Consider the following 144,179-nt stretch of genomic DNA (forward strand, 5'->3'; position numbering starts at 1 on the left):
TACATATATAATGTGCACATATGTTACATACAAATCATGTATTGTAAACCATTCATTTTATTAACGTCTCGTCTCCCCGTCTAGACTGTAAACTCACTGTGGGAGGGGATCATGGCATAGTGTATAGGACACGGGTCTGGCAGTCAGAAGATCACGGGTTCTAATCCCGCCTTCACCACTCGTCTGCTCTGTGACCTTGGCCAAGTCACTTCACTCCTCTGTGTTTCTGTTACCTCATCTGTAAAATGTGGATTGAGACTGTGAGCCCCATGTGGGAAAGGGACTGTGTCCAATCTGATTTGCTTATATCCACCCCAACACTTAGTAAAATACCTGGCACATGATGAGTGCTTAATAAACACCTTTATTATCATTATTCTTACCAATTCTGTTGTATTGTACTCTCCAAGTGCTTAATACAGTGCTCTGCACACAGTGGTGTGTTCAACAAATACCATCGAATGATTCAGCTTGGGTCTTGGGCCTCATTGCCTCTCAAGGACCAGTTAATGTCCTGGAGGGAGCTGGAAGAGTTTGGAGACATTTCTGCCTCTGAAGAATCGCTGCTCTAGATTGCTGGAACTGAAGGCATCATCTCTTTTCTACTTTTAACTGAAATTGCTGGAGTTCAAGGAGGCCAGCTTGGAAGGACTTAAAATGGATATTTGCTCAATGATTTCTTTTCGCTCCTCTGTACCTGGTAAAGAGTGAAAGAAGAGCCATAAATAAGGGACCCATGGAAAGAAATACCTAACAATATATATCAGAGAATCAGCATGGCCTAATGGAAAGAGCACAAGCTTCAGAGTCAGAAGTATTGGGTGCTAATTCTGGTGCCACCACTTTTTTTTTAATGGCATTTGTTAAGCACCGACAATGTATCAGATGCTGTGAAGCACTGGAGCAGGTAAAAATTCATCAGGTTGGAGATGGTTCCTGTCCCACATGGGGCACACAGTCTAAATCAGAGGGAGGGGTATTTAATCCCCATTTTACAAATGAGGAAACTGAGCCACAGAGAAGTTTAGTGACTTTCCAAGGTTGCACAGCAGACAATAGGCGAAGTCTGGATTAGAACTCAAATCCTCTGACTCCCAGACACTGCTCTTTCCACTAGCTCATGCATTTTCCCTTGGGCAAATCACTTAACTTTTCTGTGCCTCAGTTTCCTCACCTATAAAATAGGCATAAAATACCTTCTCTCCTATTTAGACTGTGAGCCCAACCTAATTAACTTTTATCTACTCCTGTGCTTTGAACAGTGCTTGATACATAGTAAGCGCCCAATAAATATGATAAAAAACAAACAAATACAAAAAAGGTTGAATGGAATAATGTGTAAGGGTGGAGGTGGTGGATGGAATATCAGGGCACTACCTTCTCTCAGACTATGGGGTTTGGGCCAGGGGAAGAGGATTGGGTAGAATGGGTGACGAGAAGAGGTACAGTATTCTAGGTCCTCATGGTTAACCCTATCTGTCCCCAGGCAGGAAAATAATCCTGGAGAATCCACCAACGGAGACTAGTTACCAGAAATGGCAGACATAAATTGAGACGGACATGTTTATGCCTGTCCTCTCCACGCAGCCAATTTTGAGGATAATGATCCAGGGAACTCATAACCACCTTTCCTTGAGCCGGAAATCTGGATAAATGTCCTTCTCTTTCCCAAGGAAAAGTCCTCTCCTAAATTAGAACTGGTCTTATACCCCGTGCCCCATCCTGGGGGTCCAGGGAGGCTTTTTCTATATTAGTGAATTTCAGGTGGTAAATTTGATAATCATTCCCAGATTGGAAATGGTCTCGTTTGAATAATTTTGTCAACTGGGTATTTCTCAACTCCAGACCGGTTTCCGAATAAAAATATGAACCGGCAAATCAAATAATTCATTATAAGCTAAATCAGGCTGCAGAAGCGAATGGTGAAAGGGAATTCTCATTTAGAGTCTCCATCCAAACGTATTCTTGACAAATTGCTTGCCGGGGCTTAATTCACTGACAGCAATATATTATTTCATTTTCACATAAAGAGGTGTTGTAAAAATATTGTTGCTATAATTCTAATTGTGTAATAGGACTTGGATTAAATTAGGAATTAATTACACTGTGCTGAACGACCGGAAGAGTACATCTAGGTGACCTCTGGCATTGTGAACTTTTGCTTTCTGTTATGTGGATCTCATATAGCTAAGTTATGAATTTTCTTTTCTTCTGGCTATTGCAGCAGCAAAACTCTAGGCAGCTAAAAACAATCTGGAATGCTGTCTCTAGACTCTCAGCTCTTCTTCTGGACCATAAGCTCCTCCTCTAGGTTGTAAACTCTTTGTGGGCAGGGAACGATTCAACCAACCCGTTGCATTATGCTTTTCTAATCGCTTAGTATAGTGCTTTGGACACTGTAAGCACCTAAAAATACCATTGACTGATGGTGTAAAATGCCTGTTTCGCTTCATTTCAGAGGTGGATACATTTTACTGGAAGGGAACATGATTATATGTTAGTGGTGTATTGCTATTTCTGCTGGTGGAATGGTTTTAAAGGAAAGGCTAATGGAAGAATAGTCTTGAAGGTCCTTCACTTGAGGTGCCTCTGGGATGTTTGGGGTGACTGACCTGATGAGAGCTGAAGAATCCGGGATCAGTGGGATCCAGATCTGCCTCATTCGCAGATGACATCTGTCATCTGATGAGTGGAATGGGTACAATGAGAACCAGTGTGGCATAGTGAAAAGAGCGTGGACCTAGAAATTAGAGGACCTGGGTTCTAATCCCAACCCCACCACCTGCCCTTGGGCAGGTCACTTCTCTGTGCCTCCTTCACTGACCTTATCTGTAAAATTGGGTATAAATGCCTGTCTTCCTTCGCTCTTAGCTTGTGATTCCAATGAGGGACTGGCCCAATCTGCTTACAAGCAGCATGGCTCAGTGGAAAGAGCACGGGCTAGGGAGTCAGAGGTCATGGGTTCGAATCCCAGCTCCGCCGCTTGTCAGCTGTGTGACTTTGGGCAAGTCACAACTTCTCTGTGCCTCAGTTGCCTCATCTGCAAAATGGGGATTAAGACTGTGAGCCCATGTGGGACAACTTGATCACCTTGCATCCCCCAGCACTTAGAACAGTGCTTTGCACGAAGTAAGCACTTAACAAATGCCAACATTATTATTAACTCCAGAGTTTAGCTCATAGTAGGTGCTTCTCCTTTTCCTCTTTTTCGTCCTCCCTCCTCACTGTACTCCTTCCTCCTCCTGCTTATCTTTCTCCCACCTCACTTTCCTCTCTTTTTCAACTTCTCCTCTTCCCCCCGATACCCCGATACCCATCCCAACTTCCATACACACTCAAAATGCAAAGTGACATTTCAGCTTCACTCCATTCTTTCACTTGGAAACCAAGAATGATCCATTTCCACGAGTCTGTTGTGACCGGTTTTCTGGGGGTCTGGTCTCAGCCAAGGAAGGCAGAGACCACGTGGTAAAGGTCTTGCCCCTCCACTTGTCTGTTGTGTGACCTTGGGCAAGTCACTTAACTTCTCTGTGCCTCAGTTACCTCATCTGTTAAATGGGGATCAAGACTGTGAGCAAGATGTGGACTATGTCCAACCTGATTAAGTCACCCCTCCGCCTCTCCCCTCCCCCCACCGACCCCCTCCCCTACTTTCCCATCCTTCCCTGCAGTATCCTCAGAGGAGATCTCCTCCCTCCTCGCAAGTGCCACCCCCTCCATCTGCGCCTCGGACCCCATTCCCTCTCACCTTCTTAAAACCATCGCCCCTGCCCTCCTCCCTTCCTTAACTTCTATTTTTAACCACTCAATCTCCAAGGGCTCCTTCCCCTCTGCCTTCAAACATGCCCACGTCTCCCCCATCCTAAAAAAACCCGCTCTTGACCCCACTTCCCCCTCCAGTTATCGTCCTATCTCCCTACTACCCTTCCTTTCCAAAATCCTAGAACGAATCATCTACAATCGATGCCTAGAATTCCTTAACTCCCATTCTCTCCTAGACCCCCTCCAATCTGGCTTCCGTCCCCTCCACTCTACCGAGACTGCTCTCTCTAAGGTCACCCATGACCTCCTTCTTGCCAAATCCAATGGCTCCTACTCCATTCTGATCCTCCTTGACCTCTCTGCTGCCTTTGACACTGTCGACCATCCCCTCCTCCTCCATCTCACCTTGGCTTCACGGACTCTGTCCTCTCCTGGTTCTCCTCTTACCTCTCTGGCCGATCATTCTCGGTCTCCTACGCTGGAGCCTCCTCCCCCTCCCATCCTTTAACTGTTGGAGTTCCTCAAGGGTCAGTTCTCGGCCCTCTTCTGTTCTCCATTTACACTCACTCCCTCGGTGAACTCATCCGCTCTCACGGCTTTGACTACCATCTCTACGCAGATGACACGCAGATCCTGTCCTCTCCCCCTCTCTTCAGGCTCGCATCTCCTCCTGCCTCCGGGACGTCTCCACCTGGATGTCGGCCCGCCACCTAAAACTCAACATGAGCAAGACTGAGCTCCTCATCTTCCCTCCCAAACCTGGTCCGCTCCCAGACTTCTCTATCACTGTGGATGGCACGACCATCCTTCCCGTCCCGCAGGCCCGCAATCTCAGTGTCATCCTTGACTCGTCCCTCTCGTTCACCCCACACATCCTATCCGTTACCAAGACCTGCTGGTTTCACCTCTACAATATCGTCAAGATCCGCCCTTTCCTCTCCACCCAGACGGCTACCTTACTATTACGGGCTCTCGTTATATCCCGGCTAGACTACTGTGTCAGCCTTCTCTCTGACCTCCCTTCCTCCTCTCTCGCCCCGCTCCGGTCTATTCTTCACTCCGCTGCCCGGCTCATCTTCCTGCAGAAACGATCTGGGCATGTCACTCCCCTTCTTAAACAACTCCAGTGGTTGCCTATCGACCTCCGCTCCAAACAAAAACTCCTCACTCTAGGCTTCAAGGCTCTCCATCACCTTGCCCCTTCCTACCTCTCCTCCCTTCTCTCTTTCTACCGCCCACCCCGCACGCTCCGCTCCTCTGCCGCCCACCTCCTCGCCGTCCCTCGGTCTCGCCTATCCCGCCGTCGGCCCCTGGGTCACATCCTCCCGCGGTCCTGGAACGCCCTCCCTCCTCACCTCCGCCAAACTGATTCTCTTTCCCTCTTCAAAACCTTACTTAAAAATCACCTCCTCCAAGAGGCGTTCCCAGACTGAGCTCCTCTTCCTCTACTCCCTCTGCCATCCCCCCTTTACCTCTCCGCAGCTAAAGCCTCATTTTCCCCTTTTCCCTCCGCTCCTCCACCTCTCCCTTCCCATCCCCACAGCACTGTACTCGTCCGCTCAACTGTATATATTTTCGTTACCCTATTTATTTTGTTAATGAATTGTACATCGCCTTGATTCTATTTAGTTGCCATTGTTTTTACGAGATGTTCTTCCCCTTGACGCTGTTTAGTGCCATTGTTCTTGTCTGTCCGTCTCCCCCGATTAGACTGTAAGCCCGTCAAACGGCAGGGACTGTCTCTATCTGTTGCCGACTTGTTCATCCCAAGCGCTTAGTACAGTGCTCTGCACATAGTAAGCGCTCAATAAATACTATTGAATGATTAGCTTGTAACTACCCCTATGCTTAGCACATAGTAAGGACTTTACAAACTCCATAAAAGAAAAGTGGATAGGAAAAATGGTGGAGGATGCCAAGTGGGGAATATATCTTGCTGTCTGTCTGTCTGCATCTCACACGGCTGGTGTCACTGTCAAAACTATCAATGACTGCTGCAGTTTCTTCATTTCTGGGTGAAATTCCTTCCCTGAGGACATGAATTCCAATCCAGGAGAAATGAAGGAGGGGATGGTTCTGCTTCTTAAAATGTATTTAGTATGCCATGTCAGATTTTCTGGCCTTTATCGTATTTTTTTATTCATAGCCATAAGCGATAAACTTTTATCTCAAAGCAATTCACAAGCATTAACATAGGAATCCTCATTTCCCAACCCACTTTTTTTTAAAAATACTTTAGTGGACTTTGCTGGGGAAGAAGAGCTTCAGCTGTCTTTCACTTCCTCAACTTTCCAGATAATTAGTACCTTTTGTTATTGGCTCCCAGTAACTAGATATTCCCTACTCTCCACAAACCTGCCTCGCCATTTCCGTCAGATGGAGACGGGAAGACAGGAGCACTTCAATTTGTAATAGCCGCTTTGAAACAGAAGGTAAGGATCTTTCCAACACCCATGTCTATTTAAAGATATATGGAAAGTGATACGCTTTAGAAGAAAAGTGTAAACAATAAGCACTCAGCAGGTTGAAAGAGGAGCCGAAGGCATTTCGGCTTGTTAAACTGATGCATTTCACATTAACATCTGTTGGAATTCTTTAGGCTTTTCAGTTATAAATCCTGGAACTGAAATTGCAAAATTCAGCTCGCCTTTTGACAATTGTTCTGAGGCAGGATAATCAAATCCTGAAAGCTCCCCTAGCTAGGCTAGCAGAATTGATGGCCCAGACTACCAGCTCTATATAATCTTCTTTCAACACATAATGGAAACGCGTATAAGCAGGTAACTTACACGAAGAGGATAAACACAGGCACGTGAAGTAACACTGAATATGTATGGAGAAATCTCATAATGGATGACTTGGCTCCTTCTAGGGATACGCACAAGCCCCAGCGATTATCTGGGCCTGAGCAGATTCCCTGGCAGACTTCTGGATCTCTCTTTGACAGGCTGATCGGGTCGGCTCAGGGACACGCTTCTATTCAGACCGAGGCGAGCAGACGCAATGTAGTGAGCAAATGTGGAAAGTTGGATAGTCTGGTGCATCTAGAGCATGATGCTATACTCAGAAAATAGGGATTGAATCCTATTTACACAGTGGAGAAACTGAATCGAAGAAAAGTTCACACGGCAGGCAAGCGGTGGAGTTGCGTTTGGATCACAGGTCCTCTAATTCGCAGGCCTGTGCTCTTCCCAGTCAAGTTGCTCCCCAGGGGATCACCAGGACCTCCACTCAGAGATCTGAGGGGAGCCGTAATGTTCGTTTGGTCATTTGGATTTCTTTTAGGCGTATTGTTGACTCCAATAAATTCGAGTTCTCAGGCAACAGTAACAATAATAATAATCTATTACTTGTGGGCAGAGGTCATGTCTCTCAACTCTGTTGCTTAGTACAGTGTTCTGCACACAGTAAGTGCCCAATAAATAAGATTGCTAAGTGTTAGGATGTATACAATCAGATCAGGCACAGTTTAAGGAGGGTGGAATGAAGGTACTGAATCCCCATTTTACAGGTGAAGAAGATGTGGCCCAGAGAATTTGGCTTATCCAGGTCAAGCAACAGGCAAGGAGGGGATCCAGAGTCACAACCCAGATCTCCTGATACTCAGAACTGGAATTTTTCGACTAGGTCAATCTAATTCTCTAACAGAGAGTCATATTGAAAGATGGCATTAAATCATTTCCAACAACAAAATCACCGTGGCCTAAGAGGATAGAGGATGAGCCTGGGAGGCAGAGGACTTGTGTTCTAATTCTGGCACTTCCGCTTGCCAGCTGTGTTGACCTTGGGTACTCAACTGCTCTGTGCCTCACTTACCTAATCTGCGAAACTGCGATCAAAACTGTGAACCCCATTTGGGACACGTACTGTGTCCGATCCAATTAGCTAGTATCTACCCTAGTGCTTAGTACAGGGTCTGGCACATAGTAAGCCCTTAACAGACACCATAAAGAAATAAGAAACAAAAAAAAAACACCTTTGAGGACCATTGCCCGATATGGAACTCAACTCCTACCTTGCCTCTCTACAATCTCCACAATCCAGCCAGAGAAACAGAGAGCATCCCAAGAAGACGTCAAATACATTTAGTGAAAAATGGCTTCAACATCGGAAAGCTGACCTTGGGAACAGGGAGGCTCAAGAGGCCAAGACCTAATGAAAGCTAAATTGGGTTTGAGGCAGCCACAGTTACAAAATCACTTCCTAGCTAAAGGCCACTTAGTCTCATTCCCCTCTTAAGAGTAATGGATCATAAGGGTGCATAAGGGTAAGTATAATAGTTGTAACATTTGTTAAGTGCTCCCTGGGTGCCAAGCACTGGGCTAAGCCCTGGGGTGAATACAAAACAAACAGATCAGACACACTCTCTGTCCCACTTGGGGCTCACAGTCTAAAGGGGAGGGAGACCAGGCACTGATTCCCCATTTACAGATGAGAAGACTGAGGTGCACAGCCTGTAAGAGGGGGAGATGGGGGTGTAATGAGGAAGGGGAAAATTCCTCTGTGGACCTACCCAGACTCCTCAGTCCACAACGTGGACGTGAGCAGATTTCCTGCAGGGTAAAAAGAGGATTCATTCATTCAATTGTATTTATTGAGTGCTTACTGTGCACAGAGCACTGTACTATCTGGTCCAACCACCTCTCTGTGATGAGTTCTCCCATCCAGCAGCTTTGCAGATGGAATCTGAAGGTGATGCCTCCACTGAACTATTTATCCGGTGTGGAGGGGGGAGGTATTTGTTAAGCACTTAGAATATACTAGGCACTGTTCTAATCACTGGGATAGATACAAGCAGCAAGACGCAGTGGATACACCAAAGGTCTCAGAGTCAGAAGGTAATGGGTTCTAATACCGACTTGTCTGCTGTGTGACCTTGAGCAAATCGCTTCACTTCTCTGGGACTCAGTTACCTCATCTGTAAAATGGGGATCGAGACTGTGAGTCCCACGTGAGCTAGGGACTGTGTCCAACTCAGATTGCTCATATCTACCCCAGAGCTTAGTACAGTTTCTGGCACATAGTAAGTTCTTAACAAATACCATCATCATTATTATTACATAAGGTAATCAGGCTGGACACAGTCCACGTCCAACATGGGGCTCACAGTCAACCCCCGTTTTACAGATGAGGTACCTGGGACACAGAGAAGCGAAGCGACACGCCCTAGGTCACACAGCAGACAAGTGGCGTAGGGGAACTAGAATCCAGGTCCTTCTGACTTCCAGGCCCATGCTCTGTCCATTGGGTAACGTTGCTAGTCTAAAGCAGGTTCGCCTCAGAGAAGACACCTTTTCTGCTTCCTTCTCCTGTCCCAGCAGTCAGCTAGAAAGGAAGAGGCAGGGATAAAAAGGTAACCCAGATTATGAATGACTCATTTTCTCTGAGATCATGAAGGTGGTATTATCAAAACAAACCATTTCAACTTCAAAGCAGATATTCTGTATTTTTTCCCCTAAAATGAACAGACTTCAGTTTGAAATATGTGTGTAGTGTTTGAGGATATAACATTTTTTGATAAGAAACGTGGTGGATTTCTGTACTTGAGAATGTTAGAGGGAGTAGAAAGATTAAGAAAGAAAATGGGCCTGTGGATCTGTGAAACTATGAAATAACCTTTTGAAGGAAACTTCAATTAATCCCTGTAGGAGGTCTGAGGAAAGGTTTGAACAATATATAGAACTCCTTCTTTTGTTTCATTGAAAATGGTTTTAAATGTTCACTATTACTGCAACCCCTTCACTGACTTCTGAACCGATTCCTGTGTGCCAGGCCCTGTAAGATGCTCCGGGATAGATACAAGCTAATCAGGTTGGACCCCCGGCTTTACTCCCCATTCTGCAGATGAGGTAACTGAGGCACAGAGGAGGTAAGTGATTTGCCCAAGGTCTCACAGCAGACAACTGGTGGAGCTGGGGTTAAAACCCAGGTCCTCTGACTCCCAGGCCCCTGCTCTTTCCACTAGACTACCCTGTTTCTCCTACATAATCCACTCTTGATTTCCCAAGGGAATAATGGACAGAGAAGCAGCATGGCCAAGCTAGAGCACAGGCCTCAGAAGGACCTGGGTTCTAGTCCTGGTTCCACCGATTGTCTGCTGGGTGACATCACTTTACTTCTCCGTGCCTCAGTTACCTCATATGTGTAATGGGCATAAAGACTGTAAACCACATGTTGGATATGGACGGTGTTTAGCCTGAATGCCCTGTATCTACCCCAGCAATTAAAACGGTGCCTAGAACGTAATAAGCGCTTAAATAACATTAAAGAAGAGAAAGCAGTGAATCATTCAACTTCTCAGATAGTCCAGACTTCATTAGTTAAGCTCCTCCATAACCTTTTTGACCAAAGTATTTTTTTCTTTGTTTTCTCCTTGAGCTGCCAAAAAGTAACCACATGACTCATTTGAGATTCATTTCCTTCTCTCTCCTGCTGCCCCACTGTTGGAGCTGCAGATGAACAGCAAAACCACCCAAACTAAGGCAGTGGGGAGAAGAACCAGAAGTAGGGAAGGTTCTGAAGAATCCACACCCCTGCCCTCCCCACTCACCCTGGTGAGAAGCAGCACCTGATTAATCGAGAGTTGATTGTAGTTTGAAAGTTTAATTTATATTGAGAACAGGAGTTCAGAGGCCTTGAGGCAGTGATTTGATTTATAACAATCAAAAGATTAAATAAAAGATAAGCATGTGGAAATAGATAAAATCCAGTGTCAAAAGAGGGATCTCCTAGAGGTTGTGTTTGAGACCATTCTCAGCATCTCTGCTGAACTCAACTCTGGGTTTCCTAATTAGCCTAAGAGACCTTATCCAAACCCTCTAGGGATCACACCTGGTGGCTAGAGAGTGGAAGGCAATCTGCTACAAGTCAAGACTCCCCTGTGCTGGGCAGCATAGGCACGGAAGAGAGTCAAGGGTGGAGAAGCAAGTTTACTGCGCGGAAGGAGGCAGTGGTAAACCACTTCTGCATTTTTTTTTTTACCAAAATAACATTACGAATACACCATCAGAACAATTACAGAGGGAGGTGGGGCCTTCTGGGAGAGACGTGTCCATGGTGTCGCTATGGGCCGGGGACGACTCCACAGCCTAAAACGAGACCTCACCCAAGAAAGTCTGATTAAAATAAGCCCTAACTGCATCCTTGATGATACCTGCCTAGATATACCTATGGGAAGCCTTTTGCAATTCCTATTTTATTTTTTTTTTTGAAATAGGGCCTGGCAGGAGGGCAGTGCAGTCATCAGTCTGATTTCACCTACTCTTCAGTAAGGGGTAGCTCTTCTCTCTGATCACAACCAAAAGAAAAAGAATCCCCACTGGTTAGTACAGGCTCTTTTTCTCTCTCCTATTTGAAGGTCTTCGAAGTTGTCACCTTGCTTCTCACCCTAAAGGAAATTTGAAAACTCTGTGTGATGACAGTAGTGATTTCAAATTTCCCAGGGTATATCTGGAGGCCTGAAGAAAGGTTTAAACAGAGTCTCCTCCTTTCTCAGTGGACAATGCACTTTCCTCAGCATGAAGGAAGAGAAGCACTTCCTCCATCAATATTGGATTCAGTACCGTGAGTGTTCATTTGTTTTGCCGAACAGAGCAGAAGACTGCACTAAGGGCTTGGTGAATATTGAAAGGGAGTAGAGGACCAGTCTTTTCTCTCAAGAAGGTCAGTTCTCTGCACCAAGTTGGCAATCAGTAAATACTATAGAAAAATAACCACAAGAGAAGCTAGATGCAAATGAATAGAATGATAAATGGATAAACAGACAAATAGATGTTCCTCAGACTGGATAATGAGATAGCAAGAGAGAAAAGCTGTGTGGCCTACTGGAAAGGACTCAGGTCTGAGAGTCAGAGGACCTGGGTTCTAATCCTGGCTCTGCCACTCGTCTGCTGTAAGAGCATCAGCAAAATTGCTTCACTTCTCTGAGCCTCATTACCTCATCCGTAAAATGGGGATTTAGGTTGTGAGTCCCATGTGGGGCAGGGACTGCACCTGATTATCTTGTCTCTACCCCAGTACTTCATACAGTGCCTGGCACATAGGAAGTGCTGTAAAAATACCATGAAACAAAAAAGACCTCATAAAAATGTTCGCAGAGTTTCACGTTTTCTCTAAAAACGGTTCTAAATGCCGAGTCAAAGAAAAGAAGCTATCATATCTAATGGAACCCAAAAGAATCAGGATAGTTTCACAAGTGCTTACTTTGACATGTTCTCTTTGCAGCTTTGTAAATAATCTTTCTGTGAAGAAATATAAGTTGTCATGAAAATGGGTTGTCACAAAATGGAGCCATTTGGCTCCATAAAATGCTTAAAAGTTCAATGCCAAAGACTTTAATAGATGTGCCATGATTCTCTTCCTAATGAAAATAATCAGCTTCCAACAGTGAGTTCTATGAAGTGTACACTGCATGAATATCATGTATTTTTCCTAGGGCCTGACTTCAGTTGGCTTTGCAAAGTCAAGGAGAATGTTTGCAAGGACAAGGAGGGTGCGAGTCAGGAATGACAACTTCTTAGGAACAAACATGGCACAGGAATCCAAGGGAGCGACTTGAGCAGCAGCCTGGCTTGGTGGAAAGAGCACAGACCTTGGGGTCAGAGCACCTGGGTATAAAACCTTGCTTCACCACGTGCCTGCTTTGTGACCTTGGGTGAGTCACTTAACTTCTCTGTGCTTCACTTGCCTCCTCTGTAAAATGGGGATTCAATGCGTGTTTTCCCATCCCCTTAGACTGTGAGCCCTATGTAGGACAGGACCATTTCTGACCTGATCATTTTGTCTCTACCAAAGTGCTTCATACATAGTTAGCACACAGTAAGCACTTGAATACCATGATGATGATTATTATTAGAGGTCTGGGTTCCTGGGTCTGGGGAGGGAACCTGAAAAATGAGAGACACATATAATAAATGCTTTTTTTTTTTTTGATATCAAATAGAGGGATTTTTGGCGAGATTTGAGCTGAGCCTGATGCATAGAGGGAAGAAGTTCTAAGGTGGGTGAAAGCCAGAACAATAATAATAATAATAATAATAATGTTGGTATTTGTTAAGTGCTTAATATGTGCAGAGCACTGTTCTAAGCACTGGGGAAGATACAGCGTAGTCAGGTTGTCCCACTTGAGGCTCACAGTTAATCCCCATTTTACAGATGAGGTAACTGAAGCACAGAGAAGTGACTTGCCCACAGTCACACAGCTGACAAGTGGCAGAGCCAGAATTTGAACACATGACCTCTGACTCCCAAGCCCCTCTGACTCCCAAGCCCGGGCTTTTTCCACTGAGCCACGCTGCTTCTCTATGACTGAGAATGAGAAGAAGGAGGCAGATAAGATCTGACTAGGAGATTGGCTCGAGAAGAATAAAAAGAAGAGGTTGGGGATTAGTGGATGAGGAGCTCTTTTTGTCCTAGACAGAGGGAGAGTTAAGACATGGTGCCTGATAGCGTCTCATTTGCAAGGAAGAACCCTTAAATCTTTCTCTCCCCCGAGGCCCAATCCCAATCCCTTATCCCCGCCCATGCTCATGCCCTGTAGTCTTAAAGATTTGGGGATTCAAAAATCAGACGCCCACAATGCTGCTGCTGTTTCCCTTCCCTTCTCTCCCCTAACCTCATAACTGGCAATAGGGTGAAGACATGCAAGTCTGGGATGATGGCACTGATGTCTGCTAACGATGTTCTCATTCCAAATCTTCTTTATTTGTGTAAAGTTCACATGGACAAATTAAAGTTCTGTTGCTCAGTAATGAATCCATAAATCCGAAAAGATCCGTGGCTCAGCTATTTTAAGAGGGTGACATATTTGAGCAGGGCCTTTCTGCATTACCCCCGGTAAAGGTCTGTCAGCATTTTCATTACGCCCTCTTATTTTTTAGTGCTTTGTAATTTAGATCATAAAAATTTGCTTTGGGCTGAACCGAGATGAAAATGATTTCAGTTTTAGGAGCGGCTCTTTTTTCTCGAGGAAACGTTAAGGCGACACTGGGAGGTGGTGGGGCTCACAGGATCAACCCCTCAAGTTATTCAGCCCTCTTTTAAATCTAGGGATGTTTCCTACAGTAGCATAGGTACATGGCAGTGGGATCAGTTGGAGATATTCCTACCCTGGGAACGTAGCAGCCGAGGAGCTTCCGAGTCCCGATTCTGTTAACTCCCTAAATTGGAGAGTTAAGACAGATTGCAGATGGGCGATGCCATCTGAAAATGATGGATCGATCGACTAACTCAATCAGACCCTAAACTGATGAACACATATGTTGGGAACGGATACCGATCAATCATTCAGTCAATAGTATCTACTGAGCATCTACTGTGTGCAGAGCTTCTAACTAAGGCCTTGAGAAGCAGCATAGTGTTAAGAGAATCAGGGGACTGGGGTTTTGCCATTTCCCTACAGTGAGGCCTTGGGCAAGTCACTTAATTCCTCCGTGCCTCAGTTTCCTCATTAGTAAAATGACAATTCTGATAGTTGATCTCCCTCTTACTTGGGCTATGAGACCCTTGTGGGAAGGGGACTGATGAACTTCTGTCTACTGCAGCTTGACACATAATAAGCACTTTCCAAGTATCATCATTATTGTTATTTTGTAATTCTAATTGTTATTACTACAAGAGAGTTGGTCAATCATCAGTATTCTCAACCACCCTCATGTGCACGGGAAGGATTTCATGACCAGAGACTTATCGTACAGGGCAGTCATATTACGATAAACTCCTCCACTAGATTCTAAACTCCCTGAGGGTAGGGCTCGTGTTTAACTTAGCTCTAATGAGCTGCATTCTTCTAAATGCTTTGTACAGGGACCAGTAAATTCTCTATAAATATCACCGATGGATTGATTCTTTGAGTCCCTGAGCCAAAACTATCTAACGGCTCAGGCTTACAGTCCCTGAACATTTGTCCACCACTGAACTACTTTCAACTGCCATCCTGTGTGGAAGTACACGCCATCATACAGCCAGTTAAAAAACAAAAAAAAACAAAAGAACGCCCCCTTATCCTTCTCTATGGCAAGTAATTATCAGCAGGCAGTTAGAAGTTCATTTTCAATGTGAGTGATTATAGTCAAGAACTACGCAGTGTGACTCATCAGTAGATAATTAAAACTCCCCCTACACCTAAGTCATGGCATTATAATCTCTACCTATGAAGGAAAGGATTACTGATTTCATACTTTCAGAAGAAACAACCCCAGTTTTCCAACGTAGTCCAAATGAGATAATTGATTGTTTCTTTACATTCAATGGCATCGCTTGAAAGTTTCACTTGTAAAAATCCATTTGCCCATTGCAGAATCAAAGAGCTGCCTGTGATAAAAAAAAAATTGTATGAAATACCATAACTGAAACAAAATATATTCAATGGTATTGTTCATGTTGATCTGCAGATGCCCTTTATATTCAAAGACAACATTAATAGTAGTGAAATTAAGTGTGCCTTTGAGTTCTACACATTGATATATCCATGTCACACAATGCGCATGGAGAGCCTGCCTTTTGTCTCTCTGATGTGTTGGTTGTATGTAGAACAGTTGCTATTTTCCGACTCCTTCTTGTTCTGATTTTCTCAAAGTCTCTGCTCAAAGAAAGCTGCCCCTCTCCTGATGGATCTATACAAGGCTGATCTGTCTGCTACTTTCATTTCCCAAGAGTATACTTTTAAGCTTTCTCTTACAGCCCCTTAATCAATCCATAGCATTGATCGAGCACTTACTCTGTGCAGAACACTGTACTAAGCGCTTAGGGGAATACAGTGGGATTAGTAGACACACCCCCGTCCTCAAGAAGCTTCCCAGTCGTCTTCTGATACACTCAAACCTCTGCTCTTCTCCCTTCATTTCCCTCGACCTGGAATTCCCTCACCTCCCACCTTTTTTACCTTATAATCCTCAACTCGCTCAAATTTTGGATTAACCGGCATCTTCAGCAAGAGGGTTTCCCTTAACAAGCCCCCATCTCTGGTCATGTAACCCAATCAGGACCTTAGTGTACAAGTGTTTATCTGTTCATTTATTAATCATTTAATCACATATTTATTATATTTTATATATGATGTCATATTACAAATCTTATCTTTTATCTTATATCATTTATCTTTCTCTTCCGCCCATTAAACATTCTACAGTTTGGATCCATGAGCATGAGCCTGGAAGTCTGGAAGTCAGGAGATCGTGGGTTCTAAAATCCAATCTGTTACTTTACAATCTACAATCTACAATGAGAAGCAGCGTGGCTTAGTGGAAAGAACCCGGGCTTGGGATCAGAGGTCGTGGGTTCTAATCCCCACCCCGCCACTTGTCCGCTGTGTGACCTTGGGCAAGTCACTGAACTTCTCTGGGCCCCAGTTACCTCATCTGTAAAATGGAGATTAAAAAATGTGAGCTCCACGTGGGACGATCTGATTACCCTGTATCTACCCCAGCACTCAGAACAGTGTTCTGCACATAGTAAGCGCTTAACAAATAGAGTAATTATTACTACAATTTGTAAAAGAAATTACAGGTAAGAAGATGCAACAGAGTTGAATCAAATAATCAATCTATCAGTGGCATTCACTAAGCATCTAATGTGTACAGAACACATATCTAGGATAGTAAAATGCAAAAGAGTAGGTAGGTATGATTTGTTAGCGTCAAGGAGCTTAAACTCTAGTTTCAAGATATGAACTTCTCCCTCCTACTCAGACTGTTTGCCCCCACGTGGGACCTGATTATCTTGCATCTACCCCAGCACTTATTAGAGTGCTTGGCCCACAGTAAGAGCTTAACAAACATCATTTATTACTATCGTTATTATCATCTTTATTATTTTAAGAAGATTTTCCCATCCGCAGTTTCCTCTCTGGACACTCAATAACCATCCCTGTGCTCATGAACAAATCCTGCAGTGTTCACTCTAGATACCTAGCAGCTTTCTGCCTTTCTTGACTAAGATTGAATGGGAGAACAGGATGGCTTGGTTTGCCAGCCCCTTCTCTTCACCCAGACAGAGGCTGGAACAATGACTAATGTACTACGGGGCTCAGAAATAAAATACAACTGCACTCACTCTAATTAATGAAACGATGCCATGCTAGGAGGTCCCGCCGGTGTCTTTGTTTCTTTTAATTCTGCTTTCTTCTACTCACTTCCTAATATGTAAATCCACTAATCCACAGTAAGGTTCCTGGGCATTATTGCATAAGCCAAGTTCTTCATGATTCTGGAGCTGACCTTTCAGACACAGCTTCCTTTGAGTTGAGAATGAGATTTGTGCCTGCAATCGCTTACCAGGCATACAAACAGCGCAAGGAACTGAATTAGTCCCACAAGGAAATAAAGGCGTAATTAGCCATCGGGACATCATTCCGAGGGTATAAATTAGCCACTCCATTGCACCTGTGACTGGTCACCTGCAGGCTCAATTAGACCCATACATAGTTTCCGCTCAGCTGACAGGTTTGTCACCAAAGGCTTGCTGGGAATGACGTGATTTTAAGAAGTTCTGTCCAAGAATGTAGTCTTTAGCTGGACTCCAAACTCTTCCAGTAGACTGCAAGAATCTTGTGGGCAAGGATCCAGTCTTCTACACCTATGGCACACTTAGTTGTGGCTTTTGTTAAGTGCTTGTTAAGTGTAGTATGCTAAACCCTGGGATAAATATACGATAATCAGGTCCCACATGAAGGTATGCAGTCTAAGTAGGAGGGAGAACATTCGGTAGATGACGAAACTGAAGGTTAGAGAAATCAAGTGATCTGCCCAAGGTCACACAGCAGACGAGTGGCAGAGCCAGGATCCGAATCCAAGTCCTCTGACTCCCAGGTCTGTGATCTTTCCAATACGACATGCTCCTGAGACATGTTCTCACCTACCCCTGGCAAGAGTTGGCTTGTTTAACCCATAAGAAATTGGGCCCAAAAAGGAGGTTTCTGCTGAAAGCATCAGTTAAGTCAGTGCAATATTCCGGCACAGGTACGTTCTCTGAGCTTTATAATTGAATAGAGTTTTTTGTTTCCTTTAAGAAAGAAAAATTGTTTTACAAAGCAAATCATGAGATATACTAGAGGATTATGGGAGTCATCTGGCTGTTGGTAAGATGGCAGTTGCTCAAAAACATGGCATCCTAGGCTGCTGATACAAAGTCATTAGGCAACCCAAGCTCATATACGCAGCAGTAACTTTAAAATTCACAAATTGGCCTCTGTTTGACTCTACATTCCTACTGCAAGAAAGAAAAATGGAACAAATCATGCTCATGAATATTTAACTGTTACTGCCCATGACTCTTGGCTTCCTGTGGACGCACTCTTCGATGGAGGATTCTGCTGCCCCATCCCACATTATGCCATCTTATTTTTTAAGTGACAAGATCGGGTCCAAATGGCAGTACTGCAAAATTTCACTGCATTTTAAAAATAATTTCCTATTCTTTTTTTCCTCATGAATTTTAAAATGTAGAGATGGTCCAGGCATGGAGCGTATTTAAGCAAATCCTTTCATTCGACACAACCAAACTGGGCATGTCAAATTGGCTTCAGTCAAAGAGTTATGGGTTCTTTGCATATTTCTAGCTATTCTTTGTGAATATTGCTAGCATATGAAAATCACCAATTGGTATGGAACAGCTGCCTTAGAGGAACTAGCCATCACTATGGAATATGATCAGGGTTTGATCAATTCCTTACGTTATCCATGGATTTCACTCTAGATGAGTCAATATCAGTGGCCACGAAACCACCCTGGACAATAGAAAGCTAGACCTCACTAATTATGGTACTATGTTTCTTTATTTTCCAAGGAAATAATACAACTAGCAACAGGTGGGAAATTTGAAGAAACACCCAGAAACACTCACTCCCAATCTCATGGCAGCGCCATCATTATCTGGTGAGCCAGGAAGTTGAATGTACTCATCAAAATCATATGGACCATGTGGTAATCAACTGCTCCAAAGAATTACCCTGTATGCCACTGGTAATCACTACCCTAGAATGAAGCTGTTGGCTCAATGAGGGTTTTTCAAAAGCATAAATACATAAATAATATGGAATATAGCAGGGCAGTAATGCCCATTTGGTACCAACACTCTCAACACTCTCATATTGAAGGGCTTGATAGAATCCATTGCCACTCTTTATGTAGTTCACTCACGCCACTCCTGGTGAATGAATTCCCCTCTAAGATTGGGACAGCTCCTGGATTTGATGAAGATGCTATAGTTTAGATGCCCAAGGATAAGCAAAATTATGATTTTCTTTATTAGGTTTCAAGCTCATCAAGATCAGGAAGAGACATTACTTTTTATTCTGTACTATCAAGAATCTAGTGTGATGTACTTTCCAAGCACTTAGTACAGTGCTCTGTACCCAGCAAGGTCTCAGTAAATATAAGTGATTGATTCCCACACCGCACCCTGTATCATTTATCTTTCCTGTAGACTGTAAATTCATCGTGGTCAGGGATCGTGGTTATCAATTCTGTTATACTCTCCCAGTGGCCTAGTACAGTGCCATTGATTGATTGATTGATTTCAGGCAGGGGCAGTGGGAAAATAAGATGGTTTTCTTTTTTCTGCGGTGACATCAACCTCGTTTCTAAAGACAGGGATGAGTAGGACATCGCTCTAACAAGTGAGTGAAAGCAGATTTTCTCTTCATCATGCTCCCTCTTGAATTTCATACCATTTCCTTCCTAAATCCCAATTCAGTGAGGCACCTCTGAGCCCAAAGAGTCTCAGCTGCTGTTTTCTGTCCATCTTCCTAAATTTCAGTTTCCAAATCAGAGTGAGTCTTGATCAAAGCAATCACTTCTGGACCTACTTTCCATCCTCTTCATTTTCACATGACCCAGGACCTTTCTGAAGACAAGTGTCAGAGTTCATCATTCTTTCTTTTGTTGCGGTAAATCCTTTTACTGCCGATCGGGCAGATTCAACCTGAGTCCTCTATGACTCTATGAGGCCCCCAGAAACCCCCTTTAAAAAGCCCCGTGGTCCATTTCCAGGCTTTTGCTTTCAGCCACCTGCTATTACTCTAAGTGCCTAAAATGTACCCTCAAGCCTGTTCTTCCAGGCAAGAGCATTGCAGTTTCTTGATTATTTTTTTTTTCTGCTGACAAACTTGAAAATGAAAATGAGCATCTTTGCCAGCTATCGAAGAGCTGAAATCTCCAGTAATGGATGGCGTAAGATTAAGATTGTTGTCTTATTTCAATCTCTCCTCATTGAACCGACGATGACTAAGATGCCAGATGTGTTTTCAGATGGCAGTTTGGACTGAGAGAACTGCTGTGATCTTCCCACGAAGTAATGTCTAATTGAGGCCCAAACTGTCCCTCTGACAATCTGCCTGAGGAGCAGAAAAGAATTCAATATCTTCCCTTGCCTTGCCCTGACTTTTTCAAGCATCATTTTACTCCCTTGGGACACTTTCCTTTCTCTGCTTTCTTTATTTTATTTTTCTTTTCATTTTCTCTTTGGAAGCTTTATGTTCAAACCTGGAATGCAGCAGAATGCCCAAACAGTTACAATTACATTACATTACAATTCACATGGCAAGAGTGACCAAAGAAGCGGCATATCTTGGACTGCGTATTCCTCGGTGAGACTCGGAAAAGGTACTTAGCCCTTAAAATGCTCTATTCTTCCACTGGTTCCATTATCTTGTCTCTATTCCTATGATTAGCACAGTACTTGACAAAAAGTAATACCTCACCAAACGATCATTATTAACAATAATAATAATATTAACTCGCTATTTCACTAATGCCATTTGGCTTGCTTCTAAGTGGCATCTTTCCTGCTCTCTGACGAAGAGCCCTCTGTCAACACAACATTAAGGAAATTTCAGTAATTATTTCAGGGCCACCTATGCTCAGAAGAAAATAAAAGAGAAAGCATCAAAGGGAAACCAGGGGGGATGTGTTCAGTTTGATATGGTGTAGTGGCTAGAGCACGGTCCTGGGAGTCCGAAGGTTCTAATCTCAGCTCCGCCACTTGTCTGCCGTGTGACCTTGGGCAATTCACTTCACTTCTCTGAGCCTCAGTTATCTCATCTGTAAAATGGGAATTGAGACTCTGAACCATATGTGGGACAGGGATTGTGTCCAACCCAATTTGCTCGTACCCATCCCAGCACATAGTACAGTGCCTGGCACATAGTAAGCGTGTACCGAATACCCAAATTACTATGAATTATTAATAATAATAATAATGTTGGTATTTGTTAAGCGCTTACTATGTGCCGAGCATTGTTCTAAGCGCTGGGGTAGACACAGGGGAATCAGGTTGTTCCACGTGGGGCTCACAGTCTTAATCCCCATTTTACAGATGAGGTAACTGAGGCACCGATAAGTTAAGTGACTTTCCCAAAGTCACACAGCTGACAAGTGGCCGAGCCAGAATCCGAACCCATGACCTCTGACTCCAAAGCCCATGCTCTTTCCAGTGAGCCACGCTGCTTCTCTAGAAGCAGCCAAACATGAGTGCAGTAAAAATGTAGATGGATTGATTTTTTTCTTCCAGACTATTTCCTCAACAACCAAGAAAAAGGGGCAACTGCATGGAGTTTTTTTTAAATCCATAGTTCTTGTTCAGATTTCCCTTCCGTTTCTTCAAGAAGCATCAGTACTGAAAATGCTGCTTCTTTGACCATACAGCAGAGGGCAGTCCCCAGCCATCGTCCATTTGGGCCTCGGTCACTGAAGACCAACCCAGTGGGTAGAGACACGGAATTTTGAGTATCTTCCTTCTCTCCCCCTTCTTCTTAATCCTCACCCTCCATTTCTTCCACCACTCTTTAGTTCCTAAAGTCATTTTAAACAACATATCTCTCAGGTTGCTTTCTCCCAGCAGGGAATAACGTTTTGATTTTATTTCCCAGCAAAATGTGCTTGGTTCAAAGGGACCCTTCAGGATAACATTTTTTTTTGTTTTACCCTTCTATCCAAGCAGCTACATCCAGTCCTCTGGAACACAGATACTCTTCCTAGTCTGTTGGAAGGCTGCCAAAGCAAACCAATCAATTGGCAGAAGATCCCTTTTGGGTCTAAGGAGACATTTCTGGGAGCTGTCTCAGTGGTGTCGTCTAATATCATTTACATTCCCCGCTCCAATTTTATTCCACCGTCAAATGTTTCCTCAATGAAGTGTGGAGCTGTAGAAGTCGGGAAAACTGAAAATCCAGAATTGCTTCTTCACCACAGGTTTAATTTCTTCCTTGAAACGGTAAGTAGAAAGGCCAGAAAAGATGAACCGTTCAGAATTAATTTAAATTCTCCTTGCCCAGCTATTCGACATGTTGGAAGGAAAAAGATCACTGAGCTCGATAGGAATCAAGTCAATCTCTCCATTGGTTTGATGTAAATTGAGGAGTTGGGATATTGAAGCACTGTTTTTTTCCTCTCCCTTACATTTTATTTTTCCTTATTCTCATTCCAAATTTAACATGGACTATTCTTTCAGTGGCCTATCACTTAATACACAGCTGCAAGTCACACTTCTCCTTCAACTACAACTGGTGCTCTCTACTCTTGCCTGTTGAACTATTGGTTATTAATTTTTTTAGCCCCTTGGTTTAGGGTTTCTAGCCACTTTCACACTTTTTAGTGTGTCTGTAAGACTGCAAGCTCTAAGTGCCCCAAAGGCCGAGTCACTGTTCTACATACTTCAGCCGCTCCATCAACACTGTCAGTGATGATGAGGGCAACGTTGATGAGTTAAGAGTAGTGTACTGTACTTGCCATTGACCCCATAGCCCACAGATTGACTAATAACAAATCTTCCTCCCACTTTAGTCAACTTTAGGATTCGTTTCCCTTTTTCAGAATGTTGGGACCCTCTTCGGGTTTCAGTTGGTAGTCACTCTCCCTATCCTGGAAGCTAGTCGGGGAGATGGACATTAAAATAAATTACAGGTAGGGGAAGCAGCAGAGTATGAGGAAATGTATATAAAGTTCCGTAGAGGTAGAGGAATTGGTGAATATCCAAGTGCTCAGCAAGTGAAGACTTAAGAGCAGAAGGGAGGAAGAATTGGGTGGGAGGAGTATCTTTCTGTTGTCACCTTTGGGGAGGTGTTACAGGAAGTTTGGGGAATAGAAAGAGGCCCTGTAGTAGACAGAAACATCAGGGAAATAAACCCTTGTTCTTTCCTCCACACAATGAAAAATGTAGTTCCATGTCAGACAGGAACCGGGCCTGATCTGATTGTATTATATCTATCCCAGTGCTTAGCACAGTGCTTGCCCTACAGTGCATAGCAAATACCACTGTTATATATAATAAAAAACATAATAAGTAACAATGATAAGGAACTTCGGGTGACATCAATCTCATTTCAGTGACATCTACTTGGGGGAACAGGACTTCAATATGTCGCATTGCCTTTGAAACCAAGGATGTCTATATTTACCCTTTCAGTTAGCCGCAGATCATATTTAAACCCATGCCGTGTCCTTTTTTATTCAATTTATGGGAGATTTGCTTGTATTTTCCCAGGACCCATGAGCCGGATCAACAGACTCAAACTCATTAAACAGAACCATCCATGGCTTATGAGCTCCACATTTAGGCATCATGGTTTTATAGCGTCAGGGTACACACAGAGATGAGATTTGAGGAGAGCTTCTTGTAATTCCTCAGCCCTTTACGTCTGTAAAAATCAATAAGGCTTTACTTAGACACAGTGCATAATCTCTCCTGTGTTTTTGCCACCAATAAGGAATGACATCACTAGGCTACTTTAGCCATCTTGAAGAAACTAGCCACGAAAGGGAACACCGAGTGGGTTCTGAATTCTGCAGGAACCATATGTTAAAAATTCCTCCTGGTGTGGCATCAGTGGGTCAAGGATATTAGGTACGAGACCCTATTCTTGCCTTCAATTATGATTTTAATTTAATGGGGAATTTTAGAGAGCAAAAAATAAATGAAAGTAAATTTACAATCCAAAGGAAACTCCATTTCAGCTCTAAGAAAGCACACTTCTGAGGATTAAAAACCAAAAATAAAGACTGTATAATACAAAATATATTTGCAGTATGTATTTGTGGTGTGGTGAAACTGTGCACAAAATATATTTACGGTATGTATTTGTGGTGTGGTGAAACTGCTTGAGTGATATACATTGCTATGTTTTCAACCTATATGTTAAATATATCTATGTATATATATTTATAAACTCTGCACATGTATTTGCTCTAAAGATTTACTGCTCTAACTTTGGTATGTTACTATGTTTTATGTAGGTTCTTCCAAAAAAAGCGTGGCAATGAAATCTTTACAGCGCCTTACGGTGTCATGATTTATTTATGTCACTTGTTTTCTTTCCATTTTACTTCTTGAGAGACATTAATCAACATGAAAACTGTGATGTCATTGATATGGGCAGATATTGGTGACACGGAGAAGACAGTTCCTAGTCTTTGTATTCAATCCTTGAAAACTCCAAGGGAAATAAAAGAGTCTTTGAGAGTTAGTATTATTCTTCAGCAAAAATATGATATCAATATAAGGATTTACTCACTCCCTCATGCACTCTCTCACACACACACAGATACACACCTGCATTCTTTCTCAAACATGAATTATGTCTTACTTTTGAGTCTTTGGAAAACTGTTTTCAATGAAGTGGAAAACTGATGATCTGAAACAAGATCTCCAACCTGAAGGTGAAACCTTACATGTATTTAAAATGTGGAAACCTGGGCATCAGTCCGTCTGAGCTAGCCAAAATCTGCATTCTTTGGTTACTCAAATGTTTAATAATAAGCGTTCCCTCTGATCCCAGTGATTTCAGAGATCTGCTTTTCAGAGAGCTCATGGAATCTCTGCCAGTCTTGTGGTACTTGGGATCTCACGTGCCCGTCTGGATTTTGGGAACGTATAGGTCCTGCTTTCTTAGGCAAACGGCTTTAAGAAACTGCTGGTGTTCATCCTGACTGCTGCTCCCAGAGACAGAATTAATTACAACTGGCAGGACACGTTGAGGTAGCTCACTCTGAGGGTAGTGAGATAGCAAGCCTGACAGGGCAACTCTGATTAGATGTGTGTGTGTGGGGAGAAGGGGATGGGGGTAGCAGGGGTGAGTTATGAGAGGCAGCAGAACTTAATAGAAAAAATGCTCCTCTGGAAATCAGGTGACCTGGGTTCTAATCCTGGCTCTGCCACTTGCCTGCTGTGTGATCTAGGGCTTGTGACAACTTCTCCGTGTCTCAGTTTCCTCTTCTGTAAAATGGAGATAAAACACCCATTCCCCTTCCCTCCTCGAACGTGAGCTCTGTGTGGGACAGGGACAGTGTCTGATTGCCTTGTATTTTCCCAGTGCTTGGCACAAAGTAAGCACTTAATGCCATCGTTATCATTATTATAACTCTTCCTCCCACCCACACATAGATCTTCGAGGGTTCATCCACAGGTTCATGCACCATATTCTTACCCCACTTATGGAAAAGAATTATGTTCAGCCCAACTCTGTTCATGGAGTGAGCAGACTCAGAACTGTCTTCGCATGCATGCTCAGGACAGGGACCATGTCCACTTACTCGACTGTTCTTTCCCAAGCACTTAGTATGAATGCTCTGCACGCAGTAAGTGGCCACGAAATGCTACTGATTGATGGATGGTTCTTACGCACATTTACAGGTGAAGTTTATCTTGGGGATCCTTAAAATTGGGATTACCTGGTGGCTGGGCGGAAATGGTTTAAGGGACAAGCTTTACAGTCTTGCTATAATTTGGATAACTTGGATGGCAGGGGAAGAATTGCAATCAATTAATGAATCTATGGCATTTACTGAGCACTCACTGTGTGCAGAGCACTGCACTAAGTGCTTGGAAGAGTGCATCAAGGATCAGACATTAACATCCAAGACTGAGAGCTCTGTGGAGCTCTGTAGGGCTTTTAAGACTCTTTGCTGGTAAAAGCAGAAGTCGCTGCAAGATTTACTGAAGAAAGGAATCCTTATCATTGGCCAAATCCCTAAGACTGGAACTTGGAGACATTGGAAAGCTATCCACTGGCCATTAGTTCCACATTAAATACATTTTCTTATGGCCTACATTTGAAGAAGGGAGCATTTCAGCTTCCAAGAAAACAGAACAAATTTGGCCTATAAGCACCACCATTCTCTGGGCCTTCATATTCCTTCTGAAATCACGTTTCCACAAGGAAGGCTTCCGGGATTAATTTCTCATCACCTCATCTTTTTCTCTCCTTAATAACATTTTAGCATTTCATTGTCGCCTGAGCACTTGGGTTATATCTTGGCCTCTAACCTTGTTTACCCACGATAGCATTTATGTACGTATATCTTCTAACTCTGTTGCTTCCCCTTCTCTGTAATTCATATCTGCATTTGTCTCCCACACCCGCTAGACGGTAAACTCCTCGAGGGCCAGGATTGTGTCTACCAAGTCTATTATACTCTTCCGAGCACACATTATTGTGCTCTGCATATAGTAAGCTTTCAATAAATACTACCGATTGACTGATTCTACCCTCCTTAGCTCCCGTATTTTATTTTGGCCGGTCTGGTTGCAAATATTTTTTTGCTTGTCTCCTCTACTAGGGTGTGAATTTCTTGTGACTAGGGAAGCAAATTACTCATCTGTACTTTCCAAGTGCCTTGTACAGCAAAATTCACCAAATGGATGGTCATTAAATTCTACTAGTACTATTACTATGACCACTACTTCCCTTAGTCTGATTCTCGGGGGGAGGAGGGAAGATTTTCCCATCACTCCCTCAAGTTGGTGCCTGTATCCACAGTAATTTGAGATTTATACTAAGAAAAAGTCCAAATCAACACGGCCGGTTTCACTGGAATTTCTCTTATATGTGAGATCAAGATTTCCCAACACCTCTCAGGGTCGCACCTGGAGAGTCTCCAGTACTCTACCGGTCTCGGCTATGGGAGGGGGAGTCAAGCAGAGGCCTACCCGTTGCATTCCTAGCTTAGGCAGTGGCTAGCGAGTGGAAGGCAAATCTACTACAAGTCAAAACTCACCCATGTTGGGCAGCAGCAGCATGGGAGAGAGTCGAGGGTGGAGACTCAGGCTTATTGTAGTGAAGAAGCCAATGGTAAACCACTTCCGTACTTTTACCAAGAAAACTCTCTGGATACACAACCAGAACAATTGCAGATGGAGAGCGGGGCGTTCTGGGAGAGATGTGTCCACGGTGTCACTGTGAGTCGGAAATGACTCAACCTCATAAGACAAGATTTCCCAATATTTTAGAGTTCAGGAAAGCTCATCTTTCCGGTATTATTTGGGTTTCTTGCATATTAGACGTTCCGGTATATAACCAGCAGGGCATGAAATCCAGGCGTATGAGAGGATATCGAACTTCTATAAACTGGGAAAAATAAAGGTGTGCAGAATACTGTATGCACTTGCCTCGCAAGTCAAGATAAAAATAATTTTGCTCCTTCCAGCTAAATATAGACATTTGATGAGATGGTGGGGTAACTAATGCTGTGTCAAGATCATTTGCATTGAAATAGCACAGAAGATAAATGCTATCCTACTTAACATGTATTAGCCACATCCATTATTCAGTAAATTATTAAATTAATAGACAGGTGATAACAATAAGTTTATGTCCTCATTTAATTAATGAGTAGGAACTCAACTCCTTGTTATCTTTTGCCTATAGATTAAATAATTTGTATTACAGTACGAAATTGATTTCCTTGTACTTCTCCAAGAGATTTAATTCTTTTTCAGTTACCATTCATTATCATTTAGGACTATTTTCTTAGGTAAATTCAGGTACACCACCATGAAACATTTTCGGCTCCCTTACAGAGCTTAGATGTTGGGGGCATTTTATGAATGGAGTCAACTCTTCAAGGGCAAATATGCCATCCTTGGTATGCTCTGCATTATAGATTGTAGGCTTTTTTGTTGTTTTGTTTTTCAAAGATGTTTGTTAAGCACTTAGTATGTGCTAGACACTATTAAACACTGGAGTAGATTCAAGCTGATCAGGTTGGACACAGTTCCTGCCCCACACGGAGTACACAGTCTAAATCCCCATTTTACAGATGAGGTATGAGGCACAGAGAAGTTCAGTGACTTGTCCACGGTCGACACAGCAGACTAGGGCCTGGGAGTCAGAGGACCTGCTTTCTGATCCCGTTACACCACCTTTCTGCTTTGTGACCTTTGGGCAAATCACTGAATTTCACGACTAGGCGACCCTGCTTTTCAACTTCATCGTTGACAGGAAACTTAACTACCCACTCTGTTGTACACTCCCCAAGTGCTTAGAATGGTGCTATTAATAATGTTGGTATTTGTTAAGCGCTTACTATGTGCAGAGCACTGTTCTAAGCACCGGGGTAGTTACAGGGTGATCAGGTTGTCCCACGTGAAGCTCACAGCCTTAACCCCCATTTTACAGATGAGGTAACTGAGGCACAGAGAAGTGACTTGCTCATAGTCACACAGCTGACAAGTGTCAGAGCCGGGATTCGAACCCATGACCTCTGACTCCGAAGCCCGTGCTCTTTCCACTGAGCCACGCTGCTTCTCTATTTACACACTAAGAGCACAATAAATACCATTGATTGATTATAGAGCTCATTAAATAATAATTGTAGTATTTAAGTGCTTACTATGAGGTAAGAACAGGGGAAGAAGTGTCACCGAGTGGACAGAGCACAAGATTCAGAAACGCCCTCCACACTGTAAGCTCGTTGTGGGCAGGGAATGTTTCTGTTTCTTTCATTATACTCTCTGTGTTGAGTATAGTGCTATGCACATAGTAAGCACTCAATAAATATAATTGACTGACTGGGTTCTAATTCCAACTTTGCCACTTCTCTGCCAAGTGATCTTGGGTAAGTCACAACTTCTCTGTGCCTCAGGTACCTTAGCTGTAAAATGGGTATTCAAACTGCGAGCTCTATGTAGGACAGGCACCAACCTGATTATCCTGCATCCACCCCAGTGCTTAGTGCAGTGCGTGGCACATAGTAAGCATTTTTAAATGTTTTTTTTTTTTAAAAAAAGCACTGTGCTAAATGGCAGAGAAGATACAAAACAATCAGGTTAGGCACAGTCCCTTCCCACATCATATCAAGGTAATAAGTAGAAACAGGTCATTTCATTCTTCTGGGGTTTCCTTTGATGATTCAATAGAAACTTTAATGCAGAATAAAATGAATATGCTCCATTCTACCCCAGCACATATTTCCACTAAACATTTTGGATGTACTGCTGTTAGATGATTACAGAAGTTCTTCAGACAACACGTGACGATCTGGAGAGAACACAACGCTATCTGGGACAATACGGTTTGGTGGATCCTAGAGACTGTTGGGACAGTGAATAATGTAATTTCAGTGTGCCACAACGTGGGATTCATCAATAACATAACTTCTGAATTATCAGTGAATGCGGTGTGTTTCTCTTAGTGGCATGCCCTCAATCGCTGGTAAAGTTAAGTAGACTCTGTCAGCTACTGTTTGGCTCTCGTGGATTTCTGCATTATTCAAAATAATATTTATAACAATAATGGTACTGGGTGCTTATTTTGTGCCAAGAATTATACTAAGTGCCAGGGTAGATACACGATAACTAGTTTGAACACAGTTCCCATCCCACCTGAGGTTCACAGGTGAAATAAGAGGGAGAATGGGAACTGAATCCCCTTTTTACAGATCAGGAAATTAAGGCACACAGAAGTTAAGTGACTTGCTTAAGGTCATACAACGGGCAAATGGCGGGGCTGGGATTAGATTCCAGCTCTCTTGATTCCCAAGCGAATGCTCTTTCGACTAGACCACTAGACTGCTTCACTGTAGACTTCAAGGTGAAAAGAACAGTTTCATTTTTATTATTACATTAAAGACACTATTCATTTAGTCAATGTTCTTGTTTTGGTGTTGCTTTCGGTTTCATTTAAAGAAATCAAAGGTGCAAATCATCAACTACTTGATGTAATTCCTCATGAATAATAATAATTTTTCTAATTTGGGGATTCAAGAAATATAAAGCCCTCTGAAGAAAAATTACACCATTTCTCTTTCATTTTTCAGAGAAATTTGTGACAGAAAATTAATTTTTCCCATTCATCTCAAATTACAATACACTTTAGAGAAAGCTCAGATCAACTTCCGAGGACATTCAACTACTTTGCCTCCTGAAAATACACATCAGGAGAATTCCTTAGGAGAAATAGTAGTAAATCTAGCATTTCTTAAGCACTTCCTGTTTGAGAGCACTGTACTAAGCAAAGGCAAGAGGTGGAAAAATATCTAGAACCAAAATCTCCTGACCCTTCGGCGTGTGATCTTTCCATTACAGCACACTGCCTCACCGGTGTTTGAAGATGATGCTCAATACAATCGATGGATCAATCCGTGATATTTATTGAGCACTGATGATGTGTAACTGTTCTAATCCTGGATCCATCACTTGTCTGCTGTGTGACCTTGGGCATGTCACTGCACTTCTTCATGCACTCAGTTACCTCAACTGTAAAATGGGAATTGTGATTGTTAGCCCCATTTGGGACAGGGATTCTGTGCTGCTCAATTTGACGCACAGTAAGTGCTCAACAAATGCCATCATCATTATTACTATTATTATTGCTATTATTACTAAGTGCTTGGGTCACTACAGCGGAATGGGTACACACATTCCCAGCCCATAATGAGATACTCAGGCCTAGACAAGCAGCATGACTTAGAGGAAAGTCCTTCTTACAAGAAAGAGCTGGGTTCTAATTCCGGCTCTGCCTCTTGTGTGTTGTGTGTCCTTGGGCAACTCTAATTTCTCTGTGCCTCAATTACCTCATCTGTAAAGTGGGGATTAAGGCTGTGAGATTCAAGAGGGATACGGACCGTGTTGTCCTGATTAGACTGACTACCCCAGTGCTTAGTACAGTGTCTGGCACACAGCAAATGCTTAACAAAAACCAAAAAAAGAAAGACAAGAGAGCATGAGCCTGGGAGTCAGACGACCTGAGTTCAAATCCTACTCTGATCTTGGGCAAGTCATTTAACATCTCTGTGCTTCAGCTTCTATCTCATTAAAATGAGGAGACTCCTCCCTCTTCAACCTAGAGACATTTAATGTGGAACAGATCATAGGCCGTGCTTGGCCCAAAGAAACTCTCTATTGCCTCCCACCATTGTTATTTCCATTTTGTATTTCTTTGGGTTTCCACCTTCTTACAGGATTTAAAATGGTAAAATAGTGAATACCCAGGGTGCCGAGAATTCTGCTAGTGGCGGATATTGGAATTTCCGTCAAAAATGTCAGTCAATTATAATTTGGTTATTTATTAATAGTAGTCATGGTGGCTATAACAGCAACACTGAGTATCCATGTGAAGTGATGCTCCTGGGAAGGGGAGAATAATGAAATGATAAATTTCCTGCCTAAAAGGAGCTTACATTCCTGCTTTCTACGTGCCAAACACTTTCCTATGCCCTGAGGTAGACATAATATTGTTTTTATCAGGCATTGTCCTTATCCCACATAAAAGCAGCGTCATTTCGTGGAAAGAGCATGGACTTGGAAGTCAGAGGTCCTGGGTTCTAATCCCGGCTCCGCTACTTATCAGCTGTGTGACTTGGGGCAAGTCATTTCACTTCTCTGTGCCTCAGTTACCTCATCTGTGAGCCCCACGTGAGACAAACTGATTACCTTGAACCTACCCCAGCACTTAGAATGGTGTTTGGCACATAGTAAGCGCTTAACAAATACCATCATCATCATCATCATCATCCCACATGGGGATCCCAATCAAAATCCCAGTGATATCTTCAAAATGTCTTCTCCTTTACCTATTAATTCCCGCTGAATCAATGGTTATTATAATCCAATTTTCCCATAACATCAAGTTCTCTATGAATACTATCCATTTGCTACAAAACTCCCTCTGCTCTATCGTGTTTAGCTTCTCTGTTATTTGTAATGGTTCTGACGGTGTGGTGACACCCTTTACAGCTGGAAGGAATAACTGCTTTTACTAGTTGGTAGGTTTTCTATGTCTCATAGCACCTCACATCTGAAGGTAGAAGGGATATTTAAAAGAATATTGAACGCATAATACAACGTGCATGAGAATATGGAGACAGTTATCTGATAATTTGAAGACAGATACTTCAGCCTCAAGAATTACAGCAAATTTTACCAGCAATATCAGAATAATATGCTCAGTTTTGCACTTTTCCAGTGTCAGCCTGGGCTCAACCCCTTTATTCTCTCACTTGAAAAATGGGAAGCATAATTAAGCCTTGCTTAAAAGGATGTTGTAAGGATTCATAATGCTCTACTCAAAAGTACTTGAAACATTTAGAAAGAAGGGCACTCTAAAACAAAGAATTATTTTTGTTCTAATTTCAGCTCTGTATCTGTTTTATCTTGCAGCTCCGATTAAATCAATTTAATCAGGAATACAAACTCTCGAGTAGTTTCTAATGCCACCAAATAGTCTAATGCTTCAGAAAAATAACATCCCCAAGCTAAGTCAATAATTACATGACAACACTGTGTTTTACAATTGAAACAAAGTTCCAAATCACTGAAAAAAAATCAGTCACCAAACCCCCGTTTTTTTATTGTTGACCCATAGTTCCCGATGCATACAGGGAAAATATAACTCCCACAGGCCAAATGCCTTATGTATTAGTACATGTTCAAAATGATCCTTGAAAATCACATTAAGCAGATAAATTGCATAAATACATTTAATTGAATGCACATGCCTCTTTGCAGTGAACTTGGGGAGCATCGAAAAACAAGTGACATGGGAATTTAGGCTTCTCTTGGCTGTAATGATGAATTACAATTTCATTTATAGTATCAGATCATCATCCACATGCAGTCTAAGAAATGTCAAAGGCGAAGAGAGGAAATTGAACTTGGTTATAACTAGTTTGGATCTAAGCAAAAACAAAGACGGGGAATCATAAAATTTACCGTCTTAAATCAAACACAACAGAATTGTGGGTTTATAGAGATTGGTGGAAGCAGGTTAAAAGTGAAGCGGTAATGGTTCGAAAGTAGGTTTTGTGGCTTTACGTGAACTAAAATCTTTATAATTTCAACCAACAGCACATCCACCCACACACACTTAGAAAATATCATTGATGGGTGGTTCAAGTGTTTACTCTGCCCAGAGCACTTTAATGAGCTCTTGGGAGAGTACAGTACAGTAGATACACATGAACCCTGACCACAAGGAGCTAACAGACTAGAGGGGGAGATGGAAATTAAAATAAATTACAGATGGAAATGTATGTAAGTGCTGGGGACTGGGGTGACTAGCAAAGGGCTTAAGGACCTGGGTTCTAATCCCACCTCTATGCTAGTCTGCTGTGTGACCTTGGACAAGTCACTTTACTTCTCTGGGCCTCAGTCGCCTCGCTTGTAAAATGGGAATTAAGGCTGTGCCGTGTCCTATCCAATTTGCTTGCATCCGCCCTAATTCTTAGCACAGTGCCTAAGTGCTTACATTTTTCTGAGCACTTGGGAGAATACGGTAACATTACCAATCAAGGGTATTCATTGAGCACTTGCTGTGTGCAAAAGCTTGGGAGAGTTCAATAATAATAGGGGTGACAGACACTATCACTGCCTTCAGGGAGTTAAAGTGCTTACAATCTAGTCAGGCAGATAGTCAAGAAAATAAACAAGAAACATAACAAGCAACTAAGCCTAAAAGTTAGTCACTTTAGGACATTTCTATGATTTTTGCAATATGAGTGGCATTTAGCAACCCGAAACAGTAATAAATTTAAGGGTGAATGCTAGGAGAGTGAACGTGGCTTTAAAGAGTCTAACTTGTGATGAAAGAATAACTCTGACACTGGGAGGATACAATGGACAGATGTGTGGGCATGATTGTTGTGTTTATGTATGTGTAAAAATAATGCAGCGACAAAGGAAGGTTTTTCAACAATGTGGTATAACCAAGGACAGCTTTTTTGGTTTGCTTTTAATGGTATTTCTTAAGCACACACTATATGCCCGACACTTTTCTCAGTACGGGGGTAGATATGAGCTAATCAGGTTGGCTAATCCCTGTTTCACATAGGGCTCAGAGTCTTAATCCCCATTTTACAGATGCAGTAATAAGGCACAGAGAAGTTATGTGACATAGCCAAGGTTACTCAGCAGACAAATGGCAGAGTAGGATTAGAACCCAGGTCTTCCTGACTCCCAGGGTCATGTTCCATCCACTAGACCATGCTGCTTCTCAGCATGGAAGTTGGAAGGCAGCAGCAACAGACCCCGCCAAATCTGCCATGTGATAGTTTGAATTGGAATGGGTGTTTGTAGCTGAGGCTTTGGAAAGATTGGGACATAAATAAAAATGCTGGGCATTCTAGCTAGCAAATTTTTATAGGGCAGCAATCTTTGACACATGAAGCTTGTGAAAGGATTTCAGAGAGTTTCCCATCATTAGTGAGTCGCCTTCTTCAAGCACAAGAGCAGACATAGGCACACAGATCTATGAGCAACAGTAAATCCTAAAACATTTGTTTAAGTAAATCGAGGAGAAAGAGCCAACTTAACCCCCAAATTGTTGCTATTTCTTTGCTGCCACAAAACCAGATTAAGGAATTAAAAATTTGCCTCTCAAGAGAAGTTCCATTGAATACTGTTGTTCAGAATATTTCATTGGCATAGCATGTGAAAATATTTACAGACTTTATAACTGATTAATGTGGCATTTATCCATTTATACTAGTAAAGTTGATATATTAAAAAGGTAATGTGAAGTTGGGAAAAGGATTGAGAGGAAACAAAGACAAATAGGGAGAATATGAAAGGATGAATAATCCATAATATACATGAAAGGTTGGTTAAGTGGTAATAGAGTGATTTTTGTTGAAGAAAGAGACTTAGCTTATATATCAAGACTGTACAACAGTTGGTAGACATGATCCGTGTCCACAAGGAGCTTACGGTATGCAGATGAAGATCACTTAGTTTCCTACGTTCTAACCCTATCTGTTTTATGCATTTGTTTATGAGGTTTGAGCAGTTTCTAGTATTCTTTTACAGTTCTTACATGATGCCTGTCCCAGTATTTATTAGATCTGTTCTTTTTTTTGGCCTGAACAGCAAGCCCTCCTATAACTGAACACTTAAAACCCTGTCAGAGAGCCCTGAAAATGAGTTTTCTCTGAATGGGCCATTGACATTTCCCTATTTTAACCCTCTCTCCCTCCCTCAGGGGAGTCTCAAGCTCTATATCCGTCAAAGGGACCTGGACGTAAATACAGAGTAGTGTTATCTAGATTCAGATAGTATAAAAATGGAAATTTTCCTAGGTGTCAGAGCATGACCTTTGGAAGAAAACCAATTTTTTGGTCTACTTTCTGCCTCGGGAGGAAAGCAAAATGGTGATTTATGACTGGCAGAGAGGAAAGTAGATGGCCTGTGAGTTGACGTTCACTTGAAAGCAGTGTGGCCTAGTGGAAAGAACAAGGAGCCTGAGAGTCAGAGAATGTGGGTTCTAATCTTGCTCTGCCATTTGCCCACTCTATGACAGTTGGCAACTCACTTGACTAATTTATGCCTCAGTTTCCTCATATGTGAAATGGGGATTAAATTTTACCCCCTCCTAGACTGTGAGCACCGTGTGGGACAGTGTCTGTGTCCAATCTCATTACCCTCTACCTACCCCAGTGCCTAGAACAGTGCTTGACACATAAGGACTGAACAAATATCATTGTTATAACCAAATGGAACCTCAATGAAATTCAAAACCAAGTACTTCCACCTACAATTCTGATTTGAAAGACACTCAGCTCTAAAACGTGAGTTTTCACTGTGCTATTGGTAGACTGTGATAGCAGAACTAGGGACTGTAATCTCATTGTGTCTGTTACATTGTTGTGTTCTACTCTCCTAAGTGCTTAGTTCAGTGCTCAGCTCATAGTAAGTGCTCAATAAATATTATTGATGGAAAGATGAAGCAACTGATTAGCAGATCCAATCCATAACTTTATACTCAGTTGCTCCACATAGTTGTGATTTATTTTGTCTTCCTCACTAGATTCTAAGCTCCTTGAAGTAAGGGATCGTTACTTATCTACTTTATCTGTTGTACAACCTCAAGTGCTAAGTACAGTGTTCTGCACAGAGTAAGTACTCGACAAATATTACCAATTGATCCACGTGTGTAATTGTACCTGGATACCCCAATACACGACATACAAAGAAAGTTTTTGGCTGTACTAATATCTTTATCCCATTCAAGGTGACTCTCTGCCTCTTAGCATCCCAACCTCAAAGCAACTTTATTTTAGGACAGCAACTAGACTGTAAGCTACTAACGGACATGGGACACGTTTACCAACTCCACTATTTTACACTTTTCCAAGAGCCTAGTACAGTGTTCTGCACGAAGTGAAAGCTCAGTAAATATCACTGACTGATAGAGAACCTTTTCCATGTGCTACCCCCAAGAAAGGTCTCTCTGCCTGGCCATTGCCTCATTGTATTGTTTCAGACTCTGCTCTGTTATATCTTTAAATTCTGCCTTCTTAGCTTCTGTTTGCCTCCTTTCAAATGCAGCTACTTAAAACCCCAATTAACAGTTGGTTGAGGAAGCAGAATGATACTAATGGCTAAAACCAATGGCCATGGATTCCATTTCTAACCTCGCTCCCCATTGTTTATTACCACAGAGAACTGAAAATTGGCACCACGTGTCTAGATTGAGCAGTAAAAATAACTTGGAAATGCCAGAGAAGAAATACCAAATTGACCTTGATAGAAATGTTCAACAAAACACAGCCTATAGCTTTGGATTATTTTCATAGAAGAAAAATCAGGATAGAAGCCAAGAAATAGTATTTTCTCTCCCCACTGGTCAGGTTGACTCTGGAACATTTGAAAATGGACATCATTCTTATCATCACCCAAGTGAATTTTTGCCCCTAAGATACTTCAGAGAATATAGCACATTTTGGCTCAACTCACTATTTGGAAACCTTTTTCTGACAAAGGAAATAATGAAATATTTTAAGTTTATTGATGTCCAATAAGGAAAGATCTAAAGTCCAGACAAAATATATCAAACTGCACTGTAAAACTATCCTTACATCTGGGTCTTAACCACAATAATAGTGTTTCTCTAGATATTTTGAAGACATATGATTAGTTCTTGTTAAAACGGTTTTTGATGATTAGACAATACTTAAGCTTCGCTTCAGTCAGCCTTAGTTTACCCCAACCCTCTAGACTTTAAACTTTCTGTGGGCAGGGAATGTGTCTACCAACTCTGTTGCATCATACTCTCCCAAATGCTTAGTACAGGGCTTTGCACACAGTAAGCATCCAGTAAATACCACTGATTGACTGATCTTTGACCATTCCATGATTCTGTCTAATCTGCCGGAAAGAACATCTATAAAACGGGAGCAGTGGGTGTGGGTGGATCCACTCTGCTTAAACATGGAGCTAACTGGTGTTCTGGTCAGACAGTCCATCGATGGCATTTATTGAGCACTTAGTTGGTGCAGAGCACTCAGCTAAGCACTTGGGAGAAACAATACAATGGAGTTGAGATACAAGATCTATTCCCTCAATGAATTTACAATCTAACGGTACTGAGAACTCTGAGGAACAGCCAAGGGTGGAGCATTGGTAGAGTTGACATACTCACCCCTCCAGGGATTTGGGGGTAAAGAGCAGAGGGGAGACGTGTCTGTTACACTGTCATATGTTAGTCTCCCAAACCCACAGTACAATACTCTGCACACAGTGAGTGCTTGGGAAATATGATCTGACTGACTGAGATTCATCATTTCTTCATCTGCAGACAAGTGAGGAGTGATCCTTTCCTTTTACAGAATATTTAGGGAAAAATTTTGGAAGGAGAGTATCTCCTTACCCACGGGAATGAGTAGCGTTAGTATTCTCCCGAAAACAAAGGGAAAATAATTTATAAGCAAAAAATCTGAATCTCAGGCACCCCCTGGATTTTTCTGACTAGAAGCCAGGCTCACTATGGTCTGTGGGTTATAACTTTACCACTCTTGCTTCTACTTGTCACTGATGAGGTCATTCTGTATACATCCTTCCACAGCCCCAAGAAATACTCCAAAACCTGCTCCCTTCCTCTCTCCACCAGAAAGCATCAATATAAAGTGTTGATGCTATAACCCCAAACCCACACAAGGCAGAGGAAATGAAACAGGAAACCAAAAAAAGAACATGTTAATGGAATACACGATGCTTTGGTCATTGAACCTTCTTGGGGAGATGGTTCTCATGCTACTTAAAAGCCTTGCTGCAATAGAATGGGACAATGCCATTGATATAGTCACTTAAATTATTGTGCGAACTTATTCTGTTAGGAAGAAGAAAATTGCCAGCAGGCAGGCCAAGGAAAGATTAGGGTCCAAAGCCGCCTACATTTCAGCCCAGCGCTTGTTTTGAGGACTGTGATACTAATTTCCTCTGTAGAGTGGTCACTTCGCAGATGCTCATGAAATCTGTTTTTTTTCCCCACATGAGTTAAATGCTGATTTGACAAAGTTCCTTTCTTCCCCAAAGACTCAAAACAGACATGATGGCACTAATCCTTGGTATATTTTGGTGATGTGCTGAGGAGGGAGAGTTTACTTTCCCTGCTTCTTAGGTGCCAGTCTTTCCATCCCTGAACTGGGAAGAAATGAGTTCATGTGGACCGAGGACCATGTGGATTCAGCTATTCCACCAACTGAGGCAAAAGACAAGAGCAGCGGAGTGAATTTCATCATCTTGATTGATGGTATTGAGCACTTACTGAGTGCAGAGCCCAGTACTAAGCACTTGGGAGAGTACAGTACAACAGAGTTGATTAATCAATCATGTTTATTGAGCACTTAATATGGGTAGAGCACTGTACTAAGCGCTTAGAAGAGTACATCACAACAATATAATCGACACATTCCCTGCCCACAATGAACGTACAGTCTAGAGGGGCTGGACTTCCCTGCTACAGATTGGGATCAAGGCACAGGAATGGTCCTGACCTGAGCCCTCATTTGTGTCGTACTGTGAGGGATGAGAGGACAGTCTGTTTTTCTGTTTTGGGTCATGGATAAGTAGGAAAGTCAATCAATCAGGGAATACTGGGCTCATTTCTTCCCAGTTCAGGGATGGAAAGACTGGCACCTAAAAAGCAGGGAAAGTAAACTCTTCCTCCTCAGCATATCACCAAAATATCCCAAGGATTAGTGCCATCATGTCTGTTTTGAGTCTTTTGGGAAGAAAGGAGCTTTTTCAAATCAGTGTATTATTATTCTATTAACATCTATTTATTCATCCATGTCCTTCTGTAACATTTATCTCCACCTAGGCACTCAGGGAAAATAGAGGATAAAGATTGGGTAAACAACAATTCAGTGTTAAACCGACTGCTAGGATTACTTCAGACTTCTTTTTAACAACAATTTTGTAAATAAAATTGCCGTAATATGAAATTGAAAATACACTCCTAAGGGGTGTGAACCAACTGCTCATGGGGAAGAACAGCAAATAAGGGATAATTTTTTTTTTTAAATCTGTGCTTCTGGAAGAAAAGCAAGTTATTTCATTTTAGAATTTATATTTAGTCATAGAAGCCAGCCAAATGTATCCACATCTTTTCCTGTGCTGGGATATAATCATCGGAACTCAGCTTTGAATTTTCCCTAGAGTTATCTGAACAGTTCAGCCTGAGCCTGTGGAGGCTGTGTCTATCACAGCGCAGATATAAAACAGCTGTCCAACTCCTGGATCATAGAGTCATTTTTAATGCAATTATGTTGTATACAACTCAGTGTTCCAATCTAATTATACAGGATACGTTGGCCTTGCCAGGGTTTGAGAACAACCTCTCTTCTCAGCACCACAGATGCCTGAGGAATCCCATTTTTTACTTAAATTTTTTTCCTCCTGAAGAAAGATTTCCCCTTAAACTTCAACCTTTGGGAGGGATAGCCACTAGGGGAAAGAATAATAATGATGGCATTTGTTAAACACTTACTATGTGCCAAACACTCTACCAGATGTAAGCGTGGCTTAGTGGATAGAGCAGGGGCCTGGGAGTCAGAAGAACCTGGGTTCTAAACCCGGCATTGCCACGTGTCTTGTGTGATCTTGGGCAAGTCACTTAACTTCTCGGTGCCTCAGTTACCTCATCTGTAAACGGGGATAAGGATGTGAGCCCCATTTGGGATGAGCACTGTATCCAACCTGATTAACTTGTATCTACCCCAGTACTTAGAAACAGAACATAATAAGCATATAAGAAGTACCATAATTATTAGTTTAGACACATTGTCCCACATGGGGCTCACTTCACTCATCTCTCGTTTTACAGATGAGTGAAACTAAGCCACAAAATTAACAGGTTTGCCCAAGGTCACAGAGCTGGTAAGCAGCAGAGCCGAAATTAGAAACCAACTTCCTTGACCACCAAGCTGGTGTCCTAGCCCCACACTTTCTCTGTCAGTCCTCTCCCTCCCCAGTCTCTTCCCTAGGGGATTTCAGTTCTCTAAAGCAGGAACCTAATTCTTAGAAATTCTGTGAGCGTCACTGAAGTTACCAAGGTGAGATTTTGGTTTGGGAGCAAGACTCAGGAGAAAGTGTGGTCTCAGAGCGCTTTTTAGAAGGAACCTGTAACTAGATTGGCCAGTTGAACAGACCAAAAAGAACACAATCTATTGGTTGTCACGTAAAGTGAGATTCAAACTTTCCTTTGAAATGGAGTAGATTTGATCGATAAGTGCAAACTGCACCCCGCTGGTATCTAACCTATGACAAAAGGAGGTTTTTGGAACAGCAGCCTCCTGTTTTATTGACTTCCTCAATGCAACATTGGCTTCCCACTCTTCCTTCTGATAGTCCATCTGTTCCTCACTCTACTGGAGATTCTTTCAGACTTGTCTCCAGTACACATACTTTTCATATTTTCCCTACCTTCTTCTTCTTCACCATCTCATCCACCATAGGGTATAGGGGGTATTTGAACAGTCATTGGAAAAAAAACACACCCAGAAAAAGCAGCTTGTCAAAAACTTAGTCAACATATTTACATCAATCCAGGGACATTTTAATTTCTCTCTTTTTGTTTAATGTAATCATTTAGAGTTTCCTATTCATTTCAGGGTTAAGGGTAAATCTCATTTTCTTTATGGCACTTTTTGTACATGCTTTCTTCCTTCATGTTGCACAGCTCCAACAAAATAATGACAATGTGTAATATGCTCCAAAGATTTGAAATATCCTCAAGAGGAAGAATATATCAATTGGCACTGCAGTCCTCCATTAGAATACATCCTCTAAATAATTTTAAGCATAGTTTTGGGCACGGCTGCTCTTTCTTCAAAACCTCCAAGGAAGGGAGGAGGGAACTGGAGACATTTGTCAGATCTTTAAAGTTGGAGTCACAACAGAGACTGCAGAAGCCTTCTAAGAACCTGGAATCTCACCAAGACCCTGCAGAAAAGAACTCCAAAAAAGCCAGACTCAAAAGGAGGGAGGATTGGAGGTAAAAGGCGTTGCCTGCTCTGAGTATCTGAATCAGCCAGCAGAACTCTGCTACTACTGCATATCTTGATCCTACAGCTGGGAAGCCACGTTTTCAAGAGTTAAAATGTTAATCAGATCACCAGCAGCCAGCTAGGCACTGGTGGGGTGGGCTGGGTTCCAGGGGAGAGGAGGGAAGCCAAGGTGGAAATTTTAAGCAACCTCTTGCCTGACCCCTGTTGAGATTAACCTCTAACCCCTTTCTGACCTGACCCACAGAGGTGGAAGAGTAGCTTTCCGGGTGCTCCATTTTTCTGGCCCAGAGTCTCGCCAGTCTTTCTGTGGGAGAAGATGATGCCGACATGCCTCTCCACTTCTTCAAAACCTTACTGAAGGCATATATCCTCCAAGAAGCCTTCCCTAAACCTTTCTTTCCTCTTCTCCCACTCCCTTCAGCAGTACTTTGACTTGGTCCCTTTATTCATCCACCTTCCCAGCCCCACAGGACTTATGTACACATCTGTAATTTATTTATATTATTGGCCATATCCCCCTCTAGTCTAAGCTCACTGTGGGCAGAGAATGTGTCAGTTTATTGTTGTATTGTACTCTTCCAAGCCCTTACAGTGGTCTGCACACAGTAAGTGCTCTATAAATACAACTGACTTGAGACTAAATGCCTGGCACAATGCCACCTTCCCCTTCTGCTGCAGCTAAATAATCAAGTGCAGTTCAAGTGCTTAGTACAGTGCTTTACACACAATAAACACTCAAATACGACTGAACGAATTAAGCGAAAGAGCCCAGGCCTGGGAGTCAGTGGACCTGAATTCTAATCCTAGCTCTGACTCATACCTACTGTATGAGTTTGGGCACGTCACTGAACTTCTGTCTCAGTTTCCTCAACAGTAAAGTGAGGATTAAAATACCTGTTCTCCCTACCCCGTAGACTGATGGAACCATGTGGGACCAGGAATATGTCTGATCAGATTGACTGTATATAGATACAGAGTCAGACTCTTCTCCAGTGCACATACTTTTCAAATTTCTCCTTCCTCTTTCTTCATCATAGCCTCATCCACCTGAGAATAGTTGGAGTATTTGAACTCCTAGCACTTGGAACATAGTAAAGTACTTATAAAGAAGCAGCGTGGCTAAGTGGAAAGAGCACGGGCTTTGGAGTCAGGGCTCATGAGTTTGAATCCCAGCTCTGCCACTTGGCTGTGTGACTGTGGGCAAGTCACTTAACTTCTCTGTGCCTCAGTTCCCTCATCTGTAAAATGGGGATTAAGACTGTGAGCCCCATGTGGGACAACCTGATTCTCCTATGTCTACCCCAGCGCTTAGAACAGTGCTCGGCACATAGTAAGCGCTTAACAAATACCAACATTATTATCATCATTATTATATACCACAATTATTATTAAACCCATTCCACGTATAAGCATTTGAGAATATCTCTTTTCCAAGGGGACTGACTTGGCTGTAGTGAAACTTTAAATATACTTAGTGGGAGACAGCCTTAGAACTGTCATCAAAGGGATTACATTCCAGAAGAAGATCCAGGGCTCTTGTGGAAGACCAAAAAATTTTAAAAAAGAATTCCAGATCCCTAAATCTCCTCTTCTCAAGCATATGTTTCCATGGAATATGGACTGAGGGACTCCATCAGGAACTTTGACTTAGCAACCAAAATACTGTCTGCACAATACTTTTTACTTCCATTTTCTCCAGATTTTTTCTAGCATAGAATAAGGCTAATTATTTTTATTTTAGAGAAAAAATAAACCCAATAAGTAAAACCTACATTCAGTTTTATTGACCTTCACCCCTTTGTGAATTTTGAACTTGAAGTCCGTAGAGTTTGCAAAACATTCTGATTATAATGCTATCAAGATCCTCGTCTTCCTAAATAACACATATTTCTCCTCTCAGTTCCTCTGCCTTGTCTCAGGTGCATGGATTTAAATTGTAGCTTTTTTCTTTTAAATGTATTTAGTTCAATTCTAACTCTCGTTTCCAACAACATGACGGTAATGCAGCCTGTCATCCATGAAGGAATAAAGATTTCCCTTTCTTTTCCTCCTCCAGTTTTCTCCTCTTCAACCACGCTTGGCTTCCAAGCAACTCCTGTCATCATAAACCTCATTATCAGCAAAAGTAGCAGAAGCAATTCATCAGTGGCATTTATTGAGCACCTACGGTGTGCAATACACCATACTAAGCACATGTGGGTACAATAGAGTTAGAAGGCATGATTCCTACCCTCAAGGAGCTTACATTCTAATGGGAGAGATAGACAACAAAATAAATGAAAGCAGAATCAACTGCATTTAGTATGAATCCATGGGGGAAGAAAATAAGCTGCTTAAGAAACACTCTCCTTCTCCCTGAGAAAGGTGGATGATGCTAGACAGCCCTAAAACTGAAACATTGTAGTTGTCCTATAAATACAATCGATCAATTATCATAGCCCCACCACTGCCCAGGTCCCTTTCCAGTTCTCATGGTCATCATCATCACGGAATGCATAGTATGTGCAAAACCCTGTACTGAGCTCTTGGAGGAGCATGATTTAACTGAGTTGGCAGAGATGTTCCCTGTTCACAGTGCACTTGCAGTTCAAGTACACAGGCTGGGTGGTTCAGCAGAGTCCATCTGCTTTTTGGAGGAGATGAAGATTCTCCTTGGCTCTCCAATCAGTCATTATTATTGAGTGCTTACTGTGTGCAGAGCACCATAATAAGTGCTCGGGTGAATACAGTGTAACAGAGTTGGTAGACGACGTTCCCTGCCCATACCAATAGTAATAATAATAATTGTGATATTTGTTAAGCACTATGTGTCAGGCACTGTACTAATTCATTCATTCAATAGTATTTATTGAGCGCTTACTATGTGCAGAGCACTGTACTAAGCGCTTGGAATGTACAAATCGGCAACAGATAGAGACAGTCCCTGCCCTTTGATGGGCTTATAGTCGGGGGAATGTAACTCTGGGTTTCTAAATTCAGTTTATGGTCGCACAAACCACCAGGCCTCTGGGCAAGAGATGGATTTGGGCAGGAAGAGCAAATTTATTAGACTTTCCCAAATCTCCCCTTCATGTTTCAAAACATCTCATATCACCCAAACCCCTATGGACTGAAAGACTCCCTTTCTGATCCCTTAGCTTTAAGACTTTATTGCTTCATGTCAGTCCTGGACTGAATACAGCTATTTTCTGGAGTTATCAGGGAAGAGGCTGAGGAAAAGAACTGGGGGCCATAACGATCTTAATCTTTGAGAAGTAGCATGATCTTGAGAAGCAGTGTGGCCTAGTGGAAGAGCATGGGCCTGGGAGTCAGAGGACCCGGGTTCTAAACCCAGCTCTGTCACTTCCCTGTTGTATGACCTTAGGAAGTCACTTAACCTCTCTGGGCCTCAGTTTCCTCAACTGTAAAATGGGGATTTAATATCTGTACTCCTTTAGACTGTGAGCCCCATGTGGGACAGGGACTGCATTCAACCTGATTATCTTCTATCTACTCCTGGGTTTATTTGGCAAGTAGAAAGTACTTGTGTCACAATTACTATTATTTCTATTACCCTCCTCTGTTGGACCAAGACAGAGAAGGTCAGAATTTACATCAAGGGCCATTTCATATCAGCTACAGCATTAATTGTTGTTCACTTTGGAAAACAGCAAAACATTCCCGGGTCATTTGTGAAGCATGATTCAACCTTACACATTGATTCAATCAAGCCAGATTTTTCTAACCTTTCCAATTGAGGTAACATCTATAAACACTTTACTCCCCTAATAAATGCTGTTTCTACTTGAAATGTTAAAGAATAAATATATTTGGGTTGCATAAGGTGACTTTTACTAATGTTGTTTGGGATATGCTAGGTTATTAGCTGTGCGAGACTTTCAACTGAGTCCCTGTGATTCAGTCAAGGACAGAGGGATAAATCTGTTACGATTTTTTTTTTTATCCTCATACTGTACAGAAGCCACAGGTTGTGCATTTAAAGATCTTGTCCAACCTCCTCACCCTCTTCCTGATATCATTTATCTATCTTGTGAGATGAAAAGCTGAATCAACCTTCCGTAAAAATCAAAATCTCAATAGTAATGGCTGGAAAAATATTTGAAGAATTGTTCTAGAAAAGGTCTTAGAAAAGTCCTTTAATTTGGTGGATGTCAGTGGAGAAAGAAGAACAAATGAAAGGAGACAAAAGGGAAACTTCATTTAGAGCGATAACAAAAAGAAAACTGTGTGAGGTATGGGGAGAGAGATGGAGAGACTGAAACAGAGAGCGAGACAGAGAGCGAGACAGAGAGCGAGACAGAGAGCGAGACAGAGAGCGAGACAGAGAGCGAGACAGAGAGCGAGACAGAGAGCGAGACAGAGAGCGAGACAGAGAGCGAGACAGAGATGGGAATAGAAAATACTCCAATAGATGTAACAATTGCATACTGAGTTAGATCCAAACAGGGTCAAACTTCTATACCAGGCTTCAGTGAGAAAAAGAGATTCTCTCTGGCTTTCTCTCTCTCTTCCTCTTGTTCTCCTAGAAGTTTCCAAGAATTGTCATATTCCCTTATAATTTTTTTCCAGGTAGGCTATGCATAGGAAAACGAATTAAACAATTCAGTGATGAGAGAAGACTAAAAAGTAAAAGAGGTTTACTGAGTACACAGAGAAAAACAAGATTTTGAAAACAAATGGAAAGATCTGTTAATTTCTTAAAGGTTTACAGGATAATAGCCACATTTCTCTCAACAAAAGATGAATTTGATGAGTGTACTATTTGTCATAAGTTAGCATGGAAAAGATCCAGTCAAAGAGCATACCAACAGGCTTTTTATTACTGTGAGATAGTCTCCTAGGTCACAGCTCTGTGGTATGAGGGCTTGTCCAGTGAGGCTGATTATATTGTTCTTATCTGCCAAGCATTTGGAAGGATTTGAAATTTAGATCTGGTCATACAAGCTGCCAGAGAAACAGAATAAGGAAGGAGAAGTGATGAGTTTCCCTCTTCATATCTGACAGACGATCACTCTCCCCACCTTCAAAGCCTTATTAAAGGCATGTCTACAAAAGGTTAGGCCCTCATTTCCTCTTACCCCACTCCCTCCCTTTGCACCTGGATTTTCACCCTTTAATCAGATCTCTCACACCCATGTACTTTTGTACGTATCCACAATTTATTGATATTAATATCTGTCTCCCCCTCTCCAGACTGTAAGCTCACTGTGAGCAGAGAACGCATCTACCAACTCTGTTTTATCATACTCTCCCCAAGGGCTTAGTAGAGTGCTCTGTACATAGCTCTCAATGAATACAATTGATTTATTTCTAAAGCAAAACAGGCTCTTGTGGTAGCTTCGACTGGGAGTGAATTACAATATTAAGCCCTTGGAATCAATCGGTGCTATTTATTGAGCTCTTACTGTGGGCACAGTGCAACAGAATTGATAGACAGATTCCCTTCCCACAGTGAGCTTATAGTCTACAGAGTGGAAGTACAAGAGAAGCAAGACATTTGTTTTCTGCCTTGATGGGGAAGATATACAAAAGGTATTTGTTAATTCTGGGAACAGGAGTCAGAACAGGAAACAGTACAAATATTTCAGAATGAAATAGCCAAATAAATAATTGAATCCTATATCCAAATAGAGATATGCCTAAGTGCTGAATATCAGAAATGAATACCATAATAATAATGGTATTATTTAAGCACATACCAGGTAATAATTATAGTATTTATTAAGCATTTTCTATGTGTCAGGCACTGTACTAAGCGCTGGGTGGGTTCAAGCAAATCGGGTCCCTGTCCCACATGAGGCTCATAGTGTCAATCCCCATTTTACAGATCAGGTAACTGAGGTCCAGAGAAATCAAGTGGCTTGCCCAAAGTCATAAAGTAGACAATACGCTGCTGAGCCAAGTGAGTTGGCTCAGTCCTTGCCTCTAGTGAATGTAGTAGAGAATACCACTACTATCAGAGTGCTATTTGTACTCTCTCAAGCCCTTAGCACAGTGGTCTGCACATAGGAAATGCCCAATAAATACCAGAGATAGATCGATTTCCTCACATGATAAAACTGGCATCAAAGATTGGGTTTTCCTCATGTGGACTGGGATCAAGAAAAAAAAAATACTCTTGCCACAAAAAGATGCCCCCGCTGCGCCATTGTGGAATGTAGTTTTCGGCCTTCAAGATTCCCATGTTTATTGGTTGTCCCAAGTGCTCTAAATCCCAAACCCAAAGAGGATACCCTAATAAAATCTACAGGCTTCAGCACTTGGAATTTCATCTGACTCACAAAGATTTAGCTTCTTTCAAAATGAGAGAAACTCATGAAAAATTATGATTACTGTGGCTACATGAAATTTTTGGTCGCCTTGATACAATAATCCCCCTCTCCACACATACACACACATCTTTTTTTCTTTCATCCTAATTAGACCTGATTGCCCTTCTCCAAAGTTCTGCAGAAGGGAGTTTCCTCTCTCTTCAGACTAAGTCATATTTTGTCATGAATAAATGCATCCTGAACTGCCCAAGGTCAAAGTTTACTTCAAATTCAGAGGGTAAATAGATAGTGAACTCAGGAAACCACATCCCTCTCTTGTAATTGACAAGAGGTGAAGCAGTCATTCAAATGAACAAGAGACTGCAGCTTAGATACACAAGCAATCTCAAACGTTTGGAGGATTTAACAAAACAAAAATTTTCATTCCTTATCAAAGGACAATAAAGAATAGGGCAAGGCAACTGACAGAAAAATGCGCCAAAGAGGAAAACAATTTATCAGCATCTGAAAATCCTGGGGGCACCAAATAGAGAATGTAGTAAAAAATAATTGAAGTAAGGTACTTATCCATGCACGAGGAAGAATAATTTGCCCTTGATGGTAGGAAATCCACCCATAAAACAATTTCCTCAAATAACTCAAATGACAGAGTCATGTCATGGTGCTATGTGTTGGATTCCAGTAGGGAGAGGAGTCATTCATCAAAAAGAAAGAAAAGTTTCAAGTACTGTAAACAAAATCAGAGTTTCCTCCACAGTCCCCTTGGAAAAACTCCAGGAAAATTCCAAGAGAGCACAGAGATGTACAGTTGTTGACTGAGGAATGAACTGAGTTCTAAATGGAACTCCTGCTGACAAATATTTGGCTTGAAGGACATAGTGACTGGAGGAATTTCAGCTCCATTGATTGGAACCAGCTTCTGATATTCCCAGTTTTCTGCCTTGTTTTTTAATGGTATTTATTAAGCACTTACTATGTACCAGACAGTGTACTAAGCACTGGGGTAGATAGAGCCTAATTAGGTTGTACACAGTCCATGTCCCACAGGGAGCTCACAGTCAATCTCCATTTCACAGATGAAGCTACTGAGGCACAGAGAGGGTGAGCCACTTAAGGTCACACATCAGACCAACGGCAGAGCCGAGATTAAAACCTACGTCCCTGTGAGTCCTAGGCCCGTGCTCTGCCCACTAGGCCACTCTGCTTCTAGTTGCCCTTCTGGTTCAAAAGTGATGCTACTGAAGGTGAGATCTGCATTCAAGTGCTCATGTGTAGCTGATTAAGACCAAAACGTGACAAAAATATCCTTCCGTGTAATACGGAACCTAAAAATTGTCCTCCACTCTGTCATGTTATCCACAGTCCCTGGTACTGATTTTGTTTCTTCCAGCTGGTGACATGTTCCTCTTATCAGTGGTACTTATTGAGTGTTCACTTGGAGGTAGATGTGTTCCCTGCTCTGGAAAATACAGATAAAATCCCTGTTATCCCGCTGCCATAGATCAAACATGTTCCCTATCTCACATGAGGCTCACAGTCTGTGCTGCATAATAATAATTGTGGTATTTGGTAAGGGTTTACTATGTGCCAGTCATCGTACCAAGCACTTGGATAGACACAGAACCTGTCCCACACAGGCCTCAGAGTCTTAATCCCCATTTTACACCTGAGGTAACTGAGGCCCAGAGAAATTAAGTGACTTGTCCAAGTTCACACAGCAGACAAGAGGAAGAGTGGGGATTGGAACCCAGACCCTTCTGACTTCCAGGCCCAATCTTTATCCACTAGGCCACACTGCATCAATCCTAATGTTTAGCACAGTACTAGGCATGTAAGTGCTTGAGAAATACAACTACTATATTATTAAACAACAGAAATAGGTAGTCATTGGAGGTATTTGAGACAGGGCACAGTACATTCTGAACAGCAAGAGTTCAATAACGAGTGAGTCAGATTCAGTTTACCCGCATCCTGACTTCCCCTTTCCACCTTAAACATCCAACCAGGGTAAGTTCCTCTCTGACTCCCCTGTTGATAAACCCCATCACCAGCCATTATGCTTCCAAAAGAGATTTCCATAAACAGCTGCCATTTATCAGATAAATCAATAAATTGTACATTGCCAATCATATCCTGATTGGCTGAACAGTGCTGCATAGGTTCATAGATGAAATGGAGTTTGGAACCCTGGGCAGTAACAGAGCTACAGACATATTAGCTGATGTCAATAAATTGCTCTGGAGAGGAGACGTGCTAAGTATTGCATTAGCATTATAACCGCAGACATTTTGCAAATCTTATCTGAACTGTGGCCAGGGACACACACCAACTACAAATGGTTTTGTTTTAACTTGTCATTTTTCCTAGTTTGCAGTTCATTCCTTTTCTTTAAATTTGGTTCCTGCTCTTTACATCAGATGCCTTTTTCCGCCCAATTCCATTCCATCAGACTGCATTGGACCCATTTAGTTTTGGTAGTCATAGAGGGAAGGGAATCAGAGAGACACTTTTGGTGGCTGAGAGGAGAAAAATTGTATACCCTTTGTCTCATTTCTAATTCCCTCAAAGCCCTAAACTGAATTTATACACAGCATGCTACCAAAGGCTGGCTATTAATTGGTTTTGATCGCTTGTTCTCAATGTCCAGATTGAAAATTCTAATGGAATGGTTCTCTGGATAAGTTTTGTGAAGGTGAAAAGGGAAAAAGATTAAATGGGTTTGGCATGGCTATAGACCTCACTCGACTTCAGGTTTATCTACTGGTTTGATGAAAGTCATCCTAACTGGGTCTCCTTCTGCTTTATGAGCCATAAATTATGAGTTTAACCTAGTCGCCTAGACTCTCAGTCAACTGCATCCCAAAGGAGTCTGGTGAATGGTATCTATTAATTAGGTCAGATACAGTCCCTGTCCCATATGAGTCTCACAGTCTAAGTAGGAGGGAGAACAGGTGTAGAATCCCCATTTTACACTTGAAAAAAACTGAGATTAACAGAAGTTGAGTGACTTGCCCAGGATCACATAGCAAGCATTTGGCGGAGTCATGATTAGAACCCAGGTCCTCTGAATCCCAAGCCCATGCTCTTTCCACTAAGCCACACAGTTTTCTCAACTAAACCCCAATTACCTGATCAAATAACCCTACTTATAAGCTATCAATCATGTAGCTTATCGTTACTGATTCCAGTTCTATGTCATTTTCCCTCACGTTCCCATTTTTGATACCTATAACCTGTGTCTGCCTGTCTTCTCTGTGGACTGAAAGATCCTGCAGATCAGAGACATCTACATACATTGTGTGTTTCAAGAACCTAGAATGAGTTGCTTTGTATACAATCAAGACCTAGTCAAGAGGAAAAATAAACATTGTTTCTGATAACACTGAATGGCAAATATAGTTTATGTTTACCAGGCTGAGGGAGAGGGGAAAGTTAGAGGTGTGAGATAATCCACAGCTAAACATGACCATGGATGTCCAGGAAAGACCTCTATTCCTCCATGGCTCCATGGTTAAAACAGAATTATGGGCTGGATAGATGATGGGTATTGCTTCTATTCTTATAATCATTTTATGCTCAAAGATGAGAATAGCCAGGCTCTTGAAGAAAGAAGAGAAAAATACAAAAAGAAAATACTCAAAAAGTTGGAGAACAAGAAATGACCCTGCATGAATAAATACAACACAAATTCCAGATGTTAGCCTGATAACTAAGCAAGAGTAGCTTTTCTCTAAGCTCTTATTTTATTTCCTAGGCACTGGCCTAAATCCAATTAAGTAACTGGTACATGTCTAGGTAAAAGCTGATAATTGTTTTTGTTAATCACGCATAACATCTGCAGCTCAAAAATTCAGGGAGAAATGAAAACATGGAAAGAATGATGCCTTGAGAATTTGTTCACCCCAAAAAGTTCTGGCTGAACAGAGATTCGATGTTAATAGCCTGTCTGTTACCTTGTCAAAAAATTAGCTACTCTGGACTAAGACTGTCGCCAGCACTTTTGCTAAATTCATAGAGATGGAAACCTGGATGTCTTTCCCTTTCTTCTTGACTCTTTGGTATGCAACTGATTTCTTCCCTGGAAATTTATCACTGCATATCAAATTGATGAATTTGCAGGAATATTCGGAATCTGCACTGGCTTCTGTTAAATTTATTCTGATTTAGATATTCTTCTTTAGCAGGGATTTCCTCCCTTTCGAATTTTGTTAAAGCACGTGAAATGCCTAGCAGAATCTGGATGGAACTTTGGACAAAATCAATAGAAAGCATTTGCTCAGCACTTACTGTAGGAAGAGCACTGTGCTAAGTTACTGAGAGAGTAAAATATGATAGAGTTGGAAGACACATTCCTCACACACAATTACCTCACAGTCTGGCGGAGGGTGGAGCAGGGGGGGGGGAAGCAGACATATGCAGTAAATCATGAGTATGTCTGTCAGTCCTAAGGGTGGTGTGAATAGTAAATACTTAAAGGGTATAGATCCAAGTGTGTAGGCAAAGCAGAAGGGAGGGGGAGCAGAGGAAATGAGGGATTGGTAGGGGAAGGCCTCTTTAAGGAGGTGTGTTTCTTCATTCTTACATTTTCCACCTGGAAATGATTACATGAGTTGAGAAATCTGAATCAATTAATAGCATTGACCGTATCATTCAGGGCAGGCAACACAGCCAACTTTTTTTTTTCCTTAGGAGGCTGACAATCCCTAAATCAACAAGATTAGTTTGCAAATATTCTTCAGCCCTTACTTCCTTTTCTATAGTCGCTTGAGTTCTGAGGCCCAATTCCTTTTCATCAGTCCTTTGGCTCAGAACAAAGGCTTCAAGAGGATCATGACCCGAGGGGGAAGTTAAATAAAGTTACCAGTAGTAAATGCAAACAAGGAACAGTCTTCATAAGCTCAGAATGCACTAAACTGTAAGCTCCTTGAAGATATGGATCGTATCCACCAATTCTATTGTACTCTCCCCAGTGCCTAGTTCGGTGTTCCAGAGTAAGCACTCTGTAAATACCCCTGATTGGTCACAAATTGGTCTTTCCAGTCACAAACTCTGAATCTCACATTAATAAATAAATCTCACCATCTGTAGAGTCATCTTCAAACTCCCAAAGACAGCACTCTGTCTCTCTAGCTCTGCCTTTCTGTTTCTAATACTTCCCATGCAAAAACAGGTTTCTAAAGATTAATTTTACAATGGATCATTGATCTCCTCTGCTCTGATGAATCCTCATTCTAGTTTACCTACCTTCCCCTCAGATCCCTCCTTTGTCCCTCTCCAATCCTATTCCTTTCCTGCAGTCCCTCCTCTCTACAGAGATCATTATTTTCTTCCCAGTCAATAGACCTTCCCATTCTCCCTTTTAAATTTGATCCTGGGGGTTTTCTGTCCCGCTTTCTCTCCTGCTGAAAGGTATTCCGAGATGCTAAATGAGGAAATTGTTATTATAGAAAAGTAAATTTGATATTTCTGGCTGCTTTAGGGCTTCCCCCCTCCCCTTCAACCCCTTTTATCTTTGGAATTAGACTGTCCGATCAGCATGAGGTCTATGAATTTCATGTTTCTGGCACACATAGCCCTCATAAGGAGCGCCAGATGAAGGCATCAGGATTGCAGCCTCTATAGACCATTGGGATGGAAGCAGTTTTGCATCATCTTCCCAAGCCTTTGGTTGAAACCTTGGGAGGCTGCTAGCAGGGACTTTTCCTCCCATTAGGGTACAGTTCTGGTGGCATTTGGTTGATTTTTTTTAAAAAAAATGATATTTATTAATAAGGGCTAAGTACTTGGGGAGATGCAAGATGTACAGATCATTCACAGATCCTGCTTCCTAAGGGGTTCACCACTGAAAAGGGAGGCAGAAAAGGTTTTCTCTCCAGTTTGCAGAAGAGGAAAGTGGGGCACAGAGAAGTTATGCAGCTTGCCTAAGGTCACACAGCAGGCAAGTGTGTATACGATTCTGATGTACTGTTATCTCCCAAGTGCTTAGTACAGTGCTCTGCACATAGTAAGGGCTCGATAAATGTCACTGACTGAAGTGGGCCAAGGACTAAAACTGGGGTGTCCTGACTCATCTTGTCTTGTGCCATCAAGTCGTCTCCGACCCGAATTGTACTTTCCAAGCGATTAGAACGGTGCTCTGCAAATACTGACTGCTCAATAAATATGGTTGAATGAATGACCCATAGTGACACCGTGGACACATAGCTCCTAGAACACCCCACCTCCATCTGCAGTCATTTCGGTAATGGAACCATAGAGTTTTCTTGGTCAAAATCCAGAAGTGGTTTACCATTGCCTTCTTCCTTGCAGTAAACTAGAGTCCCCGCCCTTGACTCTCTCACATGCCGCTGCTGCTCAGCACGGGTGAGTTTGTAGCACATTTCCTTCCACTCGCTAGATAGGAAGCTAGGAATGGAATGGATAATTCTCTGCTTGACTCTCCAACTCATAGTCAAGACTGGTAGAGTACTGGAAACTCTCCAGGAGCAACCCTGAGAGGGGTCCTGACTCCTATCCCCATGATTTTTCCAAGGCCAAAACTGGTCTTAAGGACTGAGAACAACAGGGTTTGAGCCAGATGAGAACCCAAGTCTCCTGGACTTGGGAGGAGGAAAAGGAAAGACGGAAGAAACTGGCATTTTGCACTGATATCAGCATCAGTTTCAAAAGTATTTGGGGAAACACACCAAGGAGAGAAAAAGCTTGAGAAGCTTGCCCTTTCATAGAAACCATAGAAAAGACTGTCCTTTTGGTCTTTACTCTTCAATATTACATGTATCCTTCCCTCAATTTTGTATTCAAGTTGTTTACTCTCTTAGCAGATTTGAATTTTCTGCAGAAAACACAGAGCCCATAATTAATTTACATTGCTGTCGGTTCCTATTTCAATCACCAATTAGGACTTCTCCAGAAGGAAACATTATTTCCACTCTGAAGGAAAAAATTATATATATATATATATATATCAGTAATATATATTTCCCACTAATATTTGACCTGCTCTGTTGCCCTGTCTGTTCCTACTTCCAGGAGATGCCTCTGAGCAAATACAAAAGTATTAATAAATAGGACATAAGAGAAAACAATCAAAACCCCACTGAGATGGCATCAAAAAAGCAATCAAAGCCATTTGCCTATTCTCTAAAATATTAGACATTCATTACAAAGCTTTGCACAGTCTAACGGTGAAGCAATAAGATCACTTACATGCAAAATTGAATTGCTTCATGAGCTTCCATTTATAATCTGTGCACTTATATATTAAAATCCTAAGATTGAACTCACCTGCTCCTGATCTTTGGATGAGAATGAGCAGAAAATACAAATTCTGATTCTCACCCAGAGAAAAAGGGAAGGAAACGTAGCTCCTTGATGGATCATCTCTGTTGCCTCTAGATTGTTAACTCACTGTGGGCAGGGAATGTGTCTGTTATACTGTTGTGTTGTACTCTCCCAAATGCTTAATAGAGTGTTCTGCGCACAGTAAGTGTTCAATATGATCGATAGATTGATTGCACCAACCTGCTCCTTGTAACCACAAAGACTTTTTGTATTGTATTCTGCTAAATACAGTAATTTGCACACTTTATGTGCTCAATAAATACTATTAAATCGATTACAGAGTGCTGTTCTAAGTTCTTGGGAGAGTTCGTAGACATTCCCTACCCTCAAGGATTGCTGTCACATTTGTTACCCAGAATGCCTGGTGCTGCTTTCCTTTCTCTCAGTTGATCTTACGACTTCCCTGGAGTTTCTGCTCATGTACAGTTACCCCATTTCTGATTTATCTCAATGATGGCCCTGGAGCCTGGAAGACAGGTATCTCAAGACAGAGAACCAAACAGTTTCTTCATTTCATGATGCAAACTCTGTGAGAGCAGGGATTGTGTTTACCAATTCTACTCTATTGTACTCTCCCAAGCACCTAGAACAGTGCTCTGTTGCAAAGTCCTCATTAAATATCATTGATTGATGCCACATTCATATTCTATTCTCTAGAATCACATTATTTCAAAAGTCTAGTATCTAGAATGTAAGCTTCTCTTCTAGAATGAGATCTCCTTTAGGTCAGGGAACATGAAACAGCATGGCTTAATGGTTAGAGCAGTAGAGCACAGGCCTGGGAGTCAGAAGGACCTGGGTTCTAATCCCAGCTCTACCACTTCACTGGGCTTCAGTTACCTCATCTGTAAAATGGGGATTAAGACTGTGAACCCTCGGTGGGACAGGGACTTTGTCCAACCTGATTTGCTTATATTTATCCCAGTGCTTAGTACAGTGCCTGACACATAGTAAGTGCTTAACAAATACCACAACTATTACTAGTACAGTCTGTACACAATAATCACTCAGCAAATACCAATATTTACTGTATACACTGAACTCTTGAAGCTCTAAAGGGACTCCAGAGCAGCTGGTGACATGGGCCCTGTCAAGAGTTGCTTCCAGTTTAAGCTATTTAGATTTCTTTTTATGGTATTTTTTAGCTACTTACTATGTCCCAGGCAGTGTACTAAGTGCTGGAGTAGATGCAAGCTAATTGGTTAAACACAGTCCCCTTCCCAATAGGGCTTTACAGCCTTCATTCCCTATTTTATAGATGAGGTAACCGAGGCCCAGAGAAGTGAAGTGACTTGCCCGGGGTCACACAAGAGACAAGTGGAGGAGCCACTTTTAGAATCTAGGGCCTTCTGACTTCCATTAGACAATGCAAGATGTCCTTGTATTGCCTGACCAGCTCCTCCACAGACATTCCAACAATTATGTAAAGCCAGGAAAGGAGTGACCAGCTCCTGCTCTCGTCTCAGTGTGTTCTGTTCAGTTCTTTTCTGTTCTGGGCAAGGCAACTCACCCTTTGTTTCTTCAGGCCCTTGCCAGTCATGTGTTTCCAGAGCTTGAATTTAGAAACAATAAGTAATTGACCTCTAAAGAGAGGGGGCAGGTAGATTCAGGGGCAGAGGCAGCACCAGTTTCTTTTCACAAAACCTGGAACAATGTGGTGACAATGAAACTCTAACTTAGCACAGTCTGAGAAAGAGAAACAATGACAGCCAAAAAAATAGCCACTGAGAACTCTGTAAAATTGTTTCTGCCTTTCTCTTGGGTCTTTTCTCATCACTAGGAGAGTAGCATTGCCTAGTGGAAAGAGCAAAGGCCTAGGAGTCAGAGGACCTGGGTTCTAATCCCAACTGTACTTGCCCAAAGTCACTCAGCAGGCAAGTAACAACTTCCCTCTGCCTCTATTCCCTCTATGCCTTCAATAAGGTTTTGAAGGTCAGGTGAGTAATTGTCTGTTGGATAGAAAAGGGAGGGCATTCCAGGCTAGAAACCGCAACAATGTGTCCTATTTCAGGTTAGGTTTAATATTTAACTAAACTTTCTTCATCTCCCCCAGCCCCACAAACAACTTTAATTTAGATTGCGGTTCAAGGACCCAGCCATTTTTCAAAGCTAAAACCACTGGATCCTCATGCCCTGTAACCCTGATCAAAACCTGTGAGATAGGTGGCTACAATGAATGCTCTCTGGAGAGGTTAAAGTGGCTTATTGTCAACTTCATATTTCATCTTCAACATGCTTTTCAGTGGGGATGATGCTAGCCAGTAGCTCAACTCTGAGGGTCAAATGTACAACAATAAAATCACAATAATAAAAATGATAAAATACCATAACATGAAATAATGTTTTAAATCAGCAAGTGTCCTTAATTCACGCCTTCAGCTAAAGACAGAAATACCCAACGATATTTTTATTACATTATCTGATAGATACCATAAGAATTCTGAGTTCCTCTGCAAAGAAATGAGGGCTGGTATTCTAAGGACAAAAGATAGCTAACTACTAGACCTTAATAGTCAAGGAGCAGCTCCACTTGGCAAGGGAACAATCAGAGTCGGGGAAGAATCGAATTTTGCGTCTCCACTCACCTCAGCAATAGTCTATTAAAATGGACTATGGAAATCACCCAAGCATTTTCAGTGGTGGCTGTGACAATCTGGCATCAGGTCTATAAAGACCAGAATGGCAGAAAGACATGTCCCTGACCAAGCCCAGTAGTCAGGAAGACCACAGTTCTATTCCCTGCTCCTCCACTTGTCTCCTGTGCAACCTTAGGCCAGTCACTCAGCTTCTCTGTGCCTCAATTACCTCATCAGCAAAATGAGGATTAAGACTATGAGCCCCATATGGGACAGGGACCATTTCCAACCCGATTTGCTTGTATCCACCCCGCTTTGAGCAATACCTGGCACATAGTAAGTGCTTAACAAATATCATTATTATTATTATTAATCTTATTTATTGAGTGCTTACTGTGTGCAAAGCACTGTGCTTCATACTTGGGAGAGTACAGTATAATAACAGAGTTGAAAGATGTGTTCCCTGCCCAAAGTGAGCTTACACAATGATGTATATAGGACATAGGCAATGAGGCTTAACTAGTGGGTGAGAGTAGAGTTCTGTCTGCTATGGTACTCTGAGAAACCCTCTCTTCTGTGCCTTCAAAGCCCTACTGGAAGCCCATCTCCAAGAGACCTTCCCCGTCTAAGCCCTCTTTTTCTTCCATTCCCTTCTGTGTGGCCCTGCCTTGCTCCCTTTATTCATCCTCCCTCCCAGCCCCACAGCACTTAAGTATCTGTAATTTATTTATATCAATGCCTGTCTCTTCCTCTAGACTGTAAGTTTGTTGTGGACAGGAAATTTGTCATACTGTACTCTCCCCCAAGCACTGAAATGCATTACTCTGCACATAGTATGAGCTCAATAAAATTTGACTGGCTGACTAAAGACTTTCCCTATTTACATCGACGACTTCAAAATGCTAGTCTCTTGGCCCTGGGGGACTGAATCTAAAACTGTGGTTGGAGCTATCAGTGGTATTCAGTGAGCACTTACTGTGTGCAGAGCACTGAGAGCTTGGAAGAGCAGCAGCGTGGCCTAGTGGAAAGAGCACAGGCCTGCGAATCAGAAGGATGTGGGTTCTAATCCCAGGTCTGCCACCTGTCTCCTAGGTGACCTTGTGCAAGTCACTTCACTTCTCTGTGCCTCAGTTACTTCATCTAAAAAATGGGGATCAAGACTATGAGCCCCTCGTGGGACATGGACTGTGCCCAAGCTGATTAGTTTGTATCTACCCCAGTGCTTAGTCCGGTGCCTGGAACGTAAACTCAAATACCATGAATAAAATGATAAATGATAAGAGCTGGCAGACTCGTCCCTGTCCACAACAAACTTACAGTCTAGGACCTGCAGTTGGATCTGTAACCTTTGGTATTCACCCCACCCTCAGTCCCACACCACTTACGTACACATCTGTAATTTATTCATTTTAATGTCCATTCCCCCACCCCATTAGGGAACTTGCTATCAACTCTGTTGTACTGTACTCTCCCAAATACTCTCAAGTACAGTGCTCTGCACACAGTAAGTACCACTGATTGATTAGGAAGTGCAGCTGACAGTTTAGAGGACAAGCTCTTTCTCCATTACGGTCAAACCAACTCAAGGTCACATCCTCCCAGAAGTAGAGCGCACCTCTCCCTGTTAACCGTATGTGCCTGAGGAGGAAGGGCACTTTGCTATGCTTTCTTGGAAAGAGTGGGCACGAGGAGCTCTCTCAAACACCACTCATAGTTGCGATCTCACCTTCAATCCAAAAGGCAACTCCACTGCCGTTCTTTAATAAGTTATTACCTTGAATAAATCATAGCTTGCATCAGTGTTTTGGCAGTGCAAAAACAGAACATAGAAAACAGAAGTCTATGTTTTCTGTTTATCTCACAGGGTTCTGACTCAGAATGTGGTTAACAATGATCTTTTACCTCATTTTCTCAAAACGCTTCCCCCCCGCCCCGACCCCGACACACTTCCATTGTCCCTGTCATCTTCAAGTTCCTGAACTGCTCTGCAAATGAGCTGTAGAATGGCTTTAGCTTTGGGTGCTAGTGCACTCTAATAAAGTGTTCATTCTAATTAAGTATTTATTGAGCTCTTACTGTGTGCAGAACATTGTACTAAGTGCTTGGGAGAGTACACCACCAGAGACATTGTCTGTTCACAACGAGCTTACGGTCTAGAATGGATTCAGACTTTAGAAACAGCATGGCCTAGTGGATAGAGCTCAGACCTGGGAGTCAGAAGGGCCCGGGTTCTAATCCTGCCTCTGCCAGTTGTCTGTTGTGTGGTCTTGGGAAAGTCACAACTTCTCTGTGTCTCAGTTACCTCATCTGTAAAGTGAGGATTTAAGACTGAGTCTCATGTGGGACACACACTATAATCCAACCTGAATAGCTCATATTTAGCCCAGAATTTAGTAACAGTGCCTGGCACATAAAAAATCTCTTGTTTTATGCTGTCCAGTCGCCTCCAACCCATAGCAACACCTTGGACACATCTCTCCCAGAATGCCCCCAGATGTGCCATCATTCTGGTTGTGTACCCATAGAGTTTCCTTGGTAAAAATATGGCAGTGGTTTTCCATTGCCTCCTTTTCATTCATTCAATAGTATTTATTGAGCGCTTACTATGTGCAGAGCACTGTACTAAGCGCTTGGAATGAACAAGTCGGCAACAGATAGAGACAGTCCCTGCCATTTGACGGGCTTACAGTCTAATCGGGGGAGACGGACAGACAAGAACAATGGCAATAAATAGAGTCAAGGGGAAGAACATCTCGTAAAAACAATGGCAACTAAATAGAATCACAGATCAACTACACTCTCCTCCCTCGACTCTCTCCCGTCCAACTGCTGCCCGGCAAAGGGGAGTCTTGATTTGTAGCAGATTGCCTTCCACTTGTTAACCAGTGGCCAAGTTAGGAATGCAATGGGTATGCCTCTGCGTGACTCTCCCTCCTGTAGTCGAGACAGGTAGAGTACTGGAAACTCTTCAGGTGAGACCCTGAGAGGGTAGTTTAATACCATTAAAAAAGAAAAAAAGAAAAGAAAAAGGAACAGTCTATCATCACTGATGCTGAATCAATGGCTGACCCTGGGTGCTTCACTCAATTTTTTTTCCCATTTCTATATTTGTAAGCTAATAGATCCTTCTGACCCCTGGGTGTGGGTAATATCCACCTTGCAGTGTTTGTGAAGGGATGCTGTAACCACAATGAACTATTACAGTGCTGTGATTGTTGTTTAATATTTATAGCACACATAATACGCTAGCTATTGGATTTCTAGGTGCTGATCCCTCTGCTGGGAAATCCTTTCAAAACATCAGCAGACTTGTTCTTACTCAGAATCAAACTGGAGAGTTGAGATTTCACCAGAGGCCTTCTGGCAAGATGGGTAAATTAAGTCCCAAGAAATCTTAGTTACCCACCCAAAGGAATGCTAGGGCCCTACATGGTCCCACTTGAAAGACCTTTATACGTCATCCTCCAGGGAAGGAAAGGCTTAGGTGAGAGGGATGAATAAAAAAGCTTTCTCCAGAAAGAGAGGACTTCAGGAATCAAAGAAAAATATATGCACTGCCCTCAGGCCTGGAGAAAGATTTGGTTGCTTCAGGAAAGTATCACAAGGGCTCTCAATCATATTCATTAATAGTAATAATTGTTACTCGTTAAACACTAGGTACCAAGCCGTATTCTTCTAAGTGGTGAGGTAGATACAGGTTGATCAGGTTGATCAGGCCCCCAGAAAGGCTCACAGTCTAAGTAAGAGGGAGGAAGGCTAGGTTTTTCCCAGGACTGGTGCAATAAATTTGGCTTCTTCAGTTACCACTCTCCCCAAAACCAAGCCTGTGATTTCTTGCCTCTGGGGATCCTGCCCTGTGTTTGCCAACAAGAGACACACCCTGAACATTGGGAGCCAAGATGATCTTCCATTTCATCTGCTCCTCTATCTAATCCACAAAATAAGATTTCTTTCCTCAGGCTCTCGGGGGTAGGTAGAATCTATTAGCTTAGAAATGTAGAAATGGAAACAACACTGAGTGAAGCACTTAGTGAGTGCATCCCATTGATATTATTGGAGAGAGAATGTTAATTGGATGCACTATTGGTTTGACCCAATAGTATCAAGAGCATGCCTGGAGGAAACATAATAATGTTGGTATTTGTTAAGCGCTTACTATGTGCCGAGCACTGTTCTAAGCGCTGGGGTAGACATAGGGGAATCAGGTTGTCCCACGTGGGGCTCACAGTCTTAATCCCCATTTTACAGATGAGGGAACTGAGGCACAGAGAAGTTAAGTGACTTGCCCACAGTCACACAGCTGAAACATGTGATTGAGGGTCTCCCTGATATATAACCTTTAACTCAAGGTATTTTTCTAAATGGCCTAATTTTCCCTCAAAATTAATCACACATTTTCTTGAAAATAATAATAATAATAGAGGTGAACACAGTCGCCATCCCAGATGGGGCACACAGTCATAATCCCCATTTCACAGATGAGGGAACTGAGGCACAGAGGAGTTAAGTGACTTACCCAAGGTCACACAGCAGACAAGTGGCAGAGTGGGGATTAGTCCATGACCTTGACTCAGCGTGGCAGCGTGGCTCAGTGGAAAGAGCATGGGCTTTGGAGTCAGGGCTCATGAGTTCGAATCCCAGCTCTGCCACTTGTCGGCTGTGTGACTGTGGGCAAGTCACTTAACTTCTCTGTGCCTCAGTTCCCTCATCTGTAAAATGGGGATTAAGACTGTGAGCCCCACGTGGGACAACCTGATTCCCCTATGTCTACCCCAGCGCTTAGAACAGTGCTCGGCACATAGTAAGCGCTTAACAAATACCAACTTTTTTTTTTTTTGACTCTTAAGTGAATCTTGCTCCTAAGGTCACTAAAATTTCCCTAAATTCATTTCTATAATCCCTATTAACTAACATACCAGAATTTGAACCAGGCATTCCTCAAAACTAGATTATATATTCTGCCTTCACATCCTCCTGTGATGAGGAATTTCACATTTGAACTATTCCTTGAGTAAAAGCATGGCCTCCTTTTGTCAGACCTGAATCTACCACTTACAAGGTAATTTCTGTTTAGAACAAAACAAGTTCAAAGTAAAGCGCAGCCGAGAAAGAGTTTCCTTGATATTGACAGCATTTCACCTGAGGACTAGGTGATAAGTCAAAAGAACACAGCCCTACCTGAAAGGGGACACAGTATGGAATTGTTCAGGCACTTAGTCGATGGGAGGGGGGGAAAAAAAAAAAGATAGTATTTACTTGTCCTGCAAAACCTCAAATTGCTCAGGTTGGAAACATTTGGTAAAGTCCAAGATAAGAGTGGGGAGATACCATAGATAAATGTCATTCAGAGCTGACTGGAGCTGAGTGGGGAGGAAAATTAACTCGACTGGCTGCTGCAGGGATGAGTCAGAACCTGTAAATGCTTGTTATCAGGATACAGGCAATCCACAAGTTATAAGCTTATATGCCTTTAAGGTCAATCTAGCTACAGTGGTACTGCTAATAAGAAATCTGTAATAACCCCTACAGGCCTACCCAGCTTCTCATCACATTCTTGAAAAGCCTGTTCAGTTGAATCTGGTTGTATCGGACCAGATCCTCAGATATATATATATATATATATATATATATATATATATATATATATTTTAATAGAGCTTTCTTGCATTATATTATCTCTAAGTGGAAATCTGGGAAACTGAGCTCTGGGTGAACAGTTTTGTTCCTAACTTGCCTCAGTTGAGCATGAAGTTATCAATTAGTCTCCTTTCACACCTATCTATAGAATCTGTGGCGTGCTGAGCATTGTTTCAAATAGCCACGATGGGTTATGAGGGTACACATACTCTGCTCCGTTAATTTATAACCCGACAATAGCTTTCTTAGGTTCTGGAGAGAAAATTCAAACATGTTATCGTCCAAAATATCTAATGAAGTCCAATTAGCTCCTTCCTCAATGAATGCACCTTGTTCACAATATTGACATTTTAATTTTTTTTTTTTTTTTTTTTAGGGACAGTCCAATCTCACAACACATTGAAAGACTGGACTTCAATGTGTGTGTTTAAAATCTCTTCTGCCTTCCATGTACATGTTCTCTCTTTTCCTTGGATCTTCACACTTTGGGTACTTGGTATTCACCCCACAACAGTTGTCATTTTTCATGTTGTGTCGACTTGTTCATCCCAACTTGTTCATCCCAACAGTCGGCAAGACTGTTGCCGACTTGTTCATCCCAAGCGCTTAGTACAGTGCTCTGCACATAGTAAGCGCTCAATAAATACTATTGAATGAATTTTTATTTTCAATTTATATTAAAATATCCCCCCATAATAATAACTGTGGGATTTAAGTACCTAATATGGGCCATGCACTGAGGCAGAGGCAAGATAATCATATCCCAAATGAGGCTTCCAGTCTAAACAGGTGGGAGAACAGCTGTTTAATTTCCATTTTTTATGGTATTTTTTCAGCGTTTAAATGCTCTAAGCACTGGGGTAGATACAAGCTAATCAGGCTGGACACAGTTCCTGTCCCACGTGGGGTTTATAGTCTTAATCCCCATTTTACAGATGAAGTAAGTGAGGTCCAGAAAAGTCAAGTGACTTGTCCATGTCCTTTTGATGCCCAGGCCCATGCTCTACCACAAGGGAACACAGCTTCTCTTTTTTCTCTGCTCCTTTTTTCCTGGCTTTCTCCCACTGTCTGTGTCTTTTACTCTGCTTCTCTCATCTTTTCTCTCTGTAAGTGGCAAAACTTTATTTGAAAGCAGCAAAATGCAAAAAGTCAGGGTCCAGATGGTTTAAAACTTCAGTGTGGAGGAGTACAATTACAATACATACTCATAAGAGATCAACAAATGTCAGCTTGGGTACTCAAACAAACAAAAATACAGGTCAGCTACTCTCTTTGTATTTGTTTTATCTGTTTACTTGTTTAATTTATTTGGCTCAGAGTGATTCCTCTCCTCCTCCCACCATCCTCTTATTTGCAAAACAGGATTACTTGCTCATCAGCTTTAATTTTGCATTCAGTGTTGGTGAGAATAGGGAAGCTGTGGATCTTGAAGACTATGAACTCTCTCAGAGATTAAAAAAATTAGCAATTGTGGCTAACTGGTCTAGTCTATTGCTCCATCTTGAATATTGTCACCGCTTAAGAAGATCATAACCAACTGGAATGGCTTTGCCACAGAGTCAGATGCTAAAGTTAGGGAAAGGAACACAGCCTATCTTCTGCCTCTATTTTAGCTTTCCCAGAAAACCTTAGAGTTAGCATTAAATGAAAATTAACAGCCATGAGCCATATCTGTTGGATGTGGGTTATTGGCATGGATTCCAGCAAATAGAGAGAGCATACATTTTCACACTCACTCCTAAATTAATGTTACTCAAAAATCTGTAGTTGGGGGGAAATGTGAAACAAAGATGTTCCCACCAACAAGGTAAAACAGGTATATCCTGGAAATTGACTCTACACATGAAATAATAAAATAGCACAATTTCAATTCTTTAATGGTATGCAGGTGGGTGGATGATCTTTCTGAAGATTATTCATCTGTGTAAGGCCATGCCCTTTTTAAAGGAAGCTTTGGCCCCATTTACACCCTTCCTTGTTTACCAAATGACAACAAATTGATTTGCTTGAAAAACCATTATGTGTGTGTGTGTGCGTGTGTGTATTTTTCTTACAAAGAAAATTCTCCTCGGCTGGATTTTTGGATTACTTGGTCTGCTGGGTTTAGGATTTGAAAGTTCTGTGATTTTTTTCCCCTTTTTTGTGAATGCATTTATAAGCCTGGAAGGTTGAGATAAATTACAGCTTCATAAGAAAAAAAAAAGGGACAGATTTTGATTCTTCTAAGCCTCTTCAAAACCAGCCGAAAGTTCCAAGAAAAACAATGATCTTACTGAAGCGGTCAACTAATCAAGAATTTGTACTCTAATAAAACAGCAGGGAGTCCCAGGAGTACACAGACCAGAAGACCAAACAAATGTGAAAACACCTGATCTTTTTGCTCTGAAAAACCTGTAGATTTAAAGTTGACCTGGGAGCCTTCTTCTCTTTAAAACATACCTGGGTGGCAGTTCCTGTCTTGAATATGTAGGGTAGATAGTCATACAAATTTCCTTGAAGACAGGAATCGTATTAACTCTACTGTACTCTCCAAAGTATGCTGCAGAGTGCTCTGCACACAGTAAGTGCTCAATAACTAACACTGATGATGATAATAAGTTCATTTATTTTGAACCCACATCTGTCTGGGATGAATCTGAAGCTAGGTTCCAAGGTCTAGATAATGGTATCTCTCTGCTCAGACCAGAGAAATGTTTTTGAAATATTTGTCACCGGTCCCACAGTAAGTCCTGATATAAGCCTGACTGAAAGCATTTCAATCTTTTCTAGGTGCTATCCTTGTCTTCTCATTCTCCTGCCAAGCAGGAGGTTCCAGGATAGTTTCTGGGATCAAGATCGTTATGATAATGATGTAAGGAGTCTAGGAGAGAGACCCCAGATTTCCTGAACAGAGACTACTGACAGGATAAACTTCCAGGCCAAACAGGGGGTCCACATAAAGACAACTTCTCTTGGGGAAAACAAACCCTTGTTATATTAGCTCTAAATAGATATAAAATCCTCAAGGATAAATACCACAGTTATCAATTAAGGGACATAGGGCATTTAACCTAGTCCAGTGAGTGAACTAACCACGCTAATTGTCATGTGACCACCCTGGATATAAAATACACAGCAGTAAAATTAGCTTTCAACCTTCCAAAATACAATGGCTTTCCAATGGGTTTCCACATGCAATGTTCATTTTTGAAAACCTCACTCCAAGGCTCAGAAAATTTCTTCCATGGACTACACTTTCCTCCACCGGTTCCTGGAAAAGTAGTATAAACAAATCTCACTGTCTACAGTATATTGAGCCACCTGATTAGGTCCCACTGAGCTGCCCTGCTATAAAAACAGAAATCAGAACATAATGATTTAGCTTCTGTTTTCTTCCAGACAAATTTTATAGATCCATCTAAGTAAAACCTGGCTAATCTAATACCCTGTACCCACAGAGAGAAAACACGCAGACACAGAGGATACACACAAATATGCAGGTTTCAGAATCATTTCTGGTCTGGTTGTTGAGTCAGTGGGTTTCAGCTTTGTTTTATAAAGGGTCTTTTAAATGAGGAATTGGTATTCTAAATTATTCCTTCTCTTTATGCAGGGAAAAGATGGCTATCAGACTCAACAGAAAATATTATGTGAAGCAGGGTTCTCTTTAAAATGACAGGAGCCACTTTGGACCCTAGTGCAAGCTATCCCAGCCCAACATTTGATTGGGATGAATCTGGGGACAACCAGGACTGAAATTATGAGGTTAAATTTTATTGGCGCTCTTCCCTCTCAAATTCCGTCTTCACCGACCGCAAGCAGAAGCAGCAGCTTCCAGCTCCACAACCCTAGCTTGGAGGTTTTTTCCAGGCACTAAGAGTAGAGAGCAGCACGCCATAACAACTCAAGGTGTCCATGGCCTGGCTTTATACTATCTCAGGCGTTTAGTACAGTGCTCTGCACACACTAAGCACTCAAATACAGTTGAATTAATGATCTCACTTCTAGACATTACAGTGCTCTGCAAGTAGAAAGCACGCAATAAATACGATTGAATGAATGAATTCTGCTTTCAGATGTGTTATACTCCTTTTCATGCCATGAATTTTAATGCATTTTTATAAACGTCCTTAACAGCTCTTGAAAAACCTGTTGCCAATTTGTAACAAGGCAAAGGCCATATTTCACCACTAGGAACAAGACATAATAGGAGGGCTATATTTCAGTGGAACAAATACATATGCAAGCTAGCAATTACCATTTAGAGTGCTGTCCTTTTAAATGTCTACCTTGTCTCCTAAGCTATCCCTGTTCATTCTTAAACAAGACCTTCCAAATGAAAACAAAGCTAATGAATCTTTAAGTGGTCAGGGAGAGAGCACTCTTACAGTGAAATCGTAAAAGCCATAACTGGAGGGAGTACTACGAGGATCTGAGACTCACGGATTGATATTTCCTATAGACATCAAATCCCCTGGGAGCTAGGACAGACAGAGAGTCTTAGGGAAAGGCAAATTAAACAGTGTCTTTTTGGTCTCAGACACTGGTGAAGCTGGACGCTTAAAGCCTACCACTTCCAGGTAGCTCTCTCCCCTAAAGGGAAGGAAGAGGGTTAGTTTTTTCTTCCTCACCTAGCTTTTTTTTTGGGGGGGGGGTATTTTTTTTTTAAATGTTTACTATGTTCCAAGGACTGTCCTAATTACTGAACTAGCACAGTGCTCTGTACACAACCTACACTAAGTAAATGCTGTTAATGATAAGGATCAATTATATTTGTGTGCTTACTGTGTGCAGAGCACTATACTAACTAAGGACTTGGGAGATTACAATGTAACAGAAGGTCGACTTGATCCCTGCACACAAGGAGTTTTCAGTCTAGATGATGAAAGAGAGCATCTACTATGAATTGACTGGAAAAAACAGTCAAACGATGGACCTAACAAGTTCATTACGGACTTTGGAGACAATTTCAAAGAGGACAAGATGGAAATGGGCATACCCTTCAAATCTGAGATCCAAGTAGAAGGGGGAAAGAAACTCCAGAGTGTTTTGTCCTGTTCACATGAAAATGGCTCTTGATCAATCAATACTATTCATTGAGAGCCCCTTGTATATAGAAGCCAGAACTAAGCACTGTGAAAGAGAACCACAGATGTTAAAGTTATGGCTCCTGCCCTCAAGAAGTTTTTTTTCTTTTAAATCAGCATGAAAGCATTTTAAAAGATCCAGAAACTGAATTCATCTGGAACCTTCACTTAGTTTCTGGTGCTCAGAAAAAGACACTTTTCCATGTTGAGTGGGACATGCCAACACACCAGTGAGTTTTTTGGATTTTGTATTTAAGTGCTTACTATATGCCAGGCACTGTGTTAAATTCTGGGGTAGATGCAAACTAATCATGTTGGACACAATCCAGCCTCCACCTGAGGCTCAGTCTTAATCCCCATTTTACCTATGAGGTCACCGAGGCACAGAGAAGTTAAGAGGCTTTTCCGAGATTGCACAACAAAGCCACAGCAGAGCCGGGGATAGAACTTGGCTGTCTGAATGCCAGGCCCTTGCTGTTTCCACTGGGCCATATTGCTTCTTTGTGAGTCATACAAACAGTGTTATTTCGGGTGGTAGGACAGGTTTTGCAAATATCCATAAATGCTACCAGACTAACCCTCGTGGCCCATTATGTTGGTATTCTGTGGGACTCATTCACCTGACTCATGGAACAGATGCCATCTGAGTCTGCTCTGGGAGCCGTAGCGCTGATGACCCCATCAGTTCTACCAGTCCCTGAGTGTTACCCTACTCACATGCTGTACAAAGTTACTAACGCTTTTCCTCCTGAGAAGGAAATGAAAAATGGAGACGAAGGCTAATTTCCTCTGCTCTTTCTGGATTGATTTCTACCCAGTTCAATCAAATTACAGAAAGCGATTCCAAGAATTCTTAGACTCACTAGAAAGGAACCAGCTTAGAAACCAAGTTCGACTTCCAAACCTCTTTCACCAGCATCCCCCTTCATTTTTCATCACGTGCCAGGCAGGATTACACACACAGAGGTCTTGGAATCACTGAACTAGCACCCATCACTACGTCACACCTTCCACAAGTGGGAAACCGGAGGAGAGTGGGTAACCAGAAAGCTGCTCAATTTTCAGCTTAAATGGGGAAATCGTAACCGAAGTAGGGGCGAGAGGGCACAAGAAACATTTTAGAGTCACAATAAAGCAAACCGCCAATCCATGGAGCATTCTTCTACAGCATCAAGACAGACCTGTGTGGTACACAACAATTAGAAACTGAAAAATTCTCTTAAGAACAGAATTAATCTTATTTATTGAGCATTGAGCAACAGGATTTCCTATTTTCATGGTGGTAGTGTTCAGTTCATTTAAGCTTTCCCCACGATGCCAGGGGAAGATTCACTTCACTAGGCCTTGGCCTCTTTACCACTGGCTTTAAAGCATTCCAACATCTTGCCCTCTGCTACCTCACTTCACTTCTCTCCTACAACCCAGCCCACACACTTCACTCCTTTGGTGCTAACCTTTAACTGTGCCTAGATCTCACCTATCTCACTGCCGACCCCTGGCCCACATCCTACCTCTGGCTGGGAACACCCCCCTTCCTCAAATCTGATAGACAATGACTCTCCCCCACTTCAAAGTCTTCCTGAAGGCACATCTCCTCCGAGTGGCGTTCCCAGACGAAGTCTCACTCTTCCTCATCTTCTGTATCACCCTGACGCTCCCTTTGCTCTCTCCCCCCCCCTCCTGGCCCCATAGCACTTATGTACATATCTTTAGTTTTATTTATATTGACGCCTGTTTACTTGTATTGATGTCTGTCTCCCCCCAGCTAGAAGACTGTGAGGTCACTGTGGGGAGGGATTGTCTCTTTATTACTGTATTATATTCTCCCCAACACTTAGTACAGTGCTCTGCACACAGTAGGTGCTCAGTAAATACAACTGAATGAACAAATGAATCTGTAACACAGAAACCAAGACTGTGAGCCCTCTGTGAGACAGGAAATGTGTCCAACCTATCTTGGATCTACGCCAGTGCTTAGTACAGTGCCTGGCACCCAGTAAGCATCTAACAAATTCCACTAAGAAAATGTGCTATGTTACAAGTTAGACCATTTTATATCCAAAGATTTTGCTGCCACTTTTTAAGTCTACATGGAACATTCCTTTGGTAAGGGGAGGTGGTGGAGGGAAATAATCGATTTTAAAAAATGGTATTAGAAAATACCATTTAAATACATACCAAATTATATATATAAACACACAATATTAAGTATTTGGGAGAGCCCAAAAGAGTCAATAGACCCAAAAGACACTGTGAAGGTAGAACTGACAAAAACTTTGGTGACTGACAGTTTAGACGGGTTGAAAGCGAGAGGTAGAGGATACTGCCCACGTGTGGGTTTGCGAGACAGGGAGGATGTGGTGTTATCAAGAGTGATGGGAAAGTTGTGAGGAAAAGATGGCTTGGGTGAGAAGATGAAAAGTTCTACTTGGGACTCGCTAAATTGGAGGTGTTGGTGAGACCTCCAAATAGAGTTGTATCTACAGCAGAATTGGTAGATAGTTTCTACCCACAAGGTGCTTAGTCTAGAGGGGGAGGCGGAGGGTACCAAGATACACATACGTAGGCGTTGCAGAAGAGAGGAGGAGTAGGGGAAATGAGGACTTAGTCAGGGAAGGCTTCTTGGAGAGAGTTTAGTAAGGCTTTGAAAGTGGGAAGAGTAGGTCTACCATATTTCAAAGAGGAGTTCCAGGCCAGCCAGTGGGAAGATGGGGGCGGAGGTGTCCTCAGTGATATAGACGAGATCAAGGGACAGTGAGTAGGTCTGCCCTGCTGCTGTGATATTCACTCAATCATATTTATTGAGAGCTTACTGTATGCAGAGCACTGTACTAACTGCCTAATAATAATATTGACACTTGTTACACACTTATTATATGGCAAGCACTCTAAGCGCTAGAGTAGATACAAGGTCATCAGGTTGTCCAACATGGGGCTCACAGTCTTAACCCCCATTTTCTATGTGAGAGAACTGAGGAACCGAGAAGTGAAGTGAATTGCCCAAAGTCACACAGTTGACAAGCGTAGGAGCCGGGATTCAAACCCACGACCTCTGACCTCCAAGCCCGAGCTCTTTCCACTAAGACATGCTGCTTCTGATATAAATTTAGCACTCCAGGAAAGACCAAAGAGACCCCCATATGCTATTGACTCAGCTGTGCCTTCTGACCTAGTCTCACTTCTGCACCCTCCTCAGATTTATTTTTCTAGATTTATTCTACTTCATGGATGTTTTGGTGACTTCAGATCACTTAGTGGATATGTGGGGCTGGTCTCCTTTGAGCAAAGAATGATTCGTACTGTTTTTGAAGCATTTTATAGGCTTCTGATTTATCGGGGGGGTGGGAGGTCTCCAAACCTCCTGCATTGCATGACTAATATTCTAATGGGATTTTATCACCAAGAGGAGGAGGTCCTTCAGGATGAAGTGAGGGATTAGCTAAGACTGTCAAGAAGAGTATACTTTAGCATCTGGTCTATAAATCGAAAAGTTCGCTTATCCCTCTTTCCCCTGGTCTTTCCATTTTGAAACTTCTTGCAACCATTTGCTGTGGATTCACGGCATCGCTACCAAGAAAAGGAGTCATATGGAGAAATGCACACACCATACTAAGCATCTGGAAGAGTCCAAGAGTTGACGGACCTGAGTTGTTACGAAGACAGCGCTCACCAAACGTCGGTGACTGACTGTATAGGCTGGTCGAAAGAGAGAGGAGTCAAGGATACTGCCCACTTTGTGCCCTTGTGAGACAGGGAGGATGGTGGTGTTGTCAAGGGTGAGGGAAAAGTTGGGAGAAGAGGGTTTGGGTGAGAAGATGTAAAGTTCTGTTTTGGAGATGCTAAATTTGAGGTGTCGGCAGGACATCCAAATAGAGCTGTCCTGAAGGGAGGTGCAGATGTGAACTTAGAGAAGGAGACAGGTTAGCTTTGAGAGGTAAATGTGGGAGTTGTCCACATTGGTTGTCAGGATTGAAAAGATTCCATTGTTTAAAAAAAAAAAAAGAATAAGAGGCAGTGCTTATCTGATCTTGGCTTCTATGAAGGAGATTATTCCTGGCTTTTCTGCCCATGATGTCAACATGGTCAACTTGATGTCCAGTATAACATGCGACATCACAGGCATTCCAGGTGGGCATTTTTCCCAGTTTCAGCAGTGGCCCTCACCAACTCAGAACTCCATTTCCATCCCTAACTCTAATTCCGGAGAGTGAGGAAGAGCAGCATAATTATTTCTTCCAAGTTTTCACTGCTGGGTTATTGGGGTTTCCACTTCTGAACGTGGCTGAGAAATTACCAAAAAAACTCAGACCTTTCGATCGAATCCCAATTTGCACTTCATTTCTTCATGATGGCAAGGGATGTGATTCATGAATTTAGCTAGTCTGAAAATGTGTAGGTGTTTTATGTAATTTGCATTGATTTGGAAAATTAAATGAGGAATGAAAATATCCCTGCTACTCTCACACACAAATAAAGATGGGCATAGTATTGAGATACGGAGCATCGCAGTCTGTTGTCGCTAATGCGACAGATGTAGATTTTTCTACCTTTATGCTGTAATAAATAGTGCCGGTTAGGTGGACCGCTGGTCTTACCCATCTTGTCAAGGTTTATGTGGTTTATTTTGCTTAATTAGGTTTATGAGTTAAAGTAATTTCATTATAATGGATTGAAGGAGTGGGTTTTGGATGCCCTTGTGTCAAACATAAGGCTAAGGAGAAAATTGAATATTTTGTCATTTAAAAAAAAAAATTCAACTTGTCTATTTCAGATATCTACAACATCCTCCATTGCAAAGCACCATGTGCAAAGCATATTCTGTCTGTGCAGTCTGAACATCTGTGTTCCCTTATGCATGCCAGAGAACCAAGCCTGAATGAAGCCTGAGTTAAAAAAATGACACCTCTTCAAATTGTAGGACGTTTGATGAGAGAGTCCTGGTTTCTTTCTTATTGTTCTGCATAATAATTGTATTATCTTGGGAAGACATTAGAGCCAGCCAGATACATGATTCTAAACTGTAACACCAAGGATTCTTAAACAGGTATTACTATATTTGCATAATGAATTCTCCTCAAATTAGTTGCAGAAACAGTTATTACCGAGAGCTTCTATTATAGCTAAGCATAATGTACGACACTGAAAACATTGATCCCCATCTGGTTTAAAGATTGCCAAATGGCATCATGTGCCCTAGAAGATTTAGGTGGGATATCATCCAGGGGGAAAGACTCTTGTTTGGGGGCTACTATTGTAAAAACCACAACGGTTTGCTTACCTCCCAGGTGACTCTAGTTTCCTAAACCTTGAGAAGAAGTGTGGTTTAGTGGTTAGAGCACAGATCTGGGGGTCCAAGGGATACCTGGGTCCTAATCCCAGCTCTTCTACTTGTCTGCTTTGTGATCTTGGGTAACACATTTCACTTCTCTGTGTCTCAGTTACCTCAACTGTAAAATGATGATTAAGACCATGAGACCCATGTGGGACAAGGACTGTGTCTAATCTGACTACCTTAATAATAATAATAATAATGTTGGTATTTGTTAAGCACTTAATATGTGCAGAGCACTGTTCTAAGTGCTGGGGTAGATACAGGATAATCAAGTTGTCCCTCGTGAGGCTCACAGTCTTCATCCCCATTTTACAAATGAGGTAACTGAGGCACAGAGAAGTTAAGTGACTTGCCCACAGTCACACAGCTGACAAGTATCAGAGCTGGGATTCAAACCGATGACCTCTGACTCCCAAGCCCATGTTCTTATGTTCTCGTTCTCGTTATATCCTGGCTAGACTACTGTGTCAGCCTTCTCTCTGACCTCCCTTCCTCCTCTCTCGCCCCACTCCAGTCTATTCTTCACTCCGCTGCCCGGCTCATCTTCCTGCAGAAACGATCTGGGCATGTCACGCCCCTTCTTAAACAACTCCAGTGGTTGCCTATCAACCTCCGCTCCAAACAAAAACTCCTCACTCTAGGCTTCAAGGCTCTCCATCACCTTGCCCCTTCCTACCTCTCCTCCCTTCTCTCTTTCTACCGCCCACCCCGCACGCTCCACTCCTCCGCCGCCCACCTCCTCACCGTCCCTCGGTCTCGCCTATCCCGCCGTCGACCCCTGGGTCACGTCCTCCCGCGGTCCCGGAACGCCCTCCCTCCTCACCTCCGCCAAACTGATTCTCTTTCCCTCTTCAAAACCCTACTTAAAACTCACCTCCTCCAAGAGGCGTTCCCAGACTGAGCTCCTCTTCTCCCTCTACTCCCTCTGCCATCCCCCCTTTACCTCTCCGCAGCTAAAGCCTCATTTTCCCCTTTTCCCTTTGCTCCTCCACCTCTCCCTTCCCATCCCCACAGCACTGTACTCGTCCGCTCAACTGTATATATTTTTGTTACCCTATTTATTTTGTTAATGAATTGTACATCGCCTTGATTCTATTTAGTTGCCATTGTTCTTACGAGATGTTCTTCCCCTTGACTCTGTTTATTGCCATTGTTCTCGTCTGTCCGTCTCCCCCGATTAGACTGTAAGCCCATCAAACGGCAGGGACTGTCTCTATCTGTTGCCGACTTGTTCATCCCAAGTGCTTAGTACAGTGCTCTGCACATAGTAAGCGCTCAATAAACACTATTGAATGAATGAATGAATGTTCTTTCCACTGAGCCACGCTACTCCAGCATTTAGAACAGTGTCTGCCACATAGAGAGCATTGAACAAATGCTATATTAATAAATGAATAAATAAATCTCAAATTCAGCAGTAATGCCCTTCCTCACTCCCAAATGGCATCAAGATGTATTAACACATCTGTCAAAGTGCTCTAGACAGTAAGCTTATTGTGGTAGGACATCTGTTTACTGTTGTATTGTAATCTTCCAAGTCCAGTGCTCTGCACACAGTAAGTGCCTGATAAATGATTGAACTGAATTGCTTGAGTAACCTCCAGAAAATAGCTAAACCAATGGAATTCAGAGTGCTTACTGTGTGCAGAGCACTGAACAATGGCTTCTTGAGAGAAATCCTGGCATTCCCGCAGGATATTGTCCTATGTCAAAGCTTCCTTGGTCATCCCTTAATAATAATGTTGTTATTTGTTAAGCGCTTACTATGTGCAGAGCACTGTTCTAAGCGCTGGGGTAGACACAGGGGAATCAGGTTGTCCCACGTGGGGCTCACGGTCTTAATCCCCATTTTACAGATGAGGTAACAGACACAGAGAAGTTAAGTGACTTGCCCACAGTCACACAGCTGACAAGTGGCAGAGCTGGGATTCGAACTCATGACCCCTGACTCCAAAGCCTGTGCTCTTTCCACTGAGCCACGCTGCTTTATAGAGTCACTATCCTGATTGAACTATGAAACAGGGAACCAAATCTGCCATTTCAGCAAATAATTTAAAAAGTGTGAGAAGAAAATGGGCCTTATCGATAGTGTTCCATTTACTCTATATCCCATTGGTTCAGAGAAGATGTTGAGATCAATTAAGACTTAGCCTTCATCATTTACTCTTCTTGTGTTGCTGACTGAAGCATACCATATATGGGTAATTTTTACTGAGCTCTTGGATCTGTCTATATCGTGGATATAACTGCTTATTCCCGAATAGACTCTAGTCAGCTTAAAAATAGAATGTAGGCCTGGAAAAACCAATTAGTCAGGGGAAAAAGGAAGCAATTACCTTTATTAGCCACCTAAGTTAAATTTCACAGAGACTCAAAATGAAGTGATTGACTGTTTAATTAAGGAGATGCAATGTTAGGGATGCACAGTTCTGCTGCTTTATGCAATATCATCTACATCAATAGTATTTTGAGCACCTCCTGGGGCAGTGCTCTGTACCAAACTCTTGGGATCTCTCCTTGGGGCAGGGAACCTATCAACTCCCCTACAGTGTACTTTTCCAAGTGGTTAGTACAGTGCTCTGCACACAATAAATGCTGAAATATGATCGAAATTAAAGCAGCAGCCCTTTAAAAACTGTTACAAACTCTATTATTAGCTACAAATATACATCTGGACAGAGAACAGCAGGTTTTATACCACTGACACCTAGAATTTCCCTGTTAGGAGTGTTTCAGAGTTTACGGAAAGATACTGCACAAAAATAAGAATCACTGACATTAGTCCCAAACTGATGACTCAGCCACTTGGTCTTTTATGAGTGCAATCAATACTCTAAACACATTGCTAAGATAAAAAAAAGATGATTGGAGATATGACAGCAATTAGGGTTTTTTTGTAGTAACTATGGAAACAATGTGATTAGTATTGGCAGAGAATAGGGAAACAGCATGTCCTTCATTTAATGGTTTGTGGTCTTTTCCTCATCACGAAAACTATGATTCCCTGAATAAGGGGACTTATTTTAACTAAGCTATCTTCATCCTCATTATTTTAATTGACAAGTAACAGTAGTATGTGCTTCTGTAAACATTTCAACTGAATAATAGCTCAACACGCTTTCCAAGTGTTGCTAAGGTAGAATCAGTTTCTAAATTGGCTCTGGGTTGATAATTAGAAGCTATTGTAATAATACGCTAATACGAAGTTGGTCAAAGGGCATCTGAACACAACACTATTGGAAGACTTTTTGCTGGATGACCTCAGCTACCTCTTAGTTTTTAGGTTCTATCGTTTGAAACAGCTGAAACATCAAGGAACTGCTTCATTTTTTGCGGAATTGTGTTCACTTCCAATCCAACCCTTTGCTTCATCCCATGTTACAAGTGAGGAGAAAAACAACAGATGACTTCACTGACTTGTTGATCGTAACTGGAGGCAAGGATATAAAAGATAAATAAAATCCACAGAACATTTCATTTGCTGTAAGAGTTCCAATTCTTTACTCAGGAAATGGCTAAACTGTATAAAGACAGCTGAATTTTTTGCATCTCCCTACCTTTTTTCCTGAACAGTTCCTAGTTGGGGTGTTAATGAGCAGTGTAATGGTGAGTGGGGAGGGGACTTGGATGGCCCATTATCTGATCATCAGATTCTGAAATATGGAGAGCATGTCCTTGCTTCAGGCTGCCCATCCAAGTCCCATTATAACCCAGCATTATTGGCGGGTGTTGCTGCTAAACTCATTCATGGGAATTGATGCAGTAGATTACTTATGGAGGTACAGTGGCAGTGACTGACCTCCAGACGTTCCCATTTACATTAGGAATAATATTCAGGGTGTGAGTTCCTGAAAATAATCCTGCTGGAAGCTGAGGAGATATTCTGTGTTTTCAGATGTTAGGGATTTAAAAGAACAAAAAAAATCTGCTCTTCTCCTGTCTGTCTTCTCTAATCATGAAATTCTTCTGAAATAAAATGAGGAAATCATATTTATTGATCAATCCTAATTTTGACTTCTAAAAAGGAGGGTTTTTTCCCCACAAGAATGCCTAAACTTTAAGTTTGAATTTTAGACATAAGTTTTGATGGTGAAAATAGAACTTGCATTGAAAGAACAAAAAATGTTTTAAAAGTTCCTTTTTCACTGTGGCATAAGTCCAGGCAAGAAGATGGAGAAGATTCTATGTTCTATTCCATTCTGATGTAAACTCCTGATAGTAGATAAGCAAATCCCAAGGGGAGAGGAGTTACCTCTACTGGAATCTCCCAAGCACCCAAAATAACATTCTACACAAGGTAACGGCTCATATGCTAGTAACTAGGAAACTGAGGCATCGAAAAGTGACTTGCCCAGGACCGCACAGCAGGCAACTGGCAAAATCAGAATTAGAATCCATATCCTGTTTCTCAGGCTCATGATCCTTCCACTAAGCCACACTGTTTCTCCTCCTCAATGTAGCATAATGAAGAGTAAGTCCCAGAGTTCTAATCCCAGCTCTGCCACTTACTTGTTTTGGGACCTTGGGTAAGTCACTTAACTCCTCTGTTCCTCAGTTTCTTCATCTGTAACCTAAGGCTTCAGTACCTGTTCTCATTTCTTTTTATATTGTGAGCCCCATAAGGGACTGGGACTGTGTGCAACTTGACTAAACTGGACCTATTCCAGTGTTGAACAAATATTAATGTAACTAACATCATTACCATGAGTCTGAATTCTAGTCTCTTGTGAAGGGACTTTTCCACTACTTTCCAAGCTCACAGACTTAATACTAGGAAGTCATTCCTTAGTAGGAGAGTGGTCCATTGGTTCCAAGATGACACTCAAATGGCAAGACTTGACAAACTAGTGAGGGGTGAGGGGAAGCAAGAGGATAGAGTAGTGTTTGCTGCTGTTGAAGTCTGAAATAATCGATTGTGTCTACCAACTTTTGTATTGTTTTCTCCCAAGAAATTAGTTTGGTGGTCTGCACTCAAGACACAGCAGCATGGCTTAGTTGATAGAGCATGGACCTGGGAGTCAGAAGGATCAGATTCTAATCCCAGCTCTGTCACTTGTCTGCTGTGTGATCTTGAGCAAGTCACTTAACTTCTCTGTTTCCTCATCTGTAAAATTGGGATTAAGAGTGTGAGCCCTTTGAGAGAGAGGGGCTGTGTCCAACCTCATTAACTTGTATCTACCCCAGCACTTAGAACAGTGCTAGGCACATGGTAAATATTTAAATATCACAATTATCAAATACCATTATGATCACTCCATGACCTCTGCATAAAAGCCCTGATTAAGAACCTTTTGATTTTCTTCTGCGTCCTCTAGTTTTCAAACACCTTTATGAATAGACTTCACCATTCTCCTTGGTGTGCAAGCATAATGCACTTAAACTTCAGACAGTCCAATCTTGAGAAGTTTTCACTAGAATTTTTTCATTGAGTGTCCTTTGAGGTACTCAGCACTGAATTAGGAGAGGGGATACCCACATTAACACAAGAAAGCTACTTGCTGTTCATATTTTAACAGAGCTACAATGAAATCATCTGTTTTATGATTTTCTCTCTCTAGACTCTAAGCTCCTTGGGGGGTGAGAATGTTTCTGCCAACTCTTTTATGGTACTTAACCAATTAATATAGTGCCCTTTACACAGTAAGCACTCCATAAATACCATTGATTTGATAATGCAGTTAGGGGAGAATAGTATGGAGGACTGGGAATTAGTCGGGTGTCACAATGACCATAAATGCTGCTAATTGGTTATAACTTGATGATGGGACTGGAAGCTTTCAGGCTGATGAGTGGAAATTCTATTTTAAATCCTTCTTTAGCATTTCAAAAGAGGAAGCATTGGCAAGTCTTAAATTAATTGTTTTCCATGCTAGGGACTGATTTTAAGCAGTGTAACTTTCTTGTGAGGTGCTAAGGATCACTGATAAGTGTCAGATGAAGTGAAATACAGTAGGCAAAAACTTGAAGTAAAACAAGCTTTGCACACCTTCTGGAATTTCGCCAGGCATGAGGGAAGTCACATACTATTTCGATTGTTCTCAAGTTCAGCCCTGGTGTAAATTAAGGCTACCAAATCAGACACGGTCCTGGTCACAGAGTTCACAATCGGCAGCTCCATTTTACACAGGGGGAAAACTAAAGCCTAGAGAGGTTAAGTGAGAAGCCGCATGACCTAGTGAAAGGAACATGGGCCTGGGAGTCCAGGGACCTGGGTTCTAATCCTGCTACGTGACTGGGTTAAGTGGCTTAACTCCTCCTCTGTGCCTTAGTTCATTCATTCATTCAATAGTATTTATTGAGTGCTTACTATGTGCAGAACACTGTACTAAGCGCTTGGGATGAACAAGTAGGCAACAGATACCCTCATCAGCAATTGGGCTTTCAATACCTGTTCTTCCTCCTACTTAGACAGTGAGCCCCATGTGCCATGTAATTATCTTGATTCCACCCTAGCACTTAATGCAGTGTTTGACACATAGAAAGCACTTAAAATACCTTATTATAATAATATTGGTATTTGTTAAGGGCTTACTATGTGCAGAGCACTGTTTTAAGCGCTGGGGAAGATATAGGGTTATCAGGTTGTCCCACGTGAGGCTCACAGTCTTAATCCCCATTTTACAGATGAGGTAACTGAGGCACAGAGAAGTGAAGTGACTTGCCCACGGTCACACAGCTGACAGGTGGCAGAGCCGGGATTATGGTGTACTTGATGCATAGCAAGCACTTAAATATCTTATTATGTGAGTTGCTCAATGACATAGAGCAGACAAATGCCAGAACAGACTAGAATGCAAGAATAACTGTCATTCACCCTAACCATTAGGTGACATTGCCTCAAACCAAAAAAAAAATTCAAGGTTTTATCTAGTGATGACCACTAGATACACGCCCCAGTTGTCTATTGCACTAAATGAGCCTCGCATGAGAGTCCAACAGCCTGGCCAAATCTTCACTGACCTATCTTAATGTCACTAATCAAAATACATCCCAATTTCTACGGATGAAGACCGCAAATCCCCAAGATCTTTTCATCCCAAATCCTCAGACTCCTCCCAGCTTCACAATGTCCCTGGAAGTAAAGGGAAATGAAGTTCGGGAAATTGGCTGCAATTAAGTGTTTGAGCCCGAGGAATAACTTGCTCTTGACTGCCTTCAGCTCCCCCAGGAAGGGGTTACTTGCTCCTGATGATCGGAAGAGTGATTTACTCATGAATCTGTTCAGCTCAAACCTCATTGCCATGTCTTTCCCATCTGAAACGTTGCTTAATTTGGAAATCAAGTCAATAGCTGTCGGTTTTGTCAGTCATTTTTCTCCCGTTCCGTAAAGCCGAGGATATTTTTAGAGATTGCACTCTGTGGCTTCAAAATTTTACTGCAGTCCCTCTCCCGTTTTTCAATCAATCTTGTTTGAGCACTTAGGTGCAGAGCACTGTGCTAAGTGCTTAGGAGGTTACAATACAACAGTTGATAGACACATTCCCTGCCCACAAGGAGCTGACAGTCTAGACATTAATATAAAAGTAATAATGTATACAAGTGCTGTGGGAATGAGGGAGTGGGGAATAAAGAGTGGAAACCCCTATTGGAAAGCTCTCCAGAACACTCAGATTCGTATTAAAACTTGTAAAGGAGGAAGAGAGAGTGCATGGCTCTTCCCTATTAAAAAATCAAGAATTTTACCATCAGTGTCTTTCCTCCTCTTGGTCTTTCAGACAAAATTCTGAAAGAGACCAATTCTCCCTAACTGAAAAACACTTGTGCAATTCTCAGGGCAGCTTTTGCTCTCCTATGCATATGCGAGGGAAAAAGGATGTGGGGCTGGGGGAAGATGACTGAAGAAAGGAGAATCTAAAAAACAGGTTATTTTCTCAGTCCCAAGAAAAGAGGAGCCACTGCTTTCTTCCAGTTCGATAGTTTGTTAAATGGCAAAATATCCCAAGGGGATCTAAATGTTGAAGAAAAATGCATTGGAGCAACAGAATGGCATAGTGAATAGAGCACAGGTCTGAGAGTCAGAAGGTCATGGGTTCTAATCCCACCTCTGCCATTTATCTGTTGTGTGACTTTGGGCAAGACACTTTACTTCTCTGTGCCTCAGTCACCTCATCTGTAAAGTGGCGATTGAGACCTTGAGCCACACGTGGGACAGTGTCCAACATGATTTGCTCGAATCTACCCCGGTGCCTCACACACAGTGAAGGCTTAAAAAAATACCTTAATCACTATTCAAGAAACGGAGGGGTGAGGAGTCAATGTTGCAACCCCCAAAGTCAAATACTCAGATTGTCAGCTGCTCAAACAGCAAGGATTCATTCATTGTGAAACTCCATGTGGGAAGCTGTCCTGTGTCGAGTCTGTTCGTGGAGGGGGGATAGAGATTACACTACAACCACACCTACCTCAGAGCTAATACCACCTCTGCCACTTGTCAGCTGTGTGACTGAGGGCAAGTCATGTAACTTCTCTGTGCCTCAGTTCCCTCATCTGTAAAATGGGAATTAAGACTGTGAGCCTCATGTGGGACAACCTCATTACCCTGTATCTATCCCAGTGCTCTGCACATAGTAAGTGCTTAACAAATACCAACATTACTATTATCTTCTATCTGCCCCACCGCTTAGTACAATACCTGGCACATAGTAAGCCCTTAAGTACTATTTTTAAAAAACACAGAACTGCACATGGAGACAGGCTCAAGTCCCTGTTTAGTACTGGAGGGCCCCATGACTTAGACAAGTCACTTGACTTGTCTGGGCTTCACTTGTAAATGGGAATAAGTAGACTGTGAGCTCCAAGTGGTATAAAGACTATGTCTAATCTCATAACCTGGAGTCTTAAGAAATTGAATTATTATTAGAACCAGAGTTGTGTAACATTCCAAACTCTGCCCTTGACTCACCCCTAGGACCTTGGGTAAGTCCCATAACTTCTGAAGTGCTTTTTATCTCTTTCCTTCCTCCCCAACAAATGTCTAGAGTAACCATACCAGTAAATTATAGTTTCAAGCAAGTTGTGTTGGGGAATGGAACACAGAGCTGGATTAGTCCCTTATACTGTAAATAAGTTTTGAGGGTCTACAGTGTCTCATTTATATCTTGTATGAGCCACATTGCTGTTCACACTGTAAATACTGATCATTCCCAGAGAAGTTAATCCCAGATGACAATAAACCATCCACTTTATTTTTTTTTTTATAGAGCATCCCTCATCCCAAGGAACTCCAGCTTCATGATCTTGCTGCTGTCAAAAATGCTTCTCCATTTGTGACTGGAAATGAAACCCATGCTTGTAAGTTTTCCATTCTCTGGCCAGAAAAAAAACCTCCAAACCTCCATGTCATTCAGTGGCAAAGGACTTTGCTTACCCACAGCCGACACCAGACATATGCCCTGAATCCACCAGTCCACTTCAGAGAAAGGCATTAACAGCTAGCGGGAGAGCTAATTAGAGCCAATAACACCTCGCCTGACCTGCTTTGACATCTCATTGAGGTGGAAGCCATGCTTCTTTTGCTGCAGGGAGATTGGGATGTATGTACCACCTGGGGCAGAGACTACAGAATCTAAATAGACTTGGATGAGACCATATTTGAGGAGGGGAGAGTGGGTTTTCTCCCAAAGGAGTGTGAGGCCTCAATCAAGCCCCCTCCCTAAAGGAACGTGTTACTCCAAGCAGAGCTTGACTGTTGATTGAAAGGCAACTCCCTTTCAATTATTTTTTTTTGGGGTGGGGGGTTAATAATAATAATAATGTTGGTATTTGTTAAGCGCTTACTATGTGCAGAGCACTGTTCTAAGCGCTGGGGTAAACACAGGGGAATAAGGTTGTCCCACGTGGGGCTCACAGTCTTAATCCCCATTTTACAGATGAGGGAACTGAGGCACAGAGAAGTTAAGTGACTTGCCCACAGTCACACAGCTGACAAGTGGCAGAGCTGGGATTTGAACTCATGAGCCCTGACTCCAAAGCCCGTGCTCTTTCCACTGCGCCACGCTGCTCCCATGGGTTGGAAAGAAAGGGGTCAGGGAGGTGTCTTCCACCCCATTAATTCCAGTTACTCTTATCCTAGGAGAAGTTTGAAGGAAGACAGACACAGCCAGTCTGAACTACAGCCAAAGTTATTGCACTTCTAGGACGTCCTAGGGGGAAAAGGACGAGCCACAAAACTTGTGCATCAGACATAACGATAGAGGTATTTAAGCTCTTACTGTGTGCCATTCAATGATTTTTTAGTGCAAAGCACTGTACTAAGCCCTGGGGTAGAGATAAGCTCAGAGTGGACCTAGCCCCTGTTCCACATGGGGTAAGATATAAAAATCAATCATACATATTTAGCACTTACTATGTGCAGAGCAGTATATGAAGGACTGGGGAGAGTTCAGTACAAGTTAGACGACACTTTTCCTACTCACAATGTTTTAAAAAAACTCATTTTAGAAGTGAGGAAACAGCCTCAGAAGAGTGAAGTGCTTTATGCAAGGTGACACAGCCAAAGTAGTTGCCAGATTAGACTAGGAGCTTTCAACTCCCATTCTCTTATGGTCTTTGAGGGCAGGGATCATGTCATTTAATTCTTTGCATTGTCCTCTAGATTGTAAATTCCCCATGGGCAGGGAGCATGTCTACCAACTCTGGTGTATTCTCCCAAGCATTTAGTATTGTACTCTACAATCATGTATTGAGCAGTGATTGAGTACAGGGCACTATACTCAGCACTTAGGAGAGTACAACACAATATAACAGACACATTCCCTGCCCACAATAAACTTAGTCTAGAGGGGGAGATGTTAATATGAATAACAGATATTTATATATGGTCAATACAAGTGATTGATTAGTCTCCCAAGCACATAATTTGGTGTCTTACACAAAGTAAATGGATAGGGGAAGCAACAGAGCATAATAATCCCTTTCTTCCACATTCCAGCAACTTCCTAGTTTCATTCCTGTTTACTCTAATTCTTGGAGACTTAAAAATCTGCTTCATTTAGCTTCCTGATACCCTCATTTACAGATAAAGTGATTGAGGCACAGGAAACTTAAGTGAATTCAGATACCAGGATTAAAACTCACCTCCTTTGACTCCCAAACCCATGTTCTTTCCAGTAGGCCATGCTACTTCTTGAGAACGAGTCTTAATCTTAACCCAAGTTTCAACAAGGACCATGTCTGACCTAATTGCATTATATCTCCTTCAGCCTGCAAAGTACAGTGTATAACACATAGTATTTTATACCTCAAATTATTATTTATCTGAAATACTCCACCAGCAACACCTATAACCAAATTAACCCCCACATAAATTGAAATACCTAGAAGAGAGAAAGAGAGATAACTTACCATTTGAGGTGAAGATCTTTGATTTCTGAGAATAAAAATCAAAATCCAAGCTCCTTTTCTTTCTCCACTCTGCAACTCCCCTCCCAGGAAGCTTTTTACCTATTGGCCCAAAAGGCATCTTCTGCCTAGAATATTCCAAACACCTTTGGGATTAGGGGGAGATATGGACTGTACCACTCTGGTGCCCACCTGTGGCTCAACTAACTACTAGCTGTTGCTTGCAGAGCAGCTGCTGGACTTTGGGGAAGTATTTGAAAATCCCGGCTGCAGCTGAAACTAGTGGGAGAGCCCCATTTCCCCTTTCCATGCCCAGGAAAGCAGGTAAGGGGTATTACTCTGTGCTTCAAAAGAATTGATTCTGTTCTAATTGAACAGCTCCTTGTGGGCAGGGAATGTGTAAACACTCAATAAATACGATTGACCGACATAGTCCTGATGCACACAGTCTCTCCACATGCCATGCTAGCCTCCTTATCACATTGGAAGCCAGATGATTGACACAATTCTCTGAGACTCATTTATCATATTTCATAATTCCTTCCCCACAAATGCAGACTCCATTTATCCAAATGTGCTGATGGAAATTAAGCCTCAGATGTAAATGAGAGAGTCAAACTATCAGTGACCTCCCAATGTCCCCCAATTTAGTGATTGGCAGCTTTCTGTAACTCCTGGGACAGGGGTGGGGTGGAGAAGAGAATGGTTTCATGAAGTTGTCACTGAGAACTGGCACAGCCTAGAAGAAAGATCATCGAAATGAAAGTCAGGAGACTTTGATTCTAACACCGATGCTGCTATTTTCCTGCTGTGTGACTTTGAGTAAGTTATTTACTGTCTCTGTGCTTCATCTGTAACAATGGGGAATGTTCTCTCTCACCCTTAGACCGTGGGCCCCATGGTGGACAGGGACTGTGTCCAATCTGACTGTACTGTATCTTGCCCCAAAGCTTAACACAGTGCTTGGCACACGGTAAGTGCTTAAGAGATACGATTATTATTACCTTCATCGGGCTAAGTATAGGGACATTTAACATTCGGGATTCATTGCAGGCAGCTGCAGGGTATGTGTGAGAACACAATCTTGAGAGGCTGATCCACATTGGCAGAGACTAAGCATCTTGTATTCACAATCATGAAATTCCAAACTCCGCTTATTGTCCCCATCACAGCTCCAGAGCAGATTGGATACTAACCCGATCTATTCCCGTACGCAGCTGCAAGCCTCGGAGAGTTTAATAGCCGTAGGAAAGTTCCTCACTCGATATTTCTTAGGAATGTGTCACGGGGTACAGCCTGAGGAAGTTACATCACTTTCTCTTCATCATCAAAAACTATTTATTCCTGTGCTTGCTGGGCATCTCTGCGTCAGCCATGACTTTGAGAACAAGTCATAAGGAATAGAGCCAAAATCAAAGATAAAGCTTTCCTGGGCCCCAGGTCTATAGTAAAATGAGGGAGCGCAGTGGGAGGTGAAGTTAGGCATTGTGGAATGGCAGGATTATTGATTGTCTATTAGATGAAGGCTGGGAGGAAAAGCATACATTTCCCTCTCCTGTCTGAAAGAAGTCTTCCCAGACTAAACCATTTACTGCCCCTAAGCTCCCTCCCGCTCCGAGGCGATGGCATTTGGCTTCGTAACCCTTAAATGCTATGATATTCACCACTGCCCCACTGTACTTTCGTAAACATTCTTAGACTCTCCTATTGAGTCTAAGAATGACTGAGCTCCCCTTTTCCCTCTGCTCCCTCTACCCCCCCTTCACCTCTCCGCAGCTAAACCCTCTTCTCCCCCCTTTCGCTCTGCTCCTCCCCCCCTCCCGTCCCATCCCCTCAGCACTGTACTCATCCGCTCAACTGTATATATCTTCGTTACTCTATTTATTTTGTTAATGAGATGTACGTCACCCTGATTCTATTTATTTGCTATTGTTTTAATGAGATGTTCTTCCCCTTGATTCTATTTATTGCCATTGTTCTTGTCTGCCTGTCCCCCGATTAGACTGTAAGCCCGTCAAAGGACAGGGACTGTATCTGTTACCGATTTGTATATTCCAAGCACTTAGTACAGTGCTCTGCACATAGTAAGCGCCCAATAAATACTATTGAATGAATGAATATTTCCCCTATTCCTTGAATGTCTGTCTCCCCTTGTAGTCGGTAAGCTCTTTATGGACAAGGATCATGTCTGTTGTTCAATGCTCAGCACACAGTAAGCACTCAATAGATATCATAGATTGATGAAGAATTGATGAGGGTGAGATTTTCTGCAGAGAAGTACTTGGAGAGTGCAAGTAACTAATTTTTCAGCTACACAAGAATGTGTTTTCTCTGAGTTTGACTTCCTCTGTTGGCAGGCTAATCTTCCAATAAAAATCCAAAATAGACTCCTAAGTAGAAGGAAGTTTTTGCCCATATTGAAAAGAAAATGTCTTTTTTAAGGAAAAAAAGAAACACTACATTCTTCCCAGAGAACCTCTTAAAAATACAGATGAATAGAATCAAAAGGTGCCTGGTAACTGGACCCGTGTGGAATGCTTGAAGCCTTCAAAATTCATGTCATCTCCAAAAAGCCCAAGAAGTTTAGAAGCAAAAACTCAAAAGATATAAAACAAATTCCCAGATGCAGATTCTACTGAGTCTCTGATCCATAAAAATGGAAAGCTGAGTTTGCCCAAATCGTGGCTTTAAAAACTGAGGAGTAACCCGGAGGACTGGTTATTAACTTGGTTAGGGGCTACAGAGATCACTGCTGAAAGCCTTGCCTAGGAGGTTCCAAAATCAAATCATACTCTGATGTGAGTTGGTGTGATCTCTGTAACAGGATCATGAAACCACTCCTCCGGGGCACAAACATACAAGCAGTGGCTGGCCGTTTGTTGAGCGAAGAAGAAATCTGGTGCTTCAGGAAGGAAGGAATCTAACTAGTGATCCTAGTTTTCACTTTCATGGTGCCCATTAATTAGTAGCATTTGTTGAGTGTTCACACTTTGCAGAATACTGTACTAAGTGCTTGGGAGAGTACAGTAGAGTTAGAAAAAAGAAGGTTCCCTCCCCTGAAGAAGCTTCCTGTCCAGCAGGAGAGGTAGGCATTAATTAAAATTACAGGTGGGAGAAACAATAAGAGTCCAAAGATATGCATAAGTGCGGCTGTGGCAGGAAATCATGGCATGCAGTGGTATTTGTTGAGCACTTACAGTGTGCAGAACACAGTGCTAAGCACTTAACCTGGCATGAACAGGAATCGTAGTAATAACAAAGATATCTGTTAAGCCCTCACTTTGTGCCAGGCACTGTTCTAAGTGCTGGAGTAGATAAAAGATAACCGAGTTGGACACAGTCCCTGTTCCACATAGGGCTCAGTCTTAATCCCCAAGTTACGGATGAGGGAACTGAAGCACAGAGAAGTTAAGTGACTTTGCTTAAGGTCACACAGCAGACGAGTGGCAGAGTCAGAATTAGAACCCAGGCTCTTCTGACTCCCAGGCCCGTCCTCTATCCACCAGACCTCACCAGGGGGTTAGGGGTTGAGGAAGAGGAACGGAAGGGGACAGGAGAGTTTAAAGAGCAGAAATTCATCTAATCACCACTTATGTACTTTGGTCTGTACTCCTTAAACACTCTATTCCTCACCCCAAATTCTTAGCACAAATGTACATGACCTAATATTTTGCCACGTCTCCTATCTGCCATTTATTTTCATCTCTACTTCCCCAACTAGATTGTAAGCTCCTTGATGGCAAGGATCAAGCCCCCAGGGTTTAGAAGCAGCATGGCCTAGTGGCAAGACCCCGGGCTCGGGTGTCAGAGGCATGGGTTCTAATCCCGGGTCGGCCACTAATCCGCTGTGTGATTTCGGGCAAGTCACTTAACTTCTCTGTGCCTCAGTTTCTACATCTATAAAATGGGGATTAAGAATATGAGCCCCACGTGGGACAATCTGATTACCTTGTATCTACCCCAGCACTTAGAGCAGTGCTTTGCACATAGAAAGCACTTAAATACCACAATCATTATTATCAAGTCTACCAACTCTTTATATTGTACTCTTCCAAGTCCTTAGTACCCTATTCGCTTAGAACAGTGCTTTGCACGTAGTAAGTGCTTAACAAATGTCATCATTATATTCAGTATACAGTATGTACTCTCATTACCCTATTTATTTTGTTAATGAAATGTACATTGCCTTGATTCTATTTATTTGCTATTGTTTTAATGAGATGTTCATCCCCTTGATTCTGTTTATTGCTATTGTTCTTGTCTGTCCGTCTCCCCCGATTAGACTGTAAACCCGTCAAAGGGCAGGGACTGTCTCTATCTGTTGCCGATTTGTACATTCCAAGCGCTTAGTATAGTGCTCTGCACATAGTAAGTGCTCAATAAATACTGTTGAACTGAATTAATTCATCTCCTGGCTAGCTCCAAGGGGCTCCATGCTTGCTTTCACCTCCTAACAAGTATGGAACTTCTCAGAGTCTGACATGGGCCCAAGAGGTCCTGGCAGTCATTTGTATTTACTGAGCACTTACTGTGTGCAGAACACTGTACTAAGCAATTGGGAAGTACAATACCACAATAAACAGACACATTGCCTCCCTGCAATGAGCTTACGAGAACTGCCTATGAAGACATTAAGCCACTGTGGTCATCCCGACGTGCACGGTCTGGCCTGGCTTAAAAATCAGTCCATCGATCAATGGTAATGAGCGCTATCAGCGTACAGAGCACTGTACTCTGTGCTTTGGAAAACACAATTTAATAGAGTTGGAAGATGAGATCCCTGCCCTTCTTTCACAGGAACCAATCCAAATCTCGAAAACACCAGTAGAGAAGTGAGTGTGGCCAAGTGGAAAGAGCAAGGACCTGAGAGTCAGAAGGACCTGGGTTCTAATCCTAGCCCCACCACTTGTCTGCTGTGTGACCTTGGGAAGGTCACTTCACTTCTCTGTACCTCAGTTACCTCATCTGTAAACTGGGGATTAAGACTGTGAGTCCCATCTAGGAAATATACTTTGTCTGGTCTGATTAGCTTGAATCTACCCCAGCGCTTAGTTCAGTCCACGGCACATAGTAAGTGCTAAACCAATATTAAAAATGGAAACAAAAGGCAGTGAGGGTGAGGCCACCTCGTGTTTGATTATCTAATGCTGGGTTCAGTGAACTCTCTAAGAAGGATTTCATCATTTTTTTTGTCAGTTCTGTTACGCTGTGCCAGCGGAACAACTCGCCACTTCTCTATTTTATGACCTTGGGCAAGTTGATTCACTTCTCTGTGCCTCAGACACCTCATCTGTAAAATGGGGATTGAGACTGTGAGCCCCACATGAGACAGGGACTGTGTGCAACTCCATTTGCTTGTATATACCCCAGTGCTTAGTACAGTGCCTGGCACTTAGTAAGTGCCTAACAAATACCACATTTTTTATCATTATTATCATTATTAACAATTTAGGTACGAAGACTGACATTTTAGAGGAAGCACAGCCTCTTCCTGGCTCAACCAGGACTGAATCCTCAATCCATTATATATATTTTTTAATCCTCTTGCCAGGCTTCCCTAGGAGAACTTCCTGGAGGCCCAGGCTCGCCCCTTCCTCTCAGTCCATGGGCAGCAGGCTCCATTAATTGGATTAAGGCCTACTGCCTGGCCAGGCCACCTTTTGGCAGAGAGGAAAGATACACTGTGCTGTTTCAATTAGATTTCGGTTGGCAGTTCGACCACTGGTGTGATCAACCGGACACTTACATTTCCGCATAAATCTCAATAATGTCTATGATGATCCACCTCTTCTTCTAATTTACTATATGAAGGGTGAGGAAAGGAGGTAGAAGTGACTATTAGCCTACAGTTACTGAAACAGACTACTTCAAGAGAAACGAAAACTAGAGATCGGGCCGTAAATTTCACCTTGATTGTAGGCTCCTCGTGGGCTGGAACTGCACCTACCGACTCTGTAATATTGATTTCTCCCAGGTGCTTAATACAGTGTTCTGAAAACAGTAAGTACTCAATAAATACGATTGATTGATTTCAGTTGGTCCCTCATGAAAATAGGGGTCTATCTGGTTTTATAAGAGAAAATCCTTCATCAGCTGGTCTGTGCCCTGCCTACCACTGATGCTGCACTGGGTGCTTTTATGTGGTTTTTTTGGTATGTTTTTTACAGTATTTGTTGTGCTGATTATTGCCACGCACAGTATTAAACAATGGGGTAGATACAAAATAATCAGATTGGACACAGTCCTGTCCCACATAGGACTCGCAGTCTTTTTCCCCTTTTTAACGCAGTCTTTTTCCAATCTCAGGACCACACCTGGAGGGTTTCGAGTACTCTGTGATGGGGATCGTCTCTATCTGTTGCCGAATTGTACATTCCAAGGGCTTAGTACAGTGCTCTGCACATAGTAAGTGCTCAATAAATACTATTGAATGAATGAATCAGTCTCAGCTACAGGAGGGAGAGTCAAGCAGAGGCCTACCCAGTCCATTCCTAGTTTGGGCAGTTGTTAGCGAGTGGAAGGCAATCCTCTATAAGTCAAAACTCTTCTGTGCTGGGAAGCAGCAGCATGGGAGTTGAGGGCGAAGACTCCGGTTTACTGTGTGGAAGAAGACGATGGAGAACCACTTCCATATTTTTATGCAGAAAACCCTGTGGATCCACTACCAGAACCACTGAAGACGGAGGTGGGGCGTTCTGGGAGAGATGTGTCCGTGGAGTCGCTATGGGTTGGAGACGACTTGAAAGCGTAAGACCAGACAAGAAACGAGGGACAGAAAATTGAAGTGACTTGCCCAAGGTTACACAGCAGATGAGCGGCACAGCAGGGGTTAGAACCTAGGTCTGCTGATTTCCAGGCCTTTTTATTTATTAAGAGAAGCAGCGTGGCTTAATGGAAAGAGCACGGGCTTGGGAGTCAGAGGATGTCGGTTCTAATCCTGCCTCCACCACTTGTCTGCTGTGTGGCCTTGGGCAAGTCATTTAACCTCTCTGTGCTTCAGTTACCTCATCTGTAAAATGGAGATTAAAAGTGTGAGCCCCATGTGGGACAACCGGATTACCTTGTATCTACCCTGGCGCTTAGAACAATGCTTAGCACATAGTAAGCACTTTACAAATACCATGATTATTAATTATTATTATTATTCACTGGGATATGCAGCTTATTTCCGGTTTGGCTCGGCACCTGATCCTAGGTTCTGTGACTCAGAAGTAGCAGTGGTGTATTTAGGAACCCAAGAGGGAAATGCGTAACTTGGGGGTGATGGGTTCAGGAGCTATATAGCTATAAAGGACCAGAATCTCTGCAAAAATCCTTGTCATTAGTGTGAGTGCATCTAGTCAATCAATCAGTCATATTTATTGAGTGCTTACTATGTGCAGAGCATTATACTACGCGCTTTGGAGAGTACAATATAACAGTCAGTAGACATATTCTCTTCCCACAAGGAGCTTACAGCCATTAACTCTATTGTATCGGTCTCTTCCAAGTGCTTAGTACAGTGCTCTTCACTCAGTAAGCACTCAAGGAAATGAAACCAAAAAAGAAACACTGTGTGATTGGTTGTGTCCCTCTATTGGAAGTATTCGAATCACTGCAATAGACAAATTTAGCAGGTCAGACACAGTCCCTGTCCCACACTGGGACTCACACTCTAAGTAGGAGGGAGAACAGATATTGAATCCCCATTTTACCAATGAAGAAACTGAGACACAGAGAAGTTATGTGACGTATCCAAGTTCACACAGCAGACGGCAGACTAGGAAGCAGCGTGGCGCAGTGGAAAGAGCACAGGCTTTGGAGTCAGGGCTCATGAGTTCGAATCCCAGCTCTGCCACTTGTCAGCTGTGTGACTGTGGGCAAGTCACTTAACTTCTCTGTGCCTCAGTTCCCTCATCTGTAAAATGGGGATTAAGACTGTGAGCCCCACGTGGGACAACCTGATTCCCCTGTGTTTACCCCAGCGCTTAGAACAGTGCTCTGCACATAGTAAGCGCTTAACAAATACCAACATTATTATTATTATTCGTGGCAAAGTCAGAATTAGAACCCAGGTCCTGAGTGACCTAGGGGAAATCACTTGGCCTCTCTCTATCTCAGTGTCCTAATCCATTAAGTGGGGATAATAAAGCCTGTTGCTTCCTACCTGAAAGGCATGATGTGAGGATAAAAATGAGATGTCTGAGGCCAAAGCACTTTAGAAAAATCCAATCGCCGTACAGATTCCAGGTAGGCAAGGAAAATAAGGTTGACTATATAAATGCAAGAAGGTCTTTGTCTGCACACACTTTGAAGTATTTAAATTGTAGGATTTCAAAAGGGAGGAAGTATTCGTCCCTGGACCCATGTTTCAGATTCTTCTCAACACAGCAGCGAGAACGTTGCCTCTCCCATTACTGAGCGCTGACAAGAGGCCTCATAGCTGCAATAATAAATGAAGAGTTAGAGGTTGTGAAAACAAGGGTGGGTGGGGGAAAGAGCTTTTTGAGGTTAGATTGGAGAAACTTTTCAAATCATGAACAATTGTGAGATATAATTAAGTTGAATAGGCCAGAAAAGGGGTGGGGTGAAGGGGAGTTCTCATTTAGAGAGAACAATAGCCAAGTTTTATTTCAAAAAAGCTGGGTGTGTGTTTTATTACCGTAAAGGAGCTCAATAGATCATAAAGGACTCATCTTTTTTTTTTTTTAAGTGTTGATAAGGAATTGTTTAAAAGAGTCTGGAGCAACTTCAAAGAAACATTTCTTTTGGTCTGGTGCAGTCATGCTCACTTTATTATCTGATGAAAACTTTTCCAAGTACCATCGGTGTGGCCCCTATATCAGTGGCAAAAATGGCCAAGTTCAGTGCATTCAACATTCAAAGGGACTTGATAAAAGAAGGAGAAGACCTCTAGGCTAGAAACTCAGTGCTCACATTATCACTCCTCAGGCTAAAATAAATTTCTGCCCAACACCCAGCCAATGTCAATAATGTAAAAGTTAATTGCATCTGTTAAGTGATTACTCGGTGCTAAGCGATGGGGCAGATACAATAGGATTAGATCAGAGGTATTCCTTATGCCACATAGTGCTCATAGTCGAAGGGGGAGGGAGAAAGGGAGAACAAGTAGATAATCCCCATTTTAGAGATGAGGAAACTGAGGCACAGAGGAGTTAAGTCTAAGGCTACACAACAGGCGACGCTTAGTACATAGCCTGCCACAAAGTAAGGACTTAACAAATACCATAAATAAAAGCTTCATCATCGAGTTGAGGGATTTAATGAGGCAGTCAAGGTCAGCAAGCTAAATAGGAGCCACTGGTCAGTGGGCTTGTGGGTGGCACCCAAATCTGCCAATTCGATCTGCCAAGTAACAGTCAACATTGGGTGAAAATTTCCCAAGCCCCAAGTAAGACCAAAACCTTCCTACAGCATCAACACTGTACTGATTTTTCCATCCTCAACCCTATTTTCAACATTCTTTGCCCAACATGACGTACTCACACTTTGAGCAACGTGCATTTGCCGTTACGGCTTAAAAATTCATCCCTGGCTCCCCTCACCTCTTTCATGCTGTGCCATGTGGAGAAAGAGGAAACCCGCCTCGGGCTTGGCCAGTGATTTAATGTGGGACACAAATAAAGTCTGCTGGGTAGGATATTACTATGGATCATAACATAGGCCATAAAACCCGAATTGCCATACAAGTTATGCATTTCATGAATACGGCAGTTATCCCACAGGAAATTTTTCTAAGATACTGTCACCTGCATCGGCAAGTTCCATCTCCGGAGACGCACCGTGGCTCTTCTTTTTAATCTCTGCTTGAAAATCAAGTCGGTGCATCCAGCGGCTCCTCGCTGCTCCGGAGACTGTGGTGGACGTGAGCAAGATTTGGGGACAACAGGCTTCCGAGATGCTCTCCCAGATGGTGGTTTCGTACCTACATGGGCACACAGTAGTGTTCGGCGGTGCATACGAAGACGCCAGCTGTAGAGGCGAGAATCAATTGCATGGGGTGTCCTGCGGTGAAGAGTGAGAGGACAAGGCAGGTGACAAACGATATCAGAAACTACTGACTTCAGCGAACAGTTCTGGAATCGGCCTGTGCCTCCCGGAGCCAACCGACCGAACGAACAACCTGACAGTTGTTCTATCACATGTTCTTGAAATACTCACGAACTTCTGCTTCCTGGAAGGCCTGAATCCACTGCCCTCCTGCCATCTCATTATCACGCTGTTGAACCGAAAGATAAAACCAAATTATTTTCCTGCCTCCTCTTGGGCTGAAGATCACTCTTATCTTTTTAAACGCTCCTCTCCCTGCTACCAATCTAGCTTTCCACCACATCATACACGGGATCTGTGTTAGACAGGAATTAGAAGTGCATTTTTATTGATGACAAGTTAGCCTATTGAATTTCAATGAAACCTTAGAGCTCTTGAAAGTGTCTCTAGGTTAATAGATTTATTTTTTTTCGGCTTCCATACATCCCCCATTTAACTCCTAGCCTCTCTCAGATTCTGGGATAGTTCTGGACAGCTCAAATCATGCAAGATGGTGCCCACTTGAAGAGAGTTTGGGGTTGTCTGAGAGATTGATCCCTTTTAGAATGGGGAATCGTCCTTTTGAAGAAAATGGAAGAAGACTATTGGTTTCGCAGAGGAGGCTGGCTCGTTTATTCCTAGATTTCCCTGGCTATGGGTTTGGCAGTGACAGAGTTAAACCGTTTTCCAGACATGTCACTTGAAGAGTAGAGCACAGCTGAACTTGTCTATTTTCGCAGCAGATAACTATTTTTTTCCTAGCAGGTTTAACTTCCATATCAGGCAGTCAGCTCCATATATGTCTCACCGAGAAACCTGCCACTCCACAACATATTTATAGAAGTTCTAAACGATTTAGTTCCTTTAAACATCCTTGTGGTTTCTAACACAGTATGATGATGCATCAGATGGAAATTGCTGTAATGTTCTCTCCTGGAATACACTCCTTCCTCACGAAAAACAATTGGCAATTTTATCCTGGAAGGTGATCTTTAGTTACTGGGCCCGGGTGACTCTCCTGCCATGCCTGATCTCATTACGGGACAGAATAATCTTTGGGGCCTTACATTTGCTCCCAATATACAGACTTTCCAAATTGTTCTGTCTTTGTCCGGAAAGTAAAATTGAGCTGAAATGCCTGCGTTAGGTACATGGCTTTCTCCGTCACCTGCACCAGCAAAGCGGTTGACTAAGTCTGGTCATTACAGAGTAAAATAGTAATAATAAGAATTATTGTACTTGCTAAGCAATTATAATATGCCAAGCCCTGTACTAAGTGCTGGAATAGATACAAGTTAATTGTGTTGGATACGGACCTTGTTCCTCAAGGGACTCCCAGTCTAAATAGGAGGGAGGAGGATTTAATCACCGTTTAATAGATGAACTAATTGAGGCACAGGGAGATTAAGTGGCTTGCCCAAGGTCACCCAGCAGACGCCTGGCAGAGCCAGGATTAGAACCCAGGTCCTCTGACTCCCAAATCCATGCTCTTGCCACTAAGCCATGTTGCTTCTTGTCTGCCTGTGTGCCAATCTGACATGGGAATGTTTAATTTAAAATGTATTGACTGATTCCCTCATTCGTCAAATCCCTCCACTCTGTTTTGAACATGATACACTCAGCCTCTGCTTCATTCTAATCTGATTGCAGTAAGAGGTGATCTTCTCTCATCATTTATTTACATGTATTCCCCGAGGTCTAGGCTACCAGTTACTTCTCAGGATGTCTTACAGGTGTTCAATTTTTTTCGATAAGCAAAGAGCCAGACAAAACTCGATTTTCCTCCCACCTCACTCGAGCTATTTATTTTCGTTTGCATGTTAGCTGAAGACGCAGTATTAGACGGGGAGATTCAGATGAGGGATGCCTTGTCCCTAAGGAAATGATGGTCCTCACCAGCTAGCTGCTGGTCTGATTAGAGGCTAATTTGGGTTGATTTTTATGGTCAGGGTCAATTGCCCAGCTATCTACATGGCATATAAAACGACATTCTGCGATGATCCCGTTTCAGTAGTATTTGCCGGTGATGAACAGATGTTCCTTCCGTATTATTTACTAGCATATTGCATTTCTGCATCATCATCACGTATGTGTCTTATGTGTCTCCAAACAACTGCGGGGAGTAGTAGGCAGTCAAGCAAGTGTGAAGTTTTCATCAAAGTCACAGAAATAAACATTGGCATAACGATAAGCCATTTAGGTTCATTAGAGTCGGATCTCCTGGCTTTAGGAATAAGGGAGGGAGTACTCTAGGAGCGTGAGGGTAGCGAGAGATCCTGATCAGCAGAAATGGTTCCCCGGTGACTCCAGAGAGGTTTTCCTATCCAAGGGTCAGACTAAAAGATACACAACATACTTATCGGTGAGAATCGAGGTCTGATCGAATCAGTGGTATTTAATGGGGAATTTTACTGTAATAATTAATGATGTGTGGTATTTGTTAAGTGTTTACTCTGTGCCAGGGACTCTACTGAGTGCTGGGTGGTATTTCCAGCAAATTGGGTTGGACACAGTCCCTGTCCCACACTGGGCTCACACTCCTAATCCCCATTGTATAGATGAGATAACAGACACAGAGAAGTGAAGCGACTTGCCTTAGGTCACACAGCAGTCAAGTAGCGGAGCTGGGATTAGAAGTTACAACCTTCTGAGTCCTGGGTCCGGGCTCCATCCACTAAGCCATACTGCCATGCTTACTGTGAGCAGAGCATGCACTATTTAAGCTGAAAGAGATTTATTGATGTTTGTTTATTTGTATTGATGTCTCCCCTATCTAGACTGTGAGTTTGGTGTGGGCAGGGATTGTCTCCCTTTATTGTTAATTGTACTTTCCCAAGCCCCCTGCACACAGTAAGTGCTCAATAAAAACATTTGACTGAATGAATGAGTAACTTTCAATTAGGACAGAAAAGAAACACTTATGAGGGTTAGAGGATTAAATCTGCATGTGGATTTATTCAAAAGCATCAGCAGCAGCAGCATCAAATCCATGAAGCTCTATGAAGATTATCTGCAATTGCCAATCGTAATATGCTCGTTCCAGTCATGTAAATATGATCACCTGTAGGAAAGACACCCTAATGTCCTCAAGTAATAATAATAATAGCAATTGTGGTATTTGTTAAAGGCTTACTATGTGCCAAGCTCTGTCCTAAGAACTGGGATAGACACAAGATAATTGGGTTTACGGCAGCTATACTATGGTACTTACATTAAAGTTCCCTTGTAAAGCCACAGGAATCTTCCGTCTGACTCCCCAGGCCATGCTGCTTCTCAAAGGCAAGGTACAAATTAGGTACTCATTAGGTACTATTAATAATGATGCTACTAATAATTAATAATTATGGCATTTTTTTAAGCACTTGCTATGTGCCAAGCACTGTTTTAAATGCTGGGGTAGATGCAAAATAATCAAGATGGACAGAGTCTCTGTCTCTCATGGGGCTCAAAGTCATTAACCCCATTTTGTAGATGAGTATTATGAAGAGTTTTTGTTAGAGGGAGACAGGTGGATTTTTCTCCACTATTCACTGAAGAATAAATGAGAAGAAATGGCCTAAAATCAAAGCAGGATAGAAAGAGGTTGGCTAGAAAGAAGATTCACAAACAGATGTAAAGGAGGAGAGGAGGATGTCGAATCATTATCCCTAGAGATCTCTTGGGTAAAAAGGAACACCAACCTCTTCTATTGAATGGTTTACTTATTCCCCTGCTTGAGGATCCTGGTCTGGACCTGTTGAATTCTTGAAGCCCCTTCCTGCTCCAGAATTCAGATTCATTACCACTTCTTTGATCTTTCTAAAGACAACACATTGAATTCACCAGGCAATTATACTCTCAAGCACTCTCTGATGTGTGATTCCCGTCAATTATCACCAGCGTCATTTGAGGGTTTTGATACTGTTCAGTCTTGTAGGCGAAGCTCAGCAATATTGTGATCTGTGAATTCTTAATGTAGGTATTGGAAATAAACCACTATAAACCCTAAGCAATAAGGGTTCTGCTAAAAGTCCGGTCTTACGGTTTGGGTGCTGTGTACACAGAGGGGTCCATTTTCTGGTCTTGAAATTTATTTTCAGATCTGTCATGATTAGGCTGTGGACGTAATTTTCTCTTCTTTTTTTATACTAAAATGTATGACGGAGAACAGCAAATCATGAAGTAAGGGGTAATACAGTCTCTATTCCTCCAAATGATTAGTTCTACTGCATTTTAAATGTGAATTTTCCTAAAGCCTTGTTTTTAACCTTAGCACACTTATTGTGGGAATTTTAGTATTGATTTGCCCTATCTTTGAATTCCCTTGAGCTCCTTTTACAGAGATCCTGGGCAATATTTTGTTTCAAACTTGTCACAATACCTTGATTTTAAAATCCATATCCTCTACTACCACCTTTAGAATTTGCTTCCGTCAGTTCGCTAGTAAGGTTTAGAGGTAATTCTGCTCGTGGGAATTTCTTTACATCACAACATATGGAGACTCAAACATATTTTTGGATCTTGACCCAATTTGCTCGTATCTGCCCCATTGCTTAGTACGGTGCCTGGTACATAGTAAGCGCTTAACAAATATCAAGAGTGAAGCAGCATGGCTTAGGGGGAAAGAGCACAGACCTGGGAGGCAGAAGGTCATGGATTCTAATCCCATCTCTGCCACTTGTCTGCTGTATGACCTTGGGCAAGTCACTTCACTTCTCTGGGCCTCAGTTGCCTCATCTGTAAAATGGGGATTGAGACTGTGAGCCCCATTTGGGGCAGGGACTGTGTCCAACCTGATTAACTTGTACCTTCCCCAGTGTTCGGAACAATGCTTGGCACATAGTAAGTGCTTAATAAGTACCATAATTATTATTATTATAATGGGAAATAGTTAACAGTTAAAAAAAAAATCAAGTTAATGAATGCTGTCAGTGTACGGAACTGAGGACAATTCCTCAGCACCTTGCTTTAAGTAGTATTTTCTGGAACTGTCCCAGCGATTCCACCCCATTCTTATGCACTGTTAGAACACCAGAAAGTCTTTGGCTATTTCTAAATGACTGTCCTCCTGCAATAATGAGAAATTTGAAGACTCTCTTCCAAAAGCTATTCATTTGTTTATTTTCACGTATCACAACTTTCTGCCTCAGTTTCTTCATTAGTAAAATAGTGATTAAATACTTTTTCTCCCACTTTCTGAGACTGTGAGCTCCATGTGAGACAGGGAGGGTGTTTGATCTGATTACCCAGTATCTACCCTAGTCCTTGCCACACAGTAAGCATTTAATAAATCCTCCTCCTCCTCCTTCTCTCCCTCCTCCTTCTACTACTCTCTTCTTTTTCTTCTTCTTCTTCTTCTTCTCCCTCCTTTTACAAATAAGGGAAATAGAAGAGTACTTATCATTTTTGGGGGGGGGGCAGTATCTATTAAGTGCTTACTATGTGCCAGGCACTGTACTAAGCACTGGGGTAGATGATATAGAGAATCATATTGGATACATTCCACATTCATCTCACATGGGGCTCACAGTCTTTAGCCCCATTTTACAGATGAGGTAACTGAGGCACAGAGAAGTGATGTGATTCACCCAAGGTCACACAGCAGACAAGTGGCAGAGCAGGTATTAGAACTCAGGTCCTTCTGACTCTCAGGCTCGTGCTTGATCCACTAGGTCACACTGCTTCTCTCTAGATTGTCCCATTTATGGTCTGTGGCTCCTGTACCCCAACAATCTGATGATAGAACCCATTGTTTGAGGTTGTACCTCTTTAGAATATATTATTTGCTCTGCTCTTCCTACTTGCATATACTCAATTTCAGGTCAGCCAACATTTCCTCCTTTGATATTCCACTACAGTCCATTCTTCTCAAATGTCTTGTACTCTCCCAAGTTTTCACCCAGTGCTCTCCACACAGTAGGCGCTCAGTACGTGTCACTGATTGATGAACGCCCCCCCCACCCCCATCCCCAGTTGAAGTTGTGTTGTGATGAGCTTTTCCTCTGTCATGGTGAACTGGCTACATTCAAGGACTTTTTTAAAAATTATATTTATTAAGCACTTACTGTAGGTCAAGTACTGTTCAAAGCACTGCAGTAGATACATTTTAATCAGGCCAGATACAATTTCTGTCCCATATGGGTCTCTAAGTCTAAGTAGGAGGGAGAATAGGTTTGGAGTCCCCATTTTGCAGCTGAGGAAACGGAAGCACAGAAGTTAAGTGATTTGCCCAAGGTAACACAACAGGAAAGTGGTGGAATGTGATTAGAACCAGGTTCTCTCACTCCTAGGCTCATGCTTTATCTACTAAGTCACACTGTTTTCCTAATGTTTGTGAGCTTACCTTGCATTGCCTCTGATGTAGAGAGGGGATAAAACCTATCGATCACACTCATCAGTTGAACTTTACCACATCATTAGTTGTTTGTTGTTTTTTTTTTCCAGAAGGTTAAGTACAAAATACCTAACTGCATTTTGTGGTTAGTTAATGTATGTGTCAGGTCACCCATGTTGATATGCATAATAAAAGCAATTCATTCTTATGGTCTTAGAAGATGTAATTTGGACCTGCACAGAATTATTACTTCAGGTCTTTTTCCACAATGTGTTTTTATAATGAGCCTCACAAGTTCTTCACAACATTGGGCTAATATTGATGGGGTCCAAAGAGAAAATGCAAATTTAACAGCTGAGTCCAATGAAACAGCTAAATAAGAAAGAAAAGCCAGAGGCTATACAAAGGAATGGCAGGCCAAATTTATAGGCCTTGCATTTATCCTTAAGATTTCCCAGAGTAGGTATTTATTTAAACAAATGTAGGAGGGCAGTTCCAAAAAACGAAAATAAATTCTGAAGCCTTAGCATGAGAGTCAGCCAGCCTTCATTACTTGGATAAAACTTGGGGATAAAATTCTCTAAACTAGAGGCTGTCAATGGTCTCTACTAACCCTGGAGGTACCTCAAAACACTATAGAGATCAGTTAGTCATTCATTATTTATTGAGCGCTTGCTGTGTGCAGAGCTCTGTACTAAGGGTTTGGGAGTGTACAATATAACAGAGTTGGAAGACAATCTCGGTTCACAAGGTTTATGTAGTCTAGCGGACTAGATGCATCCACCCTTCCCTAGACTGCAAGCTCATTATGGTCAGGGAAAGTGTTCCCTAATTCTGTTGTATTATACTCTCCAAAGGGCTTAGTTCAGTGTTCTGCATATAGTAAGTGGTCAGTAAATGCCACTGTTTGATTGACAAAGATTTGGAATTGAGGCTGGCAAGAGAGCAAGAAGCAGTTTGAGAGAACCATTAGTATTAAGAGACAAAGTCCCTCTAAAAAAGGTAACGGTGAACATCAATCAATCCACTAATGAAACTTATTGGTGCCTGGGTGAATACATTAAGGCATGGTCCCTGCCCTCAAGGAGCTGGCAATTCAATGAGGGAGATAGGCAAACGAACATAAATTATTAGTGAGAGCAGGAGAAAGAACAGCCTGTCAATGTTCACAGAAGGACTGTGACAGCAAAAACAGAAAAACAAATGTAAATTAATAAAAGTTGAGCTATAAGGAAGAATTAGGGGTGGCTGTTTGAGGGATCAATCATGCATTCTATCAGTCATATTTTTGAGTGCTTAATGTATGCAGGGTGATGTATCGAGAGGAGACAACGGTATATCCCCATTGGTAGACATGTTCCCTGTCCACAGAAAGTTTACAGTAGAGAGGGATTGAGCTGAGAAAGTGGAACTTAATCGGGGAATGCCAACCGAAGGAGTGTGAGTTCAATAAATGCTCTTACTATTATAACTACTATATGCCAACCCAACCCCAGCAGGGATTTTCTCTATGTGTTGCCAAATTGTACATTCCAAGCACTTAGTACAGTGCTCTGCACATAGTAAGTGCTCAATAAATACTATTGAATGAATGAAATGTCACCAAATATTTCCATCTGTGACACATCTGTTCCTCAAGTTTATCAGAGCAACGTGCCATACAATTTCCCAGCCTCAGTCTGTCCGGCTCCTCTTTCACATATTTCAGTCATTTGCTTAATTATTGACCGATCTGAAGCTCAAGTCTCCAGGGTAATGATTGCACCAGACCTTCCTTCTGTCCACAGCCTGCCACCAGACACTAAGTTCTTAGTTCAATGCCTGGCACATAGTAAATGCTTAACAAATACCATTTTAAAAAATCCATCTTCTTGGCAAGCATCACATAAAGTTGTTTGTTTATTAAATGATATTTGTTACATGCTTTCTATGAGCCAGACACTGTACTAAGTGCTGGGATAGATACAAGTTAATCAGGTTGGACACGATCCCTGTCCCTAATAGGGCTTGTAGTCTGAATCCACATTTTACGGATGAGGTAACTGAAGCACAGAGAAGTTAAGTGAATTACCCAAGGTCACGAAGCAGACAAGTAGTGGAACTGGGAGCAGAACCCAGATCCTTCCAGGTTCGTGTTCTGTCCTCTAGGCCATGCTGCTTCTCAAGTTATCCCAAATCTTCCACAGCGAAAACGCATGGGTCAGGGAGAACAGGAGACTGTGCTTGTCAAACCCAAACTCCCGCACCTGCCCTCTGAGAAGAAAGCATGTCGGAAAAGAAGGGGTCACCTCCAGTGTCAAAAGAGGGGACGCTATGCAACCACGCAAATATACATCTTGATGCAGTAGCAGATAGCCCTGTATCTAGGTGGAAAAAAAAAATCTTTGCAGCCTCAATGACCATCCAGCTGGTCCAACTTCTACCACAAAGTTCAAGAATATAAGGTATCCAACCCCTCCCACACCTCTCCCTACTCCAACCGCATAAGTGTAAGACTGTAAGCTCATTAAGGGCAGGGAATGTATCCGTTATAGTGTTGTCTTCTACTCTCCCAAGGGCTTAGTACGGGGCCCTGCTCACAGTCAGAACTCAAACAATACAAGCCACTGATTGAGGATATAAATACAAGTTAACGTTCCTCTCATGTGGGGGGCTCTTTGTCAAAAGGTGCTTCATTTCACCCTGCTAGAGTCCTTTCCATTTCTGCCTGAGGAAATGTTTGGGGAAGACCCCCTCTGCCTGTAGGTTCTCTTTAAATGATTTTGTTGAGACGTCTGCTCCATGTTTAATTCTGTTGATTATTTTTCCCTTGCTGGATATTTCTGCTTTATTCTAACTGAAGCATCATCAGAGAATGGTAAATATTCTAAGCGGCGCTGTTAAGTGGTCTAGGACCACTGTGTCAATACCTCCTTTCCTAAAATACTTTCTCATTTATCCAGCACCATCTATCTGGTTCTTGAGGAGGCACACAGTAGGTAGTCCATGGATTTCAGGGAGACTGTAGGTTGGGAAAGGAAACCTCATTCCCAAGTAACATTCAGGTAGAATATGGATCCACCATTCGGTTTACAGAATTCTCCCTGGACCCTTTCCAAATCTTCACGGGCAGCCGTGAACGATAAGGAGGAAGGAAGAGGAAGGGGGAAAAGGAGAGACATGCAGATCGGACGTGAAATAGTTTCAGCTAAAAGAATGTTCTCCATTCATTCAAGTAAATAATAAAGCCACAACCAGGCTCCTAGAAATAATTCAGGCAGCACACAAGGGCTTGAGGACTTTTTCACTCCAACATTGTCTTATGCTTCCCGAAATTAATTCAGAACCAGAGTCTACCTGAATCAATAGCAGATGCCCAACCCCAAAGGAAGTGAATTTTAAAAATGATTTCCAATACATCTCATCCTATTATATTAGGATGTGACAGGTTCTGTTGTGCGTCAACGGGTTACATAATATCAGGTTGAATCTAAATCCAGCGCTCTCTAATTTAAGATGACGCATCAGGATATAAAATGACAGATACTCATTTACTGCCCAGGCCTAAGTGAGATTTCCCTTACCACAAGAAAGCTTGTACAGGGAAGGTAGCCGTCCTAAAGCATATCCAAATCCACGCCGCATGACGATCGGCTAACTTCTACCCACGGCCGACACCAAGCTTCTCGAGACGCGGCCTCCTCTGACGTAAAATTGAGAGCCCTCGTTTAAATACCTAGGTATCCTTATGGAAGTGGGCTGTGGCTGTGCCAACTTGAGACTCACCCTGGCACCATCTGAGGAGTCCCTATTTGACATCTTTAATTACGATGAAACAATCACAGACACCCTCCACCTCATCACTGCTATTCTATTACAATACACATTAGGGTGGCAAAACACTTTTGATGGTCAATGGGACACAAATGCAATAGCAAAATGACTGACTAAAAACCCTCCAGGGGTTATTATGCTACTATAAAACACAGGAAATAAAAAGGAGAAGGAAGGAGTATTTTTTGGTTCAATCAGAAATGGGGAAACGTTTTATGCCAGGATGGAAATTCACTCTACCGTATGAGTCCTGAGCTTTAGGCTGCTCTCAGACATGGTGGGGTGCAAAATCACTTATCAAGTCATCACTGGGAAAAATGTCATTTCCTGCTTCTGTGGACAAGTGCGAATCCTAAGCTTCTTAGCCTTAAAAAAGGTCTTACAAAACCATCTTAATGAAATCTTGGTGTCTTCAGCTTGATATTGACACCCAAACATTACCCAGAGACAACAGTTTACATATACATAAAGAACATCACCAATTTATGGAGTTTTATGTACCTTTGAGTTTTGAAAGTTTCACTCAAATGAGTTTCACTCACGTGATCTGACAGAGCTTAGCATAGTTGATAAATTTCCAAGGATAGTTTTATTTTCTCTATCTCAAAGCAGGAAAGTGTGTGTGTGTTTACATAATGTAAAGATTCTGGATCATGAGGGAATGTAAGGAAAGAAAGGGAGATTATAATTTTAATAGGGTTGTCCCTTAAGTGCAATTGCAAGTCATGACAAGAATTTGATTCATTCTTTTCTTTTTTTTTTTGAGCTCTGCCAAGTGCTTAGTACAGTGCTTTGCTGGGAAGGATATCATTTATTATTAAATGGTGTATAAATCACACTGAATATTAAATTTCCCTACAGGGAGGATACTTAAAGGTATAGTGTCACATGAAGGAGAGGGTTTTATTTGTGGAAGATGATACTTTCAATAGTAATAGCAGTTGCAGGAGTCAATACCAATACCCAAAATCTTAACCTTCCATCTCTGCAGTCTCCTTAAGTTAATGGGAATCGTTTTGCAGAAAGCCAAATCCGGGGACTGACGAATTGTTCCTTCCTCTTTTCTTTTTACAATTTTGAGTTATTGGTGCTAAATATATAATTGTTTTCTCTCACTACATAGGTATTCCCCCATAAAACTGAGAACTGTCAGTTGTATATATAAAGTGCATCAATACGTTCATTATTTATTGAGTTCTTATTGCTGTTAGTCCATTAGAGAGACAGCAGCCGGGGAACCAAGAAGTCTGTGTTCAATTCTTGGCTCAGAAAATAGGAGATACCTTCTTAGACAATAATAATAATTAGGGCATTTTGCTAGGTGCTCACTAATGTGTTAAGCTGTGCACTTAACGCTGGGGTAGATGCAAATTAATCAAGATGTACACAGTCCCTGTTCCACGAGGGGTTCACAGTCTAAACAGGAGGAAGAACAGGTATTTAATCACCAATTTACAGATGAGAAAAGTGAGGCACAGAGAAATTAAGTTACTTGCCCAAGATCACACAACAGGCAACTGGCAGAGATGCATAACAAAGACCACGATTATTATCAGTACCTCTTGCTCTTCACCAAGTCAACATAAGTCATTCTCTCTTGGTATGTCAGTTTTTCAGATCCCTCTCCCTTGAAGGGCAGGGATGGTGTCCACTTTTTTGTACTCTCCCAAATGCGTAAGACAGTACTTTGCCCACAGTAAGCACTCTCAAGATCAGTGGTATTTATTGAATGCTTACTGTGTGCCAAGCACTGTACTAATCTCTTGGGAGAGTACAACAGAACCCGATTTGTAAACACGATCCCTGCACACAATGATCATACAATCTAGAGGGAGTGTAATGTGATTGATTTATTGACTGAGATTCCAAGGGTTCGTTCTATCATCAACGTATCTGAGCTGTAATCCCACAAGAAGTCACAGGAGGACTGTTTTGCATTTTTCCTTTACTTCCCTCACACCTTAATCCTTTAAACCCCGATTTTAAACTGACCCCACTGCCTCTGTATTTAATGAGCACGTAACACTGGGCTCAGAGTACTGTACTAAGCTTAAGAGAGTTCAATGCAACAGAGATGATAGACACATTCCCTGCCTACCAGGAGCTTCCAGTCTAGAGGACTTTCAGAAGAGCAATAAAAAAAGGGAATTATGTGTTAGTTCCTAAGGGTCTAGAGAACATGCAAGTGACATTGATGCCTTTGGACTCCCCCAAACTATATTTCAGCTCCCAGCCAGAGCTCAAAATTGAAGAACCCTCATGACCAGAGCTAAACCAATTCCCCCAGGGTTTCCAGTCGATCAATCAGTCAATCACTGGTATTTATTGAGCACTTACTTTGTGCAGAACACTGTACTAAGAGCTTGGGAGTGTATAATGCAGTTGGTAGACATGATCCCAGCTCTCAAGGAATTCATATTCTAGTGGGACAAGCCTGAACTGTTTACTCACCAGCTCCCTCCCAGTTAAAGGGCTCCTTGCTCTTTCTCCACCATGTTTCGCCTGTTATATTATACTCTTCCAAGCATTTAGTACAGTGCTCTGCACATAATAAGCACACGATAAATATGATTGATTCCAGGAATCCAGGCCAGTCAGGAACTGTCCCATTCTACTCAGAAGGATGAGCTTTTCCTGTGCCTGAGTGGTTCTCCAAGTGCCCTGGGTTTCCATCTCCTGTCCTTTGCAGCTGCTGTATTCTCCATTCAAGCAAGCTTGGTTAAGTAGGGCAGAGCCCGTGATGGGAGACCATTAAGCCCCACATTTCTGAGCCCCTGAGAACGATCAGAGTTCTGGCTGATCTCCCGTTTTGGAAACTAGTCTCATTTTATGCCTGCGAAGCTCTGAGGTTTTTGTTGAGGCTGAAAGGGCATGGGCTTGGGCTCCCAAAGCAAAATGCAGCATGGCCTAGTGGACACAGTATGGGCCTGGAAGTCAGAAGGACCTGGGTTCTAATCCCTGCTCTGCCACTGGCTCACAGTGTGACCTCGGGCAAGTCACTTCACTTGGCTTTGCCTTAATCACCTCATCTGTAAAATGGGGATTGAGAGTGTGAGCCCCACTTGGGAAGTGGACTATAACCAACCTGAGTAACTTGTATCTGCCCCAGTGCTAAGAAATAATAATAATAATGATAATTGTAGTATGTCCCAGGCTAGCACTGGGGTAGAAACAAGGTAATTGCACTGGATGCAGTTCCTGTCCTACAATGGGCTCACAGTCCCAATCCCCACTTTAGAGATGAGGTAACTGAGGCGCAGAGAAGTGAAGTGAGTTGCTCAAGGTCACACAGCAGACAAATGGCAGAACTGGGTTTAAACCCAGGTCCTTCTGACTTCCAGGCCCATGCTCTATCCACTAGGCCACTCTGCTTCTCAGTGCCTAGCCCATGGTAAGCACATAAGAGATAAAATTTCAAACAAACAAAAAACCTCCGGGAATGTAAACAGTGCTTTCTCGCCCATTAGCTGGAAGCTAGATTTAGCACCTATGTAAATAAAAAGATTCAAGAGTTAATGGGACCCTGGTACTTTTACCCAAAATTCTACTCAACTTTAGCTAGAATGGAAAGGAAACCCAAGGATAGCAAGCAGCCACAACAACTCTTAGCACCTCTCATCTCCCATATGATCGTCCATCTGAGGGCATTGAGACCCATTGGCTGACAATAATCAAGGACGATGTTTTCAGTCAGTAAAAGCACAAAGTGCTTGTCAATTCCTGGCAATGCAGCTACGGTGGCATCTTGGCTGGGAAAACAAATTTCTTTCTGGGCAAACATTTCACTTATCATGGCCATGATCCTTTTTTTTTCCCCCTTGCTTTTTTCCCCCTGAGCACAAAATGTGAAACAGTTGAATGGAAAAGAAAATTCAATTCTTCACCTGAACTTTTTCCCTATATCCCCAGCTCAGTGGTCCAGTAACAAATATCTGAAAAGCACCATGGCCTAGTGGAAAGTGCATGGGCCTGGAGGTTCAGAGAACAAGAGTATTAATCCTAGCTCTGCTTGCCATTTGTGTGACCTGGGGTAGATAAGTCGCTTCACTTCTCTCTACTTCAGTTACCTCATCTATAAAATGGGGATTAAGACCAAGAGCCCTATGCACAACAGAGATTGTGTCCATCCTGATTATCTTGTATTTACCCCAAGGTTTAGTACAATTCACGGCACATAGTAAACACTTAACAAATACCCCTAGAAAATAATTCTAACAAATAGGAGCCGGGTGTATTTGTCACGAGAAAGGAATTGGTAAGTTAGCTGGCAACTCTTTTAACCGAGAGTCATAGCGGTCTTGAACACAGAGCTGTCCTTCCCCCGAACCTGTCTCCCCTCCCTTAGCAGTGATAAAGCAATTTTGCTGGTAATTAATGAAAATGGCCCATAAATAGCCAATATTTAATTATGCCCCTATTAGCCAAACAAATGAATACCATTTTCAGTGTAGAGAGAGATCTTCACCCCGGTGTCCTGGCCAAACTCCAATTCAGATAATTACATTTGGTCCACCGAAATTCCCCTCATGGTTCAAACGGATAAGTTATTCCTCCCTTCTCTGCAGTCTTACTGGTAGAGAGGAGGATCTCTTTGCTCTACTTGGGGGTTGGATGCATTTCAGGGTTGGGTTAAGTGCAATATCCTGTTTATGCCATCTGCAAAGTGTCTTGAGATTATTCTGGATAAAAGGCACTATGTAAATGTAAGGATTTATTAATAATAATCCACTGGAATGATTGCTCAGCTTTAATGGACAACGGGCATATTGCAAAGCTCACCAGCAGGCTTTTAAAATACACTATCGGTTACATGTTAGATTTTCCCCCCATTAATTATTTTGTCTTATCCCAAAGGAACAGCAAGCAGCTAGGCTGGAGGACTTTAGAAGTCCTTGCTTTTCTAGGCTGTATTAACCATTGAACTCCCAGAGTGGATTTATTTTCATTCAGCTGGTGCATGTGCCAGGAAAGGATCCCTGAAAGGAGACCTACAAAATGAACCTGGGGGGGATAAGCTTTTATGACTAAACAGAAGTCATTTTACTGTGGAGGGATAATCCATAGCACAACATAAAAGCAAATTTATCATCACTTATTTCTGTTTAAATGCCACCTGCATAGAAATGGAAAAAAGGAGGTATTTTCCCTGTCATAGAGCAGGAGCTCTGAAAACTTTTTTTTTTAATGCATCTCCAGGTTGTTGCATTTTTTTTCATTCTGGAGAATGAATTAGTTTGTGTTTGAATTCTTTCACTAATCACAGCTGTTTATTTTTATTTCTGTCCCTCATCCCTTCCCACATACCCACCCCTTTCATGCCTGTTCTATCACTCTTGCAGATTGCTATTGTCCCGATTTTGAGTGTTTGATTTCCTGACAGTTGCTGAATTACACAGTCAAAGTTTATGTTAAACTTGGCTCCGATACCTCTTGCCCCGGGTGCAGGAGTGTTCGGCTGTGATTTGGCAATGGAACTAGAGACAACTCGGGCATTCCCTCCCCTGAGGTGGATCTCCCCATTTCTAATACTAATAACGAAGGTATTTGTTAAGTGCTTACTACATGACAAGCATTGTACTAAACACTGGGGAGTATAGATATGATAATCAGGTCCCACATGGAGCTCACAGCTTAAGTAGGAGGGAAAATGGCTACTGAATCCCATTTTACAGAAGAGGAAACTGAAGTGCAGAGAAGTGAAGGGATTTGCCCAAGGTAACCCAGTAGGGACGTGGCAGAACCAGGATGAGAAACCGTGTCCTTCAACTCCCAGGCCTATGGTTTTTCCACTTGACCATGCTGCTTCATTGTGGTTCTGTGCGTTCTCCCTTTCAGCCCCTCTAAACACGATGCTCTGACGTCTGCTTGCGAGAAGCTTAAGATGTGTGGTGGTTGATACATCTCCAGGAATTCATTCATTCATCCAATAGTATTTACTGAGCACTTACTGTGTGCGAAACAATTTCTAAGTGCATGGGAGAGTACATGCGAGTGTCCTTGCAATAGGTTCAGCCAATTCAGAAATGCCTGCCCCACCTTGCTGGGTGGAACTTTTAACATTCAGTGGGATTCCCTCCTCTTTCTCATCCTACAGATGACCACTTTTCCTATCTCCCTATGCTCCTCTCTCCCCTTTTCTCTCTGGCTTCCACCTTTTATCACCCCATTCCTTCCCCTTTCTTTCTGTTTTACCTCTTCCTTCCTCTCTGTCTCCCTCTCCTTCTCATCTCATTTCTCTCGCTTTCTCTCTAGTCTTCTCCCCTCTCTCCTTATCCTTCTCACCTCTCACTGCTCTTTTCTCCTCCTATGTTGGCAGACTGAAAGTCCACAATCAATAAGCTTGTCTAGATAGATGCAATATTCATCCCAACTAAGGTGGTAGGTAAAATAGCCTGATCTTTTCCCATTTTGGAGCTTATCAAGACTTAAAACTACAAGACCTGGTTAGAATATGTTGGACTGGAATATCATGAGGCATGAATTGAGTCAGGCTTCCTATGTGTTGGTTTTTGTTGGATGGGAGGCATATTTTTGTACTTGTGAAAGTTACTGGACTGTTGCTGAAACCTAAAGCCAAGGTTTTGTTTTCTCACAGCTGGATTGTCCTGCAGCCTGGGGTCACTTGGGAGACTCACACAGTTATAGGAGTCTGGTATCAACCAAGCAGGCTGCCCCATGGAAACTTTGAAAGTCCCACAGAGACTTTTGAATGTTTCCTGTCCAATCCAGTAGGCAGAAAGGAAAGAGGTTTGGAGGGAGGCTTGTTTTGGAAACTTGGATGTGATAATGCCACCCACAGGGAATGGACAGTTCAGAAATTTAGGATGGTTAGCGAAGCAGAGGTCGGAAGTGGGAAGCAGATATTCTGAACCAATGTGACCCCCTGAGAAACACAGCTCAGTGACCAAGTTCAGAAAGAGACAAAAAGAGGGCCAAGTTTGGAATCTCAGGGGTTTCGGACATTTTTCGAACCGCGGAAAAGACAGTGAAGGAAAAAAGTAGAAGGGCAAGGCAAACTGGAAGAATATATCAGGTAGGAGGGATGCTGGAACAGCCGGATGCATTCACAAAACATGTTTCCTTTTCCCCATCTCTCTTTCCCTCTATCTAATTTTTGCTCCCTCTCTGTCTTCTTTCCAATTCATAGCGACCCTATGGACATATTTTCTCCAGAAGGTCCTATCTTTTGAGTCATTCTGGTGTGTATATCCATAGAGCTTTCTTTGTAAAAAACACAGAAATGACACATATTAAGTGCTTACAAATTTAAGCTCGTCGTGGGTGGGGAATGTGTCGACTAACTCTGTTGTATTATATTCTTAAGCTCTTAGCACATGCTCTGCACACAGTAAGCACTCAATAAATATGAGTGACTGATATGATTGAATTGTATCTACCTCAGTGCTTCTTAATATTATCCCGAGAAACTCCAGTGTTTGATAACTTTACTCTTACAGTATGTTGCCTCCGATTCCCATACTTGGTCTGGTATGAGTACTATATGAACTTTATCAACTCTGAAGTAAGTTCTTCACAGTGTCGCCCTAGCACAGTTGTCACAAAGGGCATCACATATAACGGGAAAAGTGTTTGGATTATTTTCACCTCTAGCCTTCCATCCTCCAGCACTTCAATTCTGTGTTGAAACCAACCATGAAAATCTGGAGCCCCCGAAGGATTTACTACTAGTTTATTTTCTCTAGAATTATGAGCAACTGACAGAAGGTACCATATATTTCAGAGTGGGTTATTGTTATTAGTTTTAGCAGTAGTGATAATAGTGATATTTGTTAAGTGTTTACTATATGCCAAGCATTGTACAAAGAGTTGGGGGAGGAACAAGATAATCACCACATGGACCTCAGAGTGCAATGACACGGATGCACAGAGAAGTGCAATGACGTGCTCAAGGTCACACAGCAGACAAGGGGTGAAGCCAGGATTAGAACTCCCAGGCCCAGGCTCCACTCTAGACTCTCCCCTTAGTAAGATGAATATTACTATCTATGCAAGGTATCAGAGGTTTTAGTAACTGTTGAACTTATTAGGAAACTTTGAAAAGTTCAAGCTTCCTTAAGTGTGTCTCCTGGGACACCAAATGATGCCAAAGCCAACCCAAGATGCCAAAATCAGCCCAACCTCTAATCGGCTGGGTTTGAGGAGTCCAAAGCTTGGTCCGTTTGTAATTCATTCCTTTCCCTTTCCTTATCTTTCCTTCCATTTGAAACCCATTCTTATTCCGTTGTTTTTGGATTTTCACTTGTTTCTAATTGTTAAAGTACCGAAAGGGCAGGGAATTTTCAGTGCTTTTGTTGCTATGGTGACTGGGTTCTTAGGGTAGAGAACGAAACAGAAACCAAGCCCCGAGAATAAAAGAAAAATCAAATCCTTTTGTTGTGGGGAAATTTTGCTGAAGAAAGCTCTGCGTGCAGTTTGAGGGTAACTAAGTTTATGCCTCCTGCATCAGCCTACCTCATGCTCAGTATTCAACTTGACTCCAAAAAGACACATTTTTGGGTTGCAAAGCAGGGCTTGTAGTTCCCAGTAGGGGTGAAGGGAAAGCTGAAGGTCAAAGGGCACATTCCACTTGCCAAGACCTGTTTTTGCAAGCTATGTCAATACCCCTATAATCAACAGTGCTCACACTCGCATGAAGAGGGAAAAACATTGTCAGTGTCCCCCCATGTCTGATAAAAATTATTGCTTTTCCTCTTATTTCCCCCCAGCTTTTTTTTTAAAATAGAATTGAACAACAGAGTACAACTTGTTCCCGGGTTTAGATTTCATGCCTCTGCCCATTTTCATGCCTAATCGATTCACCTTGAAATCCACAACACTAAGTCCCAACAACTAGTTGCCCATATCGTGGCTTAGTGGATAGATCATAGGCTTGAGAGTCAGAAGACCTGGGTTCTAATCCTGGCTGTGCCGCTTCTCCGCTGTCAGTGCCTCAGTTACTTCATCTGTAAAATGGGGATTAAGAGTGTGAGCCCCATGTGGGGCAGGGACTTCGTCCAACCTGATTAACTTGTATCTACCATAACCCTAGAACAGTGCTTGGCCCATAATAAGTGCTTAACAAGTACCATCATTATGATCATATTTCAAGAATGGATTTGAATCCAGGATTTGAATTTTTATTCACTCTTCTGTTTTGGACTTTAATGATTTGACTGAATATTATTCTAATTCCTTGGAAAAGACTTCCCACTGGGGGATCTGGGGACCTGACAGTGTTGTTCATTCATTCATTCAATGGTATTTATTCAGAGCTTACTGTGTTTAGAGCACTGTACTAAACACTTGGAAAGTACAGTTTGGCAATAAATGGAGACAGATCTACCCAAGGGCTCACAGTCTAGAAGGGTGGAGACAGACAACAAAACAAAACAAAGCCAGTGCACTGGCATCAATAGCTTGCTGTCTGACATTCGGATTGCATGAGCCCACGTTTTTTCAGTTCGTTGGGTGGAAGTCCCCAGGATTCAGGCAAGGCAAATGGATACGAAATTGTTCAGTTCTAACTCTCAATCTTCTCCATTCCCAATCTGTGTGTGAACTCTTCGAGAAGTCGCAGAGGTGGGAATCATCACACTGGGAAAGGAATTGAATCCCAATCCACTCATTTCAGATATAGCTGGTTAAATTGGTCTTGGCACAAATCGCTTTGCCATGCCGGGAGCTTTCTCTGGGTAACAGAAATAAAGAAAGTGTGCAATGGGGAAATCAGGCAGTAGTATAAAATAAACTTAATGATTCCTTCTCAGTGGAAAGTTCTTTTTCCTCTAAGTACCACGCTTCCCTTGTAACAAAACCAGGCTGGAAGAGAGGGATGGGAGTTACCTTTCAAACATGGGATATGAATAAGGCGTATCTCTTGAGAACTAACACTCGCTACGTCCCAAGAACTTGTAGGACTGCTGAAGGATCCATCACGGGTTTCTTTAAGGGTGTTGATTTGGTTTCTTTGGGTGCAGAGGATTTGTCAAGAATGATGGGTGTCCTGGGTTATTCTGACCTCAGATAGACTATTCAGAACAGAAGATTACCTCCACTGTATTGTACAACCAGTCCATCAAATTCCTATTCAGTCCTAGACAATGGCAACTCGTGAATCATGCCGAGAGCATTTTGGAGGCTAAATAGATGCATAATCTTGCTAATAATGAATGTGCTACCAATAACTGAGGAGCAGCGTGGCCTAGAGAAAAGACACAGGCCTGGAAGTCAGAGTTACTGCATTCCGATCTTGGTTCTGTTATGTGCCTGCTGTGTGACTTTGGGTCAAGTCACTTAACTTCTCTGTGCTCATTTTCCAGATCTGCAAAATGGGGATTCAACACCTGCTCTCCCTCCTTAGATTCTGAGCTCTGTGTGGGATAGAGACTGAGTCTGATCTGATTCTCTTGTGCTTAGAACAGTGCCTAATACATAACAAGCACTTAAACAGCACAGCTCTTCGTAATATTACTTCTGAGCTCCAGAGAGGTACATTTTCCCCGCTTATAAGAATTAGACTCATGGTGTAAATGATAAGACATTTTGAGGTCTCAGCTGGGTCCCAAATGGTAATCTTGTTTTCTATCCAGGTGTAGTTCATTCAGTTCATTTAATCGTATTTGTCGAGCGCTTATTTCGTGCAGAACACTGTACTAAGCACTTGGGAGAGTACAATATAACAATAAACAGGCACATTCCCTGCCCACAACAACCTTAGTTCTAAATGACGACAGATTAGAGGTCTTCAAGCAGTGACAAGCCCAAGTACCATGTGGGCTCCCAAAATATGCACAGCGTCTCGGAGGCTTGGATCTGACTGAAACCAGGGGAACAGTGTGGCCTATTACATAGAGCACGGGCCGGGGAATCTGAAGGATTATTTGAGTTCTCATCCTGGCTCTGCCACATGTCCGCTGGGTGACCTAGGGCAAATCACTAAACTTCTCAGTGCCTCAGTCATATCATCTGTAAAATGTGGATTAAGACTGTGAGCCCCACGTGGTACAGGGACTATGTCCAATTTCTTGGATCTACCCCAGGGCTGTGTCAGAACGTAGTAAGCACTTAACAAATACCATTTAAAAAACAAAAACCCAAAAAACAACACTACCGGTTCAGTAAATCTTTACGGCCATTCACACAACCGCTTGAAAAGAGAAAAGAGTTTTGGGTGAAGGCTCATGTAGAGCAATGGAGAGTAGAGACTGGATTTCTCGATTCCCCCCCCCCCCCGAGATAGCCATCTCTGAATTGTCAACAAGATCTCCTTATAATGTTGGTATTTGTTAAGCGCTTACTATGTGCCGAGCACTGTTCTAAGCGCTGGGGTAGACACAGGGGAATCGGGTTGTCCCACGTGGGGCTCACAGTCTTAATCCCCATTTTACAGATGAGGTAACTGAGGCACCGAGAAGTTAAGTGACTTGCCCAAAGTCACACAGCTGGCAAGTGGCCAAGCCGGGATTCGAACCCATGACCTCTGACTCCAGAGCCCATGCTCTTTCCACTGAGCCACGCTGCTTCTCTAATAATATTGGTATTTGTTAAGCGCTTACTATGTGCAGAGCACTGTTCTAAGCGCTGGGGTAAATAGAGGCTAATCAGGTTGTCCCATGTGAGGCTCACAGTTAATCCCCATTTTACAGATGAGGTAACTGAGGCACAGAGAAGTTAAGTGACTTGCCCACAGTCACACAGCTGACAAGTGGTAGAGGTGGGATTCGAACTCATGACCTCTGACTGCCAAGCCCGTGCTCTTTCCACTGAGCCACGCTGCTTCTCTATAACACGGAACCCCCAACTTCTTTTTTTCCACTTGAAAGAACCATATATAGCCACAATCAATGTGCGCATAAACATTTGGTGAGATTATACGGTAATCCTTCACTTGTGCCTGAATCACATTCATAATATTTCTCTAAGAAAATGAAAGTAAATAAAAGTGATATTAATTTATCTTAAAATGTGCTTTCCATTGGATAATAAAGGAGATATCCAGTCCTGGCAAATGTCTTTAGTCGTGTGTACACACCACACACGCTGTGTGCGAGGATTGCACAGCAGTACAAATAGTCATACTGCCCACTTCATTGTGCCTCCCCTTTTTACTTTATTTGGATAACATTTTAAAGAATCGATTTGAAGTTCAGTCTCTTAATAAATCTAAGACATTTTCCAGCACTCTGCAGAGTTCAACAAAACGAAGAATTGGAATTTGGCCGCGGATCATCATTTGGGTAAACCATATGGAGGCAAGGCGCAGAATGCCACCCCTCTCACCAACATACACACTGCAGCACATCGCCTCTTTTCCTTCAGTAAGTCTGTTTCCTGAGTCACTGTACTTTCCTCTCCGCATGTGCAAGAGGAGCTGAGCAGAAGAGGACTGAAATGTTGGTAAAACCAGTCCAATATTAGGCTGTCACTGAGTTAGCAAGAACATCAACTACTTGAGGTTTTGGAATCGGTTTTCCACTTTCTTCTCCATGCAGAAAAAAAAACACTGCTCTATTTAAGGAAACTCTCCTTCTGCTGTTGCCATCTTCAGACTAAAGTTCTGCAAATGGCTAAGAACTTCAACTTCCTGATTTTCTTCTACCCATAATTCCACCACCCGTAACTAATATTGCATGACTGACATGATTTATCCCTGACTATTTAAAGGCAAATGTTTTGGCACAGAATAAACTAGTGGAGATAAGTGAGGGCTTTTATTTCACAATAGGGAACCACCTAGGTCCACCCTAAGAAAAGTTCAGAGAAAACATATGTAATACCTTGATTTTATTCCCAAGTTACTAAACTTGTTTTTGTCCTCAAAACCTTCCTGTGAGGTAGAGAAAGGCAATATTATTGCATTCTTTTTACAGATGAGGCATAGGAAGGCTAAATAATTTTCCCGAAGTTACCAGCAGGGAAACAGATAAGTAATTTATCGAGTGCTATGTGCAGACCACTGTACTAAGCACTCTGGGAGAGTTCAATAAAATTAGTAGACATTGTTCCTGCTCTCAGGTTCACACTATCTAGTGAGGGAGGCAGACACTAAAATAAATTACAGTTAGGAGGAAGAATAAAAAGGGGAAGGAATGTGAGATTGTGCATGAGTAATGGGGTAATAAAGTTATTCCCAAAAGTACTACGAAGGTAGAAAAAAGAGAGGGATGAAGAGAGACACAGAGGACGAGTGCAAGAACAGGTACCGATGGTGATATTTTATCGGTAAGCGTGGTTGTTTATTTTATTTTGTTTCATGGTATTTGTTAAGCACTTAATATGTGTCAAATACTAAGCACTGGGCTAGGTACAGGTTAATTAGGTCAGGCACAGTCCCTGTCCCACATGGGGCTCACAGGGGAGGGGAGCAGGGAATGTGTCCACCAACTCTTTTATATTGTACTCTCCTAAGCTCTTAGTAAAATGCTCTCCATAGAGTAAGCGTTCAATAAATACGATTGATCGATTGATGAATAACCATTCCACGAGGGCTCAGGACGGAACTTTTAAGCCATCGTTCAGCCAGATCATCGGAAACAGGACATCCCAAAGCATGGGCAGACTGACAACTATGTCGAGAAAGTACTTCACCACATGAAATAATTCTCCCCTTCTAGACACCAAGAAGAATGGAAGTTGTTCTATCAATCAGTCGTCATTTTTGAAAGCCCCCTTCTGGTCCTTGTTCACTGGAAGACTAGCTGGAAAGAAAATCGAGGACTAAAAGCATGTTACCATGTGGCTTGCCAACCTGTGCTTCTGGCAACTCCATTATTCTCTATCTGCACTACATCTTTAACAGGTCAACGCAACCACAGAACATTGCTTAAAGAAGCAGCGATAAATCAGATGGTATTGCTTTAGTGTGAAATGAACTGGCTAGAATATGAACATCCTAGTAACATAAACCAGTTCACCGATGACGGATGTGACGATGAAGATGTGGGATTACTGCAGATGGTTTCATCCATAAGCAATCAGTGATTCGTAACGGAGCAAAAACTGGTTCCAGTTTGAAGTACTGAATGCCTGACATGTTCACCGTCATCATAAGCCTAGGATGACCATGTAATCCTCATGAATGAGATCCATTTTCTCTTCCGATAACCCACCGAAACGTAGGCAGTGAGCTATCTTGATGGGGATCTTTCTTTCATTAATCAGCTAATTAGTTAATTAATTAATCCATCCGTTCACCTATTCATTCATCCACCCCTTTGTCTATCCATTCATTATGCTATTCAGTAGTATTTATGGAACACTGTCTATGTACAAGTCTCTAAACCGGGTGCGTGGGAAGCTATAATAAAAGTAAGAGATACAGTCCCTGTTGCATCGTATGCTCCCAAGCTCTTGGCATAGTGCTCTGCACATAGTAAGTGCTCAGTAAATACCACTGATTGATTGATCGATTGATCCCTGCCCTTACAGAGTTTGTAATCCAATCTGCCCTTTCTGGAATTACTTACCAACCTAGAGTTTGCACGACAAATCTACATATCCCTAGAGGCACCGTAGATCATAGAAAGGGTTGAAGATGAGAGCTCTGACCTGCAACAGGCTTTTAGGCATAGTGCCTATGGAGCTAGGAACATGTCTGCCAACTCTGTTGCAAGTGCTTAGTACAGTGTTCTTCACACAGTAAGCACTCAAAAAATGTCATTGATTGACTGAATTTATACTGAAGGAAACCAACACTCTTGGTATGAACTGGACAGACTCAAAGAGGCAAAAGGAAAAGATCATCTGTGGGTGGAGAACAAACAATGAGGAGAAAATAATAATAATGATGATGATGGTATTTGTTAAGTGCTTACTATGCGCCAAGCACTGTTCTAAGCGCTGGAGTAGATACGAGGTATTCAGGTTGTCCCATGGGGGTCTCACAGTCTTAATCCCCATTTTACAGATGAGATTTTACAGTTCACGCAGCTGATAGTGGCGAAGTGGGAATTAGAACCCGCAACCTCTGACTCCCAAGCCCATGCTCTTGCTGCTAAGCCATGCTGCTTCTTGTTGATGTCGCTGAAGTTGAGGGTGGTAGTCTGGTAGTTCTTAAATAAAATCACTGTTGATGAGAATGAATTCTGCTTCCCTTAATAATTAATGGTATTTGTTGAGTGCTTGCTCCATGACAAGCACTGTTCTAAGCAATCAAGAAATCAGTCAGTGGTATTTACCAAGTGTTTACTGCATGCAGAGTTCTGTGCTAAGTATTTCGGGGAGTACAAGACAACAGAGTTGGTAGATATGTACATGCCCACATGAGACTCACAGTCTAATTAAGAGGAAGAGCAGATACTTAATCACCATTTTCCAGATGAGAAAATGAGGCACAGAGAAGTGAAGTGAATTTTCCTAGGTCACACAGCAGGCAAATGGCAGAACCGGGATAAGAATCCAAATCCCCTGATTCCTAGACCTGATGCTCTTTCCATTTGGCCACACTGCTTCTTCATAGAACAGAGCTGAGGATATTTTTAATGGTATTTAAGTGCTTACTATGTGCTAGGTATTTATTGTTCTAAGTGCTAGGTTAGATTCAGGATAATCAGGTTGGACACAGTCCCTTTCCCACATAGGGCTCACAGTCTTAACTCTCATTTTACAGATGAGGTAACTGAGGTACAGATAAGTTTAGTGACCTGTCCACGGTCACCTGGCAGTCAGGTGGCGGACTTGAGATTAGAACACAGGTCCTCTTAATCACAGGCCCTTGTTCTTTCCACTTGGCCATGCTGCTTCTCAAGAAGAGATGTTTTGGCTGAAATAATCATATCAAAAGAATGGAAATTAAAAAGGATGAGGGTACTGCCAGAGGTGACCTCAGAGTGAAAAACTGAGGCCGTTCTGGTTAGGCTAACTTCATATTAGCTCAGGAATCAGTCTTTTATCCCCTAGCTAGTGACCTGACTTTAATACCTATTCAAAGTGCTTTTCTTAAAGCTCGCAGGTCAGTGACCTCAGGCTTATATCATGTCCTCCACTAATGGCCGGTTTAACAACTCCACCCACAAAGATGATGCAGTGTCCAGAAATAAAGAATCCTTAAGCCCCAGCCAGCCAAAGGACTATGAAGAGAAGAAGCTTAAAGCGAAAAGGCATGGAATGCCAGCAGGAAAAGGAATTTTAACCAAGTTATATCCGCCCATCTGTATCCCTTTCGCTTTATTGAGTTCTGTCCAACTTTCTCTTTTTCCTTTCCTGTATTGTTAAATGGGTCTTAGGAGTTGAAATCAAAGCCAGGTGGGGTTGTCCATTATCATTACAAATTTATGATATGGGTTAGGATCTTGCATTCTCTTTACTAGCTCAATTACATTACCACGTGGGCCTCCTGTGGAATTACCTCCTTTGACATTGATGTTCATTATGAAATAAGAGATTATACAAAAAAAAAGACCTTGATTTTTTCTTCCAGAGAACTCTATGAACTTGGCCAACATTTTCTTATTACTACTCATATTCCTCCTGTCCTGTGAAATAGCAAAACCACAATCAATGGTATCTAATGACCGCTTCCTGTACTAAACACCCAGGCAAAGTCCTTGGTTCTGTTGTTGATTTAAATACTTTTGGTACTTGTTAAACACTTATTATGCGACAAGCACTGTCCTAAGCACTGGGGTAGACACACTCATAGCGGGCTCATAGTCTAAGTAGGAGACAAAACAAGTATTGAATCTCCATTTTGCAGAGGTAACAGGGCTTGGAGAAGTTAAATGACTTGGCCAAGGTCACACAGAAGGCATGTGGTGAAGCCAGGTTCTCTGACTCCCAGGCCCATGTTCTTTCCACACTGCTTTTCTTATTTTCTAGATTTTTTTCCTCTTACTTCTAAGTACCTAGAGAAGCAGTGTGACCTAATGGAAAGAGCACGGGCTCGGGAGTCAGAGATTGTGGCTTCTAATCCCTGCTCTGCCACTTGTCAGCTGTGTGACTTTGGGCAAGTCACTTCACCTCTCTGGACCTCAGTTACCTCATCTGTAAAATGGGGATTAAAACTGGGAGCTCCACATGGGACAACCTGATGACCTTGTATCTACCCCAGCGCTTAGAGCAGTGCTTGGCACATAGTAAGCGCTTAACAAATACCATTATTATTATTACCAAGACTCTTGGCCAGTAGGTTGGGACTGACAGTGACTATTAGGTCTCTGCTGCCACATAAACCTAGTAACATAACTCTTGTGTACATAACTTTAAATAATGTATATATATTATTCCTATTAATGTCTATCTCTCCATCTAGACTGTAAGCTTGCTGCGGGTAGGGAACGTGTCTGCCAAATCTGTTGAATTGTACTCTCCCAAGATCTTAGTACAGTGCTCTGCACAAAGTAAGCATTCAATAAATACCATTGATGATGTGAGTAATGACAGGTCAACTCTGAACATTTTCCTTGGGTTCCTTCTCATTTAATATATTGTGTTCACTTCAAAAAATTAAACATGGTAAGGACTGAGCAGTGCATTTTTTCCCTGGTCACACACCCAGATATAATTCTTCAACAAAGTCAGTTATGCCAGTGTACCACCACTATCCCAAGAACATCATCCTAGAGTCATTTTCCACTGGTCACTGCCCTGTATTCAGACACACAGACGCACACACGCCTGTAGATGAATTCATTTAATCATAGGTGAAATACATAAGTATCCTGATTTGAAGAGGATGCCACTGATGGTGTAATTCACCTGGGATTTCAAGAAGGGTGGAAAAGACACAGCCAATCAATCAATCAGGGGTATTTACTGAGCACTTACTCTTTGCTGAGCAACGTAGTAAGTTCTTGGGAGAGTACAGTTGAAGAAAATTAGCAGATGCATTTCCTGTCCGTAACAAGCTTGCATTCTAGAGGGGGGGAGACAGACACTAATGTGAATAGTTAAGCCTCAGACCTGGTGAAGATGGGCATGCAAAATGGTTATCGTTTGTTGAGTTGTCATGCTGATTGTTTGCTGAGCCTAGTGCTGTTCTCTTGTTCTTTAGTCCCCTAAACTACATGTAGGCAGAGCATGTGCCACTCCTTTAAGTCGGAATTTCCAATCGCCTAATAAAATGCACTGCCACAGATGTGCCCTCGATTAATAAAACTGTGGCTGGCATGAATGCCGTCATACCACCTACCCAGTCCGTTGTACATTTTGGCTCTTTTCCCTGCCCGGTAGCTCCTGTATTAACCCCTCTCTCGTTCTCCCCGTCATATTGCTGCCCAGGCTATTGCTCTCATAAGCCATTAAAACCTTTCTACAACTAGCATCTGTTCATTTCCCTCCCCTCTTGCTTCTCCCCAGGCCCCACTAGTTGCTCCCTGTCCCCTCTCCCATGCGGCCTGCCCTCCCATCTCAGTGTCCGCCCTCAGCACCCCAACAACAGCACCCCGTGATTGGGTTGTTCCATCCTAATCCTGGAGGACGACTCCAGTCAGGGAGTACTGCTTACCCTAGAAGGAATAGAAGCTCAGATTTCCATCTTGGTGAGTTTGCCAGACGTCCCTGGAATTCAGTCGCCGGAGGAGGCGAGGGGGTACTTTCAGGATGTTGAGGGGCTGGCAAGATGTGTGTTGGGGGGAGGGGCCTTCTTGCCTGTGGCAGCAGTGACTGAGAAATGTAGGGGATGGGGTGAACCCCACTGAAGAGAAGTGGCCTGGTGGAGTGGATAGAGCACAGGCCTGGGAGTCAGAAGGACCTGGGTTCTAATCCTGCCTCCTCCACTTATCTGCTGTACCTCAATTACCTCATCTGTAAAATGGGGATCAAGACTGTGAGCCCCATGTGGATCAGGGACTGTGTCCAACCTAATTACATTATATGTACCCTAGTGCTTACTCCAGTGTGTGATACATACAAAGTACTTAACAAATACCACCATCGTCAACACCTGGCTTGCAGGAGTAGCTTTTACACCTGAGGGTTGAGGGGTAGGGGAAGAAGAGAAGGTCCCAAGCTGGTGGTAAAGCTGGTCCAAAGCTTTAGATTCTAAGCTCCTGTGGGCAGCGAACACGTCCACCAACTCTATTGTACTTTTCCAAGTGTTTAACACAGTAGTCTGTACGCAGTGAGTGCTCAATAAATACCACCGATTGAACAACTGATCAGTGTCAGGGAGGTTCTGGGAGAGTTGAGTGGGAGGGGGCTCCTCTTTCCCTGTTCTTTCCACTTCTGGGACCACCTACTCTCTGATTAGCATTGTGGAAGGGTGGGAAGCCTCCTGCCTTCTGTTCTCCCTCTTCTCCCCCACTACCCAAGCAGGGAGTAGGAACATTACACGTACGACTTTGGGAAGAAGATTGCCCTTTATAGCTCGACAGGAGTAGGATCAAATACACAGTTGCCGATACTCCTAGGACAGGAAAATTCACCTTCTGACTCACAGTCATCTATAAAATGGGCCTAAAACACCGGTTCTCTCTCCCCCTGAGACTGTGAGCCCTATGTGGGATAGGGACTGTGTCTGATCTGATTACCTTGTATCTACCCCAGTGCTTGGCACAGAGTAAGTGCTTAGTAAACACAATCATCGTTGTTATGATTTACCCTCTTGGTATAACTCACTCTGTCGAGGGCGGAGCATTGCAAATACCTGCTGTTGGTGGTGGGAGGTCTAGAATGGCAGCTGTGGAATCCCCCTTAGAAAAATGTGCACGTCACCAGCCACTAACAACCCAACACCTTGGGAGAAGGAAACAAATAAACTCTACTGTGCTTTGTGTTGGCCTCTGCTTCGCCACCCACTTAATGATGCAGTCGGGGGCTGATTTGCATAGAGACATTAACTTTCCTGACCAAGATTACCCTGAGCCTCTTATTTGTTTTACAATGAAGGATTGGACCACAGTCAGCTAAATAGATTTTTCTGAACTCGTCGAATCGAGTGGTCTTCTTGGGTGGCAGCTTAGTACTTTCCCCAGCTGGTATCACCCATGAGAAGTAGCGGGCTCTAGTGGATAGAGCCCAAGGCCAGAAGTCAGAAGGGCTGGGTTCTAATTCTGGTTCTGCAACCTTGGGCAAGTCGCTTAACTTCTCTGGTCCTCAGTTAGCTCATCTGTAGAATGAGGAGGAAGATCGCAAGCCCCATGAGGGACTGGGACAGTCCAACCTGATGTTTGTGAAATACAACTATCTACCCCAGTGCTTAGTACACACAGTGCCTGGCACACAGAAACGCTTAAGAAATACCATTAGGAAGAAAGAAAAAACATCAAAAAGTTTTACCCAGTTAACACAGCTGCCTGTGTTTCTCACCTCCACATTTATAATTCAGTCTGGGTCCTTAGTCACTGCCCAGGGCTCCCATCTTGTAAATATATCCCCATCGTGACTGCATCCTTTCCAAAAAATAATAAATCTAATCAGAATTTCCATTCACAGGCGCATTCCCCACAGCTGTGACTGTTTTCAGCTTTGCTCCTTCCACTAGGTCATGCGGCCTCGATGGTGTCACGATGACCTAACTCACCTAAGAGGCTTTAAAAGGACCATCACCAAAATAGTAATAATAATAAAAATTGTGAAGCCCTTACTTTCTGTCAAGGACTGTTCTAAACACTGGGGTAAATTGAAGTTAATCAGATTAGATACAGTGGCTGTCCCATATGGGCATCACAATCGAAGTAGAGTGAGTAGGTGTGAATCCCCATTTTACAGGTGACACAACTGGGGCCCAGAGAAGTTAAGCAACTTGCCCAAGGTCACCCAGCAGACACGTGGCAGAGGTGGGATTAGAACCCAGGTCCTCTGACTCCCAGGCCCACGTTCTTTCCGTTAGGGCACAATGCTTGTTTTCATTTCTGTTTCTCCCTTTGGCTTACTTGGGAGAAGTCCTGGTCAAAGCCCAGGTGGTGGAAACTAAGCCTTCCCCTGCTCTGAATCCCTCTAATGCCTCCTACCACATTTCACAGTTAGGCTGGCCGACACACTCCACTATTCAAGTTGGTTCAACCCCTCTCCTGCCCTCCGACATAGCGAAAGATGCCAGTCAGACCCAATGGGAACCTGGCTCTGTGCTGAAATGAGAAATTCTCCCCAGACAATGGATGCCATGAGCCCATGATGTCGGCCCACCGGCGCCTACCCAGGAAGCATTCTGGGTCATGACACTGATGTTCATTTTTGAGTCAGGCTGGGGGCAGAGGGTGGTGCGCGATGTTTTGAACCACTTTCTTTCCAGCTGGTCTTTTTGATTTAGGCTGTTCTTTATCACTGAAAGAGAAAGGTCTTTTTTTGGACTGATTAAAGCCCTGTTATTCTGGGAAAGGTTGCCAAACCACAAACTGATCTGGGGCCTGTTTCCTGGTTTTTGGGAAGACAGAGCATATGACCCATCAACCCTAACACTAATTGGTTCCCTCACCAGCCACTCCAGATTGCAGTCCAGGAAAGGATGGCAGAGGTAAACCAGCCTCTCATTAAGGGAGCCATACCATGTTGGAGAATTAAGTCCTTCTAGCAATGAAGCGGACAAATAGCAGGATTTCTTCCTTCAGTACCAGCCACCCTCTGCATCTGATGAAGGAGCTCAGTGTACAAAATGCTCACACTAGAAGCTTTTGTCAGTGGAGAGGAATTAAAACTGAAAGGAAAAAAAAATCTATTTTTTTTTCCTGAACCACGGACTGCTTTTGTTAATTGAAAAACAGTATGGGAGCAGATGGAATCGGGCATAAACAGCGTGGCCTTATGAGAAGAGCATGTGATTGGGATTGCTGTGTGACCTCAGGCAAGTTACTCTCTGTGCCTCAGTTTCTTTAGCTGAAAAGTGGGGAAATGAGGGAATAGTCAGGGAAGGCCTCTTGGAGGAGATGTGATTTTAATAAGGCTTGGAAGGTGAGGAGAGTGATCATCTGTCGCATATAGGTGGAGAGAGAGTTCTAAACTAGAGACAGGATCTTGGCAAGGGGTCAGCCGCAGATAGATGATAGCGAGGCTCAGTGAGTAGAGTCAGTGTTAGAGGAGTTAAGTGAACGTGTTGCGTTTGTTTGTTTGAAAGTACAGGTTAAGTGCTTCTGAAAGACTGTTCTAAACACCAGAGTAGATTCAACTCAGTTAAGTAAGACACAGTCCTTGTCTAGCATGGGGCTCGTAATCTTAAATAGCGGGGAGAGAACGGGTACCTAATCCTCATTTTACAGTTGAGGAAACTGAGGCACAGAAAAGTTAAGTGATTTGCCCAAGGTCACACAGCAAGTAAATGGCAGAGCGATTGACAGAGCCAGGTTCTCTGATTCCCCGGGGTCATACTCTCGCCAGTGTTGTAGTAGAAAATAAGCAGGGTGAAATGGAGGGGCCAGGGTGATAGATTAAGTGCTTTAAAGCCAACGGTGAGGAGTTTCTGTTTGATGGACAAAGAAATGGGCCACAGTAGAGTGAGAAAAATCATTCCTCACTTTTTCTTTAATGCTATTTGTTAAGTGCTTACTATGTGCCAGGCGCTGTATTAAGTACTGGGGTAGATAGAAGATAATCAAGTTGAACACAATCCATGTCCCACATGGACCTCAAAAATCCTAATCCCCACTTTACAGATGAGGTAACTGAGGCTCAGACAAGTGAAATGATTTGCCCAAGGTAACATAGAAGATAAGTGATGGAGCCAGAATATATGACCTTTATAAATAAATACAGACAAATCCATATGCACAGTCACTCACATATACACACTGGGCACTGAGGTGATTCTTTTTTGGCCTCTACTAGCACCGTATTTTTTATGGTATTTGTTAAGTAATAATAATAATGGCGGTATTTGTTAAGCCCTTACTATGTGTCAGGCACTGTTCCAAATGCTGCGATAGATCCAAGGTAATCAGGTTGGACACAGTCCCTGTCCCACGTGGGCCTCCCCATTTTACAGATGAGGCAACTGAGGCACAGAGAAGTGAAGTGACTTTCCCGAGGTCACACAGCAGACAAGTGGGAGAGCTGGAATTGGAACCCAGGTCCTTCTGACTTATAGGCCCTGGCTCTAACCACTAGACCATATGCTTTTCACAGGCCTTGCTACTTCTCGCAGTTGTTATTATTCCTGGAACTTTACTGTAGAGTGCACTCCATCCATTCAATTTCCTCCTGGATTTTTCAGTAGAAAGTCTAATTGGTTGGTAGCACACAATTTCTCCGGTTCATAATATAAACAAGAACGATAATAGCTATAGCCGTGCCTCATGTTTATAAAACATCTTTTTCTGTCAATCTAAAGTTGCCTAGGCAAACTGTATTCTAAGGACATGTTTCTTGGGTTGTTGTTTTTGTTTGCTCCTGGTCTGCAAAAAATGTACCTCAGGTGAGAGGTTCTTTTAAATCAATAAAATGAATGTCTTGGGAGAGCAGAAAGAAGAGACAGTTCCTGAGGAATATAAATATGTTCTCATCTGAGATTAATGTCCATCTTTTTTTACTGCATATTCAATTAAGAAGCCAATTGTTTACTCTGAGAGCACAGATGATATTAGTTACCTCTGAACTGTCAGGAGAGAGCTGCTTTAACTTTAGAGAAAATGGGAGGCACTCAGGGTAATTTCTTCTTGCAACTTTCTCCTGCCCCACAGCCACCACTGTTCTAGCAAAATCCAACCGCCCAGAACTTGTCATGGTGTTGAGGATGAGGTTGTAAAATAATCCTGGTTTAATGATGTTCTTATTTTAGAGATAATCTGAGGAAGATACAATCAGTATCATCATTAAGGATTAAGCTGTTCCTTTCAAACCTAAGGTGTGAGCATCCCAATTTACAATGTACTCAGGGAGGATGTGTATGTGTGTGTTGTGCGTGGTGGGGATGCATTTGACTTGGGAGAAATCTAAAAAATAATGAGAGCACTGTGCTTCTATATATGAGGACTGATTTCATTCCGGATCTCTTCTTTAGGATATATTTTGTAAATCTTCTGCTGAAATGTGTCCGATACTGTTTATTTTTCTTCCTTCCTCCTAAGATCACTTACTGTTAAGGAAAATGAAGTCCCTTCTCGATTTTATCCTCTTTTGAAAGTCCAGAATTCACTAAAATACAGGGACGCTCAGACCACATTACGGATACCCAAGATTAGGATAAATCTTCATACTGAGCAATCTCCAAGGGGTCAAGCAGTGTGTCGAGTCTGTTTCCTCCAACACCAGGCTCCCTTTAGGCATTCTCCGGCTCTGGAAGATGTAGCTTAGATTCCATTTCTACACTTATGGATAGAAAACAATTGGAGAAAAAACCTCCTGAAAGATAGAGTGTGGAAACTATTTACTAGACAAAGCAAATGCTCTTAGAGAGGAAGATGAAGTCTAAGATTGGGCTCAAACCCAAAGGGAAGTGACTGTGATGATTTCATGGGGTCAGTGAATAAACAGAAAGTGGCATATGGTCCCCAAAACTCTGTTTATGCAAGGATCCTGATTCTGTTGCTTTTTGTGTTTTATATCTCCCTTCCACATCACCTACACACTTGGATCTGTGCACCTTAAGCTCTTGATATTCACTTCACCCTCAGCCCCACTGCTCTTATCTGCATATCCTCACACGCTCACTTGTCCCTTATCTGTAATTTATTTTACTGTCTGCCTCTCCCTCTAGACTGTGAAATCCTTATGGACAGGGATAATGTCTACCGACCATATTGTATAGTCCTCTTGCAATCATTTAGTATAGTGCTCCTTGCCCAGTGAGCGTTCAATAAATACCATTGATTGTCTGAAAAGGGTTTACTCGTGAGGCAAACACAACAGTCTAGAGTGGGGATGATATTACAGATGCCAACGGGGATGCAGTTAGCCCCTTCCATAAACTGCTGATTGTAGAGACCAGGATGAATGTGTAGAGAGCAAATTGATTTTGACATCAATAGCAATATCTTGGATGGTGGTAGAGGGGTCTCAGTGATGGAGTCCGCCTCCAAACAGGCAACTTGATTGTGACAGAAAAGAATGCCAGGCTATTAGCTGGGGTATTGTAGTATTTATAGTGATATCGTAGCAGTAGAAATAAGGACTGTATATACTTACTCTACTGATTTCTCCCAAGTGTTTAGTACAGTGCTCCTCTTTCTCCTCTTCTGTCTCCTTCTCTTCTGCCTCCTCCTTATTTTCCTCATTCTCCTCCTCCTCCTTTTCTTCCTTTTCCTTTTTCCTCCCGCTCCTCCCCCTCCTCTTCCTTCTCCTCCTCCTTCTCTTCCTCCTTGTTCTTCTCCTCCTCTTCCGCTCTCTCCACTTTCATAATCTGCGACAGTGCCCAGAGATTAACTGGGGGAAACTGTGGGGAGCTGTGGCCAAGAGAAGAGACCACAGAGAGAAAATGTTAGTGAGACACAGATGGGTTGGGGTGGAATGTTTTAAATATGAAGAAAACATTAATGCACTAGTTTGCCAGGAAGGAATACAATTATCTTGTTCCTTCCCATTTCATCAATGTAAATCTTGCCAGATCCATAGGTGGGTGATTCCAGAATGCAGATGTTGGGCAAAAAATTTCTTGAAGGCAAGGATATATTCTCCATGCACCTAGTAATCATGGTATTTGTTAAGCACTTATGGAGTCCCAAACACTGTTTTAAGTGTTGGGGTGGATACAAGCTAATCAGGTTGGGCACAGTCCCTGTCCCACATGGGGCTCACAATCTTAATCCCCATTTAACAGATGATCTGAGTCCCAGAGAAGTGAAGTGACTTGCCCAAGGTCACACAGCAGACATGTAACGGAGCCGACATTAGAACCCAAGTCCTTTGACTCCCAGACCGGTGCTCTTTCCACTGGGCCATATCGCTACTCGATGTATGTATGTGCTCCAAAAGAACTTTGCAACAAGTAGAGGTTCTCTCAATTCTACAAGGTGATGAGTCTCCAAGACCCCTGAGAAATTGAGACTTAGTGAAGGTTCAGAACCGGGGCTATTCTCTTTCAAACCAAAAAAATGCAAGAATTACTCAGGCCTCCAGCCTCCTCTTCATCTTGACCTGGACTTTCAGCTCTCTGGAATTCAGCAGCCCTCAGTACTGCTTTGATACAATGTTGAATTAACATCTCCCTCCTTTCTCCCGGGAAAACCTCTTGGTATCATTTCTCCTCTACAGTTCCTCAAGTCACGGGTATTTTTGGAACTTTTGAGTTGTGCCTCAAAGTGGAACAGCTTAAAGGCACATTCTTGGTTCGGAGGTATAGAGGATTCAGGGCTGTCAGCACCCAACTCTTCAAATCACATCTTCCCACGTTACCTGTGGCTTGCTACTGATGCACTTTGCTGCTATCCGGGAGACTCTCAGTCCCCTGAAAGCCAATTCTCAAATACACCTTAAAACAATAATAAAAACTAAGAGACCAAAGAACTTCAGGCCTAGTAGGTGGGGGAGGAAAGAGAGCAGGAATCAAAGTCAAGCCAACCTCTTCCTGCCAATAGTCTTATGTTTCATATTTCCAACCCATGGTGCCATCAGCGAAGTCTGCCATTAAACATTGATTTTCCCAGTCTTTCACAATTACAGAAACACCTGGGCTAAATGACTGTGCTGGTCGACTGGGGAGATTTAAGTGTTCAGTATTTTTCTCCTCAATATGCTGAGTGTTTTACCTGGGATGGGGTTGGCATCAGTGGTTCACGGAGTCTAAAAAGAGTAAGTGGTTTCCTAGGGTTGAGAGTTTTCTAGAGTTTGACAAAAGACACCTTGGCTGGTTCGCCTTTTCCTCTGTGGGCCCTGAGAGTCTTTCCTGCCAGGGTATTTGCCAGTGAGGGGAAAGAAATGTTATGTATTTATCAGTTTGGGGGTGACTTGGGTTTGACCCCTGGCCCTGAAAGAATTGACTTCTCTACTGCATGTTTATAAGGTGAAATGGAACAACACTAAAGTTCAAGTCAAGGTCCTTTCCCTTCCTCCAGTCTATCCTCTAAACAGAGCTTACTGTGTGCCAAGGACCGTACTAAGCACTGGGAAAGAGACAAGATAATCAGATTCGATACATTCTCTATCACGCATGGGGCTCACAGTCCAAGTACAAGGGAGTAGGATTTAATCCCCATTTTAGAGATGAGGTAACTGAGGCACAGAGAAGTTAAAGAATGAGCCCAAGATCACCCAGCAGATAAGGGGAGGAACTGAAATTAGAACCCAGGTCCTCTGACTCCCGGGCTTGTGATCTTTGCACTAGAAGTGGTTCCCATGTCAAACCAAAACTCCTGACCACTGGTTTCATGGTCCTTTATTAGTTTTCTCTTTCTTATCTATCAATCCATCAATAGTATTTATTGAGCATTTACAGTGTGCAGAGCACTGTTCTAATGGCTTGGTAGAGTACAGTATAATCGAGTAGGTAGTCAAGTTCCCTGTCCACAAGGAACTCTATCTCCTCTCTTCTTCCACTACATCTTAGCTCACATTCTTTGTTTCTCCCTAGCTTACCACCTGAACACACTTTGCTCATTTCTCTTCTAACTCTGACTCATTTTTCATGCTCTTCTTGACCTTCTGAGCATCAATCCCTCCTAAAAGTGCACTTCTTCCTGGAGGCTTTCCCCAGTTAATCGGCTGCATTAGTAAGCAGCGTGGCTCAGTGGAAAGAGCCTGGGCTTCGGAGTCAGAGGTCATGGGTTCGACTCCCGGCTCTGCCAGTTGTCAGCTGTGTCACTGTGGGCAAGTCACTTAACTTCTCTGTGCCTCAGTTACCTCATCTGTAAAATGGGGATTAACTGTGAGCCTCATGTGGGACAACCCGATTACCCTGTATCTACCCCAGCGCTTAGAACATAGCACATAGCTCTGCACACAGTAAGCGATTAACACATACCAACATTATTAAACCAACCAGCCACAGATTCGATCATCGTGTCCACACCTAAGAAATTATGTCTACACGATACAGCAAAGTCCTGAAGTGCTTAAAATGCAGAGATCAGATCAATCTCACATCAAAAGCATCCAATCACAAGCTTAGACTTCATATTTTTGTTGAAAACTGGGATATTGGGGCATAATACCAAATTTTCAGATCATCTCTTTTCCCCTCTGTAACCAGCATTATATAGACTACATACTCCAAACACAGTGTGTGTATCTAACAAATTAAAATTAGCACGACCACCTACCCTCATCAGATCATCACATAACTGCCCAAAGTGTCTTCTGGAGACAGAATACTAGACAAGGATAAACCACTGGGTTGACCCAAGGTGACATTTTTGGCAGTCTTATGCACCCATAATTCTCTGGACTCTGTCCACTCACAGTTGGAAAATGTCAATGTTCTTGGAAAAGTCTCCAGAAGATTTACCCAGAGCAAATTACAGCTGTTCAATTCTTAAACCTAATGAATGAATAAAACATGCACTGGGCTAGTACTTCCTACTCTGAACAGTCTGTCTTTGAGCTCTTGTTAAAAAAAGATACCGACCAAATTGACTATAATACCCTTTTCATTTCTAGGGGTAGTTGAAATTACTTTCCAAGATGCTCTTCTTTGCATGATAGAATTAAGACCATGTCACCCAAATGGTTCCAATTAAGATCTGCTAAGTCATTCTTCTGTCTGACCTTAGCCTTCCACTGTTCAGTACTACTGGTAAGGGTCAGTGAGTTCAGGATTCTCCGTCTTAGGTCCAGTCTCATCTTGGAATTTTCCCAGAACGAAGTTGGTTATCTTCAGTCCCAGCACTTAAATACATAATGTTATACTCTTCCATTTCTCCTCATTATAATGTATTTTAATGTCTGTCTCCCATTCTAAAGTTTAAGACCATTTTGGGAAGGGATTGTGTCTGCCAATGCTATTCTACTGTGGTCTTCCAAATACTTAGTACAGTGTTCCACATACAGTAAGCACTTCATAGATATAACTGATTGATTGATTGATTTCAGTCACATGGTTGGTATACCATGTGGATAGCAATGAATGCTTTCAAATGTTCTTCAACGAACTGGGATTGTTCCAACTGATCTTTAAAATCCGGGATTTTTCTGAATGCTTTGTTCTGTACAACAAACACATAATTCCTTTCTTCTTCCTCTTCTCTCCACCTTCTAGCCATTTGACGTGAACTTTAGGGTGGTTTGAGAGCGTTAGAAGTGTGTTTGGACAGTTCAGATTTAGAGCAGCTAAGCAAAGGAGGACTTTGGGATTCACACCCATCAGTTAAGCAAAGAATAATAAATCCCCTGCTTGCTTTTCAGTGACACCCATCTCACCTCTCTTTGAAAACAAGGTTATTTCAGGAAGTTCTGAACTCCCTATGAATCCACCAAGATTCTAACATTTCCTCCCCAAAAAAACTTGGAAAAATTCTTGATGAACCACAGCTGCTGCCGACTGATTCTTAGGGAGTTTGTGTTGGGTTCAGTGAGACCAGAAAAAGTGAGTTGGATTGGCCTTTCTGGATCTAGTTCCATGTCTTTTCACCTTAAAGCCCATCCAGGATTTCTTGCAGTACAGCCAGATAACATACCTACCATCGTGGTTGTCAGAGGATCTCAATTGTGTGCATTTTGACAGTTTCTCTCAAATTCTGGGATTGTACAAAGCTGAACATGCAGGTTTTTTAGAGCTTTTTGGGGTTTTTTTCCCCATCGTCCCAGGCAAATTTGAGTTGAGGTTAGAGGTTTTTAACCAATTTTCCTTCATGATTCGTTGGACCCTCGCAGGACTTTAGTTAATGTCATGATGATAGGTTCTTGGGTAAGGTCTCTCTCTCCCTTTCACTGCTCATATTTTCAACTTCCCAATTCATCCTCAAATATGGCCAGAACACGCATCTGGGAAGCTATTTTATCCACTTGCCTGAAAGTAGAGGCTCTTTTGCAATCTCTTGATTTGACTGAATGAGAACGGATCCTTTTAAATAAATGCAACTTTAATGTTAACTATCTCGGGAAAGCCCAACCAAAAATCTCCTCACAGTTGAAAAGCAATGGAGGTAATTTCTGTTTATGTAATCTGCTTCTTTTTCATTTTCATGCTCATTATTCAAAACACAATTCATAATGAAAATTCTGCCTCATTTTTCATGCCACCTGGTGATGATGATGATGGCGATAAGGATCGCAACTCTCAGACCAATTTACCCTTCCTAAGAAACAGTGTATCCTAATGGAAAGAGCACAGACCTGGGAAACTAAACTGCTGTGTGAGTTGGGGTGAGTTACTTAACTTCTCCGAGCCTCAGTTTCGTCATCAGGTAAAACAGGGATTCAGGATCTGTTCTCCCTCCTACTTAGACTGTGAGCCTCATGTGGGACAGGGACTGTGTCTGACCTGATTATCATGTATCTACCCCAGCACTTAATGTAATGCCTGGCACATAGTAAGCACTTAATGAATACCACGATTATTATTATTATGAGGTGATCCAAGGGGATCACTTTTGACCTGTCCCTCTGAATCACATTCCCTCTTGGGAAGTGAAGTTCCAGCAGTTCCCAGGCCTGTCATTTAGTTTGATCTTAGCCTACCTTATGCAGAGATGAGACAAGCCCTTGGAGATATTTCCAGAGTCACCTTCTCGGACAAGCCCTAGGAGTTACGGGAAATCTTGGCTGGTGGGTTCCAACCCTGATTTCTCGCTCCTCACCCAATTCCATCATGGTCCTAGAAACAAATGGGTTTGTCAGGGACACTGAAGCCAGAGCAAGACTTCTTCTCTCGGGAAGCTCAGAGTGGGATTGAGTTCATAGCTCAAAAGGGAATGGTTAAGGGCAGGACCAGAAAGGCAGAAAATGCAGAAATACAGAGAGTTGAGAAGTAGCATGGCCTAGTGGATAGAGCATGGGCCTAGGAGTCATAAGGCCCTGGGTTCTAATCCTGATATGCCACTCTTGTCTGCTGTGTGACCTGGGTCAAGTCACTTTCTTCTCTGTGACTCAGTTCCCTCATCTGTAAAAGGGGATTAAGACTGTGAGATTCATGTGGGACATAGACTATATCCAACCTGATTTGCTTATATCTACCCCTGTGCTTAGTACAGTGCCTGACACATAGTGAAAGTTTTAAAAATACCATAAAGAACCCAAAACAAAAACAACAAAACAAACATACCTACCCCTATTTATATGCACAAACAAACGTACAAACCTCTGGCCACAGCACTCTCCTGATTTTATTTTGTTTAATCACCTGTATTGTGTTAAAAAGCAGCTGCACACAGTAAGCACTCTTTAGATACCATTGATGAATTGATTGTTTCCTCATTCAGTCATCACGGACACATCTGTCTTCCATCCCTTCTCCCCAGTTATGCTCTGTAGATTGTGAGCTCCCGAAAGAAAGGGATTGTGTCCACCTGTGTATTCTATTCCTGTGCTCAATATGGTGCTCTGCACAGAGCAAGCAATTAATAAATACTATCACTAATAATAATAATAATTAGGGTACTTTTAAGCACTTATTTTAAGGGCCAAGCACTATTCTAAGCACCAGGGTAGATACACATTAATCAAATTGGACACGATCCCTGTCCCACTGGAGCTCACAGTCTTAATCCCCATTTTTTGGATGAGATAATTGAGGCCCAGAGAAGTTAAGTGACTTCCCCAAGGTCACACAGCAGACGTGGCATAGGTGGAATTAGAACCCAGGTCCTTCTGACTTCCAGGCCCATGAGCTATCCACTCATTCATGTTCCTTCCTGCTGCTTCAGCCCTACTACTATTTTCTATGTGCATAATTCTGGTGTCCTCAAAGCCCTGGCTATTGCTGGAAATGAGGACTCAGCAAAAGTCAGGCATATTGATGTTCACCTTCCCTCTCCCTTCCCAAAGAAGGAGTCATACTGTAAGACAGCTGCTGGACCAGATGCTCACAAAGTTCTTCTCAAACTCAGAGGGCAACAGATGCAAATACAAGCCCTCCAGGTGCCATTTTGAATCCAGAGTTTCATCATACATCCCAAAGAAAACCACCGGCAAGATTTCACAGGAGGCAAATGCTGCTCTAGATTGTAGGCCCTTTGAGAGAGGGTATTGTGTCTTCCCAATCTATTGTATTGGACACAGTAAGCACTCAATAAATGTCAGATTGATTATATGGTTGCCTCTCTGAGGTTTGTTCCCCATCTGCCAGTCCCCTATGGGCAGGAATATGGGCAGTCCTGTGGACTCATTTGGTTCTCTACCCCTAGGCCCTGTCTTGCCTGGGACAATGAGAACTCGTGCTCTGAGGCTTACTGTGGGTGGAGAATCAAGGAGGACTGCCCGTCCACCAGTTAGGAGGCTACGGGGTTGGTCCCAGTCCTTTTGGAGACATCTAGATTTAGAACTGTCCCGAGTAGATTCCTTCGTTCCAAGCTTTCTGAACACTGGAAAGAAAACTGGTCGACCACCACCAACTTTAAGTCACACTGGAGGACCATTTTTGTTAATTTCCCAACCGGTATTGGATTTTCACCATCTACTCCATCTGCCAAGATGCCAAGCCCTGCTCTGGTACCTCTCATTGCACAGGGTTCAATCACAGGTTACCGGCGTCAATCGTTTCAGTGCTTCATGGCGTATTTAGGAACTTTGGAGTCTCCCAAGAAATCTAACCTGACAGGATGAAAAGTGAAACAATTCTGTGGTTCGGAATGTGTGTGATTACATCCTAATGGTCCAAGATTTACTCTCGGTTTCCGAGTAAGAGAATGCCGGGTGTGGGTCACAGTATCTGGTGCAGACACAAAACATTTCAGATGACTTAGATATTTTGAGATTTATATAAACACACACACATTCATTTACCTGCAGGCTGTGTCTTAAAACAGTCCCGTAACCCAATGAACAAGCTGACCCTGAAGACAGACCTGTTTTTTATTTAACACTCCGGCAGGGCCTCTAGCTAAACTCTGCCGCAGATTTTATCTGTTGTCCCTTGACATCCGCGTTTAATTGTTTTTAATAAATTTGAATTGGAACAAGTGTCTCAGAGGACCAGGAACAAAACGTAAGTTACAGCCCAGAGCTCTATCAACCCCTGGGTGAGCTGTGACAGTCTGGCAGTGGAAGGAGCTGGCCCAGTTCTAGAATATAAAGCATAGATAGGTATTTAATAAGAAAATAAATCACCCCCCTCACATTTTATATGTTTAACGTGTTTTATAAATCACTCAACACACTTTCTTCTAAAAATGTATACATTTTAATTGTCTTTTTTATTAGAGGCCACTCTTATCTGGCTCTGTGTCACAGGCAAATGGTTAGGCATCAAACTCCATAGCAAAATAAATGTCTATAAAACTAAGGGATATTCTACCTCCTAGGACTGTTCCACTTGGACTAATAATAATAATATTAACAACAATAATGATGATAATATCTCTTAGGTACTTACTGTTGGCTATGAGCTGGAGTAAATGCAAGATAACCAGCTAAGATACAATCTCTTTCCCACATTGTATTCACAGACTAATGAGAGGGAGAACAGACATTTAACCCCCACTTTACAGGTGAGGAAACTGAGACACAGGAAAATTGAATGATTTGACCAAGGTCACACAGCATACAAGTGATGGAGGTGGGATTAGAACCTAGATCACCTGACTCTCAACTAGGCAGGTTTTCTATTAAGCCAGAGAGTCACAGATGCCACCTGTAAGTCAGTTTTGTTGCTCAATACCAGGACAAGATTTCCAACAATGACTTCTTACAACATTAACCACGAATCGTACAAATCTTCCCAGGGACAGAAGTGACTGATGACTCTTGGTAATCTCCTTGTGGGTAGGGATTGTGTCTTCTATTTTATTGTTCTCTCCCAAGCACTTACTATAGTGGTCTGCACACAGTGAGTGCACAATAAATACCACTGATTGATTGATTGATTGATTGACCTATGCCTACCCATTAAAGAAAAGCAATTGGCCATCAGCAGCAGCAGATATTCTCCCAAAAGGAGGAATGACAATGAAGAAAAAGAACAAATAGGGAGGGATTCATGGCGGGTGTAACAACATCCAACAAACTGATCCTGAATAGGAGATTTTTTACCTCTTTTCTATGGCATTTGTTAAATGCTTAATATGTGGCAGGCACTGTACTAAGCACTGGGGTACCTACAAGTTAATTGGGTTTGACACCATCCTTGTCTCAAACGGGGTTAACTGTCTTAATCCCCATTTTATAGATGAGGTTACTGAGACAAAAATAAGCAAAGTGACTTACCTTCTGACAGCCAGGACCTGGCTCCATTCACTAGGCCACACTGCTTCTCTTGCATTAGTTTTGGTGCTGATCATAGAAAAAAATCATCGAACTACATTGGATTGTCAAATGAAACAGCAATGACCCTAGACTGTAAACTCCTTCAATCCATGGCATTTACTGAGCCCTTACTGGGTGCAGAGACTACAGTAAATCAAACTTGATAGACGTGTTCTCTGCAAGCAAGGAGTTTACAGTCTAGAAGGGGTGGCAGATATCATAATAAATTACAATTTTGAACATGAGTGCTATGGAGCTCTGGGTGGGATGGATAGCAAGCTCCTTGTGAGCAGGGAACGTGTCTATCAATTCTGGTGTATTCTCCTCTCCCAAGTGCTAGTTCAGTGATCTGCATATAATGAGTACTCTGTAAATATCATCGATTGATCGATGGATTGATTCGTCCTAACTTGGATATTGGGTGATGCCCCCGAGGGCTACAGATCCCTGCTTCGGTCTGTTAAACAACAGGAATACAACCTGAATGACCCCCAGAGTCTAAGCAGTTAACATTACTGACAATGTAGCGCTTCACTGTCGAGGGGGAAATTCTACACCTCTCACCTAACGGCATCTAAAGGCAGCAAGTTTAGAAGCCAAGAGAGTAATCGAGGCCTTTCATCTTTTCCTTTAATTAAAGCAGAGGGGAACAAAGGGTGATGGTAGAAGTCCAGGAAGGTGGAACGTGTGATGGAGCGACACCTGTTCAGTTCCCGCCCCACACCTGTTCGGAGAAATGAAATGAGCATTCCGAGCAAACAACTGCGATCTGCTACTTGAGCCTCGGTTATTGTGAGGCGGATGGTGGAAGACATTCCCCGGCTCCATAAGCCCTGCTGAATGGAGGGAAAAGAATAATGAAGGGAAAGAAAGAGAGACCTGAGAGCGGCAGAGAGATCCGTGTGGCACATTTTGTTTGTTTCTCTCTCCACGTCCATCTGGCTCACCACTGACTACCCACAGCCCATGTTATCAGAGGACGAGCTGGATTTCCACGGTGTTCAGTTACAGGAAAGAATAATCTGGTTGTGGAAGGAAAAGACAAGGAGAGAAACAAAAGGACACCCTAGCTGGGAAGAAAGGAGGGGTGGAGAGAAAGGGAGAAAAACAGTAAGCAAATAAATCGAAGCTGCTTTTGCCATCATTAGCTGCCTCTCCACTGTCTTGTTCCTTTAGTGCGGTGGAACGGTAACACACATTTGACACTTTGACACTCTCCCCAGGGTGCAAATTGCCACCTATTCTTTCCATCTGTGGCTCCTCTGGGAGCTCCAGAAGCACAGGCCTGTCATTATAGAAAGCCAAGCCAGTCGTTGCTGGAGACCAGTTCTGCCTGTGTCGGAACGTGTCTCAGTTCAGTCAGGTGGAAGTCAGCTTCTGCAGGCTGTTCATTCAGCCTGTGGCTGCTGGAGCCACCAGTGTTCTAATGAAGGGGTTCAGGAAGGAAATGGGGGGTGTTGGGAGCGCTCGCTCTCTCTGCTCGTCACCTCCCTTAAAGGACTCTGACTTCACTCAGCCAAACCTACACTTTGGCTGAACATGCTGGAAAACATAAAGTCACTCAGTAAGAAAACTATATGTTGTAGTGTAATCTATTACGTTAGGACTTCTTCTTCAAACATCACTGAGTCATTTCCAACCCAGAGCGTCTCCATGGAAAACACTCTCTTCAGAATGTCCCATCTTCTGTCATAAAGTCATTTGGGTGTGCATATCTGTAGAGTTTTCTTGGTCAAGATAACGGAAGTGGTTTACCACTGCCTTCTTCCGAGCAGCAAAAACCCGAGTCTCTGCCACCATCTCTCATCAACATTTTGATCACTTGATCATCCGCTTTTGACTCTTTCCTGTGCCACTTTCGGCCAGCACAGATGAATCGACTTCGATTCTTCGGCTTAGACCTTTCCATTCTGGGTAGCCCTATATGGAATAGCTCTAAAGTTCATCAATGTATGCAAACTCTCCTTCTACACTAATAGGTCAATTCATAGGAGAGATATAAATAATACGTGACATTAATAATACCAGCGATATTGATGAGGCTCAGTACAGTACTTTGAACATAATAAGCACTCAATAAAAACCCTTGATTGATGGGTTGATTGTTTTAGTAGCATGATCTAGCAGAGACCTAGGAGTCAGAGGACCTGGGTTCTAACCTGGCCTTTGCCACTTGCATACTGTGTGACCTCGGGCACATTTAATTTCCTCTCTGTCTCAGTTTCCTCATCTGTAAAATGAGGATTCTATGACTATTCTCCTTCCTACTTAGACTGTGAGCCCCTTATGGGACAGGGATTGGCCTGTCCCGTTTAACTTCCATCTCCCCAGCTTGTAGAACGGTGTTTGATACACATCATCATTAATGGTAATTAAAGAGGGCTTACTATGTGCAGAACATTGTATTAAGGACTTAGTAAGCACTTAAAGTAATAACAATAATGACAATATAATAAGCTATTTATACAGCATCATCCATTAGAAGAAGACGCCATGGGTGAAATTCACCTGTGGGTATATGTGAAGGTCAATGGGAGACTCAAAGTCCCATTCACATTGTGTGCACAGAAAAGCTGCCCTGGGTATGTGGTCATGTTCGATGTTTGCCTCACTGTGTTTCTTTCTCTTTGCTTCCTTGTATCTTTTGTTTTTGCTCAAAGAGAAGCACTCTCTTCCCGACAGCAGTGAGCCTTGCTTGTCTATGTCAGGTAACTGACCCCCATTTTCAGGCAGAATGTAGTATTGTCTCAGGTGTGACTGTATCTTTGAAAAATCCTTTCCATCCTCCTTGCTTATCGCTAGACTGACCAAGCCATTTGGTTGAAAACCGAATTGTCGGTACTACGTCTGAAGGTGTGTTAACACACTTTTGTCTCTCTCAGCAATGAAGAGAGAAGGGAGAAATAGATGCCGAACCTATCAATCAATCATATTTATTGAGCACTTACTCTGTGCAGGGCACTGCACTAAATGCTTGGGAGCATTTGACACAGCAAAATTACAGGCACATTCCTTTCCCACAAGAGGAATTCCAGCATTCTAGAGGGTTCTAGAGGAGCTGTGAGCCGTGAACAAGTCTACCCACTCTGCTGTTGCTTTCTCTCCCAAGCATGTAGTACAGTGTTCTGCACACAGAAGTGCTCAATAAGTACCATTGATTGATCGATTGATTGATCTGCACTGCAAGTTCCAGAATGAGGTGTGTACTTTACTGCACTTTACTGAGAGGGCTCCAGCCCAGATGAAGTTCAAAGTAGGTGTCAGCGAAAGTTTGTGCAGATTAGTTCAGTGAGGACATTTCCAATTTAGATGTAGTTGCATAGTTTTCCAAAATTTCCCAGGAGATCCTATAATAGCCAGATAACCACCAAGATCCATATCACCCATCGTACAATATTCTGTTTTCTCCAGCTCAATGCTCTGTGATGGTCTTTTGAAGATGTTGTGTCCTACACTTACCTAATAGACTTAGTCTTTCCATTACAGTTGTGAGCCTTGGAGGAAAGTGAACAGCTCGGCTCTCTGCCGCCACAAAATAGAAGGGTTTTTTTTGTTTGCCTGTCTATTTTTAATGGTATTAAGCGCTTACTACATGCCAGGCACTGTACTAAGCATTTGGGTAGATGCGAGGTAATCAAATTGGACACAGTCCATGTCCCGCATGAGGTTTAGCTGCTAATCTGCTGGGTCATGCAGGAGGAAGAGAAACAGTAGTGGCCTAGTGGAAAGAGCATGGGACTGGCACTCAGAAGGACCTGAGTTCTAATCCTGACTCCCCCACTTGTCTGCTATGTGACCTTTGACTTGACTTCTCTGTGCCTCAGTTACCTCATCTGTAAAATGAGGCTGGAGACTGGGAGCCCCATGCGGGACAGGGTTTGTGACCAACCCAATTTGCTTGTATCCACCCCAGCGCTTAGTACAGTGTGCGACACACAGGAAGCAGTTAACAAATAATAATGATGGTATTTTAGTGTTTACTATGTACAAAGCGCAATTATATTAAATGAATAAGTACATTTCTAAAAGTAGCGATTTCACATTGTATCCACTCGCAGTGTTGCCTCTTCCTCATTCATTCATTCAATCATATTTATTGAGCGCTTACTGTGTGCAGAGCACTGTACTAAGCACTTGGGAGAGTATAACAATAAACAGACATATACCCTGCCCACAACAAGCTTACAATGAGAAGTATCTCTCAGCCCTGGAATAGAGTCTTTATTTCCTTCACCCTAACTTTTTTTTTTAATGATTAATACTTAAAATGAATGGCCATCATCTCTAACTCTGCTTAGATCTCAAATTCTCTCCATTCTGATGGAGTTCTCTAGACACTAGACTATCTGCAGGCTGAAAGAATCCAGAGATAAAAAATCTAGCCTGTGGCTCATCGAGTAAGAATACTCACTCCAATTAATTAATTCTCCAATTAATATGAGGATGTGGCAGGTCAGGTCTATCGAGTTCTCTGGGGTAAAAGTATTGGTTGCTGGAACTGTGCCGTGAGAGCTGTTCTTAGCCTTGGGGTCCAGAAAAAGACACCCTGAATCCTGAATTCTTTAGGCTGGTGAATTGATGAATGTATAAGCATAGGAGCTAATGCTTCCAGATGAAAATGAGTTATCCCCATTTAAAAAAAAATTACGCAGCTCACATGAAATCCTACAATAAGTTGAATTATTTTAGGACATTATTGAGGATACTATAAGAACTTATTAACCCCGCTGGGTTGTCCACTTAGCATTTAAGATTGTGGGATCATGAAAATGATGATGCTGATGATGAGGACAAGGAGAAGGACAAAGAAGAGGAGGAGGAGGAGCGAGATGAGGAGAAAGAAGAGGAGGAGGAGAAGAAGAAAGAGGAGAAGAAAAGAGGTAGAAGAGAATGGAAAAAAATGTCTACCCCAGAAATCACCCAATACCTTTCACCTGAGACAGCTAGCAAATTGCAAGCATTCTAGTTATCCAGTATGCCCAGAAATATGTGGTAGCCTGTGAATAAATGTGTTTTTTTTCAATTGAATTTGTCAAGCGCTTACTATATTCCAGGTACTGTAATAAGTGCTGGGGTA

The 144,179-nt window shown here is 42.5% G+C and overlaps 1 non-coding gene across 1 annotated transcript; it reads left to right on the forward strand.

Moving 5' to 3' along the window:
* The first annotated feature begins 26,598 nt into the window (after positions 1-26,598).
* On the forward strand, positions 26,599-26,737 carry LOC114818129. The gene has a single exon (XR_003765950.1). It is a non-coding gene; the product is annotated as a small nucleolar RNA SNORA7 (small nucleolar RNA).
* Positions 26,738-144,179: the final 117,442 nt, after the last annotated feature.

The sequence above is a fragment of the Ornithorhynchus anatinus genome, chromosome 17, assembly GCF_004115215.2.
Source record: "Ornithorhynchus anatinus isolate Pmale09 chromosome 17, mOrnAna1.pri.v4, whole genome shotgun sequence".
Classification (NCBI taxonomy): Eukaryota; Metazoa; Chordata; class Mammalia; order Monotremata; family Ornithorhynchidae; genus Ornithorhynchus; species Ornithorhynchus anatinus.